Raw genomic sequence first — 144,179 nt, 5'->3', positions numbered from 1 at the left:
TGAAGGAAACTAAGGCTTTATACACTGAGGATTTTTCAAGAGTGGTATAAATAGAGTCCATTAAGATGATTTTTCAAGATCACCTAGATATATATGCAAATAAGGTGACTCAAGTGAGGTGGGACAAAGAAGTTTGGGATTACATTATTGTCTACATTAGCTTACCCCACTATAAATTGATTGTGAAATTATTTGAAACACACATAGAATGGAGAAACATTCAATGCATGGGAAGCCAATAGAACCTATATGGTTCTTCCACGTCAACACAACCTTGAAGAATATTGCTGATTTATAGAGGCCAAGTTACTACTCTTTAGGAAGTTTACTATTTTTAGATATTTAATATTTGTTAGTAGAACTAGTTTTATTACTCTTATGGGGAGTTAATTAATGAAGTTGTTTAAACACTACGATAGCCTAGAGGCTATAAAGATGGCTATTTTAAATTATTCTGAGGTTGAAAAATTTATCACTTATACTCACACATTTCTTTTTGCTACATTTGATGGTTACTTTGGAAGTGATAAAAAATTATCCATTAGTTAATATAATATTTTATTACAACCTTAAATCTGTCTATTTATGTTGAGTCTCAAAAATTCTATTGGAGTTCATTGTTCTTGTGATGGTACTCTTTTGTTATTAATCCACTTTTACATGTTATGTAGAATGATTATCTCAATATTTATGGTTAAATGCATATATGATTGTCAAGTCTATTGGATTTCATGATTATATGTTTTAGGTATTCATAGTTCATTCTTCAACATTCAAGATCATGATAATGAATGGATGTTATCATTTTTAAATTTATTTCTAGTTAAAAATGTTGTGAAAAAATAATAATTCATTAAAGATTTTACAAAAGAGTTATGCTTTATTTCAAAATTCAAAGGGTATAATCATGGGAGATCAACCCAATTGTTGTTCTAGATTTTCATCCTCTTGTAGGGGTATAGAGTTGTTGTAATATATGGAAGAAATGAATATACATGAGGCTAAATATGTTGACCAACAGATTTATGGTGGTTCTATTCTAGAAGAGTTCAAGACACTTTATAGATTAATAGTCACTTTTTTATGGGACAAATTGGTTCCTTTCCATGAAAATATATTTTCTACAGTTCAACCAAATTCAAGTTTCCAAGACACATAAGAATATATTATTAGCAAACTTTAAACATTAGCTTGGTGTCTTAAGAGAAGCCCTAAGTACTATAGAAAACTTGGTTCTAGAAAGAGAAGAAGATATTGCCACCAATTTGATGTTTTTACTACATATGCATAGGAGAAGAGAATCTTATAATTGAGAATTAAAATTAGCACCATGTACGTTCCTCCAATACCTATAAACCAAGAATGTCCTACTATCTAGTGTCACAAAGGTACATTATATTTTATTCATACAAGAGTCTATGAGATACACTAGATCATTGAGGAAAATAGGTGTAACTAACCCTATCATAGAGGCTTTGAAAAGTCCAAATCTTATACTAGACTGTACCTCTAGTTGGTCTAAGAGAAAAGACTAAATAAATTTTGTTTCCTATTTCTCAAGCATTTACCTTACATGAAGAAATATAACTTGTGGTAATTAACCTTGCACCTATTAATTTTATCATGCCAATGTTACAACCTTGGGGAGCCATAATTAGACCTCTTAACCTAGGGTCTAACCTTAATCCATTGCATAAAGTGCAAAGCAAGTATTACCTAGTTTCAATGGGGATGGAAAGATGCCCACTCATGAGCACATGAATTCCTTGAATGCTTCTTGTGGCGTATTGGCTATGCAATATCAAGATGTGGTTGTAAGATTGTTTATATGTATAAACTATCATTAAAGGTACGATTGAATGGTTCTACCAATTATCGAATGGATTGATTACTAACTATAACTCTATGCACACAAAATGTAAAACCATATTTAAATGAGTAGAAGATGAACACACGCTTTTATATCAACTCACCCAATTAAAGGTGGAAACACAAGTCCATGTGGGAATTCATCACTAGATATGATAAAATTGTCAATAGAATTCCTAATGCAAAGAGACCAACACCCGAGAATCAACAATACTTCTTTATAAATTCCATGCCCCATACATTGGTTTCACTTTTGAAGGAAAAGTGTGTTAGATTTAGAAATGGGCCAAACTATTACTATTAAACTTGAAGATGACCTCATCATTGTTAGGAAGTGGAAGAAAGAGGTTCAAATACCTATTGCATAAGAATCTACATCCTATAGTCCTATGGTGCAGAGACTAATGAATGATTTTATTGCTTTAAAAAGACAACTACCTAAAGCCAATTTACTAGAAAATCAACCTCATCATGATATCCCAAGGAGGTACTCAAATTAGAATGTGAGTCCATCTTGAAGAGTGTTATAATTAAAACCCACACAACAAAGGTTGGTAATCAAGCCTACTATAGGGGAAGCCAAGATGTGTATCTTTCATCTAATAGATGGAAATAATGGTGGTTTGTGTCTAGAGATGATAAGACATGTAAAGATAAATAACCAAAAAGAAACTATAGAAGAACCTCCCAAAAATGAGAGCCCTCCTTAGGAACCTGGCAATCTGGTGAGTTACTTTCTCGAATATGAATTGGACTTAGAAAGAGGAGGAGATATATTGGTGACCTTGGAGGAATCCTCATATGAAGTGTTGATCAGAAGCCAACACAATCCACAATTCTTTGGTTATATATATTCCCTTGATTAAGTGAACAAAGAAAAGAAGCTAGTAGCTCAAAATAGTAGAGGTTCAAAGGTTCAAGGTTCATCTGTAGCTAAGGTTCAACTACTTTAAAGGTTTGAATTTGACTCCTAATTTGATATTGTAGAGTTTTGTGAATCCTCTAATATTCAAATTTCCCTTGTTGAATACATTATACTAAGTCCTAGGGAATCAGATAAATTGATTGATTATGTGAAATGTAGTTGTTCAAAAGAGGAAGTTGGTAAACATATGGTGAAATCTCAATTTACAAAACCTTCCCAACCTTCTAGCTCTAAGAAATAAATTGCCATTCAAACTAAAATGAAAATTATTATTGAACCCCAATATTTTCCATGTGTTAAATTGGAGACTTTCTATGTCTCATTATTCATTCGCAGTTACAAACTAATTTTTTTTATATTAATTAACTTTATTGCTTCCAACAATGCCATACCTTCTTTTGAGGATAAAGCCTTGGACTAACCTCTATCAAGACTTTTGGTAGATTTTATGCTATGGATTCTAAACATATACCTTTTCTTGAGTAAGTAAAGGATGCACAAGTGGCATTGGTGCCATATACTTGAAATAAGCTCCATTTGATCATATTGGTTGCCAACATTTTGACTAGTTATGGTATATTGCCTATAAGAACATTTTGAAAGGATTTGGGTAGAGAAATTAAAATAAATTAGTCTCAAACCACCACCCCCATTGGAAAAAAAAAATGTTGTACTTTGACTTGAGGTTAAATCTAAGTACATGATTTTTTCCTTTGAAGATCGTCTATCACAAGTTCTATATCAAGAGTGTGAATTTGGGAGCTAAATAATCCTACCAGAAAAGAATATATAAGGGGACAATGTGGTCGTGAATGACCTATATGTACTGTGTAATTAGATGGAATATTTTCTTTAGTAGGCTTTGGGGTGGAGGTTGTATTAATATCATCTATATGAGAGAAGATGTCACATGCCTTTAAATTAGATGTTAGTAACACTAATAACATAACAGAGTACAAAGCATTATAGCTAGGCTTAGAAGAGGTTAAAATGAGGTGTATCAAGTTGCTAAAAGTTAGAGGTGATGTTGAACTAATTTTAAAGAAGGTTATAACTATTTTTGTAGTTAAAAAGAGAGCCTTTAAAAAATCATCAAAATCGAGTATGGGATGAACTAGACAGATTAAAAGAATTCTATGCTAAATTTGTATCTAGGGAACTAAATTCTATGGAAGATCTCTAACAGTTTTAGCTTCATTGCTACTCCCTCATCCCTACTTTAAAGATGGGGCATATAGAGTGGAGATTGTCCATAAAAATTAACACAATCTAATCTAGAAGCCACTTAGTATATGGGTGTAGATATGTTTATAACAACCTATTTTGAAGGTTCACAATCAAAATTCTATGAATTTCCTCCAATCATGAGGAAGTTAAAGGAAAATAAAATTATTCACCTGAAAGGTAGCCGAATTCCTAAAGGTTTAGTGTCTTTGGAAAAATGTTTGATTGATGAGATTATTATTTGGGAAAGAATGAATGTCGTGATTCTAGTGAGTTTGATAAGGTGAACATAGGAGAAGAACTAGCCCCAAAGTTAGTTAATTTAGAGAATTTTTGTTCATTAGAGGAAAAATTTAGATTCATGAAACTGTTGAAATCTTATAAATATGTGTTTTCCTAGTCTTATGAAGACCTCAATTTTATTAGAGGAGGTTAATTTCAATATTGTGTTCCTCTCAAACTATGTGTAACTCCTTTTACACAAAATTTGAAGAATTATAATCCTAAAGTGGCTGAAACTATTTTCAAAGAAGTGGACAACATGCTAAAATATTGAATAATATATCATGTACATCACTCAACCTTGGTAGCTAATATTGTACAAGTACATAATAAAAATGGCGAGATACATATTCATGTAGAATTTTTAACTTGAACTAGGCTTGGCTAAAAGATAACTACCCTTATCAATGATGGACTATATTCTATAGATAATTTCCAATTCATAAATGTTAGATGGATTTTAAATTATAACTAGATAAGTGTTGTTAAGGAAGATCAATAAAAAATTTCTTTTGCTACACTGCAAGCAACATTTGCATACAATCAAATGTCATTTAGGATAATTAGGGCAAGTGTAAATTTCCAGTGAGCTATGAATTTTTCTTTTGGACATCTCAAAGATAAAAGACATTATGGTATCTCTGGATGATGACTATATTTTTGAAGTTGACAAAGAATTATTTGAGAGATCTTAAAATATTTTCGCAATTCTGTAGGGATCATGGTATCTCCTTGAATCCTAAAATGTCATTTTTTTTTTGTGTTATGAAAGGCAAATTACTTGGTCATTTGGTGTCAAGGGAAGGAATCAAGATAGATCTTGAGTGGGTAAGAGTTATCCAACAATTCTTCTTCTCGTCAACTAGAAGTGGAATTAAGTCCCTTTTTAGGCATGTAAATAGGGCTTCATATAAGATTTTTCTAAGATCACAAGACATATGGTCCCAATTAGATTTGGCTAGGATTGATAAGAAAGAATCAAGATATTAAATGGACTGAAGAATCAATAATATATGTTCTTAGTTCCACAAGAATTCTAACTCAACAAAAAGTGGGGATCAATAATAGAAAACCACAAATGTCTAAAATACAAATTTGATCTTGATATAAAATTTACTAAACTAGACCATGAACAAGGGTTATGTCAGTTGATTGCAAAAAATAAAGAAGAAGAGGATAACATGCCTTTGGCTCTAATGGTTACGTTACATGACTATTAGTTTACAAAGGTTCTCTAGTACTTAACATATGAGGAATGCCTAGAATACATAAATTTATCATTCCTCATATGTAAATACTTAATTTCATTTATGACTATTAGTCTCAAAGGTAGAGCTTTTGGTTGTGGCTTAACATATGAGGAATGACTATTATGACTATGGTATCCTCTTATCACATTCCTCATATTATAATCCCCAAGGAAACAACCAATCCAAATCCACTAATAAGGATATGTTCTCTATGATGAGGAAATTGGTGAATGAAAAAATGCAAGGGTTTGGCACAAAAGGCTCTACAAGGCATTCATCATGTTTACGTGCTATCCACTTAGAAAACACTCTTCAAATTTCTCCTTGTATGGGTTCAACCTTCCTGTTGAGGGCTTTAAAATTGTAAATATTGGTAACATTTGGAGAAATTCTTCCTCCACTTCTAGCTCTAACTCTACCCCCAACAACATGGGGCTCTTCTTAAATACACTTTTACAACACTTCTTGGTACAAGTTTCCCTCCTCTAGTGAATCTACCTACATACTCAAAATTGTCTAACTTTGGTACCACCGATGCAATAAAAAATTAAACAAAATACTCTGTCCAAAATAACGATGTCGAGTGATAAATAAATACCATGAAGAAGATATGAAATTAGATATAGAAAATGTTTTTTTCTCCATTGAGCTTTACAAAAAGGAATCATCCATTAGCTCATGAATCTGGTCACATACATAAGCTAACTTCACAAGAAAAAGTACATTCACAATAGTATTTAATAATTGATCTACAACAACAACAATGAGATACAAAATTTATTTCTCTAATATAATATTCTTATTATTTCTTCTTAGGAATTCCATGCACACCAAAAGGATAAAAACCAAATACAAAACTATTGCCACACACTGCTACTCTCCTCTGTAAAAAATATGCCTCTTATTCTCTTCAAAAATAAATAAATTATCTACCTCATCAATTAAAAAGGAAACTCCCCTCCACCATATACATAGAAAAGAGAACGTACCAAAATAAATGTACAAAATACATATAAGAGTGAAAGACCTTAATGAAATATATAAGAGGTCTTTAAACTAGTTCTCAATTTTATTTCTTTATCAAATTAAAGTTCACATATGAAACACACAATTGTGTCATTCTGAAATAACTAATTATACATGTTATCATAATGATAAATAAGGCAAAAATAAGAAAAAAAATAAGTGTATTTCAAATACTAAAAAATATTTTTTAATCAAATTAAAGTTTGCATATGAGACACACAATTGTGCTCATTATGTGAAATAAATAATTATACATATTACCCTAATGATAAATAAGACAAAGATAAAGAAAAAAATAAATGTTCCAAAACAAAACAAAAAATATTAATCATTATGTAAAATAAATGTCTATTGCCGTTCGGAAAAACAAGATGTCTATTTCGAATTTCTTGTCTTGGGAAGTATATATATGAAAATCAAATTCAAATTCCTCTCTGGGTTTTGAAGCATCTCTATCTTTTGAAGGAGGCAAGATGGATGGATATTTTCAAGAAAATTGCAATCGCAACAGGTGCGAGAAACGAGAACTTCTTAATTTCGTGATTTTAATATCTTGTTACCGTTGAGAAGGGAAAAAGAGCCTGATAATATTTCACCGTTGGACAAAAAAGTGATTTCAACCTTTCTTATTTTTGAAAGGATTTAAACAAAGAAATTAAATGTCGCAATAAGAAGAAATACACAACACTAGATTTATCCTGGTTCACCACAATAGTGGCTACGTCCAGACTGCAGAATATTGAATTAATAAGAAAAAGTTGTTTACAAAATGAGCAGGAGCAGCATATAAATGGGTTCCAATAATATTACAAATGAAGAGTCTTTGGAAACCAAGAGACTCGATTATTGGAGGGAACAAAGATGACTGTTGGCCTTCACAATATCAACAATTTTAATGTCTAATCTTGTAACGTATTTGGTCTGTTGGGAAAAATGGGCTGTTGGCATCGGCAGGAATGCTTGCATTTGTTTCATCTTCCATGGTCGTCGAAAACTACACCCCTGCCATTGGTTTTATCATTCTGTATATAACATATATGAAAGAATTCGTAAGGCTGTCTTTTTTAATATCAAAATCGGTTTCATCAAGTTTTCTTAGATTGATTTCGCCATGCATCGAGTTTGAATGATCCTAGGCTGGGTGAGGACTGTGATACTGATGATGATGGATTACGGATTGATGGAGTCACAATGAAAAAATAAAAAATTAAGCTGGGCGCTGGTATATCTATGGAAAGTTTTGCAGGGATTGAGGATGTTCAGATTGATATTATGGCAATTGACAATAAGATGGCGAGTAGCTCTTATGATTATGATCAGAATGCAAAAATCTGATGTTAAGGTGAGGGCTGATAAAATATATGTAAGACACAGTGCTTCTCTTAAGCCTGTCATTTTTCATATCAGTCAATACAAATTATAACCACAATACAAAGTAGGTTCCACCAAATTTTCTTAGATTGAATGTGTTGTTTCCATTGAGTGGCTGAATTCAATGTGTGGTAGAAAGAAAGAAAAGTACCCGGACATATGAGGGATGAATTTGTGGTACAGAGAGGACATGTGCACACAGAACAGAGGGTATTCATGATAAAGTAGGGGCAGATTTTTAATTGTTGACATGTTGAATTCGGGTAAATATTGATGATAAAAAACAAAGGGAGGTGATAGATGGCCGCTACAGAACAGAGGAAGGTGATAAAGAAGCAGGGGAAGAGAGACTGTTAAAGCTATGCAGACCGATTGTTACAGCAAGAAAGGAGGCAGTGAAAGATATCAATGCCTTCAGGTATGTACACCATTTTCTCCCCTCCTAAGGTAGTTTTGACTCCATTAATTGGAATGATTCATGCTTCAGTGGCTGTGATGAAAGATCTCAATGTCTACAGTGGGTTTTATTTCAGAATTAGGAATTCATGTTCGATTCTTAACTGGCCATGCTTGAACTGCTTGTACTCTTGCTTCAATATGCTTAGCATCTAATTTTAAAGCATTTAGTGCTTCATTCTCGGAGATTGTTCCAATTCAACCTTTCAAAACCAAAGTTTTTTCTTGATATAACCATGTGGCCAAAGATACAAAAATTTGCAATTAGATTTACCATCCTGAGTGTCATAGTGAAACGTCCTGTAATTACCCAATGTTATTCCTCAGTTTCAAGGGAATCTTTATTCTATGTCATTTAATCGTATTCTACACAGAAATTATGACTTACCACCACTAGTTGTGTCTACATGTTTCGATGAATCTTTTAAATATCTTCTTTCGTGCTCCAAACATTGTCTAAATCTAATAGAGGCTAAATCACCCTTATTCCTGGTAATCTGGTGACTTGAGAGATGAAATATCAAATATCCATTGCTCTAGGACGATCCTAGTCCAACAACAGATGGTTTGGGCTGTGATTTTTGCACTATAAATAGCAATTTCTATCTTCAAAAGTGATAGTTGCTTTCATTGATCCAAATAAGGAGTCAAAATCTTTTATATGAATTCCATCACATTCTGTTTCGTAAATGAAGAGAGCTCTGTTGTTTAAGTTTATAAATTATCTCACTATCCTTGGGATAAGACACGTCAGGTCCAAGCTAAGGTAATGTTTAAAAACGATTTAATTGACATGTAACTGACAAAACAAAATGAAAAATGAAAATAAAGAATAAGTTTTATAAAACAAGTTGATCATTGCTTTCGTAAACGACTTCTTTCACACAAAGTATTTTCTCACTAATGTTAAAAGATACGAAAAATGTTTTTTTGTATACAATGGACAAAAACTTATTTTTTCTTAAATCATCTCCATCTTCATAACTTAGTTTACTTGTGCAAACCTATTGTCCAATAATCCAACTCAATGCAATAGTCATTTAATTAGATGGTTGTTGCTTCTTAATTGCTTATTGCATAGGATGCATTTAGAGGAAGGTGTGTTGAGAGATTGTTTGAAGTATGAATACTAATGATATTTCTATGGGGGAGTATTGTAGATATGTTACCATGGTGATATGTTACATTCATGACTGAGTTTGTCATTGATGTCAACATAACAGTTTTTTGTAGTTTCTAATAGAAAAATGATAGAAAGATCAAGTTCGTACGAACACCTAGCTGAGTATTCTAACTATCCAAAGTTATGAGAGATACATTTGAGTATTTGGTGTATGCAATTAATGTCAGAAGAAGTGATAAGTCTGGAAGAAGTTATGTAAGTTTTGGTAATGTCGGTTCTGACATAGAGTTTATAGAGGCATATACTGGTAAACTTGTTATATCTATTTGCAAAGTTGTTATTCAAAGAATAAAAATTGAGGATGTGAAGACATGTTGGTGATGGTGTGGCTAAGAATCAAAGTTGAGGATGTGAAGAAGACTTGTTGGTGATGACGTCGCTAAGATCACTCGTCACAATATTGCGTGTACAAAAAGTTATTCAAGTTGCAAGGTGAAAGATTAATGTTATCGCTAAATGTAACATGTTCTTAATGTGGTCCTATAATGATTAATTGAGAAGGTCTAACAGCCAACTCAGAAATTGTTTTATGGACTTAATATAAAGGAAGGACATTTTCCTTTATCATGATATATGTGTAGATGGATGAGGATGATATTTGTAAGCAACACAAAAGCAAAATGCAAAGTTGAGTAGAGCAAAGTGGAAGTGAAGGAAGCTTAATTTCTGAGGTTTTTCTAAGTGATCTGAGGTTCATGACCTGGTCTACAAGGTCTGACAGTGTTTGGTTTGATTGGTAGAACAAAGGAAAGAAGAACATAATAGTAGATTAATTGTTTGAGCAATGAGCTCTTCTTGTAGTTGCAATTGCATGTTTGGGCAATGGGTTCTTCTTGCATACATTGTACTACAACTCCTAGCAATGTTGGCACAACTCTTAATAGGGTTGAAATCTCCTAACAGGAATTCAAAGTCTCCTAATAGGGACTTTATGTACTAAATATTGTAATAGACTCCTAATAGTGTCCTTCCTCTAAAAAGAAACATTTATATTAGTACATCATCTTGTGGGCATCATTCCCATCGGGGTTTTCCCTCAAATCAAGGGTTTCCCTAGTTATCATATTTGGTGTAATTGTCTAGGTGCATCTTATTATGGTTGTTGTTTACTTTGGTTGAGTGGTTAAGTTTGTTTAAAGAAGATAAATGTTTTAACTATTGGATAATTGATTCACCCCCCACCCCTACTCTAAGTTATCTTGGTGGACTTTTGTTTCTAACAATTGGTATTAGAGAATCAGGTCCTTGAAGATAAAGCTTAACAACTTTGGGAAATCATGGTGAGAGAAGATAGTCCTAAGTCAGATAGTAGAAATTTTGACATAGAAGATAGAAACTCTTGGTGATTTATCTGAAGAAGACCTGAAGATCAAGGAAGGTATTGATCTGGTTATGAAAAGAGAAAAGAAGGTATGACACTTTTTGTTTGTTGGACATGTAAAGAGTTTGGTGATTTTTTGTCTACATGCCTTAAGAGAATAAGGAAATCTAGAAAGAGTTTGATTTCTGATGAAGATGAAGAATTTAAAGCAAGTATAGAAAGATTTTTGAAAGATTGTGATAATGAGTTTGAATTGATTAAGGAAAAGGAAGTAGTAGATGAGATAGGTTTGACCTAACTTTTGTTGATCTAGAGGCTAACCATGAAATTGTGGAAGTTATCATTATTAATGATTTGCAGGATGAGAATCACAATGAAGAGTAGACATCTAATCATAGAGCAAAAGAAAGAGTTGAGTCGAGAACTCCTGAATAGAATGGCATTGTAGAAAGAAGGAACATATTAGTAATAGAAGCTGCAAGAGCTATGTTAGCTGAGAATGATGTATCCAAAATATTTTGGAGAGAAGTTGTGAATACAGTAGTCTACACTATGAACAAAGTGCAAGTCAATAAAGACACAAACAAGACCCCTTATGAATTGTGGCTTGGTCACTCACATATAGTTAAGTATTTCAGAATTTTAGGGAGTAAGTGTTATATCAAAAGAGATGATGATATTATTAAGTTTGATGCTAGAAGTGATGAAGGTATTTTTCTTGGTTATTCATTGAAAGGAATGACTTGTAGATGTTATAATCAGAGAATTAAGACTATTATGGAAAGTGAAAATGTGAGAATTGATAAAAAAAATTCAAGATACAAGAGAGAATAGTTGATTACAATTCAGATGATGATATTGTTACTAAGTCATTTCTTGAGACTAACAATGATTTGCAAAACAAAGGAGAGTCGAGGCAAGAACAAAGCTCGGAACCTTCAGTAGAGCCAAGAGTTGAGATAGAAACTCCTACTTTAGGAAATAATATGATAAAGAATCACCCATCCGAGCAGATCATCAGGAACAAAGATAAAAGTGTGATGACAAGAAGAAGAGTCAATGAAGAACTATGTTTGATAGATCAAGTTGAACCTAAGAATGCAGATGAAGCATGCAAAGATGATTATTGGAAACAAGCTATGAAAGAGGAATTGGATCAGATAGTAAAGAATGAGACATGGGAATTGTTCCCTAGACTAGCAGACAAAAATGTCATAGGAATTAAATGGATATTAAAAAACAAGACAAATGAACAAGGAGAATTTGTAATGAACAAGGCAAGATTGATATGTAAAGGTTACTTATAGCAAGAAGGGATCTAGACTATGATGAGACATATGCTCCAATGGATCGAATAGAAGCAGTAGGATTATTCTTAGTCTATGCAGCACAAAAGAAATTCAAAGTGTATTAAATGGATGTCAAGTTAGCATTTCTGAATGGAGAACTTGAAGAAGAGGTATACATTGAATAGCCTGAAGGTTGTCCTTTGACAAATGACAAGGACATAGTATGCAAATTGAAGAAAGTATTGTATGGCATGAAGCAAGCACTGAGAACCTCATATATGAGGCTAGACAAGCATTTGACAAAGCTTGGATATAGCAAAGGTATGGAAGATAGTAATCTGTATTGGAAAGAAATTGATGATGGTTTGATGATTTTGGTAAAATTTGTTGATGATATCATATTTGGAGGAAATGATGAGGAAAGTGAGAAGTTTGTGAAAGAGATGAAGAAAGAATTTGAGATGAGTAGGATAGGAGGAATGAAATATTTTCTAGGATTGCTGATTGTACAAAATAAAGAAAAAATCTTCATTTCTCAGACTAAGTACTTGAAGAACTTACTGAAAAGGTTTGGTTTGGAAATATGTAAACCCGTTGGAACACCTATGGTAACTAGACACAAGTTATCTACAAAGGATGAGGCACCTGCTGTTGAACAAAAGAAGTACAAATCTATGATCAGAGGTTTGCAATATCTGACTCACACAAGGCCAAATATAGCAAATGTAGTTGGAACTATTGTAAGATTCCAAGTTAATTCCAAAGAAGCACATTATGCAGCAATCAAAAGGATATTTAGATATCTGAAAGGGACATCTGAGTTTGGATTGTGGTATGATAGATCTAATGATTTTACTCTAAGTTCTTATATTGATGCTAATTGGGGAGGCAATATGGATGATAGAAAGAGCACCAGTGGTGGAGCCTTCTTTCTTGGAGGAAGATTGGTTTCTTGGTTAAGTAAGAAGCAAGATTGTACATCACAAAATATAGCAGAAGCAGAATATATTGCAACAACAAACAATTGCAATCAAGTTGTTTGGATGAAGTAGATGTTAAAGGATATAAGGATAGAAATTAGTGAACCTATTGTCATACATTGTGACAACACAAACATGAAAAATATGTCTAAGAATCTAGTATTGTATTCAAGGACTAAGCACATTTCTATTAAGTATCACATGTTGAAAGAGAAAGTTGTAGAAAATGAAATTAGATTGGAGTATGTGAGCACGAAATAGAAGATTGTAGATATATTCACTAAGTCTCTTCCCAAATAGACTTTTGAGTATTTTCAAGGTATGTTAGGGGCTATGCCCCTTCCTACATCAATGTAGAAAATGCAAGAATGCATCAGTCCAGTGTAACAAAGCACCATTATTGTCTGGATTGAATGTCGATGCTTCCTATATGGGGGGTATCTGTAATGGATAGAGTCATCTAGGAATCTTATTGGATATTGTTTTGAACAGTGTCTTTGGAAACTTGAGCTAAGTAAGAATTAGTTGTTGTAGAGTTTGATGCAGTAAAGTTGGTTGTTGAAACCTTTGACATTGATGTCAATGGGGAGAAGTTCGGCATTAAAAAAAATCATGAGGAAAATATGTTGGGGAGAAGTACTACATCATATGTACAACATGGAATTTTAGTTTGATGGAAAGAACATTGCGGTATATCAATGGAGGAGAATGATTGATGAAGAGGGTTTGAAAAGAAAGATTAATAGTCTTTTGTTGGTATTCTTGGAACTAGATGTTTTTCATCTATGTTGCCATCAATGCCAAAGGGGGAGATTGTTGAGAGATTGTTGGAAGCATGAATGCCAATGATATTCCTATGGGGAGTATTGTAGATATGTTACTATGGTGATATGTTACATTCATGACTAAGTTTTCCATTGATGTCAACATAGCAGTTTTTTGTGGTATTTAACAAAAGAATAGTGGAAAGATCAAGTTGGTACAGACAACTAGTTGAGTATTCTAACTATCCGAGGTTATGAGAGATACATCTGAGTATCTAGTATATGTAGTTAACATAGGAAGAAGAAGTGATAAGTCTGGAAGAAGTTTTCTAGGTTTTGGTAATGTTTGTTCTAAGATAGAGTTTACAAAGGCATGTTCTGGTAAACTTGATATATCTCTTAGTAAAGTTGTTATTCTAAGAATCAAAGTTGAGGATGTGAAGAAGATGTGTTGTTGATGATGTGGATAAGATCTCTCATCATAATATTGCGTGTATAGAAAGTTATTCAAGTTGCAAGGTGGAAGATTAATGTTATTGCTAAGTGTAATGTGTTCTTAATGTGGTCCTATAATGATTAATTGAGAAGGTCTAACAACTGACTCAGGGAATTGTTTTATGGACTTGGTATGAAGGAAGGACATTTTTCTTTATAATGATATATGTGTGGATGGATGAGGATGATATTTTTAAGCAACACAATAGCAGAATGTGAAGTTGAGTAGAGTAGAGTGGAAGTGAAGGAAACTTCATTGTTGAGGTTTCGTTGAGTGATCTGAGGTTTGATAATTAGATTTGAGGTTCATGACCTAGTCTAGAAGGTCTGATAGTGTTTGGTTTGATTGACAAAGCAAAGGAAAGAAGAACATAACAGTAAATTACTTGTTTGAGCAACTCTTGTAGTTGAAATTGCATATTTGGGTAGTGGGCTCTTCTTGCATACATTGTACTACAACTCGTAACAAGTTTGGAATCTCCTAATAGGGATTCAAAGTCTTCTAACAAGGATACTATATACTAAATGTTGTAACAGACTCCTAATAGGGTCCATCCTCTAACAAAGAATATTTATATTAGTACATCATCTTGTGGGCATCATTCCCACCAGGTTTTTCCCTTTGATCAAGGGTTTCCCTAGTTAACATATCTAATGTAATGATCTATATGCATCTTATAATGGTTATTGGTTGAATGGTTAAGTTTGTTTAAAGAAGATAAATGTTCAAACCCCCCCCCGAATTATCTTGATGATGGACTATTATTTGTAACAAGGTGAGGGGCCATTTAATCTTATTCTGCAGTGTTTAGAATTTTGATGAAGATGGCCAATAGGTGATGACCCCCTACAACTATCAAAGCTTTCTTTTTTGCCTTGATCTAAGTTTTCATGGAGCAGCAGGAAATATCCAACCTTTCTCTGTTATCTTTCATTTGGTACTATTCCATTTTAATGTTATCCCACAATACTGCAAATATACTTCTATCAACTCACTCTATGTTCTTGATCTGTCGGTAAATGCATTCACATTTCCTTTCCCCCTTTCTTGATATTTTCCATGGTGTAATATCTAGCAATTCTAAAGCCAGCATTGACAATTTTGAGGATGACAACAATGCTATGTGAGTTGTTGTTGCTAGTTAAATACATTCAATTAGAGTTGTTCACAAATAAAATAATTTTAATTAATGTTCATTTCCCTAAAGAAATGTTTGTTACACTCTAACAAATGAATTAGATGATACCTGGAGCATGAGGCTCCCATACCCCAATTGCCAATGATATATGGATTCAAAAACAATGCTGCAAGGCATTGTGCATAGTCCAATCTTCGTATTTTCCTTGTAGATGAACAGGTGAGATTAAACAACATTGTATAACATTATTATATTTATAATTAGTACTTTCATAGGAAAAGGAGTAGAAAGTATTGAATTACTAGGATGATTTGATATTGTTGATTTGTCATTTCCTTGCTCTTTGATCATATCAATTTGTCATGTAACTACAAAGGAAGCAAGAACATTATCAATGAATCAAAAGCTATGACCTAAATACATTGGTAGGACTTAAGAGTTACCTTTCTCTATGTTCTCTTGAATATCTCCTTTTACATTATTTGTTAGTTTTGGATCCCGAATATCCTCAATTTGATAACCTCTACTAATCAGCTCCATCATCATCTCAATGTCTCCTCGAGCAGCTACAATTTTCAACAAATGAACTTTTCTGCTAATGACTTGTCTTCTTTCAACAATATCTTTTATCTTTTTAAGAGAATTGTGAAGTGACTCATCATAGGAGTGATTTCTCTTATTTTGATATACATTAGTTGAAAAGAAACTCGGCCGATTCCTATTCTTGGTGTCCCATTTTTTGCTTGTCCTACATTCTACCATCGCTTCTCATTTGTTAAGAGGGTGGGCACTATGGTCCAATAGAGTTTTCATAGTATCCATGTCACCACATTTTGCTACCTTGTGCAAAGCTGTTTGTGAGAGAACATCTCCTTTGCTCACATATTTTGTTTTGATCTTATCATTGAAAAGAAGCACCCCCACAACAATGATAGTACTACCAAGGATAGCCAAATCAACAAGCCCACTAGATTCATTCGATTCCATTGTACACAACACTACTCTAGATTTGTAGGTGATGGACACATTGATATATACACATAATCAATCTTTGGAAATGTATGCAACTAATCTAGGTTCATTTGATTCTACTGTAGATAGTTCTAATCTACATTTATAGGGAGCATGAGTAGTAACAATCAGTTTCAATGCAAAAGAAAATCTTCTTTTTCTCATCAAGTTCTTATGTGTGCATGAATTAGTTATCCAACTGCTATCACAATTATCAACCTTAAACAAACTTAACCATATGAGCAATATAAACTAAAACCAAAACAAGATACTCATACACAATAATAGTAGATATGTTAACTAGGGAAACCCTTGATCAGAGGGAAAGCCCTAGTGGGGATGGTACCCACAAGATGATGTACTAATATAAATATTCCTTGTTAGAGGACGGACCCTCCTAGGATTCTATAACAACATTTAGTACATATGAGTCCCTATTAGGAGATTCCAACCCTTTTAGGAGTTGTGGAAGATAGCTGGACCCACTTCCCAAATGGCTTCAAGGACAAGACCAATGAACCCATAGTCTAAATGACCTTTGTATTATTCCTTGCAAAAAAATGGAAATGAAATATACTTGCTTCCTCTATCTTTGTCCTAAAAACTAGACCTTTTCTCTTTCTAATCTTGTAACCAAATCACTAAACTCACAGCCAATAATCCCTTGGATCGCTTACATGCATTCAGTAAGCACTTTGCTCCTTTTCACACTTTGCACTTCAATTAATGATCACAACACTTTACAAATAGGGAAAACATCTTTCCTTTATATAATTCTTTGATTTGGCCTTGACACTTTCCCAATTAATTATAATAAGATAATTAATTAATTATAATTACAATAGCACTATCAGCTCATAGTCTATACAAAACTTCACAAATGTGATACTAGGGCTTGCACACTCACTGATGTCATCAATAGACTATCCTATGTCATTGTCTAATTGTGTATCTTCTTACTGCATCTTAGATGTAAGATAGCAAACAAACATCAAGAATTGCTTTCCCAATACTTTGTCTCTGAACTGCTCTCTATAAATTAGGTACAACTTTCCTATGTCTTTGACTAAGACTTTGCACCCTCGACCACATCATCGGGACACCATGCCAAACATGTCCATAACTGCACATCACCTGATAATCAAACTAGTGTATGTAGCATTAATATCTCTTTCTGCTACTTAGCCAATCTTTACAGAGACCATGCTATATTGACATCAATGACAAACACAGTCATGAATGCAACATGTCAATATTCTACAATGGTTAGAATACTCCCACAAAGTAGTGTCGGCAACATTCATGCTAACAAAGGTGGATAGGAGCTAATAAATAGTACCACAAGCTTGTGGAAGTAGTAGTCCTAATTGCCCACATTGGATGTATGTGGGCCTAGTATCATGGTGGATATAAATATTAATTATATATACAACTAACTACTAATTTACAAATCTTAGTTCTCTAATCAGGTGACTAAGTAATCGTCCAATCTCATTATAAAAAATTGTCAAATCTTAGTATACAAAGACTTGAAGTTGAGGAGAACAATCATTTAGAGGAGATAACATCACTACCGAGGACCCTAATGAAAATATATTTGTGAAACTGTCAAATGCTAAAGAAAATTACAAGTTTTGAAAGATTAACTTCTCTCAAAGAGTTTTGTGTAGAAAGATGGATCAGAATCAAGAAAATTGAAGGTATAGAAAATTGCATAGGAGTCAAAGAGTTAACTATTTGTAAGATTTTTAGCTAATTCTGAAATTTAAAGAACGATATTGCTAAAAGATAAAAGCAAAAATTATAGAAATAGAAGAAAAAATAGAGCTAGTTAATAATGAAATTCTATTATTCATTCATTGTGTATCAATTACAAAATGTGAGCATTTCTTCAAAACCAATCACCCCATAGAATAAGAAATCGTAGTCAAATACCCAACAATAACTAACACATGTAAGTTTTATCTCCAACTAACATAATGCAGCATGGAAATAGTCTAGTTTCACCATCCAAACTAGAAGTTCAGATTTAGAGGAGTATGAGCTATTTGTTTGAATTTATCACCAATAGTAATGAGTTGTTAGTTTGAATTAATTACCAACCACCCCAACCCCACTCCCCCCCTCCCCCCCCCCCCCCCCTCCTTGTTCTAACTAAGGAGAAAAGAAAAATCTAAGAAGAAGAAAGAGGGAAAACCAAATACCCAGCAATAACTGACACATGTAAGTTTTATCTCCAACTAGAAGTAAACTAGAAGTTTAGATTTAGAGGAGTATGAGTTGTTTGTTTGAATATATCACCAATAGTGATGAGTTGTTAGTTTGAATTAATTACCAACCCCCCCCCCAGTTCTAACTAAGGAGAAAAGAAAAATCTAAGAAGAAGAAAGAGGGAAAACCAAATACCTAGCAATAACTGACACATGTAAGTTTTATCTCTAACTAACATAATGCTGCATGGAAATAGTCCAGTTTCACCATCCAAACTAGAAGTTCAAATTTAGAGGAGTATGAGATGTTAGTTTGAATTAATCACCAATAGTAATGAGTTTTTAGTTTGAATTAATTACCAATACCCCCACTTAATTCTAACTAAGGAGAAAAGAAAAATCTAAGAAGAGGAAAGAGGGAAAACCTAGTCAAAATAGATGCTAATAAAGCAATAAAACTACCATACTAGAATTTATTTGACCCAAGAAGATCTCCAAGAAAGTGAAATGGAAGAGACGATAGATTCCTCCATGGTGTGTAGTGAATGGTAGATGCCCAACACTGTGTGCAAAAGGTGGTCCCTGATCTTCGAACAACATTCTTCCCTTTAGGAAAAAACATAACTGAAGATGTATGAATGAAGTCTCCCCAATCCTGAAAGAAATATTTAGGAAGAAATATCAAGATGTATGATGCCTCTGACAACTACTCCATGGTCTCTATATATATCTTGAAATGGCTATAATCTTTTAGAAATTGTTGTAGAACATAATCAAAAAATACATTTTTCACCTCACAAGGAAAATAGATCTCCTCAAAATGTTGTACAAATGTATCCAAACTTGTATCAATCTGTGAAGAATGACTATGTAGAGAAGGAAGAAGAGGGCCAAGAGGCTCACTCACAACAACTAAAGAAGAGTCACCTTCATCAAAGAGAAGATGAATAAAATCAATGCTATCATCTAGATCCAAAATGAGGGATTCTACAAACAAAAATGATATGCCTGGTAGAAATCTATCCCAATGAACTGGATCCAGAAGACACAAATGATTCGGTTGCAAAGAAACATTGGAAGCTTTTAATGAAGTAAATCTAATCTCTGAAGAAACAATAGAGGCACCAAGGTTATCAATAAATTGATCATCCACAAAGGATGTGTTCACACAAGATGAGGCAATTGAAATCTTAGTATCACCCATAGAAGTCTGGTTATCTAAGGTCAGATGAAGAATCAATGTCTCCATACAACTATTGGATGATGGTCCAAGCAATGAAAGGGCACTCTGTGTGCTCTATATGATATAAAATATCCTCAAAAATAGTAAACATATTAGTCCATAGACAATATCATTACTATTAAACCATCCAATTTTTCACTCATACTCGCTTGGCTTAGAAATGTGTCCAAGGAGATAGGGCATTAGATCTTGCTCAATGCAATGGTCCTTTATTCCTTTCTTCCAAGATAGATAATTTTCTGAGGTTAGCTTGACAACAAATGGATGAAAATACATACTAGACATCATTAATCTCCCCCAAAATGGAACTTTTTCTCAGTTTGTGATTACAAATAGAAACACATTAACAACCCCCAATGTAATGAAAATTTTTCATTATAAACAAGCTCTAATCTACAATACCTACAATAAAAATAATACTTCTTCTTCTAGCCAACTATGCTCTAATACCATGTAAGATTTTTAGCTAATTCTAAAATTTAAAGAACGATCTTGCTGAAAGATAAAAGCAAAAATTACAGAAATAGAAGAAAAAATAGAGCTGGTTAAAAATGAAATTCTATTATTCATTCATTGTGTATCAATTACAAAATGTGAGCATTTATGCAAAACCAATCACCCCATAGAATAGGAAATCACGATCAAATACCCAGCAATAACTGACACATGTAAGTTTTATCTCCAACTAACATAATGTAGCATGAAAATAGTCCAGTTTCACCATCCAAACTAGAAGTAAACTAGAAGTTCATATTTAGAGGATTATGAGCTATTAGTTTGAATTTATCACCAACAGTAATGAGCTATTAGTTTGAATTAATTACCAACACTATTTAGAGAAGAATGAACGTGCCGAGTATAGAAAGTGTAGAACAATTGTGGAATTTGAGGGAGTTGGAACTCAATGTAAAGAAGGGAGTAGTAATCGAATGTTGTATTTAAAGGATGTAGGTAATAATGGTGTAAAAAATTTAATCTATTTTCATCTGATTATACATTTAGTGATAGTAGGGAATTCAGAGGAATGACATACGAAAGAACAATAATATCTATGCGAGCAATCCTTGACGCAACCTCGCTTGTATAATCTTTAATTTCTCTAAATGTGGAGATTTTTGACTCCATTTCCAATCAAAAACATCAATCCAAGCCAACATTGATGAAAAAGTGTTCCTCCCATTGTGAAGCCTTAATGCTATGTTTTTTTATAAATTGTGTTTCTTCATCACAAGTGACATTTCAGATAAGTGGAATGGGTTTGTGTCTACACAAAAACATTCCTCTTATTTTGGTTGGGTAGAACACTTCATATATGTAGAAGAGGATTATGGGAATGCACGAAAATGTAGGGAAGAGGATGAAGTGGAAAAAGCTCAAGTTGTGATGGGGGAAGAGGGAATGATAATGGAGGCATTTGGCAACTTATTACCTCTTTTGTTTCAATGTAGGGGCAGATTTCTTATTTTGACTTGTTGAATGAGGGTAGAAATTGATGATAAAGAAAAAAGGGTGGATTTCTTATTGTTGACTTATTGACTTGTTGAATGAGGGTAGGTGGCCGATAAAGAATAGAGGATATTCATGATAAAGAAGCAGCTTTGATTGTTGATACTGAAAACAAGAGGAAAGTGATAAAGAAGTAGAGGCATACTGTTGTTGTTGAAGCTATGTAGATCAAGTGTTAAAGCTATGCAAAGAGACTAATAAAGTTATGTATAAAGGAGGCATTGAAAGATGTCAATGTCTATTGGCATGTACACCCTTTTCTCCCCTCCTAATATAGTTTTGAATTCATAATTGTGCATTCGATTAAGTGGAATGATTCATGCTCTAGTTCTTGCGATGAAAGATCTCAATGTTTAGGCCCCATTTGGTTGTAGGAATTGGATGAGGATAGGAAAATATAAATATCCGCATTGGCCAATTTGTCACTTGTTAGCAAAATACAAAACTAGAATTAGAATTCACCTATTCTAACTTGACCCCAAAATGGGCGTAGTAGAATTCCTAAAAAAAGATGGAAAAAGAATAGCTTATTCTTATTCCACTTTTTATTAAACTCAATTTGATGGGTTGTTGGGTCCATGGCGGCTCAATTGTTTTAATGCTCAAATATTGCTCCATTCGTGAACCATTTTCTCCATCATTCGCAGAGTTTTGATGAGCACAATCTTCATCTTGGTTGTTGGTTTTGTTTGAGACCAAGTATTTGTTTCATAGTTTCTACCAAGCCATGGATGTTGAAATTTCTTAGAGTTTTGTTTTTGGGAACTGATTTGGGCTTTCCTTGTTTGATCGGGATTTCTTTTCCACTATCAGGATTTCTCTCTAATAAACTAGGTATGTTTTCCATCATGCGAAGAATGTGTAGTTTTATGGGTGTTAGCTACTTGTTTACTGCATATGATGGTGTTTGGGTATTTATTTTTTCCCTCAAATCCCTTGCTAGAATTTCCATTCACTTCATGATCATGAGTTTATCACATTCTAATAGTTCTAAATTCCCACCTGCATCGAAGCACATACATAGCCAAGAACCTTGTACTGCCTCTCCCATTTGAATTTTGTAAGTTGTCCTGATGGATGCAACCTTGATGATCTTTTGTTGTGATGGGATCATGATTGTGACCCTGAGTGGTCTACACAGTTGAGGTGTTTGGATTTATGTTTCTGTATCAGTTGCTTTGTTTATGCTTTTGACTGATCTATGAGATTATGATGTGATTTTTGGTTCACTGAGGTTTGTGCTAGTGGTTACCAAGATCAATGTGGTATCATGAGGTTGTTCTGTGATTACCCTGAGATGTGTGCAGAGATTGCACTGTGTACTATTACCATGCCACACTGGACTAGGTTCTTGTAGCAGTGGTTAGTCATGTTTATGACTATGTTTGCTTATGCATTTTAAGCACCTTTTTAATGTTGTTTAAACAATCATTACTAAATGCATAAGTAATTAGAATGGATTGTTCATGTGGGATTATTTTGTTATGTGATGCAGACATTTACCTTGTTACATTTATGATTAGAGAGATATTTGTTACTCATGTTATGTTTACATTTGAGATGACCTGAGGGTCAGATGTTACTCTTTGATTTCAGTATCATAGATATTAGACTACTATGTTGTTTAGTTAATCATATTGCATGATGATGCCATTTTGAGATAACAGTGTGTTTTATGATGATATCTGGTATTTGTACATACCTCTGATTATGTTATGTGATGGATTTAATGCTATGGTTATTTACTTCATTCCTGCATTGTTATGCTTTATGCAAACGTGAGTGATGTAAATAGATTATTTTAATATAATTAAATAAATGGTTAAATTAGGTGATTTAATGCATTTATTGCTTCGGCTATGTTATTATATGCAATTGCACTTGATCGTATTGTTTAGTGTGTAGGATTTATATCCCTGGCAGTGGCACATGGAGTTAGTGATTCAGCCTTTCATATTTTACCAATGTCATCCTTATATGGTCGACGTATCTTTAATTAATGTTTAATTTAAACCTTTTGGTGATTATTAAATTTGAACTCATTGCATTATGTGATTAGATGAGTAAGCATGTATGTGCATTTAGAAGTTCACATTGTCGCAAAAGTTGTTAAGGTGATTTCTGTGTTTTTGGGCTTTCATGCTTTTTAATTGATTTATTTTAATTTCTAGCAGCTTTGCCATAGATGAATTCCTATTTATAGGAATAGCTTGTTTTCGTTTGGGTCGATTCGGGGTTTAACTAGGTTGGCTGGTTATTTGCCCTAATCGATTATTCACTCAAAAAGTGAATAAATATCCAAAGAGGAATTTAATTCCTCACTTCTCACTTTTGAATTGAAAAGTTGGAGAGTAAAACCCAAAATCCTCTTCATGAGGATTTACTGTTTTGTTCGTTGTGGGAGCTATGGGCATGGGATCATCGCAAGGTTGAGCTCGTTGGATCCAACTCGGGGAAACCTTGGATTGCCGCAATTTTCAGCCACTTCTGCAGGCGTTTTATTTTTTGGTTCAGTTTTCTGTTTTTCCCTTTTGGCTGTCAGGTAGGGCTTTCCTATTTTATTGTTTCGGCTTCGTTTCTGCTTCTGTTTTTAGTAGCCGTTTGGTTGGAGGCTGAGAACTAGTGTTCCCCTCCATTTCTATATGTTAGTTCTACCCGGTTGGGCGGGTATGAACATTTCCATATTTTTTGAGATGAGGGTTTGGAGTTTTGCACTATTATGTTGGCCGCTTTTTTGCATACGGTGTCTGATTCCATTTATTTTTGGATTTTTGGAGTTTTTGTACCCAAAGGTCAAATGGGTTTTAATTTTGTTGTTTTCCAAATTTTGGGATTTTTACCTCGTGTTGCGTGCTGCCCTATTTTCTTGAGTTTTCTTGGCACAATGTGGGTCATAGACCTAGATGATTCGTTTTGATATCAGTCAGACCACTTTTGCACTTTGATGTTGCATTGGGATGGGTGTCGCACCTGTACTCCTAACGTTGTGTTCGATTTAGTGATTTTATACCTATTATGGTTTCTTTTGGACCTTTGTTTTGTTTCTTGGACATTGGGATTCGTGTAGAATCCATACTCTCGGATTGAGGCCGGTTGAGTAAGTTCATGACTTTTGGTCTTGTTACATCATTGGGATTCGTGTAGAATCCATACTCTTGGATTGAGGCCGGTTGAGTGATTTTATGATGTATGGTTTTATCGGCTTTGGAATTCATGTAGAATCCGTCCTCTTGAGCTGCTTTCGGTTGTGTGTTTTGTTTTGCATTATGTTCTCATTCTTGTCCTTGTGTTATGATCTTCGTGATGGTGGTTCGCCACACACGAGTATGTGCGCGTACATTTGTCGAAAGACTTGCGGGTCTTGACCTTCCATGTCTTTTTTGGAAGTTTTGATCATTGGGGTTGGGATGGGAGTATGCATGCCCACGGGCACTTGTCGTAGGATGAGCATGGGTAGGGTAGGGTAGCATCTGGAGGGGGCTTCTATCTCACAGCTTGGTGACCTTAGTCCCATAGGGTTGGCGAAGGATAGGAAGTTTTAAATAAGTGATAATTAAAGAAAATGTGTGACTGGTAATAAAAATTAAGATAATAAAATGTGTGTGCGGGGCCCTCCATTGAGGAGTTGAAATGCACGATCTGAGCTTGGGCTTGTTGATGCCAAGCAACTCTCCATGATATCAGCCCCTACTTAGTAGCCTTTTGAGTGTCTGACCAGGACATGTACTCCTTGCATTGTCTTAGGTTCTTGGTCTAGCGATCATACTGTCTAGCGTGAGTGTTAGCCTTGGATGTTGTGTTTTTTTGTGTGTTTGTGGTTGGATCATTATCTCCATCGGCATGACGGGTGTGGACCTATGGGTGCCACATGGTTGGGATGTGTAGCTACCTTCACCACTGCTAAGGACTAGTGTACAGAGGTAATCTCTTATCCTAGTGTGACCGTTGCTGGATGTTCTCACTTGGTACTTCGGGTTTCGGAGTATGCTTTCTTGTGATTTATGCTTTCATTGGAATGCTCGGATATCATGTTTAGATGATGTTAGTTTACTTGACGCATTCCCTTATCATGATGTTTAGCATATGATTAGATGATGTTATTTGATTTAGTAGTATATCTGTTGCTTACTGTTGTTTAGCATGTGATAGGTGATGTTATCTACTGTAGGATTATCTTATGTGTTATCACTACCATGTTAGATTTCCTTATGTTATTTTTTGTGCATGTTTTTAGTAGTGACGTCCCTATTACGACAGTACCGATGATTTGGTCGGTGCCTTGGGATGTTACGCGCGGGGGATAGCTAGGATCCATGATGGTCTTATGATGCTATTGACAGTTGGGAGGAACTGCGTACTTATTTGGTTGTTTAGTTCTGATATATATTTCTATTCATTGCGATGTTTATTTCAGTATGCTCTTTGTTGTTATGGTTTAGATGGATAGATGTTCCTCTTTCCTTTTTGTTGTTGCTCTTGAGTGTTCATTCCTCGATTTACGTGGATCCGGTACTCCCTGATGTGGAGGTTTCCTTTTTTTTAGCTTTTTATTTGTGTTTTGTGTCACGTTGATTTGTTTCCTCGTGTGAGAATGTATTTTCCTCGCGCGAGAATGTATTTTCCTCACGTGAGAGAATACACTTCCCGTGCGAGAATGTAAATCTTTGCGTGGTGCACAGGGAATCCTTGTGCGAAGCTCAGTAGTCCTCGCGTGAAATGCGCACTTTCTTGCACGAAGCGGTGAAAGATCTCGTGCGAAACTCAAGACCAATTTTCTCTCTCATGAGAGAAACAAGGTCTATCTAGGCTTGTCGAATGAAAGTTTAGAAGTTGGTTTTGGACACCCTTTTGGTTGTTACACCTTCCTGGTTCAAAACAGATTTCCTAGGGGTTTAAAATATATCGTTTAAGTATAAGTTGACATTCCTTATACTTAAGATATATTTTAATATATGCAACAAATCTTTTGAGATAGGTTTCAGACCTCTCGGAGACAAGTTAAGGATTCTAGGAAATTTCAGGGCTTCAAAAATCTAGACTTAGCCAATTTTCAGGGCTTCAAGATTTTAGGCTTAGCCAAATTTTAGGATTTTTCATTTTACCCCAACTTGGTGTTTTGTTGATGAGTGGTCATTTCTTGTGCCCTCATCTTATTTGTGGTGGTTGTTGGCTTTTGTTCGCATGTGTTAGTTTGGTATTGGCATTTGGAGATTTGTTGGTTGTTGGGATTGCGGTGAAGTCTTCCGTTGCGATCTTTATGATCCCTGTATGATGTTGTCATGTGCATTCATACTTGTAAAAAAAAAATTCTTGTCTTGTATTTCATCCTTGTTTCCAAGGATCTCCGGGCAAGGCATTACAAACCTACCTTGTTTTTTGGTCTTGTGAACATGATACTAAAGTTGAAGCTTAGCCTTTGCATGTGCCTCTGAACTCCTCTCAACTAGGGCATTCGTTTTCCTCCTATGCCCATTTTCCCCCATTTTTCATCCCAATAACTGTTATAAATGAAGCAGACTCCAAAGAAATCATATAGGTTTGCATTAAAACTCAATCCACGCATCTTCTAGATTTTTATTTATTCACTGGGCATCTAATCAAGTAGCTTTGATCATTTTTAGAGGATCCTGTTAAAGCAGGTTTAGGGCTTCATTTTCTAGCTTATTCAAATAATATTGTTTCTTATGGTTTGACATAAGCCCAAATGGTTTTCCTGTAATTTTTTTAAGCTCCTGACATTATTTCTTAAAGTTTAATACATAACTACATGTTGTTGAGATCTCAAACTTGTAATAGTTGATGTTCCTTGTTTGTGTTTTTTAGTTCTATATTTCCATGACATTGGTTGGTTCTAAATAGTTGAACAACTACCTGGATGCTTCATTGGTTTAATTTGTCATGGCAATTATTGATTATTGTGCTTTCCAAATCAATGTACATGCTTGATTATTGTTTACACTTGAAATGTCTTTGGAAACTATGAGTTATTTGATTCTACTTCTAAGCTTCACTTTGAGTTTGCCTGCTCTAGAAACTATGAGCTATTTGAACTATGTATTTTTTCAAATGTGTCACTCTATCACTTGGGAGTTTTGTCCACCTCCTATAGTTTGGTTTTTTACCTTTTTATTTTTAATAATATTTATCAAAGTCAATCTTTTTTTTTTGGATGAATCTTGGATTTCCTGATCATACCTACCATTATTCTTGAGGATCAATATTAATGGAGTCGTATTTTTTTGTTATTTTGTGGATTCAATGGCATGGTTTCAATTCAATCTCCATCAAACCCACATTTCCATCATGATTATTAACTTATTAGCAAGGAGAGATTACAGGTTTGTCATTTATCATTTGAAGTTTGATCTATGGGGTCATTTTTTTTTTTATTCTTTCTATGTATTATTGTGCCAATTTGTTGACTTTGTTGGAAAAGAAAAACAATACTAATCCTTTTTCCATTTCTCAAGTTTCCATTGTAAATTGTCTCTTTTTTATTTTTCTCTAAAGATGATCTTTTGGATGCTGATTTGGTCCAATAATAGGTTACTTCAATTTCTTGAATGCTAAAGCCAAAATGTTTGTCATTTTTCTTGTTCACTTAATCAAGATTCTCACTTGTTCTTAGCTTTCCTCTCCATTGTAAATTGTCCAGCTTTTCATTGAAAGGTTGATCTTTCAAATGCTAGGTTGTTCTTGTATTTGTTTACTTCAATCTTTTGAATGCTAAATTGGTTCATACAATTTAAAGTAATCAAGCTTTTTTATTTATTCCCCTTAGGAATGTGCATGTATTTTGTGTATCCAAAGGAAAGAAGCTCAGAGATAGATGCTCTAACCCCTATCTAGGCTTGTTCTACTATGATGTCGTCAACTACTTTGATTGGTGCACGATTCAAAAGTTAAAGCATTGTAAGAAGAGATTCTACCCAATATGCATGACCCAAGTGAGGATTTTAAAAATGCCATGTACCATTTCTATCATTATATGACTAAGCTGTTCACACACTCCATTTTCTAAGCTATCTTATAGTCATAAATTATAAATTACACCATTTTAATTTTAGTCATTTTAGTTTTTGAGTTCATTATTTATCCTCTAGGAATTTTTTGTTGAATTTAGGAAATTAATAATATTTAATGAAATATAATGAATGAGAGGTAGTGAGTGGTTGTTGAACATCATATTGTTCTTTTTTTAGTATAGTTTTATTAGGGACAACCTTTTAAGAGACTTGATATCTTGTATTGAACACAACCACCAATTTTGGTGAGGAAGTTTATATAGATTTAGATTCTAATGTTAGACATTATGCGAAAGTGTTCAAGAAAATTTCAACATTTTTTAAGGAAAAGCATTTTTTTTTTATGGGAGTTAGCTATCACCACCAGAAATTATTTTTTCCTTCCTGATGTAGAATCATTAATCATCTCTTCCTTGAATATTCCTATGGGAAATAAAGGGAAGATTAACTATAAGGATTATGACTACAAGATAGAGGTTAGTTTGGAAGAAGAGTTTATCCTCTCTTAAAAGAACTAAGAGGGAGGTTAGGCCTAAGTAGGCTATCAAAGGCCATGTAACTAAAGGGAAGCATAAGAGGAAAAATGTGGTATTCCCCAATTCTACTATTGTTGATATTGAGGAAATTGGTGTTAGCCTTCCCATCCCTTCTTCTTCCTCTTGCTCCTCCTTTCTAAGTCTCAAAAGAGTATTGAAATGGTTGTGCATCCTCATCCTAGCCCTGATCATCAAATTCCCACCATTTCTCATGTTTCTAGAAAGCATCTCTCAGGGGATGTGGGTGAGGCTAGAGTCCCTGGAGAACTTTAATGCCAATCTCTTTGGTGTGGAGTGTGAACAATTGTTTTATATCCTTATGAAGGCCTGGGATATTGCCTTGAACTCTTTTAGTATGTACAAATGGTTTTATTCATAAGCTAAAGGAATTGCAGGTTAAACAAAGAGCTCTAAGTAGTAAGTTGGAAGTGATGGAGTCCTCAATGCAGGTAAGAATGTTTGGGAGGTCCCTTTTTCTCTTTGCCAACTAGCTGGTGTTGCACAGTGAATAGAGACTAAAAACATCTCGATTGTTGATTGCCTCAAGGAAACCTTAGAGGCCATTGAGAAGCAGAAGGAAAACTATGGGGCTAGGATTACTAATGTTGAAGAGGATGCCAAGAATATCCAAGTTTCCCTCCAGAAAATCATGTTTCATAGTCATAGGATCACTAAGAAGACTGTTGAAGTAATGAAGCTTTTGGTGGACATCTTGGACAAGGTGCTCTGAACTGGAAGCTAAGGTTGTAGGGATCCTCAAGAACCTAGCTTAGTTGGTTCTCCTCTTCTCTATTTTCTGGTTTTTTTTGTTGCCTTTTGAGTTTTTTGTTGAGATTTGGCTACCACTTTCTATGTGATTTTTTGTTGCAACCTTTTTTTTTAGTTTAATCATTGGTGTTTTATGGTTATACCTAATTATTGAATCTTTTTAAAAAGTTTTTCATCTCCCTTCAAAACCTATTTTTCCCATAATAGAAAGCTATCACCATCAAGAATTCATACAATATAAAATCACATTCTACATCAAAATAAAGTACTTTTTGGTCTCAAGAATAATTTAGCTATTGGTACCAAACTAAATGAAACAAATTGTCAAGATTGAGAGGAACTATGAACTAGGATTTTGGGTATTTTTGAGCTTCAAACCATAGAAGAGAATTTATTTGTGGCAACAGAAGAAGGATACCAAGTTCTTGCCCAAATATTTGGCTATTTGCATACAAGTTAGAATTACACCCAAATATAAAAATGCATCTACTAATATCTCTTATTTAGAGAAAGTCAAGAATATATAGGCATGGTCAACTATAGGACATTGTGACTACTTTATGTTGAATTTATCAATAGTGGCATTACTGATGGCTAAATCCACATTGGAGAATGTTGTAATCATCTAATCTCATCTACAACTTATATAGTAAAGACTTTGCAGGCTTGCCATGACATCATGAATTCACACAATCTGGATTGGAGAATGTTGTAATCATCTAATCTCATCTACAACTTATATAGTAAAGACTTTGCAGGCCTGCCATGACATCATGAATTCACACAATCTGGTCATCTAAGTTTGAAACACTTATCACATGCACTCTCTCCACTAACCCCAAAAATTATTGTTATTTCTTTTAAATATATGTCTAGCTGTAGACTATACTTTAGAATATGTATGTTTTAAATGCAAAAGTAATCAACACTAGAAGACTTGCATTTTGTGTGTGTTTGTTATATCAATATGCTTTAGTCTATATATATTAATAGAGCTATAAAAAATCATGAATCAACCTCAATGAGTTTGAAACATCATCATATTAATCCTAAGTTCATGATTTGTGGAACCCTTCACTTTCTCATTTTGGTGGTTTGGGGAGCCCTTCACTTTTTCATTTTTTTTTAATGTTGTAATGATCAAACCCTTAGGCCTTCTTCATGTATTTAGTTTGCATTCTATCAAGATCATCTTTATTGAGGTTCTTCTAATGCAACACATCATTGGATTGATATTTGTTTCAGATTCTACTAGCCTCATCTTTGGTTCTAACTTGTATCTGGGTCATTGATGGATCTTGTTAATGATCCAAGGATTTACAACCTCATTGCTAGGAGGAGTGGAATCATGCTTGTTGTTGTAGTTTCTCTTGACACCCTTGCAATGTCTATTGTAGCATCTACACAAGAAGCTCAAAGAGAGAGGTGTAAGCATAGAAGAGATGAAATCCCATTTTATAAGAGTACTATTCATTCAAATGAGTCTAATTTCCATGACCAACTTCACATGAGTAGAATAGCTTTCTTTTGTCTATCCACTATTCTTATGCAGAAAGGAAGCATTGGAGATTCTTGCAACATCATGTTAGAAGAATAACTAGTGATGCTCCTCTATACACTTGGGCACAATTTGAAGAATTATAAGATTTCTTATAATTTTGGTTACTCAAGAGAGACAATTAGAAAATACTTCCATAAGTCTTGAGGGCTATCTTAGTAATCCATGCTGAATATATGCTACTCGCTACCCTAAAGACTCCTCAAAATTTTGGGAAGGATTGTTATGATCCCTACTTCAAGGTACCTCTCCTATTGGCACATATTTTTTGTGTTGATTATAAATCACAAAAATATAAATTTGACTATGAATTTATGACCCATAGGATTATCTTGGATCAATAGATGGGACCCATATACCAGTTACTATTGATGTGGACAACAAGCCAAATATTGCAAAAGAAAAGGAAATTTGTCTCAAAATTTTATGGGCGCGTGTTCCTTTGATTATAAGTTTTAATACATTCTTGCTAGTTGGGAAGGGTCTGCAATAGATAGTCATGTTCTTGCTTCTACTCTATCAAGATTAGATCCACAGTAGTTCCCCCCGATATGTGGAATCAACTTGTAAATGTTTCGTTTTATTTTATTTTATGAGATACATGTTAAGGTTATATCAGTATAATTTTTGTGTGTTTGTCTAGGTAATTTTTTTTTCGTTGATGTGGGGTATCCAAATGTATTGGATTTCTTGCCCCTTATCGATGTACACAATACCATCTAAAAGAGTTTTGTAGAACAAATCTGATTAACTATCCACAAGAGTTATTTAATCATCACACTCCTCAATTTGAAATACAATAGAGTGTACATTTGGCATTCTAAAGCAACATTTTTCTATCTTGAGGCATGCAACATTGTATCAAATATTGACACAAACTAAGATTGTCTTAGCATGTTGCATCTTGCACAACTTCATTACGACAGAGGACGACGTTCCTTCTTAAGTTGAAATTGAAGAGGACTAGCATGATGAGGGGATAAATGTATCAATACTTGAGACATATGGGATGAATCAACAAGATAGAGATGAATGGGGAAATTTTTTAGATGAAATAGCTCGGAGGATGTGGGAAGACTATAGAGCATGAGCTTAGTTGTAGTTGGAATATTACATTTTCTATACTTTTGAAAGTGACAAATATTTTTTGACACTTGTATGGTAGTGAATGAATGAATGATGTGTGAAATTTTAAACATGTTAATCTCTACAAATATCAATTCTTAGTTTTCAGCTTCCAAACTTAATTCCAATTTAGTTGCAACCATACCCTTCTGTTTGGATCTTTCACTTTGATGTTTAGTTGCAATTTAGTTGCAACCATACCTTTCCATTCCATAACTACTGCATACCCTGTGGCTTTATCCTTGATTTATTTATATTGAAATCTCTCTTCCATTTCATTCTGTAATTGTTGCAGCCATACCTTTCCATTCCATAACTGAATGTATTTAAGTGCTAGTTAGTAACTTAATTTTGAAAATGATCTTTCACTATTAACCTATTAAGTTTCCAAGACAACACACTCTTATGCCATCATATTATAGTGTAGGAAATATGATTTCAACAGTTGCAAATATTATAATTAAACATGTGTAGCTCTTATTCAACTATAGTAAAAAATTGTTCAGCATGAAGGCAAGCAAGTACGAAGTAATTAATTGCCCTGCTAATGGTTGTCATGTATTCTCACCTAAAACATTAAAAAAAAATAGTGAAAGAAATAAGCAGTGATTATAAAATAAATAAATCAAATAAAATGAAGGAGAATGTATCTTTCTAGGTGCAAATAGAATATTTAATATCCCACTTATGCAAGTGAAGGATTAAACCTAGATGTTTCATCAAATTAGCAAACAATTTCAAAATTTGAAAGTCCTCGCAGAAAGTCCATTGTTTGTAGTAGCAATGTCCAAAATATTAAGTTTCATTGTGCCTCAACAAGCACATTTTCATGTCCAAAGTGAAGCACGATGTGCATTTTAATCGAGGACAATTCTAGTTATCCATGCCTAAGCCTAGTTGGTAGTTTAGAATGTTGATATGGAATGCTATTGTTGTGGAGTTGATGTTGTTGTTTGCAATTTACTTTATTTTGGATGTGGCTTACAAGTTTTTTATTCTATATTTTTTGTTGTTATAGAGTTCAATGTTTGTAGTCTACTTTATTTTGAATTCTCATTGTTGTTGTTGTCTTTTACTTGCCTTTTGTTGACTGCATTTTATTGATGGCTTATATTTTGGATATGGCTTATATTCAAAATGAGTTTTTGTTTTATTTGTAGCATGCCTGATAGTATGCAAATCAGAAATGTACCTTCATCTTCAAATAGGGTACTGTGGTCAAGAGAGATGGAATGCAAGTTCCTTGACTTACTCCATGAGCAAGTCCAACTTGGTCAAAAAGCTAAAGGCAGTTTCAAGAAAGAAGCTTGGACTACTATTGAGTGATGCCTTAATGAAGATTTGAAGCAAAATTTGAGCAAAGATAATTTGAATTATCAACTAAAAACTTGGAAGATGAGATTTAGAATCATGAAGGATTTAAGAAACACAAGTGGTTTTTCTTGGAATGAAGCCACACAATCTATGGATGCTGAAGATAGTTTTTGGAATGATCTTTTGAAGGTAAAATGCTATATGGATTTCATTTGACTCAACTCAAATTCTATTTGTAAAGTTAGTATTGAAAGTGAAATAACTATTTCATTCATTTTCTCAACATGCAGAAGAAGGAATTTAAAAATGTAAGAGTTTATAAAAGGAAACCATTCCAATACTATAATAAGGCTAGTCTTTATTGTGGGAAATGACATGGTAGAAGGTACTATAGCAGCCACTGCTCAAGAAATAGAAGAATGGCACATGATGGATGAGGCCTTCGATCTAGATGATGATGGGGATTTCTATATACTAGTTGATGATAATTTGGATGATGACTTTGCTCAATCCAACCAATCAACTACAACTACCAGACAAAGCATATTACCATCCTCCTCAAAGAAGGGAAAGAGGAAGAAGGAAATCATGGCCAATTCCATGGATATTGTTTCTAAAGCCTTGAATAAGATCCATGATGGCATGTGAAAGCCTTACATTATTAAAGTGGATCAAGAGGATTCTAATTTAGTTGCAGAGAGAATGTATGATACCCTCAAAGCCATTCCTAGGCTTACTGAAGGTACAATGAAAAGGGCATATGATGCATTCTTGGTGGAGCAGTAAGAGCAAAAGGCTTTTTGATAATGACCATCTCAGAGAGAATGAAATACATACTACTTAAGTATGGAAGTCTCTAGAAGCAAGACAATATATTTATGGTTTCTTGATAGAATGCCTTATGACATTTTTATACTATATTTTTTATTATATACATTTATAGTCATCTTTAAATATGGTTGCCTTATAGCATTCCCTATGATGTTTTTATGCAATTTTAATCAGTTTTAAATATATCTTTCTTTCTTACTATATGATTGTATGTTGTATGCTAATTGAACTATTTTGTATATTTGCTATGTTATATGAACATGTTGCCTTATGTCATTGGTGGTATTAGCAAGTTGAACAAGTGGCTCCTACTAGAATCTATATTGATGCAACTCCTACTATGCATGTAGTTGCTGCTATGGCTGTAGCTACTCCTACAAGAATCCACGTTGATGCAACTCCTAGTTGTAGCTACTACTATGGTTGTCTTCATAGGACAATTTTTTATGTTATATAATCAGAGGTCCATTCTCAAGCTACTTCAAAATAAATTTTAGCAATTTTAGTTCGTACCAAAATAATAGTTGTTACTTGCCTTCAGTTTTACATTGTTTGGGTGCTTGAAAAATTGACTATATTAGTTTCTTTCTACACATTAAGACCTTCAAATCTACAAGGTTTTTTTATTAGTCACCAAGAATAGCAGTTAATTGGGATATTTTATTTGTCACTTTGATTTCTTATTTTTTTTGGTCTTGTTTGTTCTTAATTTTATCTTTTGTGTGATTACGCTGATTGAGAGTGTGTACATTGTATTCAGTTAATTGGTAGCTGTCATTTACAAGTTAAATGGCGGCTAATTTGTTGACATTGATGTGAGAATGAATTAACTCAGTCGATGGGATCAATTGGATTTTTTTTATAAGGAGCCCTACTTACTATGGAACCATTAGCTACACATCCATGGTTTAGGAGCTAGACCATGACTGGAGTTGTATAGGAAAGAATAACAATCCTCTAGTCCATATCTTAAATATAAAAAAGTTGTTCAAAAGAAACAAAGTCCACCATAAAATCAACAATTTGATACATCTTCAAGATCTAGATAACAACCTCATGCATTAATCTTCTCACTTTGAAATTAAGTTTCAGTGTTTGCGATCACTTAAAAAAACCTCAGTAGACTTCAGCAAACAATCTTGATCTTCAACAGCTATCATGGTTTCCCTTTTGATTTCAATTCAATATTTAATTTTCTAATTGATTTCCTAAATCCTACATAAGTCTTCTTGAGTTGCACGATTCAATCATTTGCTTTCTACTCAATGGTAAATGGTACTCTTTCTTCATTAAGTTTCCTTCTCCATTTGATACAACTCTATTATTTGAATTTTATGACTGTGGGATCGTTGTAAATTCTCTCCTATGCTCATGATGGTCTCTTCTCCTAGTCTTTTCCTTGTATGACAGTATTTTAATCTCCAATATAGTATCTACTCTCTTGGTCCCACAATGCTTGTATGTATTTTATGATTATCATTTTGAACTCATCATAACCTTGTCTTTCTACCTTACTTTACATGATAATGATGCCTCTATTTGAAGGTGAACTATGATGCACAAGTTGGGTACACACAAGCTTGAAGCAATCCAATTGATAGATGTGGAAGAGCTAAATTTATAGCTCAATTAATATGAGATTATAAGACCCATTTTAGCAAGTATCATAATATAAACAAATGATCTCTTGATGATAGTGTTTTCCAATTGCTTTCATCATAAATAATATATAATAGTGGGAAGCTCACTCAGTCATTATATAGGTAGTTTTGGGCATGCACAACTCTTGAATATTTGCTTTGCATTTTTACTATATTTGAGTATTGTCGATATAGATTCCATGAAGTAAAGAGAAAATATGATTTATGAACATTGATTTATTGACACAGTGAAAGGCAGGAGAATCCCCAAAGGAGATGTCCTAGCCCCCAGCTATACAACCATGCAGTGGAAACACAATAACAGGAAGCGATAACACAAGATTTGATACCAAGTCACAATAATATATTCATAAAATATAACCGATTACTTCAATGTGTCAGGCTATAAGGCCTTCTCAGTTATGGCCAAATAAAAAGCAAGTAATAGTTCTGCAAGATCCCTCAAGATCCAATCCCAAAACCAAGCTAGTCCAGATTATACTCTGGTAGAAATCTCCAAGGAGGATCTAAACTTGTGCTCGCAAGCCCACCAAGCAATCTCCTTATTTTCCAAGCCGTAGCTACTAACCCTTTTCAAAATTCACTCTTCGAAGCTCCTCCACTTCTCCACGATGGATGAATAATACCTAAAGACTTTCCCACAACACCTACTTATACCAATCTAAGCCACAGGTCAGCCCAAAATACAAATTAAATGCCAAAGTCAGCTTCCTACAACAATTAAATTCCCAAAATTGATGTCTTAGTAAAATTGCAATATCGCCTAGCTCCGGATGAATTAGAACTTGAGCTTTGAACCGTAGTTAGAAATCTAGGCCCTCTTTCATCCCTAAAATTTTCATCCTCTAACTCATTGTAGAAAATTAGATACACGGCCTAAAACAGGCATAAAATTCTTAAGCAAAGCCGAGCTCCTCCCAGACCATGCCGAGTAACCAAAGACCATGCCGAGCTCCATAGAGCATGCTGAGCTCCCAAAACATGCTGAGCTCCAATCCAAACACCCTCCAAAACAACTACTAAGCCTCCTCCCATGAACTCCAAAGTAGTCACCAAGTAAATCCAAGATGCTCTTGCATCATTTATGCTAATATATTTGATGTTTTGTAGGGTGTATTTTTATATAACAAATTTACTTTTCATGTTGTAGGGTTGATGGCTTTAATGAATGTGCCAACATGTCGCTGTGGTGCTAGGTCATGTTTGCTAAAGACCTCTAATACACCAAAAAATCTTGGGCAAAATTTTTTGCATTGCTCAAATAGAAAAGGGTGGTTATTATAATTAATTTTCTTTAAAATTGGTGTAATGAATAATTAATTATTATGCTAAGAACTAATAAAGATTTTCTATTGTAGGACATGATGGGTGTGGATTCTATGGTTGGGTTAGTGATGCACAAATGACACTTGTACAGTGCGTGATGGAGGAATAGAGTGCAAGTGTTGCAAGACTCAGAAGGCCGAAATTTACCTTTTACAATGTTTTCTTTCCCATGTATTGCATTTATTTGCTAGGATCATATGAAAAAATGTTTGTAAGTAGAACTTGTATAGGATTTTTCTAAAATGACAAAAAAGACTCGTATCAGATTTGAGATCTTTTATCAACTTTTATAAAGTTATCTTTGAAAATAAATCTTATGTCTAGTTTTTAATTAAAATCATGTTGAAAGATCATTTAAATATTACTTATTTGTATTTTTTAAAAATATTTAAGTTTTGATTTTTAATATTTTAATTTAAACTAAATGTCATGTTAATGCTATCAAAACTATACATGTTTAAATAATAACTTTTTGATTTTTTAAAATAATAAGCTAAAATGTTTAAAAATCAATTATAAGTAGTTATATAATACATTGAATATAATTTTAAAATAATTTTAATTAATTTTAAATACTTTCAAAGGTTTTATTATACATTAACTATAAAGTCAATTTTTTAAAAAAATAGGATACTTTCTTTTAAAATAATTAACAAAAAAAATTAGTTTTTAAAAACATTTTTTATTATATTTAAAATATAAACAGACCTCAAAAAAATTAAATTATTAAAATTATTCCAATTCCTATTTTAATTGTTGCAACCAAATATAGAATATACATCTTCCAACTCCTCTTCTAGGACAACTAAACATGTTCAAATGTTATTCCAAAAGTTATCACACTATCAAATTTTCTCATCAAACTATCACACATCATGAGAGATAATTGTGAAAAAACTTTAAAATAAATTTGAGAAATAGTTTAAATTATTCATTAAAAATAAATAATCTCAATCAAAGAGCATTCATTGAAATTTTGAAATATATGAAAAACTCATGGAAGATTCACAAACATAAAACTTTAGGCCATGAACGTATGTACTCACATTACATAGGCTTTCGATTTGGCATGAAAAAATTAAATTTTATGTATAAAAAATTTAAAGTATCAAGTGACTCTAGCTAGGGACAAGGACTACAAATCTATTTTCTTTGCAAGATTTAGCGTGTCATCCATGAACATAGAGGAGACAACATAAGGACTAAATGGAGGAAGTACACAAAAATTGGAAATGAAATGCAACAAAAAATTTCACCTTGTAGAATATGTACAAGGTAGGCTCCCCTACCTCATTTTAGTTAAAGAGTGAGCATACAAATCCAGTTATAGATTGGGAGACATGGGTACCCATGTGGAAAAGTGAAGTGCATTTGTGTCATACTTGCAAGCTCAATAACTTGAGCAAGTTGACTTAAATGAGATGAGACAAAATATTGCACACTGAACCATTTAAATAGTCATTTCTCTTCATAAATGTTTGAGTTCTCTTGAATTGCATTGGTACCACCTTCAACATTATTGGTCATAACTCTTGGAATCTTTTAAAGCATACCAATATCCCCCATTTTAACTTCCTCTTAATTAGTTGGGTTGGAAGGACCCAAGCCACAAATTGGACAACTTATATATAGTTTGTGATATAAAGAAACTTGCACAAATGTATGTGCTGATTTTTTTTTTTGAATTCAACCCTATTTGGAATCGCCTTTAGAAAAAGATGCACTACTAGTGACCATTTTTAAAAAAATCCATTTGGGTTAACAAAGATTATTGATTATTGGAGATTAGTAAAGTTGGGAGTTGTGAGATTACTCTAGTTTCATTAGGTGGCTACATGCAAACATTTATGGTCCATATGTAGCCATTGCTAGAATATTTAGAGTTTCATGTGGACAATATCAGTATAATCCATGTTATGAATTTTTGCAATTATGTTTGGTAGCAATGCATAAAAATGAAGTTGTTACTAAATGAAACAACTAGCAAAGAGAAGAAACATTAAACTTGGTATAAAAGAAGTATGTGAAGAGATAAGTCAATCCATTTGGAGTGACATTTATAGGACATTTATTTAGTTCATTGATCATTGATGAGTTTTCTATTGAATAACCTTGGATATAGTTTTAATGGTTGCACAATGCGAATACAATGTTTGTGGAAAAGAGTAAAAATAATTGGCTATTGTAAAGGAGAATAGAGAAAAAATCATTGATTCACAAGTAAGAGGAATGTACTATTATTTTAAAACCATGTTATTATCATTGAATAAGGTCTATAAGAAATTATGTACAAGTATTTGTCTATTTTACATTAAAAGGCTCTAACATAATTTGTAGATTTAAATTAATATATGAAAATATAATGATTTTATTGGGAATTGGATGTAGAGATGGATATTATAACATGTTTCAAAGATATTTAATGAGTATGTTATAGTAAGTCCATAATGTAGTATCTATTAGTTTCTTTAAATTGCAAAAATCCTACAAACCTAAGGGAAAGATCACTGTTAGATTTATAGATAGGACAACCCATATGCCACAGTTAGGATGACCATTGTACCATATGTCATTAAGTTTTATTGGTCAATGCCCTTAGGGTGTTAGTATTTTCAACTATTATGTACTTCAAATAAACTAAGGGGCACAACATTATGCCTGTAGTATAATATATAATTTTTAAATATGTATGAAATAGAAAAAATCCTTGATACATTTTTTGGTAGAGTCCACAAAAAGGAAATAATGTGAATTTTTATCAATAGTACATACCTCTTACTTACAACACAATAATCTCTTCTCTTTGCTTCTCTATAATAGTTTTTCATTCTAACTCTATCATAAATCTATGTTCATGTGGCACAACCATAGAATTTTCATCCAAAGTTTTTTTTTTAAAAACACACTAACAATTATTGAACTAAAATATGTCCTACAATTATTTCTCCACATATTGCGACCTAGATCTTCTTGTACAGTCTCATCTCTACTTATATCCAACAACCAATAACCCTCAGAAACTCAAGCGAAAAAAATAAAAAAATGACCATTGCCAATATTTTTATTAATGTGACCACTCATGGTGCATTTTTTATGGGATATTACATGGTCACTATGTTGTGATTTTTGTTAGATGCCTAGTTAGCAATAAAGTTGGTAATTGACTATGTCCTACTCAGTTAATATTTTAATACTAACTAATGGTGCTAGATAATAATATTAATTAATCATGTCACTTACTAATTATTGATTCTCTACCACCTAATGATTGACACTATTCAATTTGACATGTCTATCTATGGGTCCCAAATTTGGTACTTGTTTATAAAATTTTATTTAGTAGACATACTTGTACTAGTAAGACACATAGCATTGATGATATATATGGAGCTTAGCTAGTGTATTTTTTAACTAATTTTTTTGCCCATAACTAAGATTTGTCTCAAGTTTTGCATTTAAGGACAAAACTATTCTTTACATAGAATAAACCATTACATGTTCTACTATGCATTCCATACAATGACACATATGTTTCCTATACCTACATGGCACATACATTTAGTAGCATTGAAGGTTGGTAGGACCAATGGTAGGATTGCAGCGTGATGTTTGGTGACAAGAAATGAAAGTGTACGGATGACAAGAAAGGTTACAAACCACTAGGAAACAAAAATTCATTGTATTCTTATAGGATGTAGTCAATATATGGTCACTCATTATATCATACTTCTCCCTATATTTGTTTTGTTTATTAGGGAGAATCTAACTATGAAAGTTACCTTTATCAATGATATATTGGCTTCCAAAGTAATATTAACTTCATGCAAAAGGAAGCATTGTGTGGTAAATGGTGGATATTTTAATTTTTTGAGATATTTGGTATAAAGAAAACATAATTCATTTTTGGTACATATTCTAGAAGAAAAAATATAACACATTTGTAGTTGTTGAGTGGGTAGAAGAAAATAGTTAACAATCTTAGACAAATGTGTGTTATAAAAAATGAAAAGACAAAATGATCTTTATTAATTCTCTAGATTATATGTCAAAATAAACAATAATTTTATCTAGTGTCAATTGTACAAAATTTCTTACTCTTTTACTAATTGAAGATCATTAAAATGGATTGCATTTTCATTCTACATTGAAGATATTTATACATATATAAATATTTTTATATACAAATATTTATATATATAAATAATTTTATATTTTTATATTTTTATACACATTTACAAATATTTATACACATTTTTATATATTTATATGCATTTGTATATTTATATATATTTATAAGTTTATACAAATTTATAAAAATTTATGCATACAGATATAAATAAATCATATAAGTAAATCAATAAATATTTACAAATATTTATGCATAGTTATAAAAATTTATACACATTTATATATTTATATACATTTATACCATACACATACAAGTATGGGGTAAATATCCATAGAACACACATATAAATAATCCATGTAACTATCATCGTGAAATAGTTGGAGTCACTACAAACAATCATCAACAAAGTACAATCATGCATACATGAAATAACTAGTACCAAAGTAATCTCATCATATAGTTAATTGAGTATGAAACAATATCCAATAATCTAAAAATCAAAAACCACTAACCATCAAACATAACATAAGTTGGCCTAAAAGAGTTTGGCAATAACAACTGAAAAGTAAACTAGGGGTAGGCACTATAGGTTTTCTTTACCCTATTTTTCTTTCCCCGGTGCATGCACTTTGAACAAGGTTGTATGGAAATATTGATATTAATAAAATGGGCATTTTTGGGTAAGATCCTAAGGATTAAATGGTTTGCAAATCATTGTATTGTAATTGTAGATTTTAAAATTTAGGGTTTAATTTTGAATCATACATGTAACTCTGTAAGCCTAAATCGTTAGTAGTGAGTAGTTATTGGTTAAATTCTAGAATTCTAGCTAATTTACAAAGTAAGTTATAGAATTACTTAATTTATTAAAAAAATTTAAAGGCAAAACTATCGAGATCTACAAAATAAATATCAAACTATTACTACTAACCCAACAATATAACTTCATTTTTATAGTGGTCCACTTTCATTTATCAACTACCCTAACTTATATTAGTCCATAGATTTGTAGGTGTTTATTATTTTAAAATTTTACAATAATTGTGTGCATTTTAAAATGCTAGGTTCTACATTTTGTAAAGAAGGGATAAAGAGAGAATGGTCATGGGAGTGAATAAGAAGAAGAATATGAAGATAGAAGAGAGATAGAGAGGTGAAAAGATTGATATTGATAAATGAAAAATAAAAAATAGGGAGTGAATAAGATGAATAATTTAAACTCCCTTTTATATATTTAGCACACTTGTCAACTACCCTAACTTATATTAGTCCATAGATTTGTAGGTGTTTATTCTTTCAAAATTTTACAATAATTGTGTGCATTTCAAAAGGCTAGGTTATACATTTCGTATAAGAAATAATAATTAGAGGCCTAAGGAGATATAAGAAGGGATAAAGAGAGAATGCTCATGGGAGTGAATAAGATGAATAATATGAAGATAGAAGAGAGGTAGAGAGGTGAAAAGATTGATATTGATAATTAAAATTTTGAAAAAAAAGGGATGGAAAAGTGACAAGAGAGAGTGTTTGTGTTTGAGAGGAGACAAATATGAAGGGAAAGGAAAAAAAAGGTAGTGGGAGGGAAAGAAATAGGAAGAGGAGAGAGGGGATTAAGGAGAATAAGAGATAGAATGACAAAGACATATGAAGGTGATAGATAGCATATAGATAGATGCATAGAGAGGATAAAAAAGAAATAGAGAATATATAATATAGATAATGAGAGGTGAATAATAGAGAGGGGTAAGATAAATAGAGATAATGAGAGAGAAATGAATGTATGTTTGTAGAAGAAAAGTATAGAAGAAAGTATAGAAAGATAGACAAGGAAAGTGAGTATTGAAGAGAGAATGCAAATTTAAGAACACTATCAAAAATATAAAACACTATTGACTTAACTCTAGTTAATAGATGATGCAGAGCCACACCTTGGAAAACTCAGGAGGAATCAGTCACTCAACTGAGTTGCTTCAAGGGGCATCTACAACCTTCAGGATCACACACTAAAATCAGATTCAATAAACAAAACTTTGTAAATAAAATCTCCCAAAATATCTTCTTGCTGCCTTCGGATAGACCCGCACTCAAACATGAATAACTTTCGAACCAGAAAATATTTACTCAATCCAACCATTGATCTTTGGCGTAACTAGGTTTCAAACAACATATAAAAATTTGAGAAAAATCCAACGGTTCAAACCTGAGATATTGACCCCGCATCAGAGTACATTTTTCTGCAAAACATTGCTTCTTATTGTCTCTAGATAGACTTGTGAACAAACATGTATAACTTTTGAATCAGATCAAAACTCTTCGATCCCTCTAGTGAAGATGGGCATAATTAGGCCTATAATAACATATCCAAAGCTCATAAAAATCTAACGGTGCATTTGAGAAATATTACCCACGCACTGAGATTAATTTTTTTCAAACATACCGAATTCGACCCAAAACTAACACTTTTTAATCTTCTGCAAACTATTAACTTGTTTCCAGTGAGAAGATAAGAAAAATTTTCTCAAAACTCAGACCATCGAAAACTTGCACAAAGACAAAATGAAAAAACATTCCATATCTCTCCAAATTCGATTCCTTTCTTACATAGCCGACTGGCTCTCTTTTTAAAACTGACTTTCTTTTCCTAATTAAAGGATGTGAAACTTTTTCTTCTTATTTTAGAAAAGAAGAATGTCTTCTATCCAAAAAAAGGATAAGAATCTGAAACGTTTTTTCTACCAATATTAGACAGTCATTTTCTAAGTCAGGAATATTCCAAAAACTACCTACTACCTATTATTGGATTCTAAAAATCATTAAACACTCCACCTACGAACTAAAAAAAATATTCTAATTTAAGATCCACGCACCTGGTCCTAGGTGGCTATATCTGGAGAGCTTATCGAACTGCTACTCTAGGTATGCCACCACATGTAGGACGTTATTACAAACTTCAAAAACTAAAAGCATCTAAAACATAACATTAAATTTCCTATTACATTTTCAACAATGTTGCCTCCTGTAGCATTTCTCTTCTCTGCCACTGCAGCATACTCCCCTATAGAATGAATCTCAAGTCCTCTTGAGATGATGTGTTGTAGAAATGAATCTCATTCTTCTTTCGAACTTTCCAATTTCTTTGAACTAGGATGAGCATATCTTCAAGAAAAACAAAAATAATATCCAACTTCTCCACCTTGTAGCTTTGATTCTTTAATGTTGTAAATGTCACAGAAAATTCTCCAGCATGATTCACTATACATGAAATCTGCATCCCTGCATAAACATTATTAGAAGAAAACATATCATCAGCATTAAGATTATTTGAGTTCTCTTTTTGAATATGAGCTTCCTTATACACCATGTAATGTGCATCATATCTATCTTCATCAATAGTAACCATAAACTTATCTGCTTCTTGACCATCAACCAGTTTCACATCTTGAATCTTAAGAATCGTATTTATCTCTTCTTCCTTTATGAAACATTTATTATCATCTTGATCTTTTGTAGTAATCTCACTTTCAAATATCTCTTTCTTACTACAACTTTGCTCAAGAACAATAATAGTATTGCACTCTTTCCTTTCTTCTTCAAGATGAGTTTTCGTACTACCACCATGCCTTTTCCATTCTCCTACAATGGCTGCAAATTTTTCCCATAAATCAGATTCTTCGTCAGAACTTTCTGTTACACATTTCTTAGCTTCATCTTCATGCCATTCCTCTTGACATTTTTCTTCATTATGCATATTTAAGGCTTCATCAGTTGCCTCCAAAATCTTTTCCATAGGAGTACCTTCCAACATTGTACTCTTCTCTATTTTCAAAGGACATGTTACTGTTCCAACCACAGATTGTTTGCATTCAAATCCAATAGGGCTTGTCTTGTTACTGCTCTCGTCAAGAGATACTTGTTGCACTTCTTGTGGCTACACTTTGTGTTCTTGCTGCACTTCTTTCAACTTAGCTTTATTCTCTTTCAACTTAGCATCATTCTTCTCAAGTCTCCTTGTCAAATTGTTTATCTCCTCTTCTATCTTGCTTAGCTCTTCTCTTTGTTTTCTCCTTTCTTCTTTCTCTCTTTTCTTCTTTTCCTCTATCTCCTTCTATTTAGAATCCTTTCTCTGTCGATACCTTCTAAAAAGATACAATAAAGCTGCTTCTTCTTGTCCCATCATTCCTTAGCTAGGTTATTTTCTTCTTATCTAGTCGCCTAGACTTCTTCTCAGACTATTTCTCTCAATCTTTCACAATCACACAAACATATACACAACTACTTTTTCCCAAACCTTTTGCTGAGCTCTGATACCAAAAATGATGCAGAGCCACACCTTGGAAAACTCGGGAGGAATCAGTCACTCAACTAAGTTGCTTCAAGGGGCATCTACAACCTTCAGGATCACACACTAAAATCAGATTCAATAAACAAAACTTTGTAAATAAAATCTCGCAAAATATCTTCTTGCTGCCTTCGGATAGATGCGCACTCAGACATGAATAACTTTCGAACCAGAAAAGATTTACTCAATCCAACCATTGATCTTTGGCGTAACTAGGTTTCAAACAATATATAAAAACTTGAGAGAAATCCAACGGTTCAAACCTGAGATATTGACCCCGCATCAGAGTACATTTTTTTGCAAAACATTGCTTCTTACTGTCTCTAGATAGACCTGTGAACAGACATGTATAACTTTTGAATCAGATCAAAACTCTTCGATCCCTCTAGTGAAGATGGGCATAATTAGGCCTATAATAACATATCCAAAGCTCATGAAAATCCAACAGTGCATTTGGGAAATATTACCCACGCACTGAGATTAATTTTCTGCAAACATACCGAATTCGACCCAAAACTAACACTTTTTAATCTTCTGCAAACTATCAACTTGTTTCCAGTGAGAAGATAAGAAAAATCTGCTCAAAACTCAGACCATCGAAAACTTGCACAAAGAAAAAATGAAAAAACATTCCATATCTCTCCAAATTCGATTCCTTTCTTACATAGCCGACTGGAGCTCTCTTTTTAAAACTGACTTTCTTTTCCTAATTAAAGGATGTGAAACGTTTTCTTCTTATTTTAGAAAAGAACAATGTCTTCTATCCAAAAAAAGGATAAGAATCTGAAACGTTTTTTTCTACCAATATTAGACAGTCATTTTCTAAGTCAGGAATATTCCAAAAACTGCCTACTACCTATTATTGGATTCTAAAAATCATTAAACACTCCACCTACGAACTAAAAAAAACTATTCTAATTTAAGATCCACACACCTGGTCCTAGGTGGCTATATCTGGAGAGCTTATCGAACTGCTACTCTAGGTATGCCACCACATGTAGGACGTTATTACAAACTTCAAAAACTAAAAGCATTTAAAACATAACATTAAATTTCCTATTACATTTTCAACAATGTTGCCTCCTGTAGCGTTTCTCTTCTCTACCACTACAGCAATAGATACTAGCACTTGCACCAGAAAGAGGTGCAAGGGGTATGTCAATAGGTTTTATTAGTAAAGAAATATTTAAGAGATGTAAAATTAAAGAAAAGATTTCAAATTGATAGCATAGAAGTTTTCTTTTTTAACAGAGTAAAGGCATATACACATCACTAACCTCTTTAGAGTTTCAGACATTGTACAATTTTAATATTTTTTTTTTTAATTACCTTTAGAATCTTAGATGTGATCAATCGTGATTTAAGTAAAAAAATCTATAAGTCCAATACTCTTCCTAGTTTAGAGTTAATTTTCTAATTCAAAGTTTGTTTAGTCCTTAGTCCTTACTGGATTGAGGATGATCTGTGAATCTCTTAATTTTTTTAATTTCCTAGTTCCTAGATCTTTCAAATCATCATTTCTTCAATTGATGCATCTATTTCTATGATATTTTTGTAGCTTTACCTATGGGCTTTGAGATCTTTGCACACACATTGGCATCCCAATTATGTACTATGCTTCATATTCTTGCAACACCATAGACTACCGGTAGAAGTCACTTCAAAGTTTAATTTATACAAACCCAAAGTGTTTCAAACTGATCCATTTTTTTCCTACTCTTTGACCCACGAGAAGGATTTGTAATCCATGTCATTCCTTCCTAATTTTATAAACTTGTTTTCTATTTACTTTTTGTTTCCAAGGCTATTATTTATTGCTTCCACTTAGTTGCTTCTATTGCATTGAGAAGGGAAATTGTTTCCATGTTCTTTCCCTAAAATAACATTTTGTTCCTTTCTTTCAAGATCTCTTAAAGTAAGATTAGAGGTAGTTATGTGATTCAACTTATTTTCTACTCTTTATTTATTATTATTTAATATTATTATTACAATATCATACTAAGTGTGTTAAAATAATAAAATGGTTCTTAAATTTTAAAATTCTTAATAAAGATAATACAAAGAAAAATAAATAAAAGCTTTTAAATATTTTTGAATTTGTAGATTTTTTACTATCTAGTTTTTAAAATATACTATTTATAAATTAATAAAATACATAATTGATTTATTTTATGAGCTCTTCACATTAAGACTCAAAGTAGAACTTAACATTTAAATCTTAATCTTTCCAAATCCAAATCTTTCAATAAACACTTTTGAGATCTCTTTCTTCCATGAATTATAAATGCATCCTCCGTAAGAAACATAAGTGCACAAATTAGAATATTTTTATTACTCAAATAAAAAATTAAATTAGATGAAAGATTTTTATTTCAAATGTTGAAAAGTGTTAAAAATTTCTCTTGGCTAATAGTCATTGTTTTTTATTCTAGATTTTAATTTTATATGTAAAGTTAAGATATTAAATTTTGTATAATTTCTTTAAAATGTTATTATAATTTAATCAAATTCTAAATAATTTCATTTTTACACATTATTGATTTAATTGATTAAAATTAAAATCTATTTGAGTTTAATATTATAATATTATCAATATCCCCAAAAAAAATTGTTTTGGAACTAGAGAACCCAAATTCTAGCATTCTCGTGTTTCACTAAGTGGATGCAAAATTGAGGGGGAAATTCCTAATTAGTTAGCTGCCCAAATTGATCAGAATTATCGATATGAGCATAATAAGTTGATCGAGTGAATTCCTTTATGGCTTCCAAGATTGATCAATATGCACAATCTCAATACGGTGAATTCCATTATGGCTTCGGGATTACAATCTGAGCAGTCCCCTACTTCTGACCATGTTCCATTCTCATGGACTTAGCGTATGAAGGAATTTATAAGTTATCTATGGAGAGAGCTTCTAGTGAAGCTCAATTAGAATGATATCCAAGTATAAAGAAGCTTGGGTAACCATCTAAGAGGAAAATGCTTCCCAATTATGGATCACCAACAAAACACTCATTCAAGAGTTAAAAGAAGCAGCTTGGAAAGGAGGAAGAAGAAGGCAAATTGTGCAATTAATTAATAGCATTTCTTATTGATAAATCTTCCTGAGGTTTCAGCGGCCAAAGATATTTGGATCCTAGACTTTCCATCAGATTGGAAGTAGAGTCATAATTGAATATCAATCAGCAGTCTTCCAAAGTAGTCTCATTGCTAAGTTTTATTTTAGAGATTTCCACATCTATCCATAACGAGGGTGAGCGTAAAAATATGACAGGCAAAGCTATAAAAGAATGCTCACATGCATGGTATATCATGAATGTGGTTGAAAATGTTGCTAGTGAAGCAATCGTCCTTACCACGGCTGCCAACAAATTACTGCATCATATAGGTGAATCTTTGAAATTTGACTTCTTTCTTAATTATATATATATATATATGACTTTAATTACTTTGATTGAAAATTTTTAATTGTTTCTACAATATTTCATTTTGTTGTGTCGTTAAAAATGTATATATTTAAAAAAAAAATTAACATCTAAAAGAATTTTTATAAAAATGGGTCTTTCTTAATAAGAAGCCTAACAAAAGAGTTGAACTGGAGATGGAAAATCAAACCATAACAATAGATAGACAACATGACATGTGTTAGCTAGAAAAACAAAACACATGGTAAAAAGGATAGAAGCCCTTAAAAGGAAAGATTAAACTCACAACTCAAGAGAGGAATAATAAGAGTTTGAAGAACAATTTTTCTTAGACCATCCCAATTAGGACACCTACTGACTTGGGTTTTTCTTTTGTTCTTATATCATATGTTTTAATGATCATTGGAAAATTAATTTTCTATTAATAGACATGTTACATTTTATTTATATTAGTAAAAGAAATCTTTCATTTATATATGAATATTAATCTTTTCCTATGCAAATACCACCTCACACTATGAATTCTACAAAGAGCTTCGTAAATGGGGAAAAATCGATAGTTTAGCTTTAAGCTCTTCACTCAACTATAGAGGTCGACAAATTTTGACTTATAGATTAGGAAATTAGCCTAGGTCATTTTCCCTATATCATTTTCCTCTAAGCACAAAAAAATAAATTGTTTAGTAGGCTCCTTTAGTCCGTAAAACATATATAATCACATAAAATTGGAAAAATTAATGTGAAATTGGTAAAGAAAGAATCAATGCTGGAAATAGTACTTATGATCACTCTTATCAGACTCAACCCTTCAAAATATGATGCCGTCGTCAAATGATTGAGCTCCAAAATGATAAAATTGTTATGTGCATCGAACAACGGACACCAACGATGAACATTTGATATCTTAGCTTCTAATTCTTTAATGAGCAATTGCACATTGAGGATGATTCCTTTTTAGATGAAGCTCTTGTTACAAATTTAGATGATGTTCTTGTTGCAAATTGAGCCTCATCAATTCCTTCTTCCGCTGCAAATATGGGTGATGCTCTTGTTGCAAATTAGACCTCACCAATTCCTATTTTTGTTGGTGCTACCCCTTTGTCTGTATTAATTCTCCTCCATCTATAACTCCTACTATGGTCTACTCTTCAACAGATGATGTCTATATAACTTTCTCAACACTCTACCCCTTGTGTTGACAATTTTTCAAGTAGTGTTTCATAAACTATCTCCCTTGTGGTAGGGTTCCTAATGATAACATTGCTTGGTCAATCATCCCATGACATAGGGAAAAATAGGGTTCCTAATGATAACATTGCTTGGTCAATCATCCCATGACATAGGGAAAATCACTTTTCAACTTCTCATTATTCCACCCATGTTGTGGGTGAGTTTCCTACCCACTCTTAATGTAAGCTACTAGCCTTTCTTCTAGCCGTGTAAGAACCGACATCCTTATTTTACTTTTGATTTTAATAAAAAAACAATATAAAAATATTATAAAAAACAAATTTTACTAAATACGCAATTCATAATACTGACAAATTATTTACTCCAATCTGATGCATCCTTCGAATAATAATTCTAATATTTAAGAATATTTAATACTATTAAGTAAGTCATAACGTAGAGATCATTTAAATTTAAGACATTTTAAGTAAATTAATAAATAAGGTGCTTTCCTTAAGGTGCTTTCCTTCAATTAAATGCAGCTCATCGGTATTTCAAGTCCTCTTGACATCTCTCTAGATGCAAATCAGTGATAGAAATCTATGTGCAACCTCAGTCCAAGAGCAAAACTAGTATACAGTCCAAAATCTACACTGTTAAGCTTTATGAGCAATATATTGATAAGTATCATTACAAAAAAATATTGGATATCCAGCTGTGAATGACATTTAAAGACCTTTAAGTCTTGAACAGCGTCCCAGAAATTCATTATTATAATAGGGGAAAAACAGGCAACGTATACTTTATATGAGAAATAAAGACGAAGACAAGATTTTTAAAATTTACAATGATGCCAAAGATTCTTTTGATAGGCATGTGGGGCACTTATTATTATTATAATTAAATTTAAAAAACCCATCTAAGATTCCCTTAGTAGCAACTCTCACTTGCTTCCATCCATAACTCAAATCTTGACAATATATGTGGATTCAATCAATATAGAACGATTTGTGTAAGGCCATAAAATGAGGCGCATGAAAAACTTGTCAAAGTATGACAATTTTAATAACAGTTCTTGAAAAATCCATCTTCCTCTTACCACAAACAATAATGGTGGCATCTTCTGTCATCACAAATCCCCATTATATACAACTTCTAATCTGTATTGCTGGATTCTTAAGGCTTTGATTGAGTTGTCTCTGCATCATATATTCTTATTCTTCTTCAACAATCTTGGCTTGAGATTTAGTGATCTGTGCAATGGATATAATCATAATTAAACCAATAATCCTTCTTTTTATGATGTTTTTGTCCTTTCAAACACCCATCTGCAATGGGAGCGGGTTAAGGTTTCAAAGATCTTTAGTTTTCCACTTTCACCATGGTCTGGATAGACTTGGTAAGATCAGTGAACCATTTTTTAATGTTTTTCAGCTGTACCCATTTCATAGAATTTTCCTACAGATTGAATATACTTGATAAAATCTTCTGCCTCGGCAAGTTGCCCAGCACCAACAAGAAGATCAACCATGCATCCGTAGTGCTCCATTGTAGGTACAATATGGTAGTTTTGACTCATACCATTAAAATAATGCCAACCTTCATCTATTAAACCAGCATGGCAGCATGCAGACAAGACTCCAACTAATGTAATCTGATTTGGTTTTGTGCCAGAAGATTGCATTTGTTTGAAAAGCTCAAGGGCCTCCCTTGCAGAGCCATGCATTGTATATGCTTCAATCGTTGCGGTTCAGGAGACCACATCTTTTTTGCGCATTTCGTCAAACACATTGCGTGCATTTTTTATACTTCCACATTTCGCATACATGCGTACAAGGGCACTTGCTACAAAAATATTAGACTGAAACCCGCTTTTGGTTATCTGTTCGTGTATTTCCTTACCGCACTCCAGAGCTGTCAAGCTGGCACAAGCCGGGAGAACACTGGAAAATGTCATTACATTTGGTTTCACATTCTCCAGTTGCATTTGTTCAAACAGTTTCAGGGCATCTTCCCACGGCTCATTCTGTGCATACCCTGCAATCATAGTATTCCAAGCTGCAACAATTCGACCTGGAATTACTCCAAACAATTTCATAGCCTCATCCAAAAATCCATTCTGTGCATACACAGTAATCATGGCATTCCACGAAACCAAACTTCTATCAGGCATCCGATTAAAAAACTCCAAAGTCCGTTCAACATTTCCATTCTGCCCATATCCCGCAATCATCGTCGTCCACGAAACATCATCTCGCTCAGGCATTTCCTCAAAGAGTCTCAGAGCTTTCTCAAAGCGTCCATTTTGCACATAACCTGCAAACATGGCATTCCACGACACAACATTTCGATGAGACATTGTGTCAAACAGATAACGTGCATTCTCTAAATTCCCACATTTTGCATACACCTCTACCAGGGCATTTCTAACAAACGCATCGGACTGAAACCCGCTGTTAACAATCTCTCAATGAACCTCCTTCAAAACATGATAATTTGTACATGCTCGAAGAACGCTAGAAAAGGTGAAGTGATCGGGTTTTATACATAAAGAAACTATGCCACAAAATCCTCTTCCAGATCCAAATGATCTCAAAATCTCCAAATTAAAGTTTGCTCAATTGTGCGGCACAGCTAGACATGGGAAAGCAAAATCTTCGTCTGAGATGCAACATAAATGCAGGAATCGGCTGGAATCCAGCTATATCTCACTTGATGAGATTGCACAGATTGAATCCAGTTTTTTTTATGCGAGTAAACCATTCTCTAGCGCCTGATGCTATTTACCGGCAGTTTATTTTCCGGCGTGAGACAATATCCGATTGCAGGCAATCCCAATGGAAAAGCGTATCGGCTAATTAAGATGAGTGGATATATGTTTTCTGGAATGGTTGACCCGGCACTCTTTACTCGCTAGCTGCACTTGAAGATGACTCGGCTGCGATCATTCCGGATCAATTCGAACAGAGTGTTCATCGTGGGACGGCCATCAACATGGGGGAAAAAGAATTTCCAAAATGTTTTGGATGTCTATCCCTTCCCTCCTCAACCTCGCATCCAACTTTTGCATTGCTCCACTTGTCTTTCTCAGAAGAGGCAATCCACGCGGGAAATTCATCACTAAAGGATCCTGCCTACTCACAAGTTCAATCAGTACCACTCCAATAGTACTGTACGTACAACGTGATCAACGCAGTATGTTTTTAAAATGCCAGTGATAGCTTTCAAGATTTGCTTTTCTTTCTAGATTCGGGAAAAATATGTGCTTGGCCGTCCAGTTTTTTTCCACGAATTTTAAAGTGAATTTTATATTTAACACTGCACCCGCTACTAGACAAAAACACGGATAACTCAGAGCCTTAGTGGGAACAGTGAATTTCTCCTATTAATGACCGTGGCCCATCGGCATCTCTCTCTGCAATCCTGCCTTTGTTTGTACTTGGCGAGAGGTTTGTGAGGGAGGTGGTGTGTAAAAGTGAGAATGTGCAGCCTGGAGAAGCGCGGAAAGGTGTACATCTTGAGCTTCGTGGGAGAAGGCGACCACTATTTCAACCCCACAACGCTCGACGCAATCTCCGACGCCGTGAAAGAGGTGGAGCAATCGCCGGACGCAGGAGCCCTCGTGACTACAAACGCGGGGAAACACTTTTCCGGCGGTCTCGACATGGATTGGATCGCCGAGAGCCCACACGACCGATTCGACACGGTGGTAGAAAAACTAGAGAAGATGTTCTTGGGATTCATGAGGCTCGGCGTCCCCACCGTGGCCGCCATCTGCGGCGGCGCGGTGGCGAGCGGGTTCATGCTCTCTCTCGCCCACGACTACCGTTTCATGATGCAGGTAAATGGAATAGCCTATCTAATCTAACATGTATAAATCATATAAGTATTAACTCATAATTAACACAAGTATGTATTTTGGTGAGGCAGTCCTCTGAGCTCCATGTTTGTGAGCTCGAACTGGGCTTTCACATTCCGGAGAGTATGATGGCCGTGATTCGCAGCAAGTTCGACCCCCGAACAATGCGCGACGTGGTTTTGGGCGGCAGCAAGGTGAAGGCGCAGATGGCGTTGGAGAGAGGGATTGTGGACGGCGTTTTTGAGGGTTCGGCGAAGACGTTGGAGGCGGCGGTGTCGGCGGCGGAGAAATTGGCGGGCAGGGGATGGGAGAGGGACATCTACCGTGGCTTCAGGCTCGCTTCCTTTCCTGGTGTCGTCGAGGCTCTCGAAAATCATCTCCCCTATCGCATAACACCTTCTAAATACTTGTGATGCACATTTTCCTCGACCGCCATTTCTGTTTGAGTCAATCTTTCCTCTAGCGATGGAAATGGTTATGGAGTTTCCTATACCAATGCTTTCGTGCAAGAGAATGTTATGCTCTAAAGAGAATAAAGTGTGTACTTTTGAAGTTGTTCTAGTGGGTGGTGTTATTATTAAAATATTTAGTTTGAGATTGAGTTTGGAAGTCACATATTATTATTATTATTATCGAGTTTGTGATAAGATTGAGATTTATGGAGAATGAGTATATGGTGCTTTATAAATATTTGAATTATATTGCCACAAATATTTAAGTAATTTTGTGTGTGTTATTTTTGTGAAATAAAAATATTTTATATTTTTGTAATATTTGTATCTTTAGTTTTGCATATACACATACACATATTTTAATGGTGTGAGATTTTGCATATGGGTAGCAGAGCACAGGTGCAAGAGGAACTACGATCTCAAGTACAAGCATAAGTTACGAGCAATCTCTCAATATAATGAAGATATTTAGGTTCAAGCAACAAATGACACATATATCCCATTGGTGAGCAACACATAGGGGAAGAGAGAAGATTCAATCTATGGAGCGAGCAATAAAAACCATAAAAAATGGGGTGATGGAATTGAATAGGAGGTCCCAATTAATTTAGGAAGAATATCAACAATGAATGTAAGGCTTAAAAAAACAACTAGATCTAAGATTTCAACAACACCAGACCTAGTGGTTTTTTGGACACAAGAGATGGGTAGATAAATCTTGGGAAAACCACACAAGGAAGTGAGGACCACAACAGATCTAGAATGTTAGACACAAGAAAAATCATGCTCTGTATTGGAACCACCTTAAGAAGTGAAGAAAATATTAGCACATTTAATAATTTCATATTTTATAGCTTCTCACTCTATTATGACACATAGCACAACAAGAAATAATTGTATATGTGTGTCTCTTATGGGAACATAGTGTAACTTGGTGCAAAATCTAAAAACTAATCACATAAAAGAGCTATTATTCCCAATTCATATGACACATTGGAATTCAAAACCACCTCAAGAGAAATATGATTAACACCACTTGAAAGATGTCAATGCAATAGTAGCTCATGAATGGTTTTTATTCCTTTTGTTGCTTAGAATAGAGAAGGAGATAGATAATAATGATATGCAATAGATTAAATAAGGAAAAATATGATATATTTCAACTACTAAAATCAATGCTGAAGGGAAGTGAATTTTTTTTTGAATGCACCTAGAAATGAAATAGGAGAAGTGAATTTTTCAAATTCAAAATATAATGACCTATAACTGTAGATTTGAGACATAGAGATTGATATAAATCTTTGCTAAATTTAAGTTAAAAATGCAGGGTACAAGGTGAAACTCATTCTATATGTGGGGAAATAAGACCAATGAAATTTTGTACCTAGTGATTTTTTCTATTATTTAGGACTTCCAACTATGTATGAGCTTTTGGATTCCCATAAGATGGCTTCATAACTTGTTCACACACATGAAAAAATGGAGAAGAGGGTCAACTAAAGGGGTTTTACTTAGTGAAACCCCCTTTTTAGTAATAAACATTGAGAAAAAGGAAATTGCATAAGGATGAAATGAAAACTAGATGTGAAGTATAAACCACCTTATACCTTGATGACACAATGCTTCATTGGATGTGATCATAAATGTTGATGCAATAGTCTAATCTAAAAATAATTAATAAAAGAAATTACTTGAATGGTGGATATTGTGTTTTCTTATAGCTCATGATGAAGGAGGATAAATTCTTGGAAGGTATTGGAGACTTAGGTGTTTATTTATAGAAAAGGTCTTGAACTCTATTTAGTTGAATGATCATGAATTCTTGAAACAATGATAGTGAATGCTCACACTTGATAATAGATACTGAAATGAGAAATGATAGGGAGTTTACATACCCACTCAATCGTTTTGGGGGTTAAAATTTAGATAGGCCAACCATGGAAGTAAATCTCCCATCGATACCTTAACTGAGTTTCTTAATCTAATTCTCATATGCCCATTACTTGATCCATCTAATTGTGTCCATTATTTATCTAATCCATATGATCATGCCCATTATCCCCCTTATTTTTTTCACTCATGGATTCCAGGGTGGAGTAATGGTAATGTCATGCTTATCCAAGAATGTTTTATGAATATGTAAGATCATGGCTAAAGCATGATCTCAACTTGTCCTTACAAATTCCAAAACTTGAACCTTTATTTCTAGCATAGCAACTAGATCTACCAAACTATCAAAAATCAAAAGATTTGGTTTTCTTTGGGCTACCTCCTTCACTGATTGAAGCTCTTTTTGCATGACCTCTAAGTGGGGTTTCAACATTGTTTGAATGGAAATGAGCTTAGCCCTTATTCTTCCATCATTAGCCATCAACTCGGCTAACCTAGTTTGGGCGAATAGTAATCTAATGAAATGAACTTGAACTTGCATCCATGTTCAAAGAATGTCATGTGGACTTTAAATCTGTTTGTTGTCTATCTATCAACTCTTGATTTTCTTTTGTAAAGAATGTGACATCACATAACTTTTTGTACAACAAATGAAATTTCTTGACAACTTCTTGTATACTATTTATAAGGTTTGAAAATTGAAATTTCCCTTATTGCAATTTTAGTAGAGACTTTCAATATCACTTTCTTTTCAAACTATTTTTCTATCCACTACATCAACTTCTCGTTTGAGTCAATATTTGTATCATTTTCCCTCTCCACAATTTGAACTAGTTAGGCAATAATTAGAGCCTTCTCATCAAGGGTTTCAACATCAAATGCTTCTACAAAAATGTCCTTAATCTCATGTAACACTTGTTTTTGTTTTTGCTCCCTCCTCGACTTTCATGTTGTGTCTTACTTGCCAATAGTTCTTGCAACTTTTTCATCTTCTCATAAGCTATGTTATTTGTGTCCCAATTTGAAATCACAATAACTTTTTCCATTGTCATTGGCTTGGTAGGTAAATGGATCTTCTTCTTCATTCTCTTCTTTTTCTTTTGAGCCTGGAGTACTAGAGCTTGACAATGAAAATTGCATAGTCTGATTTTGGAGCTCTAGACTTGGCTTTTGAACAATATCTTGTGTGTCCTCAACACCTTTTGGTTCTTCAACTATTCTTTGTTCCTCGGTACTTACAAGTTCACCAATGGAACTTGGCTATCATGTTTCCTTATTTCCCTCAATCAAAGGTCCTAAGATGATTCACCTTTCACTGCTTGTAGTAGATTTCTCTAATTGTTCATTCTTTCTCTTTGACTCCTTACTCTCCTCTTCTATCAACCTAATCTACTACTTAGCAACTATAACCTGTGCCCCATATAAATTTCACGCATTTGTATCAATAGTGACTGTAGGTGATTCTGTGATGGCGATTGTTATCTATTGAGTCAATTATGGTCACCAATCTTGGGATATTCCTTTATTTTCACTATTACTGGATTATTTTCCATCAAAGTGTCTTTGATAGATTTAGGATCTTGCTCCTCTTTTCTTCGCTCGGTAGACAATTTCTTTTGACTCATTCTCAATTGTAGTCACACTGTGAAATGCAGTGTTAGGGGTTTCATCCTCAATAGCGATTATCTCTATTTGTTGTACATTTTCTTGACCCATCTTCTTCACTATTCCTACCAATTGTTCAACATCATTGTAGATGTATTTCGTATTGTCCAATTCAACTCTTTCATCTTCCTTTTCCTCTTCCTCTATCATATATTCCAGATTATTTTACTCTCTTGTATGATATCCTCAATTTTATTTCTCAAAATTTTATATGCCCTTGTCTTTGCAACATGTTTCTTTTCACAGTCTTTCATTGGTATAGCCATATGATGCTTCCCTAAATCTAGCATAACTTGGTCTAATGTAGCCTCTCTCATTTTCTTTTCAGTGGTTAATGCACTCATTTCCATTTTGCATCAATCTTATTGTACAACTCTTCTGATAATTTTTTTCCTAACTCTATTAGTGTATACTTAAAATTCACCATCATATCTACAATAACCTATTCAACTCTCTCTTTATCAACTTTATCTAAAGTTTTATATTCAATATGCTTAAAACCAGCTAACCCATCTGAATTCCTCAAATTTTCACATACCTTGTCTATATCTTGAGGCACTCTCATTGGTACTATTTGAAACTCAATCAAGTCATCAGACTTAGTCCTTTCAGCTTCATCATCCTCTTCATCAAGCTTGACAACTAATTTTCTCTTTAGCCTTTTCTTTTGCTAACCTTGCATAACCTCTTTGGCTTTGTGTCCTCTTCTTACAACTCTTTCCTTGAATGGTCTTGTGATATTGACTAATCCCTTCCTTGTTGGCTCGATAGATCCAGGGCTTGCTGCCTTAGATCCTTTCCTAGTACTCTTCTTGGTATAGAAGTGGTTGGGGTTGCCACTTTCTTTAAGCTCTTTCTCACCTTAAGATCAACTTTTACAACCTTTTTTCCTTTAGTTTCTGAAGGCTAGTCACAACAAGTTCTTTTCCTTTGCCTTCATCTTCTTCATCATCATCACCTTCACTTTCACTACCATGGTCTTCTCCTTTACCTTCTATGATCTATAGTGGTGACTCTCCAAGCTTTCCTTCCAAGTCTTGGATCATTTTCTTCCTCTCTTTTTTTCCATCTTAGGGACTTTAGTCTACATCATCATTTTTATCTTAGCAATCCCATATGTAATGAATGGATCAACATTCTTGTCAATATCTTCTGCCAATAGTGTTGTAATAGCAGCAGACACTTCATCAACATGGACTTCATAGTGCATAGGCCTTAGCCATGCCACTCTTAGTAATACTGCTTAAACATATGTACATAGTTGTTATCAACAAGAAAACATGTCTAATCACAATACTAGTCTACTACTGGCTTAGGTATCCTTGACCTATTCTTTATTTTCTCTTGAAGTCTTCAAAATAACCATTTGTAATGGTTTAAGACTTTTCACCTGTCTACTAAATAAATTCACTTACCTATGCAGTTACAGGTCTGGTCTTATCCCAAACTACATCTCCAACTATGGGAAAAGAGTTCTAAACATAAAAGAATGTGCATAATATAAGAGAATCATACTTACACAATGTGTTCTTGGATTTTCTAATCTCTCAAAGGCTCTATGCAAGTTGCATCAATTGAATCTTGACCAAATCATAGTTGTGGTCCTTCTTGACCAATTTATATCCCATGTCAATAGCTATACATGGCACACTATTTAGTCAAATCGACTGATAAAAATTGTGTGCATTCACACAAACTACAAACTCAATCACTAGATCCTTAATTGAATCTATTGACATACCTCAACCATTCCATTTTTCCTTCATGAGGTCTTCAATCACATTCCTCAATTGATAATGAACAATCTTCACTCGGTCCAAAATAAGGTAACTAGTTACATGATGTATGGTGGACTTTGTGATCTTAAGTAGCCCTTTCTCCAGCCATAACTTCATATCATGTAACATTATTAAAATAATCTTAATCCATTCAACCTTAAACACTTTGGGGAATGCTAGGGCACAAGTTAATCTTTTCTTGGCCACAACTTCATTTTTGTCCTTCAATACCCCATTCTCGCATGACTTACCATATGCATTCCTTAACTAAAAATCACCTATTTTATTGATTTTGCACATGTAGCATGACCTTACATCATGTACCATGATCACACCAGGTGGAATTTGAGACAACACTTTGAAAGAGTCTCCCGTTAACTCAATCTCTAGATATGCCTTAAATTTTGGAGGAGGGCATGCATTAGTCCAAACAATTACTTCCCTTCAATGCTTCTCTCTTCTCATTTGCAGATGTTGACGATGCTATTTTGCAAAATATGGTTTCAAGTCTTTAAACAATTTCACAAATTAACTACTCTACTCAAGAAACTTTGCAAACTTACACCTTTTGGCTAACAACATGCACTAAAATCTTTCTGTAACTCACATAATTCACTTGTTGAAATAATCTTTCTCTTCTCTCTAAGAATTCGATAGCTTGGTGAGTTAAAATGAACTCAAAAATTGCCTATATATCTTCAAATAGTCAATATGCCTTTTCATTTAATGCTTCATACTCTTAGTAGGTAAACTCAAAGTGCATGACAACTATCTCGAGTTGTACAAAAAAACTCAAACTTTACATTCCACTTTACTAGCTTGGTCAACACATCACCTCAATCAATACTATAAATTGGTCACTGTCAATACTGACGCTTGACACCAACTGTATATATGTGTCCTTTTCTTAGTTTACACTTATTTTCTTTCCTAATGCATCTCATCTCATGTAGATATGGACTTCACTACATCATATGCTAGGAATTGATGTATGATATATCATTTGAAATAAAGTTCCTTACATACCTTCTCTACTTATCTTTAGGTAGTGTGATGATCACTTGATCCATTGGATTAGTTGATCTCGACATTATTAGCTCCACTACTACTACCTTCCTCCTTCTTTCTCCAAGCCCGATTCATCTAGTTTCTCACTTGTTCAACATTCACAATTTCTTTTCCTTTGTTTTGTTCATTGTTAGGTGTTGGTGCTTAGGGTTTGCAATTTCTACTCAAATGATCAATCCTATTAAAGCTATACAAAACTATACTTCTATTCATCCAACTCTTGGATCAACCTCTAAAGTGTGTCCTAAAATAATTTAGTGCAATGTGACCATATTCACCACATAACAAACAATTGTACCATGTGTATTGTAATCCCAATTGATTGTGTTACCTTTCTTAGTTGCATTTCCTTGTTTCTTGGGTGTCTAGATAGGTTTTTCCTTAGATTTGCAATCTTGTGCTCTATGACCATATTTCTAATAGTTGTAGTAATATCCTTCAAATCTAGGTGCAACTTATGTATTGCTAATCTTTGATCTAGATTATTGTGCTTGATGTCCATGTTGTTACAATTAAAACAATATCCATTGAATTTTGGCTTAAGATTTGACTTACCAACATTGCTTGTGCAGATATTTTCTATATAGCCTAGCTTTCCACAATGATAACATGTGAGTTTATTCATTTTTAGCTTTGTATCCCTCTATTCTCCACTCTTTGATGATTCTCCTTCCTCGATAGATGATAGGTGCTCAACATAACCTAGTCTAGAGTTGTCATGGTGTCATCTTTGTGATCTCATTAGTTCTTCACAATACCTCAAAAATTATTTCGATTTATTCATCCTTTCAATGAATTCGTTTTCAGATCTTAACTCATTCTTTATATGCTCATTCTTAGATTTTGGATTTGCGATCCCCACATCCTTCCTATAAAGTTCTTGACTTACACATAGCAGTTAGTTGAACATATCAAATTTCTTGTGTGTGAGTTTTTGCACATCAGATGCCCTTTCATCAAGTATTGTGGCCATTTGTCTCTTGTCTTCATTAGCCATTGTCTTGTCTTCCTCAAATTTCTTATTTTTTTCAATCCCTTCACACAGTCTTACTGATTAGATTTCATATTATCTCTTCATTCAGTGTGTTGTTCCTCTCCAATAGTTTTGTTATCACTTCATCACTTTTACTAGAAGTTCTATCATCAAATAGACCTTTGGTGTCTTCTTCTTGATATTGTGTGTCATTCTGCTAGATTTTCATCTCCTTCCTTCTCCTTAAAAAAAATTCTTCAATTCCTCTCTTGCTTCTTGAACTTGTTGCAGAGTAAGTTGTATATCAAGCTTCTAGTTCTCAATGATCTTTTCCAATTTGTAGGCCTCCATTTCCAAGATCTTTTGCCTCAAGTGGTTAGACTTCTTCTAACAGAACTCATCTCTCATACCTATTGTTGGAAGTCTAATGGAAAATTTAGATACTGAGAGGGGGAGGGGCGTGAATCAAGATCTGAAAAACTTTAATTCTTTCAACCAAATATCAAATCTAATAACTTCACCCTTAATCCTTATCTCAAAAATACCATAAATCACATAAACATTTACTGCTATAATGTATTAGATCTAAAAACTAATCACATCCATGAAACATCTAAGAAAATGATCAACACATAACACAAAGATTTTGGTTATCTAGAAACCCTCCAAGGTGAAGGTAAATTTGGGGTGGGGTTGACACCTAGAAATCTTCACTGCTACAACAATAAAGTGTTCCTCTTAGGGATACAATTTTGACCACTTTAGTTGATCTACCCTATTAGGGGTCTACCATGTTAAGAGATTACAAGACTTATTTAGTCTACCTTGATTAAAGGATTTCTACTTACAACTAAGTAAACACTCTATTAGGATATTTTAAAAAATTTGTTAAGACCACAATGTTAAGAGATTTGCCTTGATTAAACTTGCTAGAATGTATTAGTACATGATCCTTCAGTTTTCACTTCAAATGCTGATAAAAGATCTCCTATTTATAATCTTTGATCCCTTCACTGATTTGATATTTTTGTATTCTTTCCTTCACTTCTCTACTTAGTCACTCTATTTGATTTACCTTCAAACCTCACCTTTAGCATCCAAACTTGCAACTTCTCTTACACACATAATGAAATTAGGGTTTGGATTCTCTTCTTATAATCAATTGTAGAAGTTTCTAGATCAAACTTAACCATCCAAATCTCTCACTTTTTTTGCTTGATCCTTATATTTTTTTGATTGGCTAATCACCTTGCATAGTGATTAATGATCCATTGAAAAATGCGTAATCATCTCCATGATTGACTCCTAGATCATTTCAACATGCATTCACATTAGCTAAAATGATTTACCTTGGTATTTGTGTCATTCTAGACAAACTTATCAAAACTAGTTTACTCGACACTTGAACATTTTGATGCTCGGTCATGTCTAATATTCATGTTGTCACTCGATCTCTATCTACTCATCTTATACTATGTGATTCGACATTTATACACTTGACATAAATTATCTTCTAAATGTCCTTTCATACATTTGAGTACTTGATGACCATGGACTTTCTCAACAATAGTAACTACTGAGATTCAACTAAATTACATACAATTCTTTTATACATTACTTGACCTTAGTAGGATGACTCAGTCATACTGATGAATGACTAAAATTGCCTAATGAATGACTAAGTGTTTGACACTAATAGAAAACATGACTTAGGGATCAAAGATCAATACTCCAACCTATACACTTCATCCCTTGACGACAATAATATACATGGATGCTTCTTATGCTCTACCCCAAAAGTAATCAACATTGTTTCATTCACCCAAGTATAATGTTAGTAGAATTCTATAAAGGAGTCATATGAACTGACAGATTTGAAATCTTAAATGTTATTACTTTAATTCATTATCTAAATCTTAAAATGCATGAGGGGGCAAATAGATAATTTTAACAATGAACAAGGCAATGAAGACTAATCTATAAGTTGAATTTATAGAAAGGACATATAAAGAGAAGATAAACAACTTAAGACTTGCCCTATAACTTGTGAGCTTAGGAAAATTCTTAATTAGTAAAATAAATAATCCATATGTGTATAGGAAAAAATGTGAATCAAGGAAATAAGCCCCAATTTAATCACATAACCACACATAACTCAAATATAGAATCAAGGAGATTGATCCTTTCGATCCCAACTTTAAGGTAACTAGATCTAAGAAGATTAGTGCCAATTGAGCAATAAAGGAGCACTAATGCAAACAAATATCTAATGGTTAATGGGTTGGAGAAAGAATGCAAACATCCTTAAAACCCTAATCTAGCAAGAGATATGAAGAGAAATTAAGTGGATGTGCAATGCAAGAGTTAAAAGCAAGGAAATGGAAATATGTTAAAATAGAGAAGGAACAAAAAATTACCTTGTGAAATACAAACATATAAATAGGATGTCAAATGTAATGGACCCTAGAAAAAATATTTGTCCAATAGATAGTGATTTGATACATTTTTCTCATTTCAAAGAAGAGAAATTAAGGTGTCGGCAAAAAATTGAAATATCGACACTTTAGAGAGTTTGAAACACAAGGCTTGCAGAAAAGTGATAACATTGCTATTTTAGAGTGTAGATTTTTAAGGGTCTCCGAAATTGTGATTTTGCTAATGACTACAAAGATGAGCTCTAAAATCACAATTTTGAAAAAGCAGTTAAAGAAGCTTTGCAAGGTTTTGAAAAAAAGCTATTTCGAAAGTGAGACCAAAATAGAGGTGTGGAAAAGAAAAAAGAGTTTCATTAAGTATTAAAAGGGAAAATTATTAATTTGATAACTCAAAGTACGAATTGAGTATTTAGATGATGTGACAAATTGTGCAATTTACAAAGTTAATGTGTGTTTGAAAATTTATAGACCATAAATGCAGAATTAGAATTAATTTCTTTCGTGGAAAGAATTTTTTATCATAATTGAATATGTAAGTGTAGCAAAGATAGAAAATGTGAATCAAGGAAATAAACCCTAAGTTCATCACATAACCACACTTACATTTAACTCAGAGAGGGAATCAAGGAGATTGATTCTTTCAATCCCAACTTTAAGGTAACTAGATCTAGGAAGATTAGTTCCAACTAAGAGATAAAGGAGCACTAATGCGCAAACAAGGATCTAATGGTTAGGGTTGGAGAAAGAATGCAAAAGTCCTTAAAACCCTAATGTAGAAAGAGTTATGAAGAGAAATTAAGTGGATGTGCAATGCAAATGTTAAAGGTAAGGAAATGGAAAAGTGTTAAAATAGAGAAGGAATACAAAATAACCTTGTGAAATAGAAACATATAAACATGTTGTCAAATGTATTGGACACTAGAAAACATCTTTGTCCAATAGATAGTAATTTGATACATATTTTCTAGTTCAAAGAAGAGAAATTAAGATGTCAATAAAAAAGTAAAATATCAACACTTGGGAGAGTTCAAAACATAAGGCTTGCGAAAAAGTGATAACATGACTATTTCGGAGTGTAGATTTTTAAGGGTCTGTGAAATTGTGATTTGCTAATGACTACAAAGATTAGCTTCGAAATCACAATTTTGAAAAAGCAGTTGAAGAAGATTTGTGAGGTTTTGAATAATTTCTATAATGGAGGTGCGAAAAAGAAAAAATATTTACACCAAGTTTTAAAAGGACACCTTATTATTTTGATAACTCAAAGTACAAATTGAGTATTCAGATGATGTGATGAATTGGGCAATTTATGAAGTGAATGTGTGCGCAAAAATTTATGGACCATAAATGTGGAATGAGAATTAATTTCTTTAGTGGAAAATAGTTTTTTCATAATTGAACATGTAAGCGTAGCTGAGATAGAAACTAGCCGCAAAGGTTTGAAGGCATAAAATAACAAGTCAAGCTTCTCTTACCCTAGGTATAATTTATTGGATAAAATGCATGTAAATAAATATATTGGTGTTAGGGAATTAAATGAAGTACCCACTAAGAAATTGATTAGTTTCCCATATCGGTATATTTAATTGTATAGCAGTGACTAATATGCCTTGAGTACCTTCTTTATTCTCCCACATTTTGCATGTGTGTCCATAACATTTCCAAGTATGATATCTCACAAAAACTCTCTTTTAAATGTTACTTGATGGATGTCTATGCCCTCTTTCGAAGCTCTCATTTTGGCATAGGCATGGAAGATGCTAGCAAAGGTTGTGCATTTTTTTAAGTAATAATTAGCTCTCTAACTTTGTACATGTATGCTAATGATTATTGTTCGTAGCATAATATTCTCTAGGTAGCTTAGTCTAGCAAGTCTTGACAATTTCCCAGCCTTAGGACTATGACTAATTCTCAGCTCTCAAATTGTTATTTTGCATGAAAAAATTATTATTAAATTAATCATTTATGCTAGTTCTTAAGTTGATTTTTTAACCATAATAAAGCTTATGTAAAGCTATGCATTTTTAGTTTGCAAGGAGTGCAAACACTTTATATTTGTGTAGAGTATAAGCTTTTTGTTACTAAGCAAAGAGGCTTCTTGGATTGACATCAAATTTGGTTGTAAACAATTAGTTTTCTTTTTTAAATCGATAAACATTTGAATGCCTTTGATGTGAGCTGGAGATATGGAAGAATTTGAAATTTTTGGCAATGTGCTAAAGAAATTAATTGCAAAATTGTTGCTAGGAGACAATGAATCTCTATTTTTCTTTATTCTTACATAATAGTGCAAACACTTTATATTTGTGTATAGTATAGGATTTTTGTTATTAAGCAAAGAGGCTTCTTAGATTGACATAAACTTTGGTTGTAAATAGTTAGTTTATTTTTTAAATTGATAAACATTTGAATGTCTTTGATGTGAGGTGGGGGTTATAATTTTTTTAAATGGAGGATTTTGAAATTTTTGGCAATGTGCTAAAGAAATTAATTGCAAAATTGTTGTTGGGAGACAATGAATCTCTAGTTTTCTTTATTCTTACACATGCAAAAGAAGAATAACCATAAGAAATTGAAGTCATTAAATTTGCCTATTTGAAGAGTGGATGTATTCAACTACAACATTATAGTTCAATTAAGCATGAAAAAATCATTAGTGACTACAAAGAATTACAATGCAGTTCCCAACTACAACTTTAGCTTCTTGCACATTGATAATATGAGATTTTGTGAATAGATATTGCCATATATGTAAGGATTCTAATTTTTTAAAAAATTGTTTATGAATGTAGCAACTATTAAAATGAGAGTTTGAGCACATATATATAAGGATCCTAATTTAAAAAAAATGTTTTTGAATGGAGCAACTATTAAAATTAGGCACAAGATATTGGAGTCCACTAGTTAATAACCATTGCATTCTTTATCCCTAATCTTCAAATTCATTCAAAAGTGCCCACTAGTCTCAACTTTTGTGCCTTGTTTCCCTTATTACAAATGAAATTTCCCAACTCCAACTCGGTGCATTTATCTGATGCTCATCTTCTTTTGTTTGTCACTTTTTATTTTTATTTTTCATTACAATCGATGCATAAATAGGTGATGGATTGTTAGAAGTAGTCACTGAAGAAGGGGCTATGTAAGAAGTAGTCATTGTAGAAGAATGTTTCCAAACAACAAGACTCCTAACAGAAAATTCATATGCCCCGTTGAATAGAAGAAGAATTATAAGTTGTATGGAATGTACAATGTCAAAGCCATAGGAAACACTTTTGCAATTTAAATTTAACTCTCTTTAAAAATAAAAATTTAGTATATATGACTTTTAAAATTATATATATATATATATATATATATATATATATATATATATATATATATATATATATATATATATAGTATGCTAATAAGTATTGCAGACTACATAAATTCATGTCATTTATTTTAGAAATATTTCATGTTTATATAAAATATATAGATTTTAAATATAATACTAATAAATCTCCTCTATTAAAAAATAATATTGGAATGCTTGAAAGCGTTAAAATATTAATGAGAAAGTAGACTCTTTGACAAGAGAAGTAAAAGAAAATTAAATGAATACTAGTGATAAGAATAAGAACGAGTTAAATTATTAATAAGAAAGTGGACCCAACTAACATGAGAAACAAAACGGAATCAAATAAATATTCTAGGAATAAATGGAATAAGGCTAATCTCCATCCAAAATGCATTAAAGACAAAATAAAGTCAAACTTTTTTTTCCAGCTACAAACTATGCAGATCGTGAAGATCAAATATTGAAATTTTCATAAAAATCCATGATATTTTCAATTTTTAAAGAATTGATCAACTCTGCTATTTAGATGGAAGATATTTTCTACTTTTTTGAATTGCTATTTGGATGGAGGATAGGAGTCCAAAATAAATGAACATAAAACATCATCAAAGCGGGTTAATAAAAGAGAAGGTAAGGTTGAGTTAAGAGGGACCCACAACCTAGCCACCGGAGCACTCAAAACCTTTTATTCGTCGGATCGATTCGAACACAGTGCTCATGCTGGGACGGACATCAACATGGGGAGAAGAACAGAGCATATACAGCTTCTTCCATCCCCTCCTCAACCTCACATCCCACACTTCATCTCTCCATGCCCTCCGTAACTTCTTTACATCCCCCACTTCATCTGTGGGAAATTCATCACTAAACGATGAAGGATCCTGCCCACTCACAAGTTCCATGAGTACCACTCCAAAACTGTACACGTCTGATTCTTTACATAGTTTTCCGCTTATAAAGCAGCCCGGTGTTATGTGTATCGAGGAATTTTCAGCAGCACTTGGGCTTTCCGCAAGATCAGCCAAGCAAGCATCTGCCAGGCAGGCATTTCCTTCCTCGTTCAGCAAGATTTTGGAAGATTTTACATCGCCGTGTACAATACCTGAATCGTGAAGAAAAGCCAAGCCTGAGGCCACATCCAGAGCTATTTTGACTCTCTTAAACCACGAAAGGGGTTCCCTTTGGACTGCACCACAAACAAAAATACCATGAAATGGCTGATAGCTGTGAGAACTACTTTGAAAACCATTTAGTTTGCATATTAAATTCTACAGTAGCACTAATATTAAATGAAATCTCGCCATACAAGAGTTGGAGGGGAACGCAAATACTGTGTAGAAGAGAGTAGAGGCTGCCACTGGGAAGATAATTATATATAAGGAGCTTTTCATCTTTGGAAATACAATAAGCCTGTAAACTCACTAGACTCCTATGCTTCCGACCTCCTAATGCTTGTAAACGTTCTTCAAAATCTCTTTCGTTGCCCACGTAAGTTGTATCTCTTGACAATCTCTTGATGGCAAGAGAAAAATCAGGCAAATTAGCTCTATATGTAGTCCCAAGGCTGCCCTTGCCTAAGATTTCCAAATTGGATCCAAGAATATCATCGAGTTCAAAAGAATTGTTCGTGTTCAGGAGCCCGAGAGTATGCTTTTGCGATTTTAGTGATGGCACTAGCCCGAGCACATACATATTGTATCTTCTGTGGGAATAGAAGCATCACCTACATGTTAACGTTGATTTTTTTAAAACTTAAAACAAGTATGCACAATAATTATTAAAGTAATAGAGAGATCAAGAATCCAGTTAATTTGAACACACTATAATTATAGTGATTGATTGTTTATTATTAAATATTTAGTTTAAAGAGTTAGAGAAGATAATACAATTCTGGTCCATACCTTTATGCGATTATTCTTTTCACATTATAGATCGTACACATCAGGAAGGTATTCCTAGCATCGATCAATCTTAAGAGTTCTACATCTATTTGCCCTTCGACCTTTTAAAGTAAAATTGTGTCTAAACAAATCTAGAAAACAGGGGAACTGTTGTTTCAGACATAATCTCAATCTAAAGATAGTTATACGCACATGATGAGATAATGAGTAAGACCATTTATGTGCAAGGGTTTTCCAAAAGTCTTCCACTAGCTTCAACTGCCAGAAAGTCAGCAGGGTGGGCTTTCGATTCACTTTAGTTATAACTAGGAAGTTCAACCAAGGACATCTCGGAAGAAGAGTGGCAGGCTGTGAATGCTATAATGAACATGAAATTCCATACTATGAAGATCATTTACTTCTGCTACGGACATACCATTTAAGTGAGAAGATAAGTAAACAAGGAAAGAGACACAGATTATTGTATAATCAGTTAAGAATGTAGAAGCCAAATTTACGGAAGAAGCATATGAAGAGAGAATGGATTTCCAGAACTAAGCCATATTGTTTTAGCATAATTCACATTTGTACCTACCCAGAATGACAGTTCAATTAATTCTCAAATGCTTTTTTTTCAGGTTTAGAATTTCAAGGGAAATGTAATGCCCTGGCATATACAGTAAGATTTCAAAATCGGATATTAAAATTAGAAATATTTCGTGCCTTTCCATCTGAAGAGGAATTGTTTCAAGAAGCTTGCTTATCAATTCCAGTTTCTCGTCTGCAGGACTTTCATCAAACCCTTCTTCCTTGGACGTCACAAGCTCTAAACATGCCTCACGCAAGGTCAAATGGTCGCCGTATGAAAGAGCATCGTCCATTGTCAGTATGAATAGCTTCATGGCCCTCAGAAAACTAGAAATTTGTGCAAAAGAAGGACGACGGCTCGAATCTGTCTCCCAACATTTGGAAATGTAATCAGCTAACACAGCTGGACATGAACTCCTCGTCAAAACCGGCCTTCCGCCTCGCACAATCGTTCGATACAAATCTTTGGGAAGCACATCAAGGAAAGGATGCTTCCCTGTCAGGATCTCATAACAAGTCATTGCGAAGCTGTATACGTCTGCTTTGTATGTATACTCCTCCAGAGTGTCGATTTCTGGTAGCAATTTTTCATTTGGGAAGGGAAAAGCTTCGGGCGCCCTCCAGTAACATGTTCCCTTTGGATCTTCACACCGAAAACTGGATAGCCTCAAACTTGCCATTCCAAAGTCGCAAAGCTTAACTCGCTTGTAGCCTTGCTTTCTAAATTCTGGGACTTTGGATGGCTCGATGAGAACATTAGAGGATTTCAGATCCATGTGCATTATTCCCTGGTTGAAGGTATTCCAGTCCCCTCGAAATTTGAAGCATCATATCGACTGCAACAGGGAGCGCCAGGGGTGCCCTGCCACCAGAATTCTCAAGTAATTTGTCCAAACTAGAGCTGACCAACTCCGTAACAATAGAGCAATGGCTTTTCTCAACACATATGCCTATTGTTAGAAACAGTCAAAAGTCATGCTACACATTTCTTATTAAATTGGTAACAAGATAGGAATGTCCTCCATGAAACTATAGGTCATACAACATTATCCTAACAAAATAGGAATGTCCTCCATAATACTAGGTCATATAGCATTATCCACTTATCCTCTAAAAACTTTTTCTATTAATGCCCTCATCTCATAGGTTCTTTATATATAGAGGTCATTGCATAGCCTTGTAAGCAATTAGTTTGTGAATAAAATTTGCTTCTCTCTTAAGTGTTTATTTCAGATTTTTTTTTATTGTCTAGTATTTATCTTGCTGCTAATATATTAGATCTCAATTAGATATCAGATCTCCTTATTTTTATCATGGTATCAGAGCCTAGTTTAGCCAGGTTTAGCTAGAGATTCATTTAAAAGTTTAGATAGAAATATTGCTAGAGGGTTTTGTTGTAGGAAAATATATTGCTGGAAATAGTTTGTTTGTAGGGCTGATATATTTTTGGAGTGATACTTTGTTGCAGCGCTGTTATGCTGTTGGAGTATTGCTAGATTTGTTTGAAAGCTGATTTTTTTTTGCTAACATGGGTTCTTCAAATGAAGTTTTGCCTATCTTTGATGGAAGTAGTTTTGTAGATTGAAAGATTGCAGTCAAGAATGTTCCAAGAGAGAAGACTTTATGGAGGATAGTAAATAAAGAAATTGGGGAACCTCAACAAAATGATAGAGAAAAAGAGTTGTGGAAATGCAAGTTGGAGCAAGCTAGAGGTATTATTGGTAAAGCTTTGAGCCCCAATCTAAATAGAAGATTTGTTGATACTGATAACCCAATAGAGTTGTGGGAGACTTTAGAAAAAGATTATAAAGATGCAGACATTGCTAGCATGTTTAGTATAGAAAAAAAATTGATAAATTTAGATCCATCTAATTTTGAAAAAATGTCTGATTACTTCAATGAAGTTATCTTTTTAAATGCTCACTAAAAAAAATAGGTGCTGAATATGCAAAAAAAGATCTTTAGTTGATTGCAATGGTTGAGAGTAAGCTTCCCTAGCCATATAAAGTTTTTAAGGAATCAAGGAAAATGGTTCTTCAACTAAATCCCAATACCTCCCAGCAAACTTTTGATCAATTTTGCACATATGTTTTAGATGAAGAAGTTCAACTTATTAAAGAAGGACATATTAAGAAGAATCATGCATATACAACCAAAAGTGAATTTTTTAGAAATGATGGAAAAAAGAATTGGAAAAGAAATAATAAATTTTGAAATAATGAAGGTTCCAACCATTTTTCTAGAAATGATGGTGCAGAAAAGCAAGCTGGAAGAAAGCCCTTTATTTGTAGGTATTGTGGAGGTGAGAATCACATAGAGAAGTTTTGTTTGAAGAAGAGGGACAGTGAAAGGTAGCAATATAAGCCCAAGCAAGAAAGGTTTAAGGATGGAAAGAAGGATAAACATAGTTTCATAGCTATCTCTTTAAAAAGGCAAGAAAAATCAAATGAGGAGGTAATTGCTACACCCAAGAGTAAATCTAGTGTTAGGGGGGGATACTTTGCTTCAGATTTTCATAAAGAATGGATTTTAGATTCAGGGGCATCATCTCATGACTGGGGATAGATCTTTTTTTATTGATTTTTATAAAGGGAAGAATTCAAATCAAGAAATTTCTATTGTCAATAAAATGAAACTTCTAGTTTTAGGAATAGGAACTATTAATGTAACCAATGGGTCTTTAAAAAATATTTTATTGGTTGAAGGATTGGGGGTGAATCTTATTTCAGTATACAAAATAGTTCAAGTTGGATATGAGTTTGTTGTCAATGCTGGTCAAGTTATTGTTAGAGATAGAAAAGACTCAAGCAATGTAATTGCTATTGGTAGAGTTGATCATGAAGAGAATCTATTTAAATTTGTGGGGTTTATTGATGATAAATATACACTCTCTCATGCCTTTATTGCTCAGACTGATTATATGACACAACTTTGGCATGCTAGACTTGGACATTTAAATTATAGAAAATTACAAGATATGGTTAGAGGATTAACAAAAAATTTCAACTTGTGAAGGTGTGTGTGAAGGTTGTGTGTTAGGGAAACATCATTGAGATCCTTTTGATTCAGGTAAAGTATGGAGAGCTAATCATCCACTGCAACTCATTCATAGTGATTTATGTGAACCAGGATATCCTTCACTTTCAAGTACCAGGTACCTTCTCACTTTTATTGATAATTACAGAAGGAGAGTATGGATTTATTTTCTTGAAAGGAAAAAAGAAGTTTTTGAAGTGTTTCAAATGTTTAAGGCATTAGTTGAAAATCAAAGTGGCAAAACAATTAAATATTTAAGGACGGATAATGGGGGTGAATATTGCAATTATACATTTGAGTCATTTTGTAAAAGTTATGGTATTAAGGTACAAATAACAGTTCCTTATACTCCTTAACAAAACAAGGTGGTTGAACGAATGAATAGAACTCTTTTAGAAATGGCTCATTGTATGTTGCATTTTAAAAGTTTGCATAATAAATTTTGGGGTTTGGCTATTTCTTGTGCTGCACATATTATAAATAGAATCCCCACCAAAGCTCTCACAAATATCATCCCTAAAGAATCATGGAGTGGTAAGAAACCTCACATTGGATATTTTAAAGTATTTGGGTTTATTGCTTGGGCACACATTCTTAATGCACAAAGGGAAAAGTTGGAACCAAAGAGTCATAAGTGTTTGTTTATGGGTTATAGTGAAGAATCAAAGGCTTATAGGTTATATGATTTGACAACAAACAAGGTCTTTGTTAGTAGAGATGTGAAGTTTGGTGAGCATTCACAACTTATAGTCACTCCTTCTCGCTCTACAACAACAAATGCTTCTCATTTTTTAGATATTTTGGGAGGAAATGGAGACTACATTGATGAGGATGAGTTGTGCACTTCTACAAATGATGAAAATACTAGTGAAAATAACACAACTAATACTTGTAATTAGACCTTTTTTGCAAGTAGTGATGAAGAAGAAGATGACTTCTCAACTAGCCAAAAGACAAGGAGTGTTGAAGAAATATATAAGCAAGGCTTAAAGATCCAAGGCAAGAATGGTAGTGCTATCATGGCCAAAGTATTACAAGTAAATGACCCAAGATCATATGAAGAAGCTAGAGGGAAGAAAGAATGGGAGCAAGCTATGGAAGAAGAATATGATGCTTTGGTGAAAAATAAAACTTGGGAACTTGTGCCACTTCCCAAAGGTAAGAATGTCATTGGTTGCAAATGGGTTTATAAAACAAAATTTAAATCCAATGGTGCTATAGAAAAATTTAAAGCTAGATTGGTTGCTAAGGGATTTAATCAAAAATAGGATGTTGATTATGAAGAAATTTTTGCTCCTATCGTTAAAATGAATACAGTTCGAATTATTTTTTCTTTGGTTACAAGTCTTGGGCAGCATATTCATCAAATGGATGTAAAAAATGCTTTCTTAAATGGAGATTTATGTGAAGAAATATATATGGATCAGCCACCAAGTTTTGTAGATCAGCAACATCCTAATCTTGTTTGCAGATTAAAGAAGTCACTTTATGGGCTTAAACAAGCACCAAGAGCATGGAATGAGAAGATTGACAGGTATTTTCAGCTTCATGGGTTTCAAAAATGCAAATTAGATCCAAATCTTTATGTGAAGAGAGTGCAAAATGAAATTATTCTTGTTGCAGTTTATGTGGATGATTTACTCATAGCTGGACCAAATATTGGGTTAATTAATGATTTGAAATCAGATGTTAAAGGGACATTTCATATGAGTGATTTGGGTGAACTAAATTATTTTCTTGGCTTGCAAATTAGTTGACTTCATGATGGGTTATTTATCTCTCAAGAAAAATATGCTTTGGATCTTTTAGAAAAATTTAACATGTTTGAATGTAAGCTAGCCCCTACTCCTTTTCAATCTAGAATTAAGCTTACTAAAGAATGTATTTCCAAGAAGGTGGATGCTACTTTATATAGACAACTTGTTGGTAGCCTGGTTTATCTAACATAGTCTAGACTAGACATTTGTTTTGCAGTCAATCTGGTATCTAGATTTATGTAGGAACCAAAAGAAACTCATTGGTTGGCTGCCAAAACGATTTTACGATACATTCATGGAACCATTTACTATGGCATACATTATAGTTACAAGTCCTTAGTTTCCTTGATTGGCTTTACAGATTCAGATTGGGGAGGTGATATAGACGATAGAAAATCTACTGGTGGTTATATTTTTCAGCTTGGGTCAAGTCCAATTACATGGAGTAGCAAAAAACAAACTACTACATCATTTTCCTCATGTGAAGTAGAATATAGAGCAAAAAAAGAAGCTAGAAAGGAAGCAGTTTGGATTCGCAACCTTTTATTTGAGCTTGGTTTTGCACAGAGTTCAGCTACTCCTTTGTATTGTGATAATCAAAGTGCTATCCAAGTTGCAAATAATCCTATTTTTCATGCTAAAACAAAACACATTGAGATTGATGTTCACTATATTCAGGCTCTTGTTCAAGCAAATTTTGTTAATCTCCAATTTTGTCCAAGTGAAGACCAAGTAGAAGACATATTTACTAAAAGTATGCTTGAGGCCAAATTTCTAAAACTACGAGACATGCTAGGCATGATTGAGGTGAACATTAAGGTGGGATAGTCATATAATGTTCTCCTCTTTTTCTTTTTTCTTTTTTTTTTTTGTAAATAGGTACCTAACAAGGCTCAATGCCAAAACCTATCCTATCTAAATTTTTTATTGTAATTTCTTCCACACATCATTAGTGGTAGAAATTAAGGGAGGATGTTAGAAATAGTCAAAAGTCATACTATTATAACCAAACAGCAAGTATGCTACACATTTCCTTTTAAATTGGTAATAAGATAGGAATGTCTTCCATGAAACTAGGTCATACAACATTATCCTAACAAGATAGGAATGTCCTCCATGATACTAGGTCATATAGAATTATCCACTTATCCTCTAGAAACATCTTCTATTAATACCCTCATCTCATAGGCTCTCTCTATAAAGAGGCCATTGCATAGCCTTGTAAGTAATTAGTTTGTGAATAAAATTTGCTTCTCTCTTAAGTGTTTATTTCTAATTTTTTTATATTGTCTAGTATTTATCTTACTACTAATATATTAGATCTCAATTAGATATCAGATCTCCTTATTTTTATCACCTATCAACTGTACAATGAAAGGGCTTTGTAACTTGGAGAGAACTGCAATCTCTTTGTCAAATAGATCATGAGCATCAATCAGAATGTCTTTTATGACGACCTTATGCCCCAGCTAGGAACCCTCGTACACTGCCCAAAAAAATCCCTCTCCTATTACTCATTTTTTGATTAAATCTTTTGGAGGGATCTATAGCCAACATATGCCAGTTGTAGATTCAATTTTACACTCATTCATGGTGGCTTCTATCACTTTCATTTCAATGAATGATAAAACCCCAATTTCATTTTTTATAATTACCAAGTACAACCGTGGCAGCCATCTGATTACAAGCCATCAGTAGGTGCCAATAGTCTTGGAACTTACACGAAAATAGTTTTAAATGTAGAGAAGACATTTCTCCAATGAATTTGTAGGTTACATTTTGAATATGTAGGTGGAATATACCATCCATCCACCCATTCATAGCTAATTCTAAGCAAACAAGAGACCAGAAGAAATCGTGCATGTGAAGGGAAAATGCCTCACCTGTGTCAACCAATATAAAACATTTCAGCAACCCATTTTCCATTGAGAAGTGTTTGAGGTATGTTTCTACTTCTTTCATAGTCTAATTCACTTCTTTCCAACCTCTTTCTAGATGTTCCCTCCAAACTTCAATAGGCGAGTGTTGAGCGCTACTACTCTCCTTAGACAGGGAGAGTTTATCCAACATATAGCTGCATAAACTTTTGTATTGCTTGACATTGAACTTGAAGCGTTTCCTGTCCTTGAGATGGTCCAGTTTATTGAGGGAATCCATAAGAGGGTTCATTTTATTAAGGGAAACCATAATAGGAAAAAGAAGATCAGTCTGGAAGAAGCTGCAATCATGTAAAATCAACTAGTATGATTATCCAATAGATCATTTGCATTGAGGGAGTGGGTGAATATTTGTAAGAGTAGTCGACGCCGATGCAGAAGCATCATTTACTTCTATTTGGTGAGAAACTATGTTGACTAAATCCGCGTCTACCAAGTCCAACAAGGCCTTCGTATAGGGTAGTGGAAAGTATATGGGGTTATTTTCAATTCCACCTCCTTAAAAAAAAATTCAAAAATTAGGGAGCTTCTTAGGAGAAGATTCTAAATAATTTCCTAACAAAATAAAGTCTTTTTCACAAGATCATCTAATTCTTTTAAAATAGAGTTTACGCCTCCCTCATGGGACTTCTATCTAAGGAGATTTTTATGTTTTTCTATTTGAAGGAGCCCAACCTAAAAATGTAATGTTTAGAATTCTTAGGAGCCCTTGGAAGGCCATCCTATTGATCATTTTCATTCAACTTTCTAGTATTTTTTATTGCTCAGAATAAATATTATTTGTGTTTATCTCATTGTTTAAGAAATGTGATGTATTGTCGTGCAAGCGTGTGAAGATTAAACAACAGAAGTGATAGTGAATGTGTGTTCATTATCATCCTCTCATTATTTAACATAATGTGCATTATACAAATGCTTTCAATACACGAGAGAATAAACAAAATTCTTTAAAAGTAAGTATCTTTGGTAGAGTGACATATAATACCAATAATAAATGTTAATGGTTAACATTAACAATAAAAATTATGATTTGTATTATTTTCTAATTTTTTTCTATTTCTATTTTTTATTTTTTCTTTCAAATTTATTATTTACTACATTCAAAATTTCAAGTTTTAGAGGTCCTTGAATTCCTCAAAATCCTCGTCAAATATCTTAACCTTTTTGTTCTGAAACTCCAACTTGTGACCTAAATTGTTCAACCTAGCAACACTCAAAAGATTATACTTTAGCCCTTGTACTTAGTAAGTATCATCACATCTAATAAATTATCATTCAACATTACTGATCCTCTACCTTTCACCAGACATGGAAAATAATTAGCTAACTTAATAGTTCCATCATCATCAATTTCTTCAAATTTGTCAAACTTATTTATGTCACCAGTCATATGATATGAGTGTCCATTATCTATAATCCATGTATCATTCTTGCTAACATGTGAAATAATGGTTGTTTCACTTTCATACCTTTCCCCATTGGGATCTTACTTGATTGCAACATAAACCATCTTAACTGTTCCTTTCTCATCATCAGATATGGACTCGGTGTGCTCTTCTTCAGCAATGTAGTATGATTTATTTCCTTTGTCTTTGTAATATTTGTTCTTCCTATACTTGTGATCTTTCTTGTCATTTCTATCACTCTTACTTTTGTTAGGACACTTAGCTACAAAATGACTAACTTCAAATTACACTCAAATAGATCACGGGTAATTTACCTTTCAACTCACCTTTCCCTCTTGATAATCTCCTTGTAAGCAATGCTTTAATATCATCCATGTCATCTTCAGATTTAGACTCAATTTCATCTTTACTACTCTTCTCTTTCTTTGAGCTACCAATGGTTAGTGAAGACTTAAAAGCATTTCCAAGTGTAACCCAATTGTTATCATAATTGATCAACTCAAATGTAGTCAACTGATTGACCAAACTATCAAGTGTCAAATCATTTCCAGGCATAGCTCTAACTTCTTGAATTGTAAAAATGTATATAATATAAATGGATAGAAGAGTTATGAGAACTTTAGTTACAATATCATAATCAGTAATAACTCCTCTAGTAGATCTCATTGCACTAACAACTTATTTGATTTGGTTCACCTTGTGTGCAACATTCTCAATTTCTTTCATTCTCATGTCATCATACTTGCCTCTTAAAAAAAATTCTTTAGCTCTTAGCAAATTTGGTTCTCTATTGTGTACAAGTGCCAGCTTGTCCCACATTTTTTACCATTAATATAGTTCTTAACATCATCAAATTGAAGATCACTCATGACATATGCAATTTAAATCATTGGACTATTATGGTCATTCTTCTCAACCATTTTCTTTAAGGTTATAGGAAGTGGAGGTGTAGTGTATTCATTATCCAATCAATAAGTAGCATTATCACCAATTCCAGATGGATATAGCCTCATTATGATTTTCATGAGGAGAAATTCTCTGTGTTCAACTTTGGTACCTCTCTCTTATACATCTTTGGATCTTTAGTTCAAGTTCCTTAAAACATCTTCCTCCAAGCACTCTGCTCTGATACCAATTATTAGATAACTGAGGAGGGGAGGTGAATCAGTTATGTTCAATTATCCTACATGCCTTTCAAACTTTTTAGTACCAATTAAAATTCATAAAAATCAAAAGAAATAACTCGATGATCTCATCCACTTTACAATTTAATCTTGTAATCAGTTTACTTCAAACTATAAATTCATTTTTTTTGTTAATACCAAGTATCTAAAATATAAGTTAGCTTTTCCATATTGTTATCTAGTTTTTATCGACTTGTAGTATAAAGTAAGTATCATGAAAATAATCTTACAACATAAAAAAATTCACACATTTGACACCATGATTTAACGTTTAAACCTTGCAAAGGGAAAATCCACCTGGCATTGATAAATCAAAGCATTTCACTCTTCTAAAGTGAGCTCTACTAGAAGCCAACCTTGTCAAAGGTTTACATACACAATTTTACTGGTTAGACTGTTTTTAACATAAAGATCATCTAGACCTTATCATTCCTTGATCATGTCTAAAGAGTGGTCTACTCTAAAGGACCTACAAACATCACTAATTAATGTTACTATATAGAATTTCATAGATATATTAGGTCCACTTGCTTAAAATATTTTGTTGAAGTTGATGAAAGATTAATCCCATAGCTCCCAAGAATCACTTACATGCAAACACCTATCACAAAAAGAGAGAAGCACAAGTTATGGAGGATGGAATTACCATATCCATCTTGATGAGAAAAAAGATAAATTGCTATTATCAAAAGTGAGTTAATAAATTACAAAGGGATCAATTTTTTTAAAAGGAGATCAAAACCCTAACAAGTAACTAATCTAGGTTGTATGATAATAATTAATAAAAGAATCAATTATTATATGCCCAAAGTTTAGCTTAAGTAAACTACAAATAATAAGTGACTTAATAATTAAATCAAAATGATTTAATAAATAAGTAAATACTTTATTACTCTAACACCCCCCCTTATGATAAACTTAGGGAGTAGCTAAAAATTTAGAAACTACTATTGAAAGTAAATTTGTGTCCCGACAACAAGGCCTAATGAGGTATCCAAGCATAACCAAATCTCTAAAAAGAGGAGAAATAGAGAAGAACACATGGGAAAAATCCTACTCAAAAAAGAGATGGAAATAATGATGAAAAGAACTAGTGAATGGTTGCAGAAGCCTCCAAACTAGGGAATGTCCCAGAAGATAGGAACAAAAGATGATCATGAAGAATACCTTTGAAACATGAATCTACAAACACTACCAAACTGCTGATCTAAAGAACCTCTACTATATAGAACATGAATAGGTAGACAAGACTAAGTTTGAAGAGCTAATCAATCGAAGATGGAAGGTATCTTCATGACTTCCAAAAATAGGAATGAAAGAATTTCTATATGGTAAATGATCCATCTCATCAAAATGCATAGGTATCTAGCCACTACAATCACCTAGTACATACGATCAAATACTAAATGCATAGCTCACTCCACTAAACCAAGAAAGAAATAGAACCAACATAACCCCCCTATAATGTTGAGATGTAAGAAATGAACACTAATACTGAATGTAATATCTCCTATATAAAGAAGAACTAGGAACATCGAGAGTGCAAAAGAAGTACAAACACCTATAATGGCACATGTCATCGACACATAATGAGGCTAATGTCATGGAAGGAACACTCACTTGACAAAGGAAGATGGTGAATATGACCAACATGAAACCCTCCAATGCATTTTATAATGTACTATGAGTACAATAAAACACAAAGATGTGAAACATCCTAAAATACAATAGAGTGGCACTTGATCTTAGTGCGTTTGCAAAAATACTACAAAAGGATGTCAACAAAGATCAAAAGAGACATAAGGATGATACAAAAGATAGTAAAACCCATCAGAAATTATCTGAAGAAATGTTAACCATTTTAGCCAACACCCCCCCCCCCCCATTTACATGTCACCATTAAAATCTAGTTAGATGTGGCCCTTAAATTAGTTTTTGTGTTTGAGTGGGAGATTATGTCATTTTCATATTTTCACCAGTTGTTACAATCTTATGATAAGGGTCAATAGCATCTAGTCCTAGGCCTTCATCTTCCCTCTCTTGATGCTAGGAAATGAGACTTAGCAGGGGATCATAACAATCAATGCTGAGGGTCCTGATATTACATTAGGTTTTGTGTTTGAGTGGGGGATTATGTCATTTTCATATTTTTATCAAGTGTTATAATCTTATGATTGGGGTCAATATCGTCTAGTCATAGGACTTCATCTTCCCTCTCTTGATGTTATGAAATGAGACTTAGTGGGGGATCGTAACAGTCAATGCTGAGGATCCCAATATTACAATATACTATGTATTTGTAGCATTGTGGGTGTATGATTTCAAGGTTTGCAATCTCACGATATCCCTATTGTCATGTCATTGTAAGGGTCTCATGGAAAATGGTAGTTGGTGGTGTGATGTTATGGCAGGCTATATTTCGTAAGATTGTAAGGGCAGATGATGGGAAGTCTCAACCACACAAGGGCAAGTGATCATACGATCATAAGAAGAAAGGTAAAGCAAGGTGGGGTTAGGTGGATAAACATAAGAGGAATAAGTACATGGAAATTGGTCTTTTGATGTTATGATAGATTGTTGTTCATGAGATTGTGAAGGTAAGTAGTAGGGATCTCTGAAGTTGCAACAAAGGGGAGATTAATGCCTATTATATGATCGTAAATGTGAACGTGAAGGCTTTCGAGGCTGCGATGAGGAAAGATACAGCCAGCGTATCATGGAGAGTTAAAGGAAGTGGTTAAGAAATGACTTCTGAAGTCACAACAAGATTTGTAAACTATGATCGTAGGAGCTAAGATGCATGTTGTCGATGTTACGCCAAAGTATGAGATCATAGGATCATGGGAGACTCTAAAGGGACCCTCAATAATGCAATAAGAAGATTATTGTAAGATCGTAAGGGACAATTTCTTTATTTGAGACAATGTAAAGGGTTTTGACTTCAAGGTAATTGTAAGGTCGTAAAACCTAGTTTGACATGAAAAAAAATTCTTGTTTTTCTAAGCTAGAGAATGAAGGAAAGCCCTCGACCAATGAAATTTGAAGGATGAAGAATAGAGCACATGTCAGTACTAAACAAAGCTAGAAGGATGGGCATCGACACAACAATGATGGTGATCAAATTTTCGGGTGGAGTAAAGCAGCAAGAAACTTATAAGAAATCAAATGCACTAAACATCCACCAAGAAGGAAATAAATGTCTGAAGTAGTTAGAGAAATTAAGGAGAAAGGATTTGTTTGCCACAACCACTTTTCTGGTGTCCTCAACACCATTATATTCCATGCTTCTTAAATGCATATCATGATCAATCTTGATTGATTAGATCTCTTGTGACTATGTGCACTCCTTTTCTTGCTCATTATGTCATGTCTAGCAAGAAGTTGCACTTCATGATCATATTTTCTTCTAATTCTCATGTATTACTCTCATCTAAAATCCAATCCCATGGTTGATGGAGTTTAAACTCAAGATTGTGTTTAGGTTATGCCTGCACCCTATAAAGGTAAGTTTTTTTTTTTTTTTTTCAATGGGTCTCTCTTTTTTTGATCATCTACAAATATTCTCTATAAATAATTGTCTCTTATTCAATAGAAATCACTATTGTCATATTCATTCTCATCCAGTTAAATTTGTGTAATATGATTATGTTGGAATACTTTAGAATAACTAAGAGGGGGGGGGGGGTGTGAATCAGTTATCCAAGATCCACATGTATAAATAAAACTTTTCATAGCTTAGTGAACCCATAAAACATTCATACCCATACATGCATCTTACTAGATTATGCAATCACTAAAACTTGTATGTTACTATCAAATCAACTTGCAGAGATGTAAAGCATGAAACATAATAGATTCATCAACACACTTGACACAATGGTTTACATGGAAACCAAATATGGGAAAAACCACCAGTAACACGCAACTCCTTTTCATTGTTCTGAAGTGATGCCATGTGAAAGGCCAACCTTGTTAAAGGTTACAATACACATTGTTAAATGTGACCCAATTAAGGGATTTCAATCACCCTGTTAGAAGTGAGCCTTGTTAGAGGACTTTACGCCATTCACTTGGAATACCACCCAGTTAAAGGATTTACAAATGACTATTAGGTCAATCTTAATCCAAAGGATTTACCCTAGATTGATACAATTGTTATAGAGTAACAGTAGAGCTTTGATTTGATACAACTTATAAATTCTCTTGCCGATTGCAGATCTCTATTCAGTTCTCCATTCTTCTTGGCTTTCATACTTTGTAGCTTTGACAAATTATTCACCCTTCAAGAATTCATCTCCTTGAGCCTTCTTTCTTAACATGCCATTGTAGACTCTCCTCTTAGGTCTCTTGATGAAGCAAAACCCTTAACTCCTTCTCTTCCTTAGGTTCTCACACATGAAAACTTTGCTTCATGACTAGACATTCCTATAATTAGGAAATTAGGATATTTTCCCGCTCATTTTCCATCATCAAAATTAGGGTTTTGGATGGATTAGGTAGGATACAATGTGGGTATATGCATCAAGTTGTGGTGCAAAAAAGGTGACAACTCTTTTTTTTTTCTATTTTCAATGGGTAACACAAGCCATAGTGCGTACACGTTATAGCACGTATGCACTTTTAAAAAAGTGAATTTTTATAAATGGGCTGCATACTCATAGCCCATCATTTTCATCTCTATTTTTTCACATTCCTACACCAGTAGCATGTACGTGGGTTCAAGAAACAAAGGTTTTCACCATCCCGATTGCCAATATGCCTCCTCGCTGGCAAAATCTGAGATCACAAGCACACCCACTCCAATGCTATATGTGATCTTAACTTCATTTTGCATTTTTTGATATATTTTTCATATTGTTTTGTAGGTTTTTTATATTATTTTGTATGGTTTTTACAAATTTTATTTAAATTTATTTATTTATTTGGATTTCAATTGAGTTTTTATTAGGAAATGGCCAAAGTCAATTGGAAAATCCACAAGAACCTCAAAACCCTCAAAATCAAAACCCTCCCCAAGAAGAACAACAAATTCCACAACCCAAACCAATTGCAAGACCTTTGCTAGGCACACAAGAAAATATAATAAATGAAATAGAGAGAGGCAAAACTGAATTAAAAGGACTCATTGCCCAGTTGAAAGAATCTAGACAAACCAATCCAATGAGGGCTCAATTGGCATCATCCCTCGAATCCATTAAGACCTAGATAGCCTTAGTTATAGTCAGTTAGATATTTGGGGGTTAAGAGGGATGAACAAAAAAGATTTTATGCAAATAAATTGTCATATGAAGATGTTAAAAAGAAAGAAATACCAAAAGGTAGAATATGTGCATTATTTAGAAAACATGGTGACAAAATACTGCTAGAGAGGGTACTAAATGGTTCCCCATCCATTGGTGCATACATGATGCTATTAGAAATAATTTTTGGGATAGATGGTGGATGGTTTTTGATGCCCCTCCTTGCAACAATCATGAGGTCCCCATGTATTTTTTCAAGAAATTATATTCTGAGTTTTTCCTTTGGGAGATCCCCAATTATTTTTGTTTATTAGACTCCTAGGGTAGAGGTGGGGGGTCATCATTTGAGAGGCTGGGAGCATGTCATGACCCTAATGTAGTTAGGGCACCTGTGGTCAAGCCACAATGTGAGCATGTCGTGTAGAGGCCAGTGCTCTAAGGACCATTAATGCTTTGACGCAGACCATCATCCATTCCATGAGCCCATTAGTTGAGGAGGAGCCTTTTGTGCATCATGGTCACATGTGTACTTCATGTGGATCCCTATGCACATTTGTCACTCATGCTGGAGATGGTGCGGATGATGGGCTTGTCACTGATTAGATTCGTAATGACACATTTGGCATTGACACATAGGTAAATTAAAATTATAATTTACTAATTTTTTCACATTTCATATGTATAGTGAATGGTTAATTAATTAGCATCTATTGACATTGTTCAAAATTCAGGGTCAGAGTGTTGCCGAGCCTAGCAGCGATCCTCCGGGCCCATTTTTTGTCCCCTCCATGAGTCTAGAGGTATGTATTGATTTAATCATTTTAATTAATACATATATTTATTAAGTAATCATATTAAGGATTGACAAAAAAAATTATACATGTGCATCAATTCTCTACAGGACCCTCAACCTTTACTACGGACTTGGAGCATAGACATCATACGAGCTTCATACAGGTACAGTTGTTTCATGTTAATTTAATTCATTTGATTATATTTGTTTTATGTTTCATGTTACATGTAACATGTATTGTATGACATGCAACTCATGACACTGGACACCCCTCCTCACCTCCGTCAGTCTGTTGATCGTGGAGTGGCCGCAACTATGGCTAGCTCATAGCCATTGACTGAGGTATGAAAGAATTTTCTTCATTTTAGTTGTTGTTTATAATAGTTAGTCTCAAAATTTATAATTTTATTTATAAGTGATTATATTTATTAAATTGTTGTAGGGTCTCGTCATACTTGATCATCCACAAGCCTTTGAGGTGGACTTACAGAGTGACTGTTTGATGGCGGTAAGAAAATAATTGGTTTTGTGTGTACATATATTTGATTTCAACATATAATAAATATTGATTCATATCTACTTTGTTTGTATTAGCCTGAGTTAGAGAAGAGCCTCAACAAGAGGATGAGTGAGCATGTTAGGAGGACCTCGTCATCTCCACCGTCTCCCTCCACATGATGACAGAAGATGTCAAGAGATTTGTTTCCTTCCCCTCATGGGAAGGAAAAGATATAGTTGATCTAGACATGTATATATATAGGCATCAGTGGACATATTCGATACACATTTGATGTATATGAAATTTTATAATTGATGTATGACATTTATTTGATGTATGACATTATTTGACTTATGACATTATTGGTTAATATATGATATGTTTGTTCATATATGACATTATTGGTTATCATAATATATTATGTGTTTGTTAATTTACATGACATTATTGGTTATCATTTTATATTATATGTTTGTTCATGTATGACATTAAATTAGATATGTTTGTGTATGACATTAAATTAGATTTGTGAATGTATGACATTAAATTAGATATGTTTATGTATGACATTAAATTCAATACCTAATCTATTCGAAACTTTGATAGAATATTGATTAACAACAAACTTTATCACTATTTAAGCATAAGTTAATCATTTGCAATATTTCAATGATCTTGTTCATGTTTAAAGTTTACCTTCTCTATCATTTGCTTATCAAGTTTAATCCAATACCTAATTAGTTTGAATTTTTGATACAATATTGATTGGCAATAAACTTTATTAGTCAAGATCGATTAGGACCTCCTCGCAATAAACTTTATCAGGCAATATTCGTGGACCTCCTGGCATTTGGTCATCTAAATGAGAACCTTGAGATTTATTAGGGACTCCATGAAAGAAATTAGTAGCTTGAGAAGCTCTCCATTTGTTAGCTGAATTAAAACCTTGGATTGTAGATAGATGGCCTTCATTATATAGACCAATTTTATAGATATATAATCAAATAAATAGTGTATTCATCTAAGCATAGAAATATTGTTACATAAGAAGAAGATCAAGTATTACAATTGCTAATAATCATTAATGTATGCACATACACTTAAACCTAAAAATGATGACCTAAAGAAGACAAATTAAGTATGAAGTTGATACAAAATCAATAAGAGAGTTCTAGCATGATATCTTCAATATTTTTTGAATTAGAGAAAACTAAGTATTAATATGATGATCTCTATGAATCTATATCAACATCTAGATGTCTCTCTACATCTCCGTAACTCTCTCTATTTGATCTCATGTTCATCCTCTTCTTATATCTCTATTCATTTATCTCTATGTTTTGATTTCCTTTAATCTTCATGTCTACCTACACCTTTTGTTTCTCTCTATCTCTATGCATCTTCTCCATGTTCAACAAGTGTTGGAGTTATAGGGATAGTGTAACTAAGAAACATGCTTATGTTGCAAAGAGAGGTGAGAACGTGAAAATAAGGGTGTACTATAAGTTGGAAGCTGAGGATGATTTAATGGTTGATAAGTGGGCATTTTATTATGATGATCCTAATGATCAACACATTTGCATGGAGGTTGTCCAAGGTAGAGCTCATTGATGTCTTATGCTATATGAAAATCCATATGTAGATGCTATTTTGAATAAGTCTATTTTTGTCTCTTGATTGCAATCTTGGCTCCATGATGTTTTGATTTGGGAGGTGGTTAGATGGAACTATGAATATCTTTAAGTAATAAATTGTATTGATTTTGATTTAATTTATTATTAAAGATTTTAATGGATACAACTTTGCTCTAAATATTTCTTCATTATAGGCTTAGTTATACCATTTTTACAATATGAATCTTCATGGTCACTTGTGGCTCTTCTCTAGTACTTATTTCTATATTCTTTATAAATAATAAATAATTTAGTTATAATAGAGTTTTAGTCTTTTATGAAAATAATTTTTTGATGGAAGATTTTTCATTTAAAATTTTGTCTTACATTCAGTAAAATTGATATTTGCTGGATGCTTAAAGAGATTTCACCTTCATCAATAGATCAATGGCCTATTGCCAATTATCTTTGTTTGAAATTACTCTATCCAAAAAAATTAGATCAAAAGTTCTCTAAACATTTATGTTAAAAATAAGATAAAAATTTGATCACAAGTGGTCACAAAGTTTGTGTAGAAGAAAAAAACATTGTTACAAAAAGAATATAGACAAGAAGAAAAAACACAATTAGCTTGTTGAGGTTCAATACATAACCACCATTCTTTATCATCAATTAAAAAATGTCAGAGATAGTAGAGAAAAGATGGATTATTTGCAAAAAAAGTTATTTTAAAAATCATAAATGTAACATAATCACTGATAGTTTTATGTGTTTTCATACATTAATGATTGTAACATAATCACCAATTGATTGGAATGTGTTGTTATTATTCTATAGTAACTAGATTAAATTAAAAATAAAAGTTTAATAAATAGTTGTGATGTATAGGAAAGAGAGATATCTCACATGAGAGGGGGACGAATCTAAGATGACACATAAGATACTTGTAAGAGGGAGCTATACTTGTTAACGAATTTACAATGCATGTTATGGAAAATCATAGAGCATCTTTAAAAGGAAATAAACAAGTATGACAAGTGGAAGGAACATGTTGTTTTGTAGACTCGTATTCAAATTTGGGTGTCGATTTTCTAATGAAGGATTCAAGCACTACAATTTGGTAGTTTTGGCTCATGTTATCCTTGTATCTCACTCTATCCTTGTATCTCACTCTCTCTTATTCCCCCCCTCTTTATATTTCTATTTTTTCCATTTTTTTTTTCCATATCTATGTAGCCATCTATCCTCTTTATCTCCCCCTCACTAATGTAGAGATGTTGAGCAAGAAGTGAGGTTTAAGCACTTTCTTCTTCCTAATCTACCAAACTAAACTTGTGGCCTTCCTAATATCTTAATCCTTTAGGATATCATTTTTTTGGCCTATCCAAAGTGATAGTGTCATTTGTGAACTCCTCCAAGGTGAGTACTTCTCCAATCAAGATCTTGCACCTTTTTGTTTTAGGGACACTAGCCCTATTCCAAGCCAAAAATTGTAACTCTTCACCAATGGCTTCACCAACCCCAAGTTTCTATTGGGACACCTTCCTTATGTTGAATTGATTGAGAATCAACTCTTGGTTTAACCCTCCAATTGTCATACAATACAAAATGTTGACTATCTTAGAATTCCTTGTAGGTCTCCTACTCTGATTTTCTAGACTTAAATTCCTCTTAGGTTGAAATCTAACTATTCTATGGGTAGATTCAAACACTCTTTTGGAATTTACATGGCCACTTGGAGCTAACGGAGTGGACACTTTGATCCCATGATGAAAGGTGAGAGAGATTTGGAAGTTGGCAACTTTGTACTAGCCAACATTGCAAGTTTCAGCATCACTTGAGATGGCATCGTAAAATGAAAATGGAGTGTGATCTCCAAAAAGTGAGAGAGGTTATTGTAGGCCTCCATAACATGCTCCATTAGGAAATAGAATCACATCCATACCTCACACGAGCTCCGAGATATGCCCATCAAAGATCGCAGCCCTATAGCATTTAGTGACCCTTAGGGACATTCCAATTTGGCATGCCTGAGAACATTCGAGCATTGAAGGGGATAGGAAAAGGTTGGGGATAGGGTTTACCAGGCCACCTGGAGCTAATGAAGCAGACAGTTTGATCCCATGACAAAAGGTGAGAGAGATTTGGCAGTTGGCAACTTTGTACTAGCCAACACTACAAGTTTCAACATCACCTAAGATGTCATCATAAAATGAAAATGGAGTGTGATATCCAAAAAGAGAGAGAGATTATTGTAGGCCTCCACAACATGGTCCTGGAGGAACTAGAATCACATCCATACCTCACATGAGCTCCAAGATATGCCCTATCAAAGATTGCAACCTTATAGCATTTAGTGACCCTTAGGGACGTTCTTATTCGACGTGCCTGAGAACGTTCGAGCACTGAAGGGGATGAGACTTTATCTCTCTCATCCCATACTCTCTCTTTGCCACCTCCTACTCTCTCTCACACTCTTTCCCATCCGTTTGTTGTATCTCTCCCATCCCATACTCTCTCTCACACTCTCACACTCTCTCCCATCCCCTACTCTCTCTCTTTCACAGAGACACACACATACTCCCATCCCCCCTCTCTCTTCTCTCCCATCCCCTACTCTCTATATTTTTCATACACACTCCCATCCCCCTCTCTCTATCTCCATCTCCCTACTCTCTCTCACACTCTCTCACCCATCCCCTACTATCTCTCTCACACTCTCTCCCATCCCCTACTCTCACTCTCTCCCATCCCATTCTCTCTCTCAGCCACCTCCTACTCTCTCTCACACTTCCTCCCATCCCCTACTCTCTCTTACACACACTCCCAACTACCCTTCTCTCCCTCTCCCACCATCTAGTCTCTCTCTCCCATCTGCTACTCTCTCTCTCTCTCTTGGGCTACTCTCTCTCTCACCTCTCCCATCCCCTAAACTCTTTTTTTTTTCAAATACACACTCCCATCCCCCTCTCTCTCTCCCCTCTCCCATCCCTTACTCTCTAGATCTCTCACATGCACTCCCATCCCTCTCTCTCCTCCTCTCCCACTCCCTCTCCCACTGCCTACTATCCATCTCTCTCAAGTTCTCTCTCTCCCTCTCTACACTCTCTCTCCCATCCCCTACTCTTACTCTTTCTCTCCCATTCCAAACTCTCTCTCACACTCTCTCCCATCCCCTACTCTCTCTCACACTCTTTATCCCATCCTTTTACTCTTTCTCTCCCATCATGTACTCTCTCTCTACCACCCCCTACTCTCCCTCTCTCTCTCCCATCCTTTCACTATGTCTCTCCCATTTTGTACTCTCTCTCTCTGCCACCCTCTACTCTCTCTCACACTGTCACACACTCTCTCTCTTTCACAGACACACACACACACACACACTCTCCCATCCCCCCCCCCTCTCTCTCTCTTCTCTCCCATCCCCTACTCTCTAGATTTGTCACACACACTCCCATCCCCCCTCTCTATCTCCCTCTCCCTACTCTCTCTCTCTCACTTTCTCCCATCCCCTACTCTCTCTCTCTCTCTCACTCTCCCATCCCTTATTCTCACTCTCTCCCTATCCCACTGCCTACTTTCTATCCTCCATCCCCTACTCTCTCTCTTTCATAGACACACATACTCTTCTCCCCCCACTCTCTTCTCTCCCATCCCCTATTCTCTAGATCTATCACACACACTCCCATCCCCCCTATCTATCTCCCTCTCCCTCTCCCACTCCCTCTCCTACCACCTACTATCTATCTCTCTCAAGTTCTCTCTCTTCCTCTTTACTCTTTCTCTCTCTCTCTCTCTCTCCCCCATCCCTTACTCTCACTCTCTCTCTCCCATCCCCTACTTCCTCACACTCTCCCATTCCCTAATCTCACTCTCTCTCTCTCCCATCTTGTATGAGCTCTCTCTACCACCACATACTCTCTCTCACACTCTAACACTCTCTCCCATCCCCTACTCTATCTCTCTTACACACATTCCCATTCCCCTCCTCTCTCTCCCTCTCCCTCTCCCTCTCCCACTACCTACTCTCTCTCCCCCATCACCTACTCTCTCTCCCCTCTCATATCCCCTACTCTCTCTCTCTCTCTCTCTCTCTCTCTCTCTCTCTCTCTCTCTCTCTCTCTTTCATTGACAAAGACACTCCCATCCCCCCTCTCTCTCCCTCCCCACCCCCTCTTGCACCGCCTACTATCTCTCTATCTCTCCCTCAAGTACTCTCTCTATCTCTCTCCCCCCTCTCTTATTCTGTACTCTCTCTCTTTCAAACACACACCCATCCCCCCTCTCTCCTCTCCCATCCCCTACTTTGTCTCTCACTCTCTCTCCCTCTCACACTACCTACTCTCTCTCTCACTCTCACTCTCACTCTCACTCTCACTCTCATTCTCTCTCACTCTCACTCTCACTCTCACTCTCACACTCTCTCCCTCTCTACTCTCTCTCTCTCTCTGCTACCCCCTACTCTCTCTCACATTTTCAAACTCTCTCTCTCTCTCTCTCTCTCTCTCTCTCTCTCTCTCTCTCTCTCTCTCTCTCTCTCTTTCTCTCTTACACACATTTCCATCCCCCCTCTCTCTCCCTCTCCCATCACCTACTCTCTCTTCCATCTCCTACTCTCTCTCTTTCACACACATGCACTCCTATCCTCCTCTCTCTCACTCTTCCTCTCCCACTCTGTCTCCCACCACCTACTCTCTCTCTTCCCCATCCCCTACTCTCAATCTCTCTCTCCCAACCTGTACTCTCTCTCACACTTCCTCTCTCTCTCTCTCTCTCTCTCTCTCTCTCGCATCTTGTACTCTCTCTGCCACCCCTACTCTCCTATCCTATACTCTCTTTGCCACACCTACTCTTTCTCACTTCCTCTCTCCCATCCTGTACCCTCTCCCCTCTCCCATCCCCTACTTTCTCACTTCCTCTCTCCCATCCTATACTCTCTCCCCTCTCCCATCCCCTACTTTCTCACTTCCTCTCTCCCATCTTGTACTCTCTCTCCTCTCCCATCCCCTGCTCTCTCTCTCTCTCTCTCTCTCTCTCTATTTCTCTCTCTCTCTCACACATAGCCATTCTCTTGCCCCCCCCACCTTGCTCTCTCTTGCTCTTGGGTTATAATTTAGGTTTCAATAGTGTGTGCACACTATAGCGCACATGCGCTATTGAGAATTTAAATGGTTCTAATAGCATGTGCGTGCTATAGAGCACACACACTATTCAAAGCTTTGTATTAAAACCAAACCTAAGGCTTGGTTTTGCCTTGGTGATCCAACCCAAAGGTTTGGCATTTGTAAATAGGTCTGAGACATGTTTTCCAACAAACATAACAAAAATGATTGATTTTCCTTGTGTGCTCCCCTTCAAGATTCCTCGTGGTAGGTTATCGATAAGATCAGGTTACATAGCATTATAAGTCTTTGTGTTAGCTATCTAACCATATAATTTATTTTCAATTTGAACTATTTCAAGCCTTTCATCTATAATTTCTTTTGAATGTATGTTCATTTTTTGTCAAAAACCACCATGTACTAATTGGGCTATAGATTTTAGCTCGTTCATTAAATTTTACAAAAACTTAATTTTTTAGAAACTAGACTCCATTCTACACACTTTGAAAAAAAAAAGTTTTGATTTTAGGGTGAGCACATAGATATTTCACGTTTTAAGGATGTGTCAAGTTAAAAAATTCATAAAAATAAAAGTAAACATTATAAAATTACTCAAAAAATTTGGGATAAGATAAACTACATAGTGTTAAGTAACTTTTGACCAAAGCAATTAAAGAATTTCCAAAAAAAAGTTAAAATTTTAGGGGGGGCACACTTTATACCATGTTATGATTTTTTTTTTGGAATAAACAGTACCACTTTTTGTGGCCCTCTTTTTTGAGGACCTAAAACTAAACCATTTTGAAAAAACATTAGTAGCTTAGAAACTAGATTCAAAGGACTACGACTTTTGTTTTTGTCATAGCTTAAAATCTTAAGTGTAACTATCTTCAAATTCTTGTTGAAGTTCAAAATTTGCAGATTTTAGGAAAAAGGTGTCCACTTATACCCACCTTTTGGCACCACAACTTGGTGCACTTACCCATGCATCTACCTTATATCTTGTATCTCTTCTAGAAACTTCTCCTAGAATCCATTTGAATTTGCCTAAAAATGGTTTTCATTGATTTTTGAGCCACCAACTCATCGATCTTATCTTCCTCCTGGTTCACAAAATTTAAGAAAATAAACTTGTCGGCTTAGATTCAACAAATATTTAATCTTTAACATAATGCAATAGCTTGGCATTATTAACCTTCTAATGCTAAACACATACTATGTTTCTCAGCATCAACTGTAAAATCACTCGGCATCAACTAAAGTTTATTGATGCTTGACATCAACTAAAATTTATTCAACATCAACTATCTTGTTTGGCATCCATTATAATTTTCTTTCACTCAGCTCCAACTGGCTTTCTACTCGGCTTGCATTGACTTTGCTCAACACCTACTATCCACTCGATCAAGCTTGGCAGACAAACTTTATGTAGCTTGTTCTTCTAAACTTTCTTAGTGTAGCCAACATTTGTAACCTTAAGTAAATTATTAATACATCATGTCATCACTATCTTAATTGATCCTTGTACTTCATTACATAATCATAACTCAATCTTTCCCCTAGGTTCTTTTGTTCCTCTTATTAATCAAATCTTCTTCATCAATCAACTAAGTGATAGTAGTTTAATCTTATAAATAGTTATCTTACCAGCAAAGAGCAGGTTTGACATCAGTGACAAAACCATTCAATTGAAATACATAGTTTTCTTTAACAATTTCCTTCTTTCAATAATCTCTCTCAATAATGATCTTTTCAATCATATCTCAACAATCTCCCTCTTTGGCATTAATGGCAAACCAAACTGATCAACCAAGTCAATCAAATGATGAACATCTTGTTCAACCAAACTGACTGGGTTAAAATAGTAAGACAATTGCAAAAATAAATCTTGTATCAAAATTTCTCCCTCTATAAGCAAATTCTATCTTTTGATTAGGTTACAAAACTCTTTCTTATAACTCCCTCTGATTTCCTTCTTGTATCTCCCTCTTACTAGGTAGACTAGGATTTCTCCCACTTTCTTACATTCTTCTCTATCTCCCTCATCATACATGTGTCATCTTCTAATCATCAACATCAACAATTACCTGATCTCCCTCTAAGATTAGTAATATTTTCCATCTTTTTGACAACAATCTCTTGATATCTTTTTCTAATATACTTTCTCCCTTTTTTATCAATAGATTTCCCTTTTTGATGATGATTAGTTTAATTTACTTTCTCCCTCTTTGACAACAATGCCAAAGACATACACCAGAAACTTGTCATCTTAAAACATGTATATAGGCTTTTGTAGTTTCTTCAGTTTCTCCCTCTGTCACCTTGCTTGTGACTGATTTGAAGTTTTGGCTCTGTGATTAGTTTAGGTAGCTCCTAAAGTAAGATCCATTGCATCAATTTGTAACATATGAATATTATCTTGTTTGATGTAGGGCACTTCTTCTGTTACTTAAATAGCCTTTGATAGGGGTATCACCCCTAGTTTACCTCTTAGATACTCATGAGTGGTTTTGTGAAGATATCAACAATTTTCTCCTTTGTGTTGACATATTCCATCTTCACCTCTTTATCTTGAACTAACTCTCTCAAGTAATGATACTTGATTGCAATGTGCTTTGTCTATGTGTGCATCACTAGATTCTTTGATATATTGATAGTACTTGTATTATCACAATAAAGTATCACTGGTTCTGTGATCTCTTCCTTCATTCCTTTGAGTAGTTATTTGATCCATACAATGTTTGTGCAATTTAAACCAGAAACAATATATTCAACTTCAGTAGTAGATTGTAAAGTTGATTGTGAAGTGCAACTTTGTTTCTTGCTAGTCCATGTAACTAGTCTCTTGCCTAAGAAAAATGCTCCTCCATTGGTGCTCTTTTTGTCATCAATGTTTCCAGCCCAATCAACATGAGTGTAGGCTCTCAGTTCAAACTTTTCATTCTTCTTGTAGTATAGACCGAACTCTTATGTTCCTTTCAAAAATCTCATTATTCTTTTCATGGCCATTAAGTGATTCTCCCTAGGATTAGAAAGGAATCTTGCAACTATCCCTACAGATAATGCAATGTCAGGTCTACTATGTGCTACATATTACAACTTTCCAATCATAGACCTGTATAATGTTTGATTCACCTCAGCAAAATCATCATTCTTTGACAACTTGTGTCTTGCCACCATAGGCGTACTTATTGGTTTGGAATCTTCTAATCCAAAAGTCTTCAATATTTCTTTGACATACTTTGAATGAGTGATGTTGTAATCACCCGAATTGATCACATCCTTAAATGTAGAATTAAATCTTCAAATGGAATAGGTTCAAATAAATCAAACAAGTCAAATCAATTTGAACCCATTTAATTGTGACACATGAATATTAATTTCAAAATAAGCATTAACGAGTCATTATTCTGGAAATCAATTTAATATTGATAAGGGACCCCCTATCCATAAATGAATATTTTATTCTTTATAGGGTCCAAGGATATTCTTAAACAATTCTAAGTGGGATCTCTACTTCAAATTGTTTATGCTGAGTGGGATCTCCACTTCAGATTGTTTATTCTGAGTGGGATCTCCACTTCAAATTGTTTATTCTGAGTGGGATCTCCACTTTGCATTATTTATTCTAGTGGAATCTCCATCATGAATAAAATAATCAACCCCCAACCTCACCATGGATGGATCAAACTCTACCCCAAGCCCTTGGAAAAATCTATAAATGTAAGGCATTCTAAGAGCTAAAGGAGGCAATTTTAGAGCAAAGAAACTCTGTTAGATTAAGCATTCTAGCATTTCAACTGTAATTCTATCTTTCAATTCTAGCTTAATTTCTTTGTTTCTTAGCTTGATTGTACTCCATGCTAGCCTAATATTTTAATTCTAAGTTTGAATTTTACATTCATGCTAGCTTGAATCTCTCATTCTAGGGGTGTCAATGACACTAATCTAGTCTTAATTCTAAGAGCAATTAATTCCATTTACATACTCATTCCTTAGTTATAGAGAAATACGATAATTTTATAGGGTTTTATTCTTTATTTTGTCTCATTATATGTGCTAACCCTATGATATAACATCTTATTGAAGTGTGTTGGTTTTGCAGATACATGATCCACATTTCTCACACACATTTTTGGCACCTACCGTGGGGCAAGAACCAAGTTTCTAGATCCATTTTCTTGCTAGTATTTTAGTTATATTCTCATGTTTGGTTTTTTTTACAACAACCTATTGCATCTAACCAAGTGTTTTTGTAGGTTTCTTACTTTCGTTTTAAGGGTAACCAATATGCAGATTGGTTTGAAGGCTACAACTCTACATTTTGAAAGATTTACTAATATCTTCCAAATTGTTTGGGATACAAATTTGATATTTTTTTTAATTTAGAGAGTGTTCAATCCAAAATTTAGACTTATTTGAATTGATTTGCATGATTTGTAACAATTTCTTTATTTTTCATAAAAATGGGTTTTCAAGTACAAATCAATGAATTTTCCAATCAACTCAGCATTTTTGGATAGGTCTACAAATTATAGAGGGGGTTTTTTCTTTGTATTTTTAGTTTACATGTCATATCAATGATCAAATAGTCAATTTACCAAAACTACTCTATTTTGACAAAGTGGGTCCCACAGGAACAAATGGGAAGATATGACCAAAATTCTTACATTTAGAAACCTCTTTGATCTTTAGTAGGGGTCCCTTCTTTTTACTTCTATTTTCGAAGCTGAAATCATAAGAAATAAATCAAATCTTGTTGACTAGGTCAAAAATCAATATTAAAAAAAGAGTATTTGATGAATAGCTTGCATTTAATTTTTACATGGATCAATGCATTATGTGAGCTTTTATTTGGGTTATTTTTTGGTTATTATCACTCTTTAAAATTAGATTTTTAGATCTAACCCTAGTTTTGCATAAGTTGGATATATATTGAATATCTTGTGTTTGCTTGTTTTGCTTGTTACTTTATTCGTCACTCAAGCATAAATGAAATGTACAAGAGAGAAAATACACATTGCAAGGATTACTAGGTATTTTTTTTGGATCTCTATAAAATTTGAATTTGGAAAGGAAATGAACCCTCTCATGTGTTTGGCTTGAGTGCTTTTACATGCTTTCATAGACTCACACTTCATTTGGTGCTCTAAAATTGGATCTAGATTTACTTTCATGAATATGTGTTTCACATAGTAATTAGGCCTTATGAATGCTATTTGTGGAGTTCTTGAGGGAATGTCCTTCATTTTCTTGCCTTACATGGGAAGCTATTCTCGATGATAGATCCCCTTGTAGGTAGGGAAAGATATTTGTTATTATCTCACTATTCTGCTTGGGTTTGTCCTCAACATCCATTACTACTTTCTCTTTTGAGATTGGTGGTGTTTGTTATTTCCTTTTCGAAAAAAAATTGGTGAGGTGATTTTGAATTAGCATGTCAAAGAATCTTATTTGCTATGTTTGAGTAAGGTGAAGAGGCTAGAGGATTATGCTCTATTCCCTTTTGAGTACATCAGAAACTTGGAACCCTTGAATCCAAACCAAGTCCCCATGTGGTACAACTTTGTGAGTCTTCCTTGATTAGAGAGGGTTAACAATAGTGGACATTCCCTTTATTGGGTCAACCATGTGGATGGAACCTCGAGCAGTAATAGCCATTTTTGACATGGTAGTAGTAACTGCTATATAAATGTCCTTGTGGGGGAAATCCTCATAGGTGTAGTTTTTTTTTGGGTTGTCAAATCTCCTCAGTATCTCTAATTGATTAAATTATTAGAATATGTCAAAACCTTGGTGTGCTGGGATTGGATTTCACCCACTCTAGATTGCAAAAGCTAGAGATTTGAACATTACTAAGAACCATAGTGCTACCAAATTTTATTTTCTAGGACTATGTGTAATTGGAAAACATTTTGAGAACATACATAGTGGTGGTTCTAGGGATTAGACTGGTACTATGACACTATTTTTGTTTATATGCAAGGTTTCTTTATCCTTTGCTCATTGTTTGAAGATGTTTGCTTGAAATCCTTGATTGTTATCTTGCTTATTTAGTTCATGATTCAAGATTAACCACACCTAGTTGGATATTTAAAATGAATAAAATCTAAGTTCTTGAGTCGAGACATTATAATCAAGCTACTTTGCTATCTTGTTACTTCTTGTCTTCCTAGGTTGATTTGGTTCAGATTAGGCAACTTACCCCATTGTTAAAAGCTTGTTTGCACCTCGGGTTATTGTGCTTTGACCCCTTTGGGATCTTGTCTCAAAACTATCAAATTATTCTATCAGAGCTATCTGTGCTCTAAGACTAGTCTATTACTTGCAACATTTTACCACTTTTCTGTCTTCACATAGTTTCAAACAATGACATCTTTCTTAGCTAACAACATGTGACCTACACTTAGCCTAGTCTCATTTCTCAGTTATCTTGTTATTGCCCTTTAGTGCTTGTCATACTTGGTGTCATGATAGTCATAATCTTTGGCTATTCTAGCCATTACTCAAACTACTTATACCTTAGTATACAACACTCTTATCTCACTTCGAGGCTATGTTCTTGTGTCATCCTTGTCTAGGCTTTTGTTTTTTGTCATTGTTTGTGGTAGTATACATTACATTATTTCTCTATCTACAGCAGGCTTATGTTCTAAAACTTGGCTATCACTACTTGAAACATAGCACATCAAAATGGCTAGCAATAAATACACTAAGTCTAACGTTCCTAGTGAGAAAGAAGGGATTCTAATTGCAAAAATGAAGAAACAAATTGAAACACTAAGTGCTCAACTTCAAATACTAAAAGAAGAGGAAAACACATCATTGAGCACATTCTCCTTGCAAAGTTGTTATAGTTCCTCTAAAGATACTGATCCATCAACTTCTTATGATGTTGAAACCAAATCCTTGGAAAATAGTGCATCAACACCAAATAAATCTAAAGGTATCTTTGAAAACAAACTTTACGAGTTTAAACCAAAGTGTGATTTCACATCTTTGGGAAAATCTTACGAATTAACCTTGGAAGAACTTCTTGAAAAACTCATTGTTTTACCTAAGGTCACTTTGGTAGGATTTTCTTTTATGAGTAACTATTGTGCCTATCATAAACATAACTTACATAAAACTTCACATTGTAAGGAACTAAAAAATAATATCTAAGATCTCTTTGATAATGGCATAATTCAAAAATCTAAGCTCTCATCTACTAGTTATTCTACTCCCAAGAAGGATCAACATCATAAAACCAAGTCTAGTAATGTTCAAATGCAACTTCTACTTCTTCCAACAATGCTATCACCTTCTAAAGCATCTAAGATTTTCAACATGTATTCACCAAAAAAGGAACTCATTGCTCCCCCTTTTGACTATCTATACCCTCAAGGACTACCTCTAAAAGAAAGCCAAGCTAATCTTGACCTAGCTGCAAACCTCTTCCATACTATTCAAACTAAAGACCCAAATCTTAATTTGTTACTACTCCTATTATTACCATTCCAACTAGTTATTCACTATCTCTTCAAGAGGCTACCATGTGAACTCCACATTCTACTTTTTCCTTAGAAGTGGATCTATGTCAAGAGGATTCTGAAAAAGCTAAAGATCAAGATCAAGAAACCTCTAATCTCCCTCAAGATGCGATCCCTCCATCTCAAAAACCACATAGTCCTCCATCTCTCATATCATGTCTCTCTACTAGGCAAGATCATGATATTCCTTCCACCATCCCTAATGATATTAGTAAAGATCAAGAGAAAGATACTTTTCCTATGATAACTAAAATACCTTATGAAGATCAAAGTATTCCCTCACCCTCTTGTTCTACTTCTCTACATCCACTTCAAATCTACACTCAAGCTATAAGTGCTCCTATAAAAGGTGTTGCTCCTATTAAAGTTATTCATGAGTCTATTAATGGCCTAGGTCATGTTGCTCACTCTAAAGATGCTGATACCCCTATCCACTATCCCTTTGTATCTTCTAAATCTATTCTTGGTCCTTATCCATCTAAGCTAAATCCTTCAAACCTTCAATCTATTTTGGGACCTTATGTTAATCCATCTCCTAATTCTACTCTTAGTTCATTACCTATTCCTCCTACCATACCTTAAGATCAACAAAGATACAAATCCTTAAGTCCTTTACATAAAGCTTTCTATCTAATCCAGCCATATCAACCTTCTTCATCCACAATTCCCAAGTCTTTTGGAAGCAATTTGGATGATCAACTTAAGAACAAATAGAAGAATCCATTTAAAAATAATCACTATGTCTCCTCTAATCGACATGTGAATGCTAAGAAAGAAAATGCACAAAAGAGACCACAAAGATCCGCTATTGCAAAATCAAAGCAAGTATGGGTTTCTAAATCCATTATTGAAGAAATGCATTCCAAAGCATCTAATGAAAAATCAAAAGCCATATGGATTCCCAAGTCTCTTTTGAAGGACTTGAATATTGAAAACAAATCAAAGTTGACATTCAAGCTTCCAAAGGCTCCACTCCATCTTCTTCTAAACATCTTCCTAAAAAGGTTTCAACGCCTTCCACTCCATCTTCCTATAAAACTATTATACCATCTCATATATCTAAACCTCAAGCTATCTCATCCATATCTACTCAATCATTCTACTACCCTTCAAGGTGTGTGTCTTTGTTGATCTTTCCCACTTTTACACCTACCCTTCTACAATATTTTGAAGCCTACACTTCCCTATTATCCATCTTCCATCTATTCATCCAAAACCTACAACCTTATCATCCATCTACCTCTTAATTTCCTACAATGTCCCTTCCATTACCCTATCAGCATCTTTGAGCATACATTTCTATGGTCTTGGCCTATAATGACTTATACTTCTAATAGGAGCACTATTAAAATTGAAAAAGGCTTGGAATCTTTCTAAAACAAAAAAATTCAAAAAATTTCAAAAATAAAAAAAGTTCCTTGGTGAAAACCACTTCTTGTGGCACCTTGGATAAGTACCATGATGAAAACTTGGTAAATAGGCATCATGCATAATTCTTCCATCCATGACATCCTATCATGATCTTCCTTATCCTTTAGATGTCCTTATCTTGAGTCATTCACTCATAACCTCCATAACAAAATTTGTTATCCTATTTAGTTAACCCTTTGGTCTTGATCAATGAAAGAAAGAAGAAAACTCAATTCTTAGCAAACTCTTGACATGTCCATTCTCTTGGATTACCTACATTTCATGAGATTGTGTCAATATCTTATGTGATATCCTTGATTACACCATAAGCTTATATTGCTATATCCTTTTTACCTAGCTTGGGTACTCTTGAGGAGTTAGTCCTTGAGGATCACTTTCACTTGCTTCATACTCCTTGCCCATCCATCTTTGCTTATCCACCAACTTGTTATTTCATCATGTCCTACACCTTGCTCAACAATGGAACAAAATGATGTGATCTTTCTTGAGAACTAGTGATATCTAAATGTTTCTTAAATTTATATATTTTTTAAATCATATATGATGTTAAAAACAAAATTTCTAAAAAATGCAAAAAGTCCTGAAAAAATCATTATCCTGGTGAAAACCTAGCAATAACCATCTTGATAATACCAAAAAAAAATCTAAAACTCCAAAAAAAAAATCTAAAAATCCAAAAAAAAATGTTCAACTTTCCTATACAGCTATCTTTTTTCTTTCTTGCTTTGAATGATTTTCTCTCTGCAAGTTTTATGCTTTAGCTTTGCTATCTTCACTTGTGCATAAGCTCTTAGTTAACTTCAAAATATTGTTCATACCTACATGGATTGAAATTGGTCATAAGTTTGGAGGCAACCTATTTGTTTTAGGGGGAAATGTCCTATACTGTTTGAAAGTCTCTCTTGCATCAGTCACCAGTTGTTCTAACTGAGTTTGTCTACTATTGCTCTACTACAATGAGATTCCTTTAGTGTTCTCAAAAACTCTCTCTCTCACTTCAGTCACCAGTTGTTCTAACTGTGTATATCTATTGTCACTCTACTATAGAGGTTTCTCACACTCACACTACGACTTTCAAACATGACATCAATCCACTTTAACCAAACTTGAAAACTAAAAAATAAAACTATTTGAGCTATGCTAAGCTTTATTTTTGAAAACTACCAAAAACATCTATATATCGAAAAAATCAAAAACAAAATTAATTTTTTTCAAAAATCCCAAAAACAGTCACAAAATTCCAAAAATTCTAAACATTCATATTAAATTAAAATCATCTCATTAGGCGATACATGTTTGAGGCAATGTTTAGAAACAAAAACAATATGCACTTTATTAAGGAGCATCTAAAGCATCGGTTACAAAAACACAAAGAAAAAACATAAAACAAATGCTCATTGAGCTCCTCCTCATGGAGGCTGGATATTTAGATTCCCAATAGGTGGCATTCCCACTCTTGTTTGTGCAGTTCTAGATGATGAAGCTCCTGGTGTCAGCCTTTCACCTTCCCAAATTGTATCCATAGGAATCAAGATATGGCCGCATCTCAACATAGTGTTCATTTGTGTCATAAACATTCTATTTGAGAAGGATATTCCTCTCCTATGCTCTAGAGGGACTACTTGATGGTACAATCCCATGTAGTATGTTGCCTCTTGTGTAAGCTTCTCTAACCACTCTTGGACTTCATTCATATCTAACCACAATCTTGCTGCCCCAGGTAGTGTTGTTTCCTATTGAGCGATGTCTTGTTCTTCCTTATACATATTCGTAGTCATTTTCCAAGACCCCCTCTCATGCTTCACTTTATGCATTTGATTCATGAAGTGGGTGATCCTTCCATTGGTAGCATTTTGTTGATCTTGTGATCAATACACTATGGCATTAGTCTTTGCCATAGTTTCTCTAAATGCTTCCACCTAAGCCATGACAACACCATCTCATTGCAAATTTGTTCCACTGATGCCCACTCTACTGCTAGAGATGCCTCTGCAACCTCTGCTCGCACTCATTTTTCTACCAACATTGCTTCTACCCATTTCACTTCCTTGCGTGCTCCATCTTCTCGAGCTCTCTCAATCAAACCTTGAAATAACTTTGCATCTTTCTCTACTTTATTGGCCCACTCTTTCTTTGCAACCAAAACTTTCATTAGCTCTACTTCCATCACCATGATTCATCATGAACTGGTTGCAAGACAATATCAGGTTGTGCTTCTCTAAAAGGATGAAATGAAGACATAACATAACTACTTGCCTTCCCTGCAAATAAGTCAATCATTCCCCCCAAGATGTTCTTTCCATGCCAAAATAATGATGCTACTAGCTTTACCATAGTTCCTTGCTCAATGACTGAGGTAGCCTTTTCTATAGGCATTTGATCTTCTGTCTGGCTATTAGCAAAGTAGACATTCATGTTTCTATCTTCTAGTTCATCCCATCACCTGGAGATTCAATCTCCTCCAATTTATCATTTTTCCCTATAATCTATATTGCACTTTCATCTAACATCTATAGTAGGGTAGGATCCTCCTCATTTTCTTTTGTTGGATCCTAAGGCAGTTCACCTTGACTTACTTCTATGGCTTCTCATTTACACCAATGCACATTTCGATGAGAGGATGCTTCTCTTGCTTCTGATCAGCTACACTTTTCTCTTTTGTGTCTTCTCCACTAGGTTCTATCTACCACACTATCACTATCATCATCTACCCATCCTCCAAGCTTTGCTTCTCCCATCTGATACTCTTGTTGTAATTTTCCTTGTAATCCTGCCATGGCTATTTTTGCACACAAATAGATAAAACTATCTTCTTATGGATTTTTGGAGTCTTTTGATGCTTTCAACACACTATGGATCAACTCATTAAGACTCACTCACCTATTTATGGAAACAAACTCTCAATACCTTCTGCTACATGCTATCAACTTCTTAGGAGTAGGAGAGTTGTCCACCATCTTTTTCAAAATGACATGCAATAATGCCACTCTAATTAATTTTTGCACATCTCATGACACATAACAATCACACAAAAACCAACCTCATCTTTCCAACACATCAAACATAATGCCTTTTGATAGTTGCATTTTACTCTTGTTTCTTCCAAAAGATGCTTCCCATGTGCACTCATGCTTGTCTGCCAAACAATCCAAAATTGACACACTTTGATAAACACATCACATGCAATGCAAATTGTAAGATTATTTACTAAAATTATTTATCCAAACTTTACTTGGTCAAATTTTATGAGCATCTAAAAATATTATCAAAATAGACAAACATTCAACTATTTGCTACAACGGGTTTGTTATTTACACTTGCTGACAAATGCACAAGGTTCTATCACTTGATTTATTTTCTGCATGCCAAAAAATTTCATACTATTGTATATAATTTTTCTTCAAAAAAACATGCACACAAAGATTATGTGATGTTTACTTTTTTCAATCATGATTTTTCTAGCAACTTGATGGTGTTTGAGACTAGAGAAGCTAGGATGAAAAACATGTACTTTTTCTTCATTTTCTGACTATGGTGTTTACTTTACTCTGACAATTTTGTAATTACTATACATATTGTTAATTACTGTAAATATTTTTCTTTTCATGTACATATTAGCTCAGAATGATAAAGTATTCATATTGCCAAGGTTGAACTAGTGGTGATTGTATTATATCATTTTGTTTTTTTGCTCAATGATGAAAATTAAACCATACTGATTTAGTGACCAAGTCCTAGGGTTGCATTCATTTTAGGTTTTCATTTCAGCTCAACTTTGCACTACAAAATGTCTCCCATAGCTCTTTGACTAGCTTTTGACAACATAAGTGGTAGAATATTCAACACATATTACATTTCATCATTCCCTCCTTAATTTGATCATTGTAAGTCCATTTTCGGGATCAAAATCAAAATCTGACATTCTTCAACTTTGAAAAAATATTGTCAAACTTGGTCAAACATGGTCATATGGACCCTCACATCACTCTGAATGGACTCTACACTTTCTACAATCTATTCGGATCTATTCTACATTCTTTTGAATTACTCATCATATCTACATCACTTTTTTTGAAGTATTATCTTTTGATTTTTCTCCTGAGGGGGTAGGATGATTACATCATTGAATCTTACTTCAAAATTATTCTTCAAATCTTGCTTCTAAATCTTTCTTCAACATTTTCTTCAATATCTTTCTTCAATCATATCTTGCTTCTTCAATCAATTATTGCTTCAAATTCAACTTGATCTAAATTCAAAGTCCTCATTGCTAGGGGCATCTACACTCTCTATATCTCACACCATCTTCTATCTATGCTATCAATCAATCTACCAACTGATGTTTTATTAGTTATCTCAATCAAACTTATGACAACTCAAATCATAGCTTGATGGACAAGTATCAGGGCATTCTAAACCCAATTCTTGGGGATTAAGCCTCATTCTAGGGATATTCCTATGACTCAAGATAAGTTTGGTCATCTATTTTATGGACTGGTATTGGTGCATTCTAACCTTGTCTCTAGAGGACTAAACTTTGTTCTCAAGATAGTCCTAAAAATCTCATCAATCAGTCTTCATACAATCAAAATTGGAACCAATCTCAATTCTCATTCTACACTTCAAATCAAACTATTCTTTGAATCAATGTGCTGCTTGCACATCAATTCAAAGAGGGAAAATGTAATCATCCAAAATTGGTCACATCCTTAAATGCAGAATTACATCTTAGAATGGAATACGTTCAAATCAATCAAACAAGTCAAATCAATTTGAACCCATTCAATTGTGACACATGAATATTAATTTCAAAATAAGCATTAATGAGTCATTATTTTGGAAATCAATTTAATATTGATAAGGGAACCCTATCCATAAATGAATATTTTATTCTTTATAGGGTACAAGGATATTCTTAAACAATTTTGAGTGTGATCTCCACTTTAGATTGTTTATGCTAAGTGAGATCTCCACTTTAGACTGTTTATTCTGAGTGGGATCTCCACTTTAGATTGTTTATTCTCAGTGGGATCTTCACTCTACATTATTTATTCTAGTGGGATCTCCACCATGAATAGAATAATCAACCCCTAACCTCACCATGGTTGGATCAAACTCTACCCAAGCCCTTGGAAAAATCTATAAATACAAGGCATTTTAAGAGCTAAAGGAGGCAATTTTAGAGCAAAGAAACTCTATTAGATTAAGCATTCTAGCATTTCAATTCTAATTCTATCTTTTAATTCTAGCTTAATTTCTTTGTTTCTAAGCTTGATTGTACTCCATGCTAGCTTATATTTCAATTCTAAGTTTGAATTTTACATTCATGCTAGCTTGAATCTCCTCCTTGATTTGGTCTTAATTCTGAGAGTAATTAATTCTGATAGCAATACAATAGTTTTTATAGGGTTTTATTCTTAATTTTGTTTCATTATATGTGCTAACCCTATGATATAATGTCTCATTGAAGTGTGTTGGTTTTGTAGATACATGATCCACATTTCTTACACATAGATGTATATACCATACTTCATCTGATAGACTTGCAAACCCACAAAAAATTTGATCTCTCCAAACATAGACATTTCAAATTATTGCTTCATCTAATTTGCAAAATTCTTACATAAAGCATCTTGACCTCCAAATATGATATGATCAATAAATATTTTAGATAACAAAATAACTTTGTCTTTCTCTATCTTTATGTATAGATTGATGTTATCATCAGTCCTTTCAAATCCAATCTTCACAAGATAAGTATGAAATCTCTCATACCATGCTCTTGGTGCTTGTTTCAAGCCATATAGAGCTTTGTGCAATCTACATACCATGTTCTTATTGTTAGCATCAACAAAACCTTCTGGCTGTTCTATGTAAACTTCTTCTTCTAATATGCCATTCATAAATGTAGATTTAACATCTATCTAATAAACTTTGAAACCTTTGTATGCAGCATAAGCAAGTAAAATTCTAACTCCTTCCATTCTTGCAATAGGGAAAAATGTCTTCCCATAATCAACTTCTTCTTCTTGTGCATAACCTTTGCAAACTGATCTTGCTTTGTTTCTTGTGACTTCACCATTCTCATATAGATTTCTTCTAAATGCCCACTTGGTGCCAATCATATTCTTGTCTTCTAGTCTAGGAACTAGACTCCATGTTTTATTCTTCTCTATTTGTTCAATCTCTTCTTCCATGGCTTTATACTAGTCCACATCTTCTAATGCATCTTTTACTATTTTGGGTTCCTTCATGCTTAGAAAACATGATTCACTTCTTAATATATTTCTTGTCATTGGCCTAGCATCTTTATATCCAATGATTTGATTAGTAGGATGATGTCTTTTAACATATTTGGACAATCTTGGCTTAACTCTTGTTTCTTCATTTTGTCTTTTAGCTTTAGAATCACTGTGTATATCTCTACTAGGTATCTCAAAATCTCCTTTATGTCTACTAATTTTAGAATTAGAATGTGCACCCACTTCATTCTATAACTTAGCATCTAAATGTAGCTTAGATCTTGAATGCAACTTTACATTCACAGGATGTGACTCGGTAGTCACAGAAACTTGTTGTTGGTTTGCAGCTTGATTTACAACATCTTCTTCAGTAGGCCTTCCTTCATAAAAGTATACAAATGATTTGTATTCTTCTGGTTCTTTCATAGGTTTAGCCTCATGTACTTTTGTATATTCATCAAAATTTACATTTGTACTTTCCACAATTTTGTTAGTGTTAGTATTCAAACACTTATAAGCTTTACTTTTTGTGGAGTAGCCAAGGAATATAGCTTCTTCACTTTTTGCATCAAGCTTTCCATTCATAACATCTTTAATAATGTAACATTTACTTCCAAATACCTTAAAGTCTTTTACATTGGGTGGATATCCATACCAGAGTTCAAAAGGTGTGAATAATTACCTTTCTTGATTTTTACATGGTTCAAAGTATAGATAGTTTTACTTACAACTTCTCTCTAGTATTTCAAAGCAACATTCTTCTCCATCATGAGTGTTCTAGCACAATCTATTATAGATCTATTTCTCTTTTCAGCAATCCAATTTTGCAGAGGGGTTCTAGGGGAAAATGTCTATCTTTTAATTCCTCTTTCATTGCAAAACATCTCAAATTCATTTGATGTAAATTCTCCTCCTTTGTTTGATCTCAAACATTTCAAAATTTTACCTATTGCTTTCTCAAATCTTTCCAAGTACCACTTAAACATTTGAAAAGCATTAGATTTCTATTTCAAAAATATAACTGTTATCATTCTAGGGTAATCATCAACAAATAGTATCATCTACTTATCTCCCTTGTAGCTTTGCACCTCAATTAATCCACACAAGTTAGTATGAACATTCTCTAGTATTTCTTTAGAGGTATAAGCTTTTCTCTTAAAACTTGACTTTGTCATTTTGTGTAGCTGACATTGTTTGTAGACTACATTATCAAGCTTCTTCAACTTAGGAAAACCTCTAACTTTCTTCATGTTATTGATACTAACCAAGTTATCAAAATTAACATGACATAGCCTTTTGTGCCAAAGTCATACATATCAAATTTTACAATAAGACAAGTAGCATCCTCTATGTCGAGATATAATAGATTACTTCTAGTTTGTTCACTTTTTCCAATTAGTTCCTCATTTGTGTCATATATCTAATTAGTCTTATTTTTAAATTCAACCTTGTAACCCAAATTGTTCAATAACAAGTTATAGTTTAGTCCTTCAACATAGTAAGCATTGTCACATGAAATCTTATGTATGAGTTTGATAGAACCTTTTCCTTTTATCAAACATGGTGCATCATTACCAAATCTTACACTATTTCTTTCATAATAGTTTAAGGTAATGAACTTACTTCTGTCTCTAGTCATGTGATGTGAGCATCCACTATCAATTATCCATTTATCATTTTTGTTCACACAAGTTATAAGTGCAGTTGCCTCATCTTCATTAGATTCATTCTTCATTGCAACATACACCACTTCATCATCATGTTCATCATAATCATCACTGGTTTCTTCTTCAGCAATGTCGCGTGAATTTTTTCCATTATCTTTGTAATCTTTGTTGTCATCTTCTCTTCTAATCTTGTACTTGTCACCACCTCTATAGTTCTTCTTCTATGTACATCTTGCAGAAATATGACCAACTTCATTGCAATTGAAACAAATGATGGGTAACTTACCTTTGAACTTTCCTTTACCTTTGTGAAATCTTTTTTCTAGTAGTGCTTCCAACTATTCAACACCCTCCTCATCTATATCACTATCACTAGACACATATTTTATCTTTCTCTTCTTCTTCTTCTTTTGCTTCACCTTATTAGAATCCTTCAATAACAACTTAGCTTTGAAAGTAGATTCAAGACTCTTAGGTTTATAATTATCAAAGTTAGATAGCTCCAAAGTAGTGAGTCTATGTACCAAACCTTCAAGGGTTAGATCATTTCCTAGAATACATTTCAATTCTTGAATTGCAGAAAATCTAATAGCATAAATGGGCAGTAGTGTTCTCAAGACTTTTCTTAGCATAGTATCATCATCTATATGACCAATAGCTCCTTTTATTGTACTAACAACTTATTTTATTCTAGCAACATATTGAGCAATATTCTCACCTTCTTCCATTCTCATATCATCAAACTCACCTCTAAGACTCTCAAATTTGGCTCTTTGAACATTTTTATCTCCTCCATAGATTATGGCTAGGGCATCCCAAATTTTATTTGTACTGTCAAGACCTTTGATATCATCAAATTTAGCATAGCTTAGGGTAGAGGCAATCTCCAACATCACCTGCTTGTGTTCTTTCTTCTTCTTCATATCTTCGACAGTTAGGGCTCCAACTGGATCAACATGTTCCATAGAAATTGTAGATTGTTCATGAACTCCAAGTCCTCCAAGGTGTACCTTCATCAAACTTTGTCATGCAAAATTTTTATCTCTATTGAGCTTGGGTACTTCTCTTTTATAAATCTTGATCTTTGTGCTTCTAGTACCTTGAAACTAGTCCTCTAAAGAAGCTGGACTTTGATACCAATTGGTAGAATACTTTAGAATAACTAAGAGTGGGGGAGGGTGAATTAGTTATCCAAAGTCTAGATGTATAAATAATTTTTTTTAAGAAGTGAACCCATAAAACATTCATACCCATGCATGCATCTTACTAGATTATGCAATCACTAAAACTTGTATGTTAATATCAAATCAACTTGTAGAAATGTAAAGCATGAAGCATAACAGATTCATCAACACACTTGACATAATGATTTACATGGAAACCCAATTCAAGAAAAATCACCAGTAACATGCTACTCCTTTTCATGATTCTAAAGTGATGCCCTATGAAAGGCCAACCCTATTAAAGGTTACAATACACATTGTTAAATTTGACCCAGTTAAGGGATTTCAATCACCCTATTAGAAGTGAGCCTTGTTAGAGGACTTTAGGCCATTCACTTAAAATGCCACTGAGTTAAAGGATTTACAAATGACTATTAGGTCAACCTTAATCCAAAGGATTTACCCTAGATTGATACAATTGTTGGAGAGTAATAGTAGAGCTTTGATCTAATACAACTTACAACTTCTCTTGTAGATTACAAATTTCTATTTAGTTCTCCATTCTACTTGGCCTTCAGACTTTGCAACTCTGATAGCTTGTTCACCCTTCAAGCATTCATCTCCTTAAACCTTCTTGCATAACATGCCATTGCAAACTCTCCTTTTAGGTCACTTGATGAAGCAAAACCCTTAACTCATCTTCCTTAGGTTCTTGCACATGACAACTTTGCTTCATGACCAAGCATTCCTATAAATAGGAAATTAGGATATTTTCCTACTCATTTTCCATCATCAAAATTAGGGTTTAGGATGGATTAGGTAGGATACAATGTATCTACCCTATATCTTGTATCTCTTCTAGAAACTTCTCCTAGAATCCATTTGAATTTGCCTAAAAATGGTTTACATTATTTTTTGTGCCACCAACTCATCAACCTTATCTTCCTTCTAGTTCACAAAATTCAAGAAAAAAAACCTGTCAAATTAGATTCAATGGATCTTTAATCTTTAACATAATGCAACAACTCAACATTATTAACCTTCTGATGCTTGGCACATATTGCATTTCTTGGCATCAACAGTAAAATCACTTGGCATCAACTAAAGTTTACTGATGCTTAGCATCAACTAAACTTTACTTGTCATCAACTGACTTGCTTGGCATCCACTAGAATTTGCTTTCACTCATTTCTAACTGGCTTTCTGCTTGGCTTGCACTAACTTTTCTTGGCACCTACTATCCACTTGATCAAGCTTGGCAAACAAAATTTATGTAGTTGTTCCTCTAAAATTTCTTAGTGCAACCAACATTTGTAACCTTAAGTAGATTATCAATACATCATGTCATCACTATCTTAACTGATCTGTGTACTTCATTACATAATCATAACTCAATCTTTCCTCTAGGTGCTTTTGTTACATCTTATTGATCAAATCTTCTTCATTAATCAACTAAGTGATAGTACTTGAATCTTATAAGCAGTTGTCTTACCAGTAAATAATAGGTTTGACATTAGTGACAAAACAATGATTGAAACACACAGTCTTCTTCAACAATCTCCCTCTTTCAATAATCTCTCTCAATAGTGATCTTTTCAATCATATCTTAATAGATTATGCCTCATTTCTCTAGATGTATTTTTGTACTTTTAACACCATATGATCATGTTCATTTCCAATTAATTATCCTGTTAAGTGAATTCATTGTATTCATTGCATGGTTATGTTATTTGCTTGACTTTTCGATGGTGTTAAGATTGAAGGAATACATGTAGTGGTATATCTTGTGAGGTCTATTAGATTTTAGTGCAGTTATCAAAAAGAAATAGATCAACATAATATTTGGTGTATCACCCCTCTAGATTAGATTATGTAGTTTCATTTTCATGCATTTCCTTCTCCCATTTCCTATCAAGGAGTAGTTAGCTACATCCTGATAGTGAGGTAGTCAACCTTCTCCAAAGACTCAATCTTTTTTTGCAAAGTCCCACACTTTTGATATTGTTTCCATGTTACACAAGGTCACTTGAGGGTCATACCTTAAGCAAGGGTGCAGACTTTTGTGTCAATAGGTTTTGGCATGCCCCGTGGGATAGATATTGAAGTGCTTCTTAAGTCTACCAGTTCTCTAGTGTCAAGAAAGAAATTTCAACTCTTATGCTGAGGATATAGTGTTGCTCTTATAATTTCAAGCCTTTAAGAGGCTCACATTCAAGCACTTGGCCACTCCATCTCTACATCTTAGTTCCTAGACTAGAATTGTTGTAATTCATGTCCAAGGCTCAAACAAGGGCACCTTCTAGAGGTACCTTTTAGTATACTAAAATTTCATTTTGAAATCCTAGAAAAATGAGAAGTAGACTCTCTCTATTACCAGTTAGGAGTTCAAAAGTAGTACATATGCCTGCTAGATCTCTTTCTACTCCTCTAGTTGATAGGTCACAGTCTAGGGTACCATCTTTTCATCTAAATCGAACACTATTTCACATGGCCCTCCCTAGAAATTAGGTGTTCACTACCTTTAATGGTGGAAGTCCTCTTATTTTAACCCAAAGACATGATATCCTAGTATCTGCCCTTAAAAGCCTACTAGATGTTATTGGTGAAACTTTAATTTCTTCAATAGAACACTTTCAAGAAATCTCAAATATCTATAATAGACATGGTATTATAGAAGATGATTTCATTGTTAGACTTTTAGCCTCATCATTAAAGGGAAAAGCTTTACAATGGTATAGGGGACTAGCACATAATTCTATCAATAACTAGGATGAGTTAGGAGAAAGATTATGCCAACATTTTGAAGATGAAACTAACTACCATTAAGAGAGCACCCCATGAATATATGACTGGTTTTAATTATAGATTCCAAAAGACATGGGATAGAATACTTGTTGCAGTAAAACCTTCCCTTGGTAATATTTTCTTGTATTATCTAAGAGATTTCAATTTTGATATTTCTACTACTTTGCAAACCATGGGAGGGGATACTTTACCAACCTCACATGAAATTTCCATAAGAGAAGAAAATACCTTGATTCGAGGAGGGAAATTAGCTCCAAGACCTCTAATGTCTTTGTTTCCTAGCATGCCTACTCATCAACCTTCAATAGTCCCTATTCCTACCACATCGACAAGTCAACCTCTTGCCATAACTCCAATAGCGTCTACATCTTCTAATAAGTTGGGAGAGTTGAAGAACATGATTCAAGCTTTGATGCAAAATATTGACAAGATCAAGGAGTAGAGCACAGATATGGATAGGAATTTCCAATACCATTCTTTAGTGGTTCAAAAGGTGAATAATAAGTTTGTGGCCTTGGAAAGACAACAAGCTATAAATAGTAGGCCTTTCCAGCCTCATTATCAAAACCCCACATATAATAGGTCACCAAATAAGGTTCAAAGTTATGTTCCATACAACCAAAGTATACATGTGGGTAATGTTGTGCCTACAAATGCAAGTGCAAATCTAGTAAGGATGGTAGTTTCTCAAAATAACTTGGCTCAAGAACAAGAATATTGTTCAACTTGTAACTTTTCATATGAGAAATGTATCTACCATAGAGTGGAACCTTCTCAAGCCTTGACTACACAAGAACAAGCCATAGGGCACCAATATGATGTTAATAAGCCCACTATTGGTTTTCAATCCCAACAGCAAGGGGACTACACTTTCATGAATTACTAGCCTAAAGATTACTGCCATTTAAATCATGATGGTAATGATGGGATAACTCATAATAATAGAAGCAAAAGGATAATTTTAGAGGAGGGTCCATCCTCTACATTAAATCAAGCTACAAATTTGAAGACTATTCCACATGTTGCAAGTGCAAATGTACAACATAATTTTGGTGCTCCATTGCAAAATCAGAATAGTAAGAAGACTAAAGAGCCACATGCTACTCCCATTCATATAATAGACCATGTAGTCACCAAGGTTCCAACCAAGTCAATATACAATTCTCTCAATATTCTAGATCAAATGAAGAGGAACAATATCATTGTTTCTATGTGGGATGTTCTTGCAATGCTATCTCAATTGGAATTGTTACAACAAGAATTAAAGACTATCAAAGTATAGGATAGACCAACTACCATGGAAGGAGAAACAAGCTTTGTGAAAGCTACAAGGGAAGAAGAAAAAGTAAGAAGAGTAAGCCTTCCCCCTTTTATCTCTCTTTGATTATGGGAGATGAATTAGTCCACAATTACATGATAGACTCTAGAGCTAGCAGCTTGGTTATGCCAAGGTGTGTGGCTAATGGCCTTGGTATTCAATATGAGCTAGTGGCTAAGGGGGTTCTTCAGTTGGATAGTAGTTCTATTACAATAGTTGGAGTTTATAAAAATATGATGATGGCATTACATGCATGTCTTGGTTGTACTATCACACAAGACATATCAGTTGTTGAGCTCCCTCCACATTTTTCTATTTGCCTATCTAGGGACTTTACTGCACAAATTAGTGGTTATATTGCATCTAACTAGTCCTACATGTTCTTTGGGACAAGATATGGAATAAAGGCTTCCATAAAGTCTAAGCCATTGGCCCTTAATCACATAGAAACTTAAGTTGGAAATACAAGAGGAGTAACTGAGAGGGGAGGGGTGAATTAGTTACCATTAAAATTATCTTAGATCCCTTAGATGTTAACACAAAATTTTAACTTCACTAAAAATAATGATGCTCTGTAAACACACAGTCACTTGGTTTACACTAGTATATGTTATAACTTGGCAAATGCTTAACATGCAATTTTTTTCTATGATTAACTTTACTTAACTTAGTTACATACACATAAAATAAATATCATGAACACAAGTGACACCAAGATTTAATGTGGAAACCTAATTTGGAAAAACCCATCAATTGCAACTAGTTACTAATTTTCACTCTTTTGAAGTGAGCCTTGTTAGGAGCCAACACTATTAAAGGTTACAAAACACATTGTTAGGTGTGATCCTATTAGATGATTTAATCACCCTATTATGGGTGGCCTTGTTAGAGGTCTTTAGACACTTCAATCTAGAAATGCCACCTTGTTAGAGGATTTACAAATAGTTGTTAAGCCAAATCTATTAAGAGATTAAGATCATTGCTACAATGGTTAGAAAATAACAATGAGATGACCTAATTTTTGATGCAATTGAATTTCTAATTATACATCGCTATTCTATCTTATAGTATACCTAATCCTTTCTAATCAAATGTATTGTTGTAGCTCCACAAGGATATTCTATTTATCCTTCTAATTCACTTGCTCTTAACATCTTCTATATTTCAATTCACTTGCACACATTCAATCCTCAACTTGACCTTATACTTATATCTTATGCATTGTCAAGTAAACTTGAATACAACTTAGAATAATTAATATTCATCTCCTCAGTTAGCTAGAATCAACAAACAAATCTATTAAAGTCAATATGCCAAAATAGGAAAATCCTTCGTTAGCTGACCCTACTCAGTAGACACTAACTCAGAAATAAATTTTCTATGTTAACCAAGTGAACTTGGTTAATGCTATATCTTCAAAAATTTCCTTTGGTAATAGAGTGAACTCGATTAATACTAGTTGCATCCAAATTTTCCCTCATTAGCTGAGTAAGCTTGGTTAATACTCAATCTTCTGCAAACTTCTCTTTGTCGCTTGAGTGAACTCGATAGACATTGTCTTTTGAATTTGGCAAACTTAGAAGTTCTCGATAGATAGAGGAAGTTGTCTTCATTACCTAAGTGAGCTCAACATAAACTAACTGGAAAAGATATGAAATTTTTTGTAACATCAAAGACAATAAATAATTAACTAATTATTTTCAACAATCTCCCTCTTTGGAATTGATGGCAACACAACATGTCATAATACAATAAATTTTTTAGAGAAAAATAAAGTAAGAAAAATATTCATAGTTTCATTATGATTTTTATCCATGAGAACTCCCTCTATTAGTGTTTACTCCCTCTTCCTTCAATTGCTCCCTCTATCAGCAAACTCTATCTTCAACATCTTCTTCTGATAGAAAATATGCCTTTCTGTGAAATGTATACTCTCCCTCTTTATAAAATTTCATAGAGATATGACAACAAACTCTCCCTCTTTGATATCTCATGCCAAAGACAACATTCCATACCTCATGTATTGATTCTAATGCAATATACCTTTTCAATACTACATCAACTAACTAGTCTTCAACATGCTCTGGTTGATGCATCACTGAAATTCTTTTTAGTGAGCTTTAGATAAGAGAATGACCCCTAACTTACCTCTTAGATACAAAAATGCATCCTTAGGTAAAAGTTTAGTGAATATGTTTACAATTTGTTCTTTAGTATTTACATATTTTAATCTTACCTCTTTATCTTAAACCAATTCTCTCATAAAATGATATTTTATAGCAATGTGCTTGGTTTTGGTATGCATCACAAGATTCTTTGATATATTAATTGTGCAGGTATTATCACAAAAGATAACCACTAGATCCTTGATTTCTCTCTTCATACCTATTTTTCTTTGAACCAAACAACATTGGAACAATTAACTGCTGCTACCACATACTTTGCCTCTACTATAGACTGAGAAATACAATTATGCTTCTTTCTTGTCCAAGACACTAGTCTCTTACCAAGAAAGAATGCTCCACCATTGGTGCTCTTCTTGTCATCAACACTTTTTGCCCAATTAGCATCTATGAAGACTTTCAAATCTAGATTGCCTCCTTTCTTGTACCATAATCCATAATCTTCAATACCCTTTAGATATCTCATGATTCTCTTGATTTTCATCATGTGATTTTCCCTTGGATTTGCTAAGAATCTTTCCACCATACCAACTGCTAATGTAATATCAGGCCTTGTATGCACTACATATTGCAATTTTCCAATCATTGATCAATATGTGGTCTAGTCTACCTCTTTGGAATCATCATTCTTGGAAATCTTATGTCCTATAGACATAGGTGTTCCAATTGGTCTTGAATCTTCCATTCCAATTTTTTTTAGTATCTCCTTGATATATTTGTATTGAGTAATGTAGATACCATCTTTCATCTACTGGATTTGTAATCCAATAAATAATTTTATCCCTCCAAGCATGGACATCTCAAATTCTTTACTCATCTCTTCTGAAAAGGCTTTGCACAAGTCATCATTTCTAGCAAACAATGTGTCATCTACAAAGATTTTAGCCAATACAATTTTCTTGTCTGGTCCTTCTTTAATATACATGCTATTGTTATCATTTGTTATTTGAAAACCAATCTTTATCAAGTAGTTATGAAGTCTTTCATACCAAACTCTAAGAGCTTGCTTGAGTCCATACAATGCCTTTTGTAGTTTACAAACCATATCCTTTTTTTCTAGGATCTACAAAACCTTTTGGTTTTTCTATGTAAAGTTCCTTTCAAGAGTTCCATTCAAGAATGTATATTTCACATCCATTTGATAAAATTTAAGTCATTTATGTGTAGCATAAGAAAGTAGAGTTCTAATACCTTCTAGTCTCTCAACAGGAGCAAAAGTTTCACTATAATCAATACCTTCTTCTTGAGAATAGCCTTTGCATACTAACCTTGCTTTACTTCTAGAAACTTCTTCATCTTCATTTAGCTTATTTCTAAAAACTCACTTAGTGCCAATTACATTTTTATCCTTGGGTCTAGGGACAAGAGTCCAGGTCTTGTTCCTCTCTATTTGTTCTATCTCTTCATTCATAGCATCAATCCAACTTTTATTAACCAAAACATTTTTAACTGATCTAGGTTCAAATTCAATAAGCAAACATGTACCTTTCAATTTGTTTCTTGTCACTATTCCATTTGACTTGTCTCTAATGACTTGATCAGGTGCATGGTGCCTTCTAACATATCTTTCTAACATAGTTACTTTAGATTTAGAACTTGTTCCACTAGCCTCATCGTGATTTTTTGTATCAAGCTTGGGTCCCACTTCTTGTGACTCGGGTCCATTAGGCTCAGTTTGCTCTGGCAACAACTTGATAGCTTCTGACTATGACTTAGGTCCTTTAGACTATGAATTAGGTTGCACTATTTGCAACCCAGTAGCCTTTAGAGATTTTAGAGACTCAGAAGGTCAAGTTTACTAAATTCCAATTAGATTTGGCAATGAATCAGGTTCATAGTAGACAAACTTTTTGTAATCCTCAGGTTCTTTGTTTCTCTCTTCTTCACTCTTTTTTACAAAATCATCAATTCTCACTTGTGCACTTTCTATGATCTTATGAGTGGATAAATTCAAACATTTATATGATTTACTTCCTTAGGAGTATCCTACGAACATGTCTTCATCACCTTTGCCATCAAATTTACCTTTCCTAGATTTCTTCAAGATATAACATTTTCTACCAAATACTTTCAATTAGCTTACATTAGGTTTGTAGCCATACCATAGTTCATAAGGAGTTTTATTTTAGTCTTTCTTCAGCTATACTCTATTTAGGGTATGCACTGTAGTACTAATTGCTTCCTTCATGTGTTTGATTGCAACGTTCATTTCTATCACCAAGGATTTGTTCCTTCTTTCAAATATACCATTTTGTTGTGGTGTTCCAAGGGTTGATATTTTTCTTTTAATTCCTCTTTAAATGTAGAATTCATTGGAAAATAATTAACCACCTTTATCTGACCTTAAAAACTTTATCTTCTTTCCAATTTCTTTCTCCCCTCTTGCCAAATACCATTTAATCTTTTGAAATGCTTCAGACTTATCTTTTAGATACATTACAGTCATCATTATAGAATAATCATCAACAAAAAGAATAAAACACTTATCTCCACTATAGTTCTCAATTCCAATAGGCTCACACAGGTCTGTATGAACTAGCTCCAAGACTTCTTCAGAATGATAGTTTTTCCTTTTGAAACTTGTCTTGCCCATCTTACCAATTTGACAATTTTTGCATAGGCCCATACCAAGTTTCCTTATACTAGGAATACCTCTCACTCTTTTTTTTTTACTTATCTTGATTAGATTATCAAAGTTCACATGACATAGCCTTTTATGCCATAACCAACTTTCTTCTACTTGAGCAATGAAACATGAACTTTCACTAAGATCAAGGTAGAATAGGTTACCTTTTGTTTGGTTACCAAACTCAACCAGATTTCTTTTTCCATCTAGTAATTTTGCCTTCCCATTCATGAATTCTACCTTGAATCTAATGTCATTCAACTATACCACACTTAGTAGATTATGGTTTAGTCCTTCAACCTAATAAGCATTATCACATCTAAGTTCATTGGTTGGTGAGATACAACCATTTCTCTTTATGCAACATGGTTCATTGTTTCCAAATCTCACACTTCCACCATCATAATGTTCCATATGTTCAAATTTTTTTTAATCACTAGTCATATGATGTGAGGTACCACTATCAATAATCCATGTATCATTTTTTCTAATGTGAGAGATAAGTGCCATTTTATTTCCTTCATCATCAGAGTCATCTTTTACAACAATATATACCATTTCATCATCTTCATTGCTATCTGAATCTTTGACCATAAAATGAGATTTCTTATCTTTTTCCTTGTAGTCCTTGAAGTTCTTGAAATCCTTCTTTCCTTTGCACTTGATGTGCTTCTTTTCATCTTTCTCTTCTCTATGTTGACATCTTGCAGTAATGTGTCCAATTTCTTCACAAAAGAAATAGATCAAAGGAATTTTACCTTTGTACTTTCATTTTCCTTTGGGATACCTTCTTGGAAGTAGTGCCTCAATAGTTTCAACATCACAATTAGAACTATCCTCCTCTTCACATTCAAATTGTTTGGATTTTGACTTTTTAGCTTTCTTCTTTAGTGACAACTTGGCTTCAAATGAAGACTCAAGATTTCTAGAACTAGGAACATAATAATCATATTTATCTAGCTCAAATGATGTCAATCTTCCAAATACTACATCCAATGTTATATCATTCTTTGGATTGCATCTCATTTCTTGAATTGTTGATACTCTAATTGCATACATAGGAAGAAGTGTTCTGAGAAACTTACTCACTACTTTTTCATCTTCAATATTTTCTCCTAAAGCTTTGATTTCACAAACATTGGCTTTTATTCTGTAATTTTATTTTGCAATGTTCTTATCTTCTCTCATCTTTATTTGATCAAATTATCCTCTAAGACTTGTAGCTTTATCTCTTCTTACATTATCATCTCCTCCATAGATGGCTTTTAGCTTGATCCACATTTCATAAGTAGTTCCACAATATTTAACTTTGTCAAATTCAACATAGTTGAGAGATGAAGAAATATCAATCATCATAATGTTATGACTCTTCTTTTCTACAATTTCTTCAATAGTCATAGTTCCAACAGGTGTCATTTATTTGGTGTCTAGGTACTTTAGCCCTGAATCTCCAATGGTTGCCAAGTTTAGCCTCATGAGCTCCTGCCATGCCTTGAAGTTATCTCTATTAAACTTGGAGATCTCCCTTCTATAAGACATATTGATCTTTAGCTTAGGTCCTTAAAACCTTCTCTACAAGCACCAAGAAGCTCTGATACCAATTGTTGGAAATACAAGAGGAGAAACTGAGAGGGGAGGGATGCATTAGTTACCACTAAAATAAATCTTGGATCCCTTATATGTCAACACAGAACTTTAACTTCACTAAAAAATATTGATGCTCAATAAACACACAGTCACTCAGTTTACACTAGTAAATGTTGTAACTCGATAAATGCTTAACATGCAAATTTTATGATATTTTATGTGATTAACCTTACTTAACTTAGTCACATACACATAAAAGAAATAGAATGAACATAAGTGACACCAAAATTTAACATGGAAACCCAATTTGGGAAAAACTATCAATTGCAACTAGTTACTTATTTTCACTTTTCCAAAGTGAGACTTGTTAAGAGCCAACCCTGTTAAAGATTAGAAAACACACTATTAGGTGTGGCCCTATTAGAGGATTTAATCACACTATTACAAGTGGCCTTGTTAGAGGTCTTTAGACACTTCAATCTAGCAATGCCACCTTGTTAGAGGATTTACAAATAGTTGGTAAGCCAACTTTGTTAAGAGGTTTCGATCACTTCTACAATGATTAGAGAGTAACAATGAGATGACCTAATTTTTGATGCAACTAAACTGCTGATTACAGATCTGTATTCTAGCTTATATAGTTGATCCTTTTTTATCGAATGTATCTTTACAGCTCTACAAGGATATTTTGTTTATCCTTATAATTTGCTTCCTCTTAGCATCTTCTATATTTCAATTCACTTTCACACATATTCAATCCTCAATTTGACCATATACTTATATCTTATGCACTATCAAGTAAGCTTGAATACAACTTAGAATAATTAATATTCATCTCCTTAGTCGACTTGAACCAACAAACAAATCTATTAAACTCAATATTCCAAAACAAGAAAATATTTTGTTAGCTGACACTACTTGGTAGACACTAACTCAAAAATGATTTTTCTATGTTAACCAAGTGAATTTGGTTGACACTGCATCTTTATAAAGTTCCTTTGGTAATTGAGTAAACTCAATTAACAATAGTTCCATCCAACTTTTCCTCTATTAACCGAGTGATCTTAGTTAAAACTCAATCTTCTACAAACTTCTCTTTGTCGCTTGAGTGAATTCGGTAGATATTGTCATCTCAACTTGGAAAACTCGGGAGTGCTTGATAGACTTAGAAAATTGTCTTCATCACTCGAGTGAGCTTGACATACATTGACTAGAAATGATATGACATTTTGTGTAACACCAAAGACAATACACAATTAACCAATTATTTTCAACAATTTATACTCCTAGCCCTATAAATATGAATTGCACAATCCATGAATAAGATGAGTAAGGCATAACTCATGAACATGCTACACTCTTAATAGATGTTCCTAACTATATTTTAGATGAATGGTATAATGTTGAAGAGATAGGTCTTGGAACTTATTATATATTTGAGGAAGGTGCTCCTATTCCCAATCTCATGAAAGAAAAAGAAGATACAAATGAATTATGGAATATGTTCTTTGATGGCCCAAGGAAAAAAAATGGTTTAGGAACTAGTGTAATGCTTGTTTCCCCTAGTTTGAAGGAATATTACTTTTCATCTAGACTCCAATTCAGATTCACTAATAATATGGCTAAGTATGAAGCCTTGATCCAAGGTCTCCAACTTGCACAAAGAAGAGGAATAAAGCTCTTGAAAGTATTTTGGGATAACAAGTTGGTTTTCAATCAAATTAGAAATTAGAATGTCATGAAGAACAACCTTCTCAAGTCATGCAAACAAAGAGTTTGGGATCTACTTGAAGGCTTCTAAGCATTCAATATTCCGAGTGTTAATAGGAATAAAAATAAACATGCTAATAGACTTGTAGAAATTGGTACTCATTATGACATACTAGAACATGTTGTTGATGTAAAGGAACATTAGATTGAACTTTTTGTAAGGTTTGATGTCCCAGATAATTGAAAAATTGGAAAGTATTTGATTTTGACTTACAAATTGTTAATTTCCTGCAAAATGAAGCAAAATTTTCTACTAAAAATTAGTCTAAGATACAAAGTCAGTATGGAGACCATATTGTGAATCTTAATTCCAAAAAAATTCCTAAAGGTCTGGTCACTTTAGAGGGCACATTCAACTTTGATGATCAAGAAAGATGCAAGGGTTCGAACTTGACTACGAGGAGGAATGACTACATGCCCATCACCATTGTTAATGGAAAGACTTTTAACTTGGGAAAGGTATGCAATGAGACTAAACAAGGTGTTTTCATTAAGTTATTCCAAGAATTTAGTGATGTTATTTCTTGGACATATGAAGACTTAAAAATTTTTAAACCAAGATTATTTTAGCATACTATAGATTTAATCCATGATGCAAAGCCTGTTAGACAAAAGTAAAGGCCAACTAACCCCAAGATTGAACTGTTAACGAGGAAAGAAATGTCCAAGCTTATAGAGGCTAATATCATTTTCCCTAATAAGCACTCTTCATGGGCATCCAATCTTGTCCTTGTTAGAAAGAAGAATGGAGAAATCAAGTTATGTGTATATTTTAGGGACCTTAATAGGGCTTCTCTTAAAGATCACCATCCCCTTCCTTCTATGGAAAATTTTTTTTCCAAGGTTAGTGGCTTAGAGAGATTTTCTTTCTTAGATGGTTTTTCAGGTTATAACCAAGTATTAGTCCAAGAGTTAGACTGATACAAGATAGCCTTCACTAGCAAATTGGGTACTTATGCCTATTATAAAATGCCATTTGGACTAACCAATGTAGGTGTTACATTTAAAAAGGCAATGGAGATGGCCTTCAAGGGCATACTAGAGAGTTTTGTGATGGTATATCTTGGTGACATAATTGTCTTTTCAAAGCATGCAATAGATCATTTTGATCATTTGAGGTAGGTGTTCATCGAATTTAGAGAGTATGGTGTGTTGCTAAACCCAAACAAGTGTGTGTTTGCCACTAATCAAGGAAAACTTTTGGGACACATTGTGTCAAGAGATGGGCTAGCAATATATCCATAAAGAGTGGAAGCAATTCTCCCTCTCCCACTTCCTACTCACAAGAAAGGACTGCAAAGTTTTCTTGTTAGGATCAACTTTGTGAGAAGGTTCATCCCTGATCTTGCTTCTATGGTGAAACCTCTCACAACTATGTTGAAGAAGAATATGATGTTCACTTGGCCCAAGGAAGGGAAGACAAGTTTTGAGGAGGTCAATAAATAAATCTCATCAGCTCCCACTCTTGTCAATCCCAACTTTGATAGGGATTTCATCCTTTACTCTCTTGGAGGAGAGTCAAGTATATCAGTTGTTCTAACATAATTAAATAATGAAAATTTGGAACAACCAATTATATTTTTTAGTGAAGGGCTTAAAGATTATGAGAGTATATATAGATATGTAAGAAAGAAAGTTCTTGTTATTGTAAGGTCTCTCAAAAATGTTAGACATCTTCCATTAGAATCAAATTAGCAAGTTGTTAAAGGAGTTCCATGATGGCCCCACTGGTGGTCATTTCTTAGCTAGGATTACAACAATGAAGATAATGAGGGCTAATTATTTTTGGCCAAATCTATTTAATTACTATCATAAGCATGTGAGAAAATGTGAGAAGTGTGCCTTCTTTTCAAATAAACAAAGGTTTGCAGCTCTTCCCCTTCATCCTATTCAGGTTGATCAACCATTTGCCTAATTGGGGCTAGATTTTATTGGTCCAATCAATCCACCTTCCAGCTCTAGTCACAAGTGGATCTTAACTATAATAGATTACTTTACAAGGTGGACAAAAGCAATAGCTTTGAAGGATGCCACAAAAATTTTAGTGGTTGAGTTCCTTGATGGAATTGTGACCAGATTTGGTGTTCCTTCAACTATCATATCAAATAACACCAAGTCTTTTGTTGGAGCTCATAAATGTTCTTGGGCTATTGAACATGGAATATATTTGAGCACTTCCTCAAATAATTATCTCCAAGAGAATGAATTGGTTGAATCCTCCAACAACAACCTCATCAAAATATTAAAGAGGACAATTGGAGATAATCAGAGGTGTTGGCATGCCAAGTTGAGGAAAACCCTTTGGGCTGATCAAATTACACCAAAGAGAGAAATTGGAACTCACCCTTTATATTGGTATATGGAAGAAAAAAAGATTCCTATTTCACTTGAGTTCCCCTCTCTTTAATTGGGTTTTCAATCAGAGCTAGCTGAGGATGATGCTATGATAGTCAAAATGGTAGAATTAATGGAATTGGAAGACAAAAGATAGCAAGCTATGTACACACTTGAGACATGTTAGCAATAGGTCAACAGAAGCTTTGAAAAGAAGGCTAAAGCTAGAATCTTCAAGGAAGAAGACCTTGTTCTCAAGTGCAATGTAGATAGAGCTAAACCTAGTAGGCAGTCCAAATTTGAAGTTATGTGGAGTGGGTCATATATTATCACTGACTAGAAAGAGGCCAACAATTTTCAGCTATTCAAGCCAAGTGGTGAAGTTCTTCCAATCCTAGTCAATGAGGTTCACCTTAAACCTTGCTTCTAGAGGAGGTCAAAAGGTTTTTTGTACATGTTAGAGTATTTTTTCATTTTTCAATAAGTGCATGAGCACAAGCTATTTCCCTATGAAATAGCAAGGTTTTGAGGTAGTTTTTCAATTATAGAGGTTACAATTTTATTGTAGAGTAGGGCCTATTTTTTGTGATTCTAGCCCAAAGGATTACTCAAGGCCACTGGTCCATGCTTAACAAGCAATCATCCCTTTGAGTCACCATAAATGTTAAACATTTTAGCCTCCCCCCCCCACCCCACTTTATTTCTATGTCACCATTAAAATCTAGTCAAATGTGGCCCTTACCTTAGATTTTGTGTTTGAGTAGGAGATTATGTCATTTTCATATTTTCATCAAGTGTTACGATCTTACATTTAGGGTCAATAGTGTCTAGTCATAGGCCTTCATCTTCTCTCTTCTGATGCTATGAAATGAGACTTAGTGGGGGATGTTAATAGTCAATGCTAAGGGTCCTAATCTTATGATATACTATGTGGTTGTAGCATCGTAGGTGTATGTTTTTAAGGTTTACGATCTCATGATATCCTTGTAATTGTGTCATCATAAGGGTCTCATGGAAAATGGTAGTTGGTGGTGTGATGTTACAATAGGCTATGTTTTGTAAGAATTTAAGGGCAGATGATGGGGACTCTTGATCACATGAGGGTAGGCGATCATAAGATCATAAATAGAAAGGTAAATCAAGGTGGGCTTGAGCACATAAATGTAAGATGAATAAGCACATGGCAATTGGTCTTCTGATCTTATGATACACTATTGCTCATGAGATTGTGAAGGTAAGTAGTAGGGGTCTCTAAAGTTGTAACAAAAGGGAAATCACTGCCTATCATACGATCATAAATGTGAACATGAAGGCTTCTGAGGCTACAATGAGGAAATATAGCGACCAACATATCATTGGGAGTTAAAGGTAGCGGTTAAGAAATGACTTCAAAGTCATGACAAGGTTTTTAAACTTCAATCATAGGATCATAGGAGCTAAGATGATTTTATTTTATTTTATGTCAAAGCATGAGATTGTAGGATTGTGGAAGACTCTAAAGGTACCCTCAATCATGTGATAAGTAGATGATCATAAGATAGTAAAGGCCAATTTCTTTATCTAAGACAATGTGAAGGGTTTTGACTTCAAGGTGATCATAAGACCTAGTTTGACATGAAAAACATTCTTTCTTTTCTAAACTAGAGAATGAAGGAAAGCCCTCAACCAATGAAATTTGAAGGATGCAAAACAAAGCACAGGTTAGTGCTAAACAAATCCATAAGGATGGATGTCAACATGTCAATGATGGGGATCAGATTTTTAGGTAGAGTAAAGAAACAGGAAACTTATAAGAAATTAAATGTATTGAACAACCACCAAGAAGGAAATAAATGTCTAGAAGTAGTTGGAGAGATTAAGGAGAAAGGATTTGTTTACTGCAACCAATTTTTTGGTGTCCTTGACACCATTGTATTCCATGCTTCTTAAATGCATATTATGATCAATCATGATTGATTAGATATTTTACAACTATGTACACTCCTTTTCTTGTTGATTCTGTCATGTCTAGCAAGTAGTTGCACTTCATGATGAGATTTTCTTCTAATACTCAGTTATTGCTCTCATCTACAATCCAATCCCATGGTTAATGGAGTTTAAACTCAAGGTTATATCTAGGTTATGTATGCACCCTATAAAGGCAAGTTTTGTTGTTTTTCAATGGATCACTCTTTTTCTAATCTTCTGCAGATATTCTCTATAAATGATCTTGTCTCTTATTCAATAGAAATCACTGCTATCATATCTATTCACAGCTAGTTAAATTTGTGTAATTTGATTATGCCTCATTTTTTAGGATTTATTTTGGTAATTACAACACCATATGATCATGTTAATTTCCAATTAATTAACCTAATAAGTGAATTCATTTTATTCCTTGCATGTTATTTGCTTTACTTTTCTATAGTGCTAAGATTGAAGGAATATAGATAGTGGTATATCGTGTGAGGTCTATTGGATTTTAGTGCAATTATCAGAAAGAAATAGATCAAAATACTATTTGGTGTATCGCCCCTCTAAATTAGATTATGTAGTTTTATTTCCATGCATTTCCTTCTCCCTTTTCCTCTTAAGGAGTAGTTAGGTGCATCTTGATAGCGAGGAAGTCAACCTTCTCCAAAGACTCAATCTCTAATTGCAAAGTCCCACAATTTTGAGATTGTTTCCATGTTACATGAGGTCGCTTAAGGGTAATACCATAAGCAAGGGTGTAGAATTTTGTGTCAACAAGAAACAAAATCGATATCCAAACCTAAAACAACCAAAATATCCACCAGAATGAAAAATAAATAAAAAATGAATGGGATGTTCCTGGAGCAGAATATGGAAGATAAAATGTCTTTAGATATGTCTCTTGGAGTGAAAAATAGAACCTATGACTTTGACTGCTTAAACTAGAAACCAAATAGAATCAAAGGTCTAAATAAATTGTACCATAATGATGGGCTTAGAATCATCTTTTCAATGATATCTCATTTGTGAAAAATGGAGTCTGAATGAGTAAGTTATGGCCAAAAAGCCACATGTAGGTCAAAAAAGAGCAAGAAAGGAAAAATTAAAAAATACCACCATAAGATCCATGCCAAAACACACCTTGAGGTGCACCCACTAGTATCAAAAATTACCTTGGAAAGTGTGTCAATATTTGGAACTCTAATACCATGTTGAAATTGATGAAAGATCAACCCCACAGTTGCCAAGAATCACCTGCATGCAAACACCTATCACAAAAAGAGAGAAGCAAAATTTGTGGAGGATGGAATTTCTAGATCCATAGATGAGACATTCTTGATGATAAAAATATAAATTTATATTATCAAAAGTGAATTAATAAATTACAAAGAGATCAATCCTTATAAAAGGAGATCAAAACCCTAATAGGTAACTAACCTAGGTTGCATGATAATAATTAATAAAATAATTAATTATTATATGCCCAAAGTTTAGCTTAAGTAAACTAGAGATCATAAGTGACTTAATAATTAAATCAATATGATTTAATTAATAAGTAAATACTTTATTTCTCTAGCAGATTTTTCTAGGGCATATGCACCAAGATGGTGTGCAAAAAAGTGGACACCATAAAAAAAGTCAAAAGTACACATAATACAATCATTTTATGTGTACTTTTGATCAAATTTTTAAATGGGACTTGGCTCGATAATGAACTGAGGAAAAAAATTTTAAAATGTAAACTTTTACATAATGTGAGCATGTTATAAACATGATCACATTATTAAGAACTAGAACCATTTCTTCTAGTCCTCCCTAACCCCATTAGGTTATTAAGAGCCAGAAGTAATGAGAGTGATATATATATATATATATATATATATATATATATATATATATATATATATATATATATATAGAGAGAGAGAGAGAGAGAGAGAGAGAGAGAGAGAGAGAGAGAGAGAGATCAAAATTGTTCGATAGATAATTCCACAATACTTGTCATTTCCCTATCTAATTTTTTTTAGTGCATGTACATTATAGACCTTTTGTCACTACTTGAGCTACTAGTAGATGGTGAGTATTCATCATCATCATCATCATCTGACATAGACTCACATGCATATCTTATTTTCTTTGTTTCTTTCCCCTTTCTATCTCTTTAGGTCATTAATTGTAACTTATGTCATGGGTCCAAGAAGCCCTTACCACTCCTTTTCATTGAATAGGTGGCCTTTATCTCTAAATCCTGAGTAATTGATTAATAGTTTCATTCTTAATAGAATTCATTACCAGCTTCTCCATAGCTAGTTTTCTTCTTAATCACTGTAATATTTTCTCCTCAACTAAGCATTTTATAATCTCTTGATATTCAATCACAATTTTCTCTTGGCCAATCATTTTGGGATATGATTGAGCCTTTAGATGCATAAAAGGGTTGTAGTATAGATCTGGTAGAAGAATAGTATTAGATCCCCAATTTAAAAACTTCATCACCCAATAAATTTTCCAATTTGAATGACAACATTTGATAGTTTTTGTTGGTACCAAGAACTTCTAAAATGATAAGAATTTTAAGGCAAGCACCCCCAATCATCCTCATAAGATGAAGGCCTAAACCACTTTTTGGATGTAAGAGAATCCTAGGTGTAAAAGAAATATTGCACCACCCCAAAATATCCCCATTTTGTTTCCTGAATAAGGGATGTCTCAATGTAGAGTTGTTGTTTCTGGAGGCTTGATACTTAATAAGTTAGTCATATGAGCTTAGAATATCCTAATCTTAGAGGTGTATATTCATCTTGGATATATAAACCTACCCATTGAGGCTCAATTCTATATCATGAGTATTCATGGATTTATTGTGTATTTTTGGTGTGTCATTTTCATATTAAAACTTCAATTTCATCATTGAAGGCCTAAATGTTCTTAGATGAGGCCCAAAAGTTTTGTGAATGGGTGATTACACAAGTTTAAGCATGTAGATCAAGAGCTAAGAATTTTGAAAAGTGGTTATAATAGCCAATCAGAGAAACACTTTAAAATTTATGGCCTTCCAAAGTTAGGCCAACCAAAAATTCCAAAATAAATGTCAAAAATATATTTGGCTAACTATATATGTATTGTTAGGGTCCGTTGGCCCTAGGTATTGAGTTTGAGAGTCTAGTATTCTTAGAGTCCATTGGCCCTAGGTATTAAGTTTGAGTGTTTAGAACCTTCCTGAGTGGCATAAAATTATCTATTTAGGAAATGCCCATACATTATCTAGGATAGCTCTAGGTGGTACTTCGCAGATTTATCATGTAGATTATTGTAATGAAGGCACCTATGTGGGTTAGCATATTGTAATTTTGAATTTTGTAATTTCACATTTGTGGTGATAATAAGAAGCCCATATTTTATTCTCATAACTTGTTGTTATTTCTTTGTTTATGTTATGTATTTATGGTATTAAGGAGAGTACCCTACATCAAGTGGTACTAGAGATGGAGTTTCTAAGTGTGTGAACAAATTGCCAACTGTGAGGCAGTTCACACCAAGACTATGGTGTTGGAATTATTGAGAATAACTGGGGGGGGGGTGTGGGTGAATCATTTGTCCAAGGTCTAGATGTAAAAATAAAAAAATTCAATGCTTAGTAGACACATATCCATAAAACTCTATTATGCATGCATCCGTTAGATCATACAACACTTAAACTTTGTAGGTTACTATCTTAGGTTAAAACAACTTTGCAAAAATGTAAACATTTAATAACAAATTTGACACAAGGATTTTATATGGAAACCCAATTTGGGAAAAACCACCAGTAACATGCTAGTAATTATCACTCTTCTAAAGTGATGCCCTATGAAAGGCCAACCTTGTTAAAGGTTACAATACACATTGCTAATGTGACCTAGTTAGAGGATTTCAATCACCCTATTAGAAGTGAGCCTTGTTAGAGGAATTTAGACCATTCACTTCGAATGTCACCTGGTTAAAGGATTTACAAATTACTTTTAGGTCAACCTTAATCCAAAGGATCTACCCTTGACTGATACAATGATTAGAAAGTAACACTAAGGGTTGATCTAATAACAAATTAAAACTCACTTTTAGATTATAGATCTTTATTTCAATCCTCCATTCTACTTGGCTTTCACACACTTTAGCTTTGATAGCTTTTTCACCCTTCAAGCATTCATACTCTTAAGCCTTCTTGCTTTGTATGCCAATTGCAGTCTCTTCTATTTGGCTAATGAATGAAGCAATACCCTAGACTCATTGTCTTCCTTAGGTTCTCACACATGACAACCTTTGCTTCTAGCCAACTCTCTCTATAAATAGAGATTTAAGATCTTTTGTCACTTAACCACAATCATCCATTTTAGGTTTAGGTAGGATTAGGTAGGATACAATGAATCAATCTTCCTTGAATTCACCATAAAATGATTTACCTTTAATTTTGGTGCTACTAGCTCATCATAGTTATCTTCCACACACTTCACATAATTCAAGAAAATAAATAGTCATCTCATATTTGTCAAATCTATGATTTAATATGGATAATGGCACTTGGCATCAATATGTTGTCACTTAGCTTCCATACTATTCTTTAACTCAACCAACACTAGTTAACTCAAAAAATACTAAGATTTATTGATTCTCAACATCAACTACACTTTACGTGGCTTACACTAAGTTCACTCAAAATACATTGAATCTTCACTTTTCTTGGCTCCAATTGATTTTTTTCTTGGCTTGCACTAACTTTTCTTAGTAGCTACTATGCACTCGGTAAAGCTTGGAAGACACAATTCTTCTTGCTTGTTCTTCTAGACTTAATTAGTGTATCTAACCTTTGCAACATTAAGTAGATAAATAATACACTATATCATCACTATCTTAACTAATATTTGTACTCCTTTTTCATGCCATATTTCAACCTTTTTGCTAGGTTCTCTTGTTGTCTCATTTGATTAAATCCTATTCATCAATCAAACAAATGATAGTACTCAAATCAACTAAATATTTTCCTTACCAACAAGTAGCAGGTTTAACATCAATGAAAAAATAATGATTGAAACACATCCTCATACTTGTATCAATCTTTTGTCAACAATCTCCCTCTTTGGCATTGATGCAAAACCAATAGCAACAACAATACCAAAAATAAAATAGTTCCTTATATTGAAATCTCTCCCTCTATTAGTAGGTTCCATCTTCTATATAGGCTACAAAATTTTGTTCTGATCAACATACAATCAATTCTTCATTATGACTCCCTCATATCACTCCCTCTTTTTGATATTTAGGTATCTATCTATCTATCTATACTTATTTCTCCCTTAGGAGTATACTTCCCTCTGAGTAGATATTTAATATTTCTTTCTACTTCTAAAGAATTTCTCCCTCTTTTTCACTTTGTTTGGTATTCTTTATTTCTCCCTCATTTGACAACAATGTCAAAGACTTGTCATCTCAACATGCAGATGTTAACAAATTTAGTTTCTCCCTCTATCACCTTTCTTGTGACTTTATATCTTCTAATTCAGCTGCTTCATTACTTTAGGTAGCTCCTAGAGTAATATCCACTTCATCAAGTAGTAAGGTGCAAAATTCATCTCTAGTTGATGCAAGGCACTACTTATGCTTCTCAAGTAGCTTTGGGTAGGAGTATCACCCCTAGTTTACCTCTTAGATATTCATGAGAATTTTTTTGGTAAAGCTTTTGTGAAGATATCAACTATCTACTCTTTTGTATTCACATATCCCATCCTCACTTCTTTGTCTTGAACTAACTCTCTCAAGTAATGATACTTGATTGCAATGTTCTTAGTCTTTGTGTGCATCACAAGGTTCTTTGATATATTTATAGCACTTGTATTATCGTAATAAAGTACTAAAAATTCAATGATTTCTTCCTTCATGCCTTTGAGTAGCTATTTGATCCATACAATATTTGTACAATTTACTACAGCAACAACATATTCAGCTTTAGTAGTAGATTGAGATATGCAATTTTTTTCTTGTTGGTCTAGGTGACCAACCTTTTTACTAAGAAAAATGCTCCTCCACTAGTGCTCTTTATGTCATCAATGTTTCAAGTCCAATGAATAGTAGTGTGGGCTCTCAACTCAAATTTATCTTTTTTCTTGTAGTATAGACCATAGTCTTCTATTCCTTTTAGATATATCATAATTCTCTTAATAGCCATCAAATGATTCTCCTTAGGATTAGCAAAGAATCTTGCAACTATCCCAATAGATAATGCAATGTTAAGTCTTCTATGTACTACATATTGCAATTTTTCAATCATAAACATGTACAATGTTTGATTCACATTAGCTAAATCATCATTCTTTAACCACTTGTGTCTTATTACCATAGGTGTGCTAACTAGTTTTGAATCTTCCAATCCAAAAGGTTTCAATATTTCCTTCACATACTTAGACTAAGTGATGTATCTACCATATTTCATCTGATATACTTACAAACTAACAAAGAACTTGATATTTCCAAACATAGACATCTCAAATTATTACTTCATTTCATTTGCAAATGTCTTACTTAATCCATCTTGACCTCCAAATATGATATTATTAACAAAAATTTTAGCTAGTAAAATACCTTTACCTCCTTCTATCTTCAAGTATAAATTGTTGTTATCATCAGTCCTCTCAAATCCAATCTTCACAAGATAGTTATGAAGCATTTCATACCATGCTCTTGGGGCTTGCTTTAAACCATATAAAGCTTTGTGTAGTCAATATACCATGTCCTTTTTGTTAGCATCAGAAAATCCTTCTAGTTTTTCTTTTTAAACCTCTTCTTCTAATTGTAGAACCAGAATCAGTATGCAAAGCACATTAACAAAATAAAGTAAACATTCACAAACCAAAAACTAAATTCACATACATGCTTAGACAAAGAAAGAAAACAAGAAGTGCAAACCTTACAAGAAAGAGCACTCCATGCTTTCTTGATTCTGTAGATGTGTCCTTTTGTTGTGGATGTATGCTCAAGATGCTCAAAAGCTGCTTCAATGGAGGTGGGTAATGGAAAACTGGTAGCTTTGTGAGCTCTCAATTTGGCATTATAAGGGTATGGTTGATGGCTTTGGTTCTCAAAATAGCATGGTAACTTTAGCTCAAAGATTGTTGATGAAATGGCTTGGGATGAGATTCAATTTATAGGCTAAGGGGTAGAGGGATGGAGGGCTTAGATGCAAGGATGGATGAAGGCTTAAGGAGGGCTAAGATGCACTCAAAGGGGAGCACATGGATTGTGCTTGTTTAGCACCAATGGGAAGGTGACACTTGTCACAAGGAGGATGAGTGTGAGAGGGTAGGGTTAAGGGTTGGTTAAAGTCATGATGAGTGGGGTTGAGTATGTAAGAGGGATGTAAGAGGAATGAGTGTGGAAGAGGGAAGAGTGTGGAAGATGGGTGTAAGAGTCATGAGTGGGCTTGTAAGAGTCTTTATGTTTTGTAAGAGCACTCATGACTTAGTGGTTGGGTTTTTTTGAGGGGAGACTTTGGTTGGATTAGGAAAGTCTTAAGCTTGTTTAAGGAATGTGACAACATTAGGGGGTGGATTAGGCTTGGGTTTAGGATTAGATTAGGGATGTTAGAGATGTGCAAGTGGATGGAATTAATGAGGGTGGGTGAGTTAGTGGCTAAGCTTGGTTAGTATGGGTGGATGGGGTGGATTAGGCTAAATGGAGGATTAGAGATAGGTTAGGGGTTTTTGAATTTGAGGATTTCATTTATCAAATAGATTTATTTAATAAATGGGGATTTTTGGAATTAGATAGAAGAATAGGATTTAATTGATAAATAATAGATTATTTGATTTATCAATTAGGACTATAGATGATTAATTAAATTAATCAACTAGGGGATGACAAAGGATAGAAATTTAATTAATAATGCCTTTTTAGATAACTAAATAGGATTACTAAAATAGTGTAATCAAATTTAGGTGTCTACATTTTGCCCCTCTTTGACATAGTGTTGAGACAACACTATTTCAAAGAAGTTTGAATGAAGACGACATGAGGAAGATGTTTTAGCAACAAGGTTGCCCCAGTCTCGGATAAGAAGAGGAGAGACTAGACTTAGATGATGCCCCCTCAAGAAGGCGACGGGGAGAGAAATGAGGCTCGACGACTTCTTGAAAAGTACAAGAAATTGAGGCGAGCTGAGACGCAGGTTGGCGAAGAGAAGGGGCTGAATTAGCTCAAACTCTCACTACGGGAGAATGATAAAGGGAAATCAGAGGCACAATAGTAAAGAAAGCTTAAGACTTTCCAGGATTGGGGGAGGGGGGAGATGGAGGAGCAGAGTGCTCTAAAAGGAATCCATAGTAGGGAGATGGATGATAGAATGATAAAGCTGATGCAACAAGATTTCAAAGAGTCAGATTGGCAGAAGATGGGTTTCGGGGATCCCTAGGACTAGGATTGTGGATCTCGAAAGATGAGGCTTGGTGGATTGATTTGATTGGTGGATCCCCAAGACTAGGATTGTGGATCCCTAAAGCTAAGCGTGAGGAGTGATTCAAAGAGATACTGATGCATAAGCTGGGGTAGGAGCGACAGATGTAGGATATGGATGGGGGGGATAATGGAGATGAAGGGAATCCATTGAAGCTTTTTGAGTGGGGGGATACTTCAAAGAGAAGTACCACCATGTAGTTGAGCACTAGATTTGCTATAAGACTATTGGTTAATTGCCAGGGTTACCAAGAACATCAAGGCCTTTTTACCAACCGTCCAGAGGACTGACGAACTGACTCAAAACAAACACACAAGGATTTCCCTAGTATCACACATGAATCCCAGAGGAAGCAGCATGAAACGACACTAGGTAACCCACAAGCAGAAAAAGAAAACAAGCAAAAGACCTGATCAAGACCTTACGCTCTAATTGCCCCATTCGCAGCATACCATGATATGGAAGATCATGGCAACCTTGAGGAGGGAACAAGGAGATTGCTTGGAAAAGATATTTCAAGACCCAAAAGGGAAGATCCCAAATCAAAAGAAAGTGAAAATCCAAAAGAGAACTATTTGCCAACGAGATGGGTAGGACGAGGTACTAACGGACCAAGATTAGACATGAGGAAAGCTATATCCTGCAAGGACCTTTCAGAGAGCACCTAAGCTGATGGATCATGATGAGTGATGCATTTGGCAAGCTGAACTAAGAAGGATAACACTTTGGTGACAGGAGATCTAGCTAAAGGATGCATTGGAATATCTAACCAAGGTGTGCGATGTGTGCAAGATGTTGACCAAGGATGAACTAACACGAAAGCCGGATAGATACAATGATACTAAGCTAAAGAGGATGTACAAGCTGACAGACCAAGATATGTTACAAATGTACAAGTTTGTTCATGTTTTGGTTTTTTGTGAGATGGAAATATTTGTGAAGGATGGGGTGTCTATAATAGTTGATAGGTGGATAGGTAGATGGTTTGTGAAAAGCTTAAGGAAAATGAGATTCTTTGTGTGCATGTGATAGGATACAAGCTAGGATACAAGATCATTTACAAGACGGAATATGGTACAAGCTTTGGACAAGATTTGGATATATACAAGGTATGGTACAAGATTTACAAGGTATAATACAAGCTTTGGTACAAGATTTACAAGCTGTATAGGAGGTATTGATAAGCTCCATCAGATTTTGGATATTTGATTGGAACACCAAGGGAACAAGCAGGTGTTTTATGGGATGGTGGGTGGATGGATGAGGGATAGGATAGTGATAGATAATGGATTAGTCTTTAGCACACAAGGCGCCTGAATTACCAGGTTTTCACCAAGGTACCTATCCAAGGCGCTTGAATTGCCAAGTTTTCACCATTGGACGCTTATTTCTCTTTACTATTTTTTTTTTTTTTTTTTTTTGTTTTTTTACAAAAGCTGGGTATACCAAGGATCTTCAAGCATAGAACTTCTTGAGATGAATGATGTTAGTGGGATCATTCAAGAGTTCTCCTTCTGATGTAGATAATTGATAGGCTTCGGAGCCAAAGGAGGCAGTAACCACATAGGGACCAAGCCATGTAGGTTCAAACTTGCCTTTCTTTTCTCGATCTTCTTGGACTTTCATATTTTCTTTGAGGACCATGTCACCTAGTTGAAAGTGTCGTGGGAGCACCTTCTTGTTTAAATTTCTTTTCAGACGAGTTTGATAGACTGTGAGATGGTCATAGGCTTGTTGTCTCTTCTCATCTAAGAGATCTAGCTGGGTGAGTCGAGCTACTCTATATTCTTCATCTGAGATTTGCCCTCGCAAAGATATGCGTAGTGAGGGAAGTTCAACTTCTATAGGTAATATCACTTCGGCACCATAGACTAGGGAGTATGAAGTTGTGCCTATGGATGTACGGAAGGAAGTTTGATAGGCCCATAGAGCCGGGTTTATTTGAAGGTGCCAATCACGGTCGGAATCATTGACAACTTTCTTTAGGATTTTGAGGAGGGTTTTATTAGTTGCCTCTGCTTGGCCGTTACCTTGTGGGAAATATGGGCTAGAAAAGCGGTGATGGATGCGGAGGGAAGTGCATACTTCTTCCATGTTGAGATTTTCAAAATTACCTCCGTGGTCTGTGAAGATGGTGGATGGGATGCCGAAGCGGCAAACAATGTGGTACAAGATGAACTTGGAGACTTGAACTCCTGTAGCTGAGACTAGGGGGAACTGCTTCCACCCACTTAGTGAAATAGTCTGTAGCTATTATTATCCATTTATGTCCATCAGATGAGAGAGGTTTGATAGTTCCAACTCGATCAAGGCCCCAAAAAGAAAAAGGCCAAGGTGGTGCAATAGGCTGTAGATCCTATGTTGGAGCGTGCACAAGATTTGCATGCTGCTGACATGGGAGACACTTTCTGACAAAGTCACAAGAGTCTTCTTCAATGGTAGGCCAATAGTAGCCTGCTCTAAGGATTTGTCGTGCTAGGACAATACCACTCGTGTGGGCACCGCAAAGTCCGAAATGTACTTCTTTTAATGCCATCGCAGCCTTATTTTCATCTAAACATCGAGAGAGAGTATCGTGATAACCCCGATGATATAGGGTATTGGCTATGATAACATAGCGAGATGATTTTCGGATGAGGTTCTGGCATTGGGTACGTGTGAGGTGAGGGGATATGATACCATCGTTAAGGTAAGCGTGAATTTCATGGTACCAAGGGGATTGGGGACCAACCAAGATACAAACACGGTTTGAATCCTCATTCGCATAGGCAGGTGTGAGGAGCTGCTCAACTAAAAACTCATACTGCGTAGCTCCTTGGGGAATTTCCAAGAGCGAGCCGATAGTGGCCATGGCATCTGCTGCCTTGTTCTGCATTCGAGGCACTTGTGTAAACTGAAGCTTTGTAAAATGTTGGGTCAGCTGATCAACTAGCTCTGTGTAGGGTAATAGCTTTTCATCTTTGGTTTGATATTCATTTAAGACTTGTTTGATGATGAGTTGGGAATCACCAAAGATTTCTAACTCAGTGATATTCCATTCTGCAGCTATCTTTAATCCTGCTACAAGAGCTTCATATTCTGCTATATTGTTGGTGCTAGGGAATTGTAGCTTGAAGGCTTTTGGAATGTAATCTCCTTGAGGTGTAACTAATAATATTCCTGCCCCTAATCCATGAGAGGTGTATGAGCCATCAAAATAAATCTTCCATGGGGGCTGTTCTTCAATTAGGCAGATATGCTCATCTAGAAATTCTGTGAGCAAAGGATATGCATCTACTAGAGGTGCATCAGCTAGGTGATCTGCTATAGCTTGCCCTTTGATTTCCTTTCTGTCCACATACTGGATGTCAAACTCAGTTAGTAGCATAACCCATTTGGCCAAACGGCCTATAAGTGCTGATCTGGAGAGCATATACTTGAGAGGGTCAATCTTGGAGACTAGTTGGATGGTATGACTTAGCATGTAGTGGCGAAGCTTTTGAGTTGAGAAAACAACTGCCAAACAAGCTTTTTCCATAGGAGTGTAATTGATTTCATAACCAACTAGGGTTCTACTGATATAGTAGATGGCTCTCTCTCTGCTATAATCATCATGTTGTACTAGAAGTGCCCCTAGAGCAGTAGGTTTTGCTGATATATACAAGATCAAGGGATGACCAGGAACTGGTGGAACCAAGATAGGGGGATTGGTGAAATACTGGTTGAGCTGATCGAAGCTGCGCTGACATAAAAGATCCCACTTGAAGTTCTCATTCTTCTTTAGCAAGTGTGAAAATGGTGTACACTTATCTGCAAGTTGGGAGATGAAGCGCCGAACAGATTGAAGTTTCCCCTGAAGAGAGTGAAGCTGTCGCAGTGTCTGGGGAGGAGGCATGTCTAAGATAGCCTTGACCTTTTTGGGGTCGATCTCTATACCTCGTTTAGAAACTATGAAGCCTAAAAGCTTGCCAGATGTGACCCCAAAGACACACTTCTTGGGATTTAGCATGAGATGATATTGGGCCAACCTATCAAAGACTTTTTCTAGGTCAGCAAGATGATCCATGAAGGTGTGAGATTTGACTAGGATATCGTCCACATAATCTTCCAAAATGCTATGGATAAGATCATGGAAAATGGCTGTCATAGCTCTTTGATAGGTAGCCCCAGCATTCTTTAGGCCAAAAGGCATCATGGTGTAGCAAAAGGTTCCCCAAGGGGTAGTGAATGCTGTCTTATGCTGGTCCTCTTCTGCAATCTTGATCTGATTATACCCGGAAAATCCATCCATAAGGGACAGAATTTCATGTCCAGCTATGAGATCTACAATCATATCTATGTTGGGCAAGGGAAAATCATCCTTTGGACAAGCTTTGTTAAGATCTCTAAAATCAGTGCAGATTCTGATGTCACCGGAAGGCTTAGTGATAGGGACCATGTTGGAGATCCATTCTGAGTAGTCGATAGGTCGGATAACCTTAGCAGCTAACATTCTTTCTAGTTCAGCTTTGACTAGTAATGCCACCTTGGGGTGCATTTTTCTAAGCTTTTGTCTGACGGGCTTGATCTTTGGATCGACTACAAGATGATGAACTACAAGCTTTGGATCAAATCCTGGCATGTCCTAATATGACCATGCAAATCGGCCAATGTTCTCTCATAAAACCTCAAAGAGGAGGTCAGCTTGGTCTTGTGATAGGGATGCAGCAATGTGAACAATTCTAGGGATCTCTGAAGAACCAATGTTGACTTCTCTAGTATCCTCTATTAGAATAGAAGACACCTCTGGTCGATTATCTTGAGGAGGCAATACTAAGTCCTCATGTTCTCCTTGTGGCTCTGGATTTTTTTGCTAAGGGGTTCTCTTTGCTACCTTAACTAGTCCCGGTTTTACCTTAGTTCCAGTTTTGGGTGTATCGAAACTAGGTTGGGGATTTTCTCCAAAATACTCCTTGGGATCTAGCTTGTAGATGTAGGCAGAATCAGGCTTTGTCTTCTTATGAGGAGTTTCGGCTCCCATGAATCTTAGAAGCGCTTCCTCTGATGTGAACTCATCAATATGTATGACACTTGGTTGGTCCCAATCTATGAGTTGTGGATGAGCAAGTGGTAGGTCAATGAGATGGATGGATAGTTCTCGGAGAACAGAGTCTCCTAGGAAGATTTGGTCTAGGATATCGTTGTAGGCTCTCTTTTCAACTTCCTTAGGAATTTCTTCAATTTCGACAAGGTCACGGTGGATGTTTGAAAAAGCGTGACCATTCTTGTTGGTGCCCCCAGTTGTGGGTATGCCAAAGCCAAGACCTGACTTTATTTCCCAATCATGTGCTTCGATGGGACATTGCATGCCCCTTTCTTTTGGTCCTAGTCCACCTCCTTGATAGTTCCATTTTTTAGTGACGAGCTTATGTTGTTGGGGATACTTCTAGCTAAAGTGATCAAGGCGTGCTTGATTTCTTGGAGGTGCATCCTTATGTAGCCAATTGTTGATATCTGGAGTGAGCTCCTCATGAAGAGGGGTTTTTGAGGACACAAAGGTGGTTGGGCCAAACTATTTGTATCGAGGAGGTGGAATCTCCTTAGCTTTGTGATATGTTGGCCATCCATGGGTATGTGGATCAAGTGGGATTGCTCCGACAGCAAATGCATCTGATAGACTATATTCTCCACAACCTTTGTTGTTGATCTTTACAATAGATAGGGTGGAGGCAAGGATGGTTTCTACATCATTACAAGTGTGGGATGAGCTGGCGATGGCTGTGCCGATGTCTATTCCAGGGCAATGGTTTGTATATGAAGCTTCAACTGCATTGCAGTAAGCAAAGGGTTCTGGATCGGCATGGATGGTTACCTCAGTGCCTTGATGTAGAAATTTGATGCACTAATGGTAGGTGGATGGAACGGCCTTCATAGCATGAATCCATAGGCGACCGAGGAGGATGTTAAATGGTAGGTTTAGATCAACAACATGGAAAACTGTCTCTTGAATGACTGGCCCAACCTTGATTGGTAGCAAAATAGTCCCTTCTGTGGTCCTTTCCAAGTTGTCATAAGCTTTGATGGTGATAACCTCACTGATCATATCTGCCTCAGTATACCCAGCTTGTTTTATGAATTTTAGGGTGCAAATGTTCAAGGCTGATCCATTATCTATCATTACTCTTTTCACGGCAAAATTGGATACCATGATGGCTATGCGAAGCGGAAGGGTGTGATCTAGCTCAACTGTGGGTATGTCGGTGGGTTTGAAAGATAGGGCACATCAGGATGAAAGGTGTCCAACAAGATTATGAAAATTAGTAGCATTGATATCATAAGGGACACGGGATTCTATGAGAGCACTGTCAAGGATGTCTTTGTACAAAAGACTAGTGCGGAGAAGTTCTAAAATGGATATTTGGGCTGGCATGTTCCCAAGGTGTTCAAAGATATTGTATCGGCTTTTTGATGGAGCTGATGGTGTTGATGAAACTGGTGGGCCTGCGATGTTAAATTGCGCTCTTCGAGTGGTCACCGCACACTCATTGTCTGGTCCTCGAATATTGATAACATTGACAGAAGGCTCTTTCTCAGATATACAACCTATAAGGCTACCATAGTCTATATAGGATGAAGTGTGGTCATTGTTCTTCCCATGTTGTTGGTTTGGCTGGCAGTTGTTGGTGTTGTTTTGGATAGGTGCTTTTCCAAGATTTTGGTTGTTGTGTGGAGGAAAAGCATTTTGATAAATCTGTAAGCCTGCATTGGGAGAGGTTTGGGCACCAACAGTGATTTCCTTCTGATCAATGAGGTCTTGCACATAGTCTTTCAGTTTCATGCATCTGAGGGTGGTGTGACCGTTTACCCTATGGAACTTGCAATACTCATTGTCCTTGTACCATGCAGCTTTGGATGGGCTTGGATCAATTTGCTGGGTAGGAGGAAATTTGATGAGGTTTTTCTTAGCCAATTTCTCAAAAATAACATCCAATGGCTGACCAAGGGGTGTATAGTTTCTAGGTGCAGGTTGGAATCTGGGCTTTTGCCCTGCAGCTACATTGATGGCATTAGCTTGATTGTTAGACCCTTGAAAGTTGGGTCTTGTATTGTGGTTTGGATAGCTTTGGTTATTTCATTGTTGGTAATTGGTAGCTTGTTGGTTGTTTGTTTGATATGGTGGGTTAGACTGGTTTTGAGAAGGACCAATGATATTCACATGTCTGGTGTCAGTAACCCCATCTGTTGCAACATGCTTGTTTTTGTTCCAATACCTAGACTTGTCATTGGAATGTGATTGATTTTGGTTGGCCTCTTTGTAAATCTTTACCACACCATCTTTGATGAGTCCTTGCTCAAGGATCATTCCTTTCTCTTTGATATCCTTATAGGTCTGCAAATAGTTCATGGTCATGTGGTGAGCCAAGCTGGGATGTGCATTATCAATAAACATTTTCACCACATGGCGTTCTGGCAAGGTGCAGGATATGCGAGTGGTAAGGGTTTACCATCTTTGCAGGTATTCGGCAAGGCTTTCTCCACCTTTTTTCTTGGTGTGGACAAGATCAACTATTGATAGCTCTGTTTCAACAAGATGGGCATATTGGGCTACAAATGCCTCAGATAATTCAGCAAAGTTTTTAATTGTGCCATAGGGGATTCTATAAAACCATTCAAGAGCTGGTCCAGCCAAGCTTTTGGGAAAAAGGCTCAAGAGGAAGACATCATTGTATGCCACGTCCTGGCAATGCATGTAAAATTCTTTGATATGTGTGATAGGGTCTCCTTTTCCTCTGAATTTGTCAAATTTAGGTACCTCAAAGTGTTTGGGAAATGGTGTCATGGTAATGGCTCTGTCAAATGGGTAAGGAAACACATTCTCAAACT

The 144,179-nt window shown here is 34.4% G+C and overlaps 2 protein-coding genes across 2 annotated transcripts; one reads left to right on the top strand and one right to left on the bottom strand.

The window, feature by feature from the left end:
- Nucleotides 1–51,723: 51,723 nt before the first annotated feature.
- LOC149532909 (uncharacterized) lies at nt 51,724–53,959 on the bottom strand. The gene has a single exon (XM_089804834.1). It carries the CDS (start codon nt 53,109–53,111, stop codon nt 52,503–52,505), a length of 609 nt encoding a protein of 202 aa, XP_089660960.1. The 5' UTR covers nt 53,112–53,959; the 3' UTR covers nt 51,724–52,502.
- Nucleotides 53,960–54,152: 193 nt separating this feature from the next.
- Nucleotides 54,153–55,299, top strand: LOC149532908 (enoyl-CoA delta isomerase 1, peroxisomal-like). Its single transcript, XM_089804071.1, has 2 exons — nt 54,153–54,593; nt 54,683–55,299. Exons 1-2 carry the CDS (start codon nt 54,234–54,236, stop codon nt 55,022–55,024), a joined length of 702 nt encoding a protein of 233 aa, XP_089660197.1. The 5' UTR covers nt 54,153–54,233; the 3' UTR covers nt 55,025–55,299.
- Nucleotides 55,300–144,179: the final 88,880 nt, after the last annotated feature.

The sequence above is a fragment of the Cupressus sempervirens genome, chromosome 10 (assembly GCF_028749045.1).
Source record: "Cupressus sempervirens isolate cs-2001-9-10 chromosome 10, ASM2874904v1, whole genome shotgun sequence".
NCBI lineage: Eukaryota > Viridiplantae > Streptophyta > Pinopsida > Cupressales > Cupressaceae > Cupressus > Cupressus sempervirens.
The sequence above is the reverse complement of the archived record's forward strand: the minus strand, read 5'-3'. Positions and strand labels throughout refer to the sequence as shown.

Coding starts and splice junctions, on each gene's coding strand:
- LOC149532909 (XM_089804834.1), bottom strand. CDS start 53,111: ATGTCTCATCGAAATGTTGTGTCGTGGAATGCCATGTTTGCAGGTTAT.
- LOC149532908 (XM_089804071.1), top strand. CDS start 54,234: ATGTGCAGCCTGGAGAAGCGCGGAAAGGTGTACATCTTGAGCTTCGTG. Junction 54,594..54,682: donor ACTACCGTTTCATGATGCAG/GTAAATGGAATA, acceptor TTGGTGAGGCAG/TCCTCTGAGCTCCATGTTTG.